The sequence below is a fragment of the Quercus lobata genome, chromosome 4 (genome assembly GCF_001633185.2).
Source record: "Quercus lobata isolate SW786 chromosome 4, ValleyOak3.0 Primary Assembly, whole genome shotgun sequence".
NCBI lineage: Eukaryota > Viridiplantae > Streptophyta > Magnoliopsida > Fagales > Fagaceae > Quercus > Quercus lobata.
This window is the reverse complement of record NC_044907.1, coordinates 26,352,992-26,497,170: the sequence shown is the minus strand read 5'-3', so window position 1 is coordinate 26,497,170 and position 144,179 is coordinate 26,352,992. Positions and strand designations below refer to the sequence as shown.

Sequence of the window (144,179 nt, the reverse complement as noted above, 5' to 3'; positions counted from 1 at the left end):
AATTAAATATACATGTGTGTATGAATGTGACAAGTTCACAAAATGAGTGAATGATAAGGATTAGTGCTTAGGTTGATAATAATTTTTGGACAAAACTAAGATACAATACTTTATGTGTTGTTTCTTAAATTCTCATTTTAAGATTTAGCTATGTGACTACTTTACTAAAAAATACAATTTTATTTTATAAAAAAAAATTCACATGACAGAATTTTAAGAGGGGAACTTAAGAAATAATACCTAAGTCTTGTCTGTAATCTTTTCACCTAGCTAGCTAAATTAAATAATTTCATCCTAAATTTGACAAGAATAACCAGTTTCTTTAAATAATTGTATGGACGCGATTTATAACGACCCGCAATAGTATTGGGTTCGCACGTAAAAAGGCCCAAACAATATGATTTGTAGAGCGTGGGTGTAAAGAACTGGGTTAACTTTTGGATGATAAAAAGATTCACTCTCACGTATATTGAAAATCTAAAGCTGGCACAACGATCATTTTTCTTTAGTAATCGATACAAGTCTTTCTTCTCTATTTTTTCTCTTTTCCTTTGCTTTTGTTTTTCTCTTTCTTTTCTTTCTTCCAATCCCCCCCTTTGGCGCGTTCTTCTTTCAGTTTATATACCACCCTTTGCCTTCCATCCTCACCGCATACGTGTAGGTTGAGTTCGGAGGATTCCTTTCTGTCCCATCTGGCACCTCCTGGAACTTCCTATGGGCAGCTGTAAGGCTACCTCCTTACTGTTCAGGTATCACCTCCACATTAATGCGGTCAGAGAGTTAGTTGAGAAGTCATTAATGCGGAGGCAGCTGTGGTTATAGATATTTGTTTATCTTTTCCCTTTTACCCCTGGTCTGTGATCCTATCTGCATTGGTGATATAATTCTGAGGCCTGGCTGCCACAAGACCGCGCCCTGCTCGTCCTTGGACACACAGTGTCGAGGAGTATAGCGTCCTCGGACGAATACAGCACCTCACCCTCGTGATATTGACTACCCCTCCCCTTCAGTAATTACCTTATGACTGGACTTGGTTTCTTCGGACGGATATGCATCCTCGGATGGGCCACAGGCCCAACAATCCTGACTTTAATGGGCCTATTGATCGAACGGCTCTCACAATAGCCCCTCAAAATCCTACTTTTCGACTCCTCGGGAGAGAAGGTGGATTTTGACGTCATAAGTCCATACCTATGCATGTTTTGGGGCATGCCCCGACGCTTCAGTATCCCGATTTTGGCAGCATTAGATTTTGACAACGCCCCTGTCTCCCACGTTTGACGGTGAGATCTAAATCGAACGGCAGAAGGCTTTCCTTGTTTTGTGAGCGGGAACTTCACCGCTCATAATCTTCACATGACTATAAAGGCGTTCCCTAATTAAACCTGTACTTTACCTTCGATGATTACATGGTTCCAGAGCTCATACATTGAACCTGCCTTTCTCCAGTCTTCGTTATTCTCCTGGCGACTACAAATAATCGTACGTTGTCCGAGGTCCTTCCTTTGAACCTGTAAGTCCTCTTGAAGTTTTTACCACTTTCGTTTCAAGCCCAATAGTCCTTTCTACTAAGTTTTTTAGAAAAATGGGGAAACAAAAGAATCCATTTCGATGTCTCGTTGAGTCCGAGGAGGGTATTAGAAACTTTCGCTCTAAGTATAAGATCCCCCTAACAGTAGGGATGAGGTATGCAGCCCAAGGGGAGTGGGTTGATGCCAGGCAAACTGGGGAAGTAGTTATCCCCATGATCGCCTTTATTGAGGGCGGGATGACTATCCCCATGGGTAGTATCACTAGGAGTTACCTCAACTTCTTTAGGCTATCCCCCACCTAGTGTGCTCCAAATATGTTTAGGGTCTTGGGAAGCATAGACTCTCTGAATAAGAGAATGGACCTAAAGCTAACCCATCATAACGTGAATTGGGTGTACAACCTTCATCGCCTAACTAACCAGGGATATTATCTCAAGTCGAGATATCCTGAAGTAAGGCTAATTCAGTGCCTCCCCACTTCAAATAAAAACCTAAAGGAGGATTTCCTTATTTTCTCTGGGGAATGACATGATGGTTTGCCTTGTCCGACAGTAGAGGGAACACTAGGTGGGCGCGTAGTTATAGATCTATACTATTTAGTTCGTAAACACATTTCGTTTACTTTTATTATTTTTGTATCCTACAATTTTAACTTTAGAATCAACGGTTTTGCAGATAGGCCCTACACGAAGCCCAATCTTAGGTTAGTCAATAAGGCGAGTTTAGATAAGTTATTGAAGGCTGAAATACACGTGAATGAGGCTGACTGTTAGTTCCGGGCAGCACATTTAATTCTCGGCTATACCCCCCTTTCTTTTGCCTTTCAGGCACCGAAGTGCGTGATTAGGGCACGCGATCCTCGGCTCCACCGTATCAGTGTTGCCTACAAGGGTTTATTGTTCCAGAGGGTATTCCACTTCCCCAGTACACACCTAGCACAGAGCCACTTTTCGTAGCCAGCGTCTCGGCGGGAACTTCTTCACCCTTACCTTCCCTCAGGAAAAAGGGAAAAAAAAGGGGAAGGAAAAAGGCGAGGAAACCGTTGTAACAGTATCTGAGTCCTCGGACGATTTCGGGATTTTTGATCAACCCACAAGCCCCGAGGAAGACCCTGACGAGATGAGGATACAAAGGAAACCCCAGAAAAACTTGCTGGAGCTGATGGAAGGTCAGCCGGGAAAGACTGCACCTGCAAAAACAATACCATTCCAGGCTTCATCTCTTCCAGCTAGGTCTCCTCCTCCCGCTCCTCGCCACCCTCCTCGGTCATCTCCACAACCGGCGCTTCCCAGCGCTGCTGAGTAGAAAAGGCGCAGAGAACAGAAGGGCAAGGAGGTGGCGGATACGAGCAAGTCTCGTCCCACTCGAGAGGAGGATGACCAACGAGCTGCAAAGCAGCAGAAAACTAAGCATCAAGCCACGCGGGGCCAAGAGAAATTTGATTCCCCACATCCTGAGCCATAAGCATGGTTGCCAGCACCTATGCACGATGGGGAGCCCCTGCGAGATGATGCCTCTATAAGGGACTTTAACGGCGGCATAGGGTGTCACGTAGCCTCGGCCATAGAGGAAGCCTTATTGCTCCCGAAAGACATGGCCGAAATAAAAAATATGAGGAAGAATGAACTCGTCCTCGACAACAAACGATATTTGGGCATGGTAAGAAGCTATCTTTTATCCTTTTTCATTCTATGACTGTTACTCACTAATATGCACTTTTCATTTGGCTATAGTGTTAACCCTTTTTTTTTTTTTTTTACAGATTATCCAAAATACTTTCAAGCTAGATGAGATGCTCAATGCCTGTTTCGATCAGCTAGATGGCGAAAGGAAAAGACGGGCAACGGCTGTACAGACCTTGTCCAAATCTGAACAGGACTTGGCTAACACAAGGAAAAAATTACAGGTCGAAGAACAAGCTCGCAAGAGCGCCGAATCGGCATCAAAAGACTACCAGAAGCAGGCCGAGGACCAAGCAAGGCTTCTGCGCGAGGCGAACGCCGAGCTAAAGAAGACTCAGGAGCAAGCTCTTGCTCTTAAGAAGCACCTGGAGGAAACTCAGAAGCTAAGGGAGCGAGCTGAAAAGCTCAAGGAGCTAGCCGAGAAAGCGAAAATCAATGCCGAACAGGCAATGAACGAAGCTAAGCAGAGAGGCTACGAAGTTGGTATAGTTGAAACTGAGAAGGCTTTGAGAGCCGAGGTTCCGGAGGTATGCCGTATCTATTGCGCAAGAACTTGGAGCGAGGCTCTTAACCGTGCTGGGGTTGGAGCCTTATCCGAGTTACGAAGGCCGGAGAGCATATTCTATCCCGAGGCGATACGCCCCTCAGTTCTTCAACCCCAGCAGGCTGATGCTCCTTCTCCAGTTATTAACCTAAACGAGGAGGTTTTGCCTCGCAATTCTCCTCCTCGCGGCCAACCGGAACCAGTTAAAGAGGGACTTGCCCCTCCAGGAGCTTCCCCAGACAAGACCACCACCGCTTTGGAGGCAGAGACGGCCTCCCAGGGTTTTCAACGGGAATTGGACTCCACAGTTCTACCAACTGGGGGCATTACCAAAGCCAAAGATGGAATCACAACTTCGGAGGCAGACCTACCCGCCAGCCAGAACCCACAGATCCAGTTGAAATTAAAAAAGTAGAACCTGTTTTGTAACTTAATTAGACACTTAATAGAGGATTTCCTTGCTTATTTTCTTATCGCTCTTGCGGCTCTATGTTATTTTTGCACTCGTTCACTTTGTCATTGTAATTTTGGATGGGTTCATTTCAACCACCTTATTGGTTGTACGCCAACTTGCGTCTAAAGATCTCCCTAGGTTATTTTTGCACTCGTTCACAACTTTATTATTGTTTAATAATAAAATACATAACATAGGAGATCAATTTTTACCAAGTTTGCGGTCCGAGGACCTGGCATAACTTAGTTTCTGTTCAACAATTCAATATAAATCATAGGACGTTAATTTCCACTAAGTTTGCGATTCGAGAACCTGGCATAGCTTAGTTTCTGTTTAACATTTCGATATACAATATAGGATGTTAATTTCCACTAAGTTTGCGATCCGAGGGCCTGGCATAACTTAGTTTCTGTTTATCATTTCAATATACAATGTAAGATGTTAATTTTCACTAAATTTGCGATCCGAGGACCTGGCATAACTTAGTTTTTGTTTAACATTTCAATATAAATCACAGGACGTTAATTTTCACTAAGTTTGCGATCCGAGGACCTGGCATAGCTTAGTTTCTGTTTAACATTTCAATATACAATATAGGATGTTAATTTTCACTAAGTTTGCGATCCGAGGACTTGGCATAACTTAGTTTCTGTTTAACATTTCAATATACAATGTAGGATGTTAATTTCCACTAAGTTTGCGATCCGAGGACCTGGCATAACTTAGTTTCTGTTTAACATTTCAATATAAATCACAGGACGTTAATTTCCACTAAGTTTGCGATCCGAAGACCTGGCATAGCTTAGTTTCTGTTTAACATTTCAATATACAATATAGGATGTTAATTTCCACTAAATTTGCGATCCGAGGACCTGGCATAACTTAGTTTCTGTTTATCATTTCAATATACAATGTAGGATGTTAATTTCCACTAAGTTTGCGATCCGAGGACTTAGCATAACTTAGTTTCTGTTTAACATTTCAATATACAATGTAGGATGTTAATTTCCACTAAGTTTGCGATCCGAGGACTTTGCATAACTTAGTTTCTGTTTAACATTTCAATATAAATCACAGGACGTTAATTTCCACTAAGTTTGCGATCCGAGGACTTGGCATAGCTTAGTTTCTGTTTAACATTTCAATATAAATCACAGGACATTAATTTCCACTAAGTTTGCGATCCGAGGACCTGGCATAGCTTAGTTTCTGTTTAATATTTCAATATACAATATAAGATATAGGAGTACAGGATGTATGGTTGACGTAAGTTAAAAGAAAATATTTGAATTGAAACACTTTTATTAATAATAATACCTCTTGAGATTATTTACATTCCAAAGATGGAGTACAGGTTTTTCATCTAGGTCCTCTAGATAGTAAGCTCCTATTCCTGCTACAGAAGTGATCCGATATGGCCCTTCCCAATTAGGTCCTAGTTTTCCCCAATTTGGATTCTTAGTGGCCCCCAGGACTTTCCTCAGCACCAGATCTCCTATGGCTAACGGCCTCATCCTCACATTGCTATCATAGCCCTGCTTGAGCTTATGTTGGTAGTAAGCTAGTTGAACCATCGCGTTCTCCCTTCGTTCTTCAATCAAGACCAAACTTTTCTCCAACATCGCATCATTGCTACCCGAAGAGAATGTACTGGTCCTTAGCGTGGGGAATCCAGTTTCCAGGGGAATGACGGCCTCGGCCCCATAGGTCATGGAAAAGGGAGTTTCCCCCGTCGACCGTCGGGGTGTTGTCCGATACGTCCAAAGCACATGTGGCAATTCTTCCACCCATTTTCCTTTCGCATCATCCAGTCTCTTCTTAAGCCCGTTGACTATTACTTTGTTAACAGCTTTAGCCTGCCCATTGCCTTATGGATAAGCCGGAGTGGAATACCTATTTCTTATACCCAGTTCTGAACAATATTCCCTGAAGGCATTGCTATCAAATTGGAGCCCATTATCCGAGACAAGAGCGCGGGGAATTCCAAATCGCGTAACAATGTTTCTCCAAACAAACTTCTTCACATCTACGTCTCTGATGTTCGCCAAGGGCTCAGCTTCAACCCATTTAGTGAAGTAGTCTGTGCCGACCAGAAGGTCCTTCTTGTTTCCTATGGCTTTAGGAAAATGGCCGACAATGTCCAGCCCCCACTGGGCAAAAGGCCAAGGTCTGGAGAGAGGGTTAAGAGCTCCTCCCGGTTGATGGATATTTGGAGCATATCTTTGACACTGATCGCACTTCCTAACGTACTCCTGCGCTTCATTTCGCATATTTGGCCACCAATACCCTTGTGTAAGGGCTCAACATGCTAGAGACCTTCCTCCTGTATGGCTTTCACAAATGCCCTCATGCAATTCCTCCAGTATCGACTCTGCTGTCTCAGGAGGCACACAGAGCAAGTACGGCCCAGAAAAGGACCGTTTGTATAGTTTTTTATCCTCGGATAACCAGTACCGAGGAGCCTTCCTTCGTATTTTCTCAGCTTCCATCTTATCGTCAGGCAATACGTCACTTTCAAGGAAGTTTAATATGGGATCCATCCAGCTTGTCGACGGATTGGTTTGATTGACTTGGCAAACTTCCTTTTCCGGTGAGGTAGGGGCACACAGGTCTTCAACGATGATCACCCGAGGAAAATTTCGTACTGAGGAGATGGCAAGGGTTGCCAAGGAATCAGTGTGGGTATTTTCACCTCGAGGAATGTGTAATACGTCGAAAGACTCGAACCTCGTTTGCATACGCCTAACCCGGTCCAGATACCCTTGCATCCTTGGGTCTCAGGCCTCCAACTCTCCGGTCACCTGGCCGACTACTAACCTCGAGTCTGAGAATAATTTCACTGCCTTTCCACCCATTTTATGAACCATACTCATTCCCGTAATCAAAGCTTCGTATTCCGATTCGTTGTTAGTAGCCGAGAACCCAAATCTTAATGATTTCTCGATGATGACCTCTTCGGGGGATATCAACACCAATCCCAATCCTGCTCCCCGTTGATTTGCGGCCCCATCCACGTATACTTTCCAAAAAGACTCTCCTTGTGCGGATATTAAGCCAACTGATTTTTCATCCATGTGATCTTGATTCATATTAACTTCCTCTGGGCATTCGGCGAACTTAGCCACCAGATCGGCAAGAACTTGACCTTTTACAGAGGTGCGAGGCATGTATTTGATATCAAAAGCACCCAAAATCGTACCCCACTTGGCAATTCTTCCGGTGTAGTCAGCACTTCTGAGTATGGACTTAAGAGGCAGTTGGGTCAAAATAACCACAGTGTGTGCTTGAAAATAGTGCGGAAGTTTGCGTGTTGCATGAACCACCGCCAGTATGGCCTTTTCTAATGACAAATATCTCACCTCGGCTTCATGGAGGGATTTACTTACATAATAAACTGGCATTTGGATGCCATTGTCTTCTCGTATCAAGACGAAACTAACCGCGTGAGGGGCTACCGCCAAATAGGCATACAACACCTCATCCACCTCAGGGCTAGACATGATAGGCGGCCTGGACAAATAATCTTTCAACTACTGGAACGCTTCAGCACACTCCGCGGTCCATTAGAATCCTTGCCATTTATGTAATAAGCGAAAAAAAGGACGACACCTCTCAACCAACTTGGAGATGAACCGATTCAACGCAGCAGTCATCCCAGTCAGTTTTTGCACCTCTTTTGGATTCCGAGGTGCTTACAAATCGTTAATGGCCCTAATCTGGTCTAGATTCACCTCAATTCCCCTATGGGTTACCATGTACCCCAAAAATTTCCCAGATCCTACACCAAAGGAGCACTTCGAAGCATTCAAGCGCAACTTGTGTTTCCTCAGTATCCCGAAGATACTTGCGAGGTCTTCCACGTGTTCAGACACCACTTTACTTTTCACAATCATATCATCAATATAAACTTCAATACTCCTGCCCAGCTGCGGTTCAAACATTTTCGTCATCATGCGTTGGTAGGTTGATCTAGCGTTTTTCAAGCCGAAGGGCATCACCTTGTAATGGTAATTCCCAATCGGGGTCACAAATGCAGTCTTTTCTTGATCGCCGGCGGCCAGCGGTATTTGATGATACCTTTGGAAGGCATCCAGGAAACTCATCCTGGGGTCACCCACGGTCGCATCAACCAACTGGTCGATCTTCGGCATAGGAAATGGATCCTTGGGGCAGGCCTTATTAAGATCCGTGAAGTCCACGCACACCCGCCATTTTTCTGTCTTCTTTTTTACCACCACCGTATTGGCCAACCATTGAGGGTAAAAAACTTCCTTGATAGTCCCAGCCTGTTTGAGCTTGGCAACTTCGCATTTAACCACCTTGGCATGCTCCTTCGATGGTCGCCGTGGAGGTTGTCTCTTGGGCGTAATGGCAGGGTTCACGTTGAGTCGGTGACAAATGAAATTCGGGTCCACCCTTGGGGCTTCATACGGGTCCCATGCAAAAACGTCCACATTGGCTCGGAGGAATTCCAGCAAACTCGCTTTCTCTTGCAAAGGCAATTTGGCCCCAATCTGGAAGAATTTTTCTGGATCATCAGCAACAACTACCTTCTCTAACTCTTCACACTCTACCCCATTGGTTGGCACGTCTAAGCCTGACACTGGGGACTTTAATTGCTATAACTCATTGTCGGCCGTAGCCGAGGTTTCTGCTTCTAGCCGATGCTGTATAGCCGCTACTAGGCACTGCCGAGTAGCCGCCTGACTCCCCATTATTTCCAGCACTTGGTCTCCTGATGGGTACTTCACCTTCTGATGTAGAGTAGACGAAACCGCTTTAAGGGTGTGAAGCCAAGGTCTGCCCACAATAGCCGTGTACGGAGAAAAAACATCCACGACAATAAAGTCCACATCCATCACATCCGTACCTGACTGCACGGGCAGCCTGATTAGCCCCATGGGGGTGACCAACCTTCCCTCAAAACTTACTAGAGGGGAATTATAGGTTGTTAATTCCTCTGGTTTCAAACCTAGCCCTTTGTACAAATCGGGATACATCACATCCACAGCACTTCCCTGATCAACCATCACTCTTCTGACATCGTACCCGGTAATCCTCAACGTTACCACTAAGGCATCCTCATGGGGCTGTATGGTCCCAACTATATCCTCATCTGAAAAGCCCAAAATCAGGGGGACACGCCTCTTGGCCCTCCTCAATGCTTGAGAGTGATCCTCGGCTGGGGATCGGGACACCGACAACACTTTGGAGGGGCAAGATCCAGTCCTTCCCGGGGCCGCAATGATAACGTTAATCGTACCTAGGGGAGCTTTGATGAAGCGTCCCCACGCACCTCGGAACCTGCTTGGCTCACCCTTCCACTGGAGTGATGCAAGAGTTGCTTTAATTTCCCTTCACGGACCAACTGTTCCAAGTGGTCCCATAAATTCCTGCAGTTGTCCGTCGTGTGCCCATGATCTTGATGATAATGGCAATACAAGCTCGGGTTGCGTTTTCTAGGCTCTCCAGCCATCTTGTTCGGCCATTTGAAGAATGGCTCGTTCTTTATCTTCTCCAAAACCTGCTGAACGGGCTCTCGAAATACTGCATTAACAACCTGGGCGTCTGCCGAGCCCGACTGTCCACCAAAATCCCTCCTTGGTCGGCTGTTATTATAACGGTCCGACTTGAAATCCCTCCTCTCCTGAGGGATCACCTTGGCCTTTCCTTTCCCCTGAAGTTGATCTTCCTCTACCCTTCTGTACTTATCAATTCTGTCTATCAGCTAGCGCACACTAGTGACAGGTTTACCCGTCAAGGATTTCCTCAAATCGTGATTAGTTGGAAGACCAGTTTTGAAAGTGGTTATAGCCACAGGGTCATTCTTTCCCTCTATTTCGTTAAACATTTCCCAGTACCTATCTGAGTAACTCTTGAGAGTCTTGCCCTCTCGCATAGACAAAGTCAACAAGGATCCCAAAGGCCAAGGAGTCCTGCTGCATGTAATAAAGCGAGCACCAAAAGCCCGAGTCAGTGTTTTGAAAGATCCAACAGAATTGGCCCTTAAGCCATTGAACCACCTCATCGCCGTCGGACCCAAACTCGATGGAAAAATCTTGCACATCAAAGCATCATTCCTGGAGTAAATAGCCATCTTCTGGCTGTAATAGCTTACATGTTCCATCAGATCTGAATGGCCATCATACAGAGAGAACGTAGGCTGATGGAACCGCCGAGGATGGGTAGCATCGTCTATGTTTCTCGTAAAGGGTGACTTAGAAATTTGACTCAGGGCTTTGTTCATGGCATCGTTTCCCAAGCCCCAGGTAGTTGGACTTCTACGCCTACGTCGATGGCGATGCTCCTCTTCATAGGAGAAAGTATCGCTTTGCGGAGTTCTCGATCTCCGCCTGTAACTAGTTCCATCCGACTCCCCAGATGATGGTTCGAAGCAAGGTGGGGAACGTTCCCGCCGTGCATGGCGCAACTCTCTCTTCAAGTCTGCAATCTCACGTTGCAGATTCCCATCATGCTTCACATGGGAGACGTGACTCTTCCCCCGTGAGTGGCTCCTGGTGGTATGAGTTGTATGTACACTCCCCTCTCGGCCTTCCCTTCGTTCGGGACTCCTTCGAGGGCCACCATGCTGAGAGCCCCTAGACTCCGCCTGATGCAGGTTGACATCCTCCTGATACGGTCCCGCTGTGGGGTGAGGTGGACCCACTTCCTCCATCGGAAACGTTGCAACGGAAGTCCTTTAAGCTAACACAAGCTCTTCCCACAGACGGCGCCAATTGTATGGACGTGATTTATAACGACCCGCAATAGTATTGGGTTCGCACATAAAAAGGCCCAAACAATATGATTTGTAGAGCGTGGGTGTAAAGAACTGGGTTAACTTTTGGATGATAAAAATATTCACTCTCACGAATATTGAAAATCTAAAGCTGGCACAACGATCGTTTTTCTTTAGTAATCGATACAAGTCTTTCTTCTCTCTTTTTTCTCTTTTCCTTTGCTTCTGTTTTTCTCTTTCTTTTCTTTCTTCCGATCCCCCCCTTTGGCGCGTTCTTCTTTCAGTTTATATACCACCCTTTGCCTTCCATCCTCACCGCACACGTGTAGGTTGGATTCGGAGGATTCCTTTCTGTCCCATCTGGCACCTCCTAGAACTTCCTATAGGCAGCTGTAAGGCTGCCTCCTTACTGTTCAGGTATCACCTCCACATTAATGCGGCCAGAGAGTTGGTTGAGAAGTCATTAATGCGGAGGCAGCTGTGGTTACAGACATTTGTTTATCTTTTCCCTTTTACCCCTGGTCTATGATCCTATCTGCATTGGTGATATAATTTTGAGGCCTGGCTGCCACAAGACCGCGCCCTGCTCGTCCTCGTACGCACAGTGTCGAGGAGTATAGCGTCCTCGGACGAATACAGCACCTCACCATCGTGATATTGACTACCCCTCCCCTTCAGTAATTACCTTATGACTGGACTTGGTTTCTTCGGACGGATATGCATCCTCGGATGGGCCACAGGCCCAACAATCCTGACCTTAATGGGCCTATTGATCGAACGGCCCCCACAATAATAATTCACAATGTCAAATTAGATGGTGCATTTATTTATTTGCTCAATTTGACAACAATGCATGAACAATTTTACTTTCAAGGTTTCAAAGTTCAAACTCTAGGTTTTAGATGCAAAAATATAAGCTGTACATTATGAGCTAGGGAAAAAAACAAGTTGAAATCCAGAACACTTTTGTATAAGACAAAAAATCTATTTAATAGACACTTATGTATCAATTTTATATGTTAATTAGCTAGATAACTGAAAATAAGTTATTGTTAACAATTATAAAATGCACCGAAAAGTTATCTTCCAATTTCCAAATTTTTCTATTCACTAATATATTACTACTTGAAATACTAATATAATATATATATATATATATATATTTATTTATTTATTTATTTAAAAAATCAAGATTCTCAAGTGTATGACATCAAGTGTGTGACATCAACCCCACTAATACGATCTTATGGTGGTATAAAGTATAAATGATGCTTGCCTCCCCACATGAGTATAAAGAAATATTATATGATTATAAATAAATAAATTATATTATATTATATGTGCCACAAAATAACAATTATTTTCAGCCACATATTGCTTATATTAGTAATTCACTTTTAGTCCATGATTTTCAGCAACAAGTGTCTTTTTAATCGGTGAGTTTTAGTTAGTTTAACTAGTAAAATTTTTTTGTTGTCAAATAAGAGATTTGGAATCCAATCCATACTTATACAAAAAAATCAAGTAATATTCTGATTTGATGATAAAAATAAATCATCAAGAACAAACATAATAAGTTAAAACTATCTCTAAAAAAATTTTACTAAATTAGCTTAATAAAATTTTCAATCACATGCCAGCTGTTATTTTTTTTTAGCATTTCTTTGCATCTTCAACATTGAGACTTATGTAATGCAAGTGGCTTGCTATAACAACCCCACATTATATATTCAAAAGTCAAAACCCATGAAATTGTACTTATTTATTTATTTATTTATTTTCCATTACGTTACGCGTATTGTTATGTGCACAAACTGATCTAGAATTTGTTTAGTGTGGGAATCTTCAAATGACCACGTCATCTTTATATATTTATTCCATGGTATATGCTAGGGTTTTGACTTCAAAGAATCAAATGCCAAGAAATATTAGAAAGAATATACATATATATATATATATATATATATATATGTGTGTGTGTTAATGTTTGGATAAAAAAAAAATAAAAAAAAGAGCTCCTCCATCTACTATATAACTTGTTCTTGATCCTCATATAACACCAACTCCAATAATGTATTTCCTGCTAATTATATATATATATATATATATATAGGATACTGTCATGGACATGAAATGTGTACTTTTTGTGACATGCTATAAGCCTATAATTAATCCTTTAAAAAAAAAATCCTTTTTGAAAAATCATATAGTACTAAGCTTGTATATAGATAAACTTGAGCCATTGTTAATTGGCCCTTGATAATTCAGGTTTTGATTAATTTATCATAAGGGGAGGATAGGGATTTTTTTTCCCTTGAATATTGAAGATAGGGTTAGAACTTAGAATAGAAATAATTTTGATTACAAATCACTAATCATACCATAGTGTTGACTAATCATTTTAGTAATGTGAAAATGTAGGTGGGGGAGTTGGAAGTTGATCTTTGGTCCAAATTAGAGGGAAATGGTGGGGTTCATATTTAATGCATTGTGATAGATAATAAATTTATTCGTACTTTATTATACAAAAAAGTGGAAGTGTTGCTTCTTTTGTATTGCACTTCTTTAATAGTGGCAAGAATCTAACAACTAACCTTTTCTTGTCCATTCTCAACATCATTAATTAAACTTTCCTATTTCTTGGGTAACTAGAGTATGGAATTCTTGTAACATGAACCATATATATGTTGTACAACATGAATCATGTTGCATTTTTCTAGCTAGTATTTAATCATTTTTCCTTCTCATGATTATATTCTATTTGTGGAGAATGATCACAGCAAAAAGGACTCTTATTTATTTATTTTATGAAATTGAAAAATAGATAAAAGGAAAAGTTAATGAAATTGGTTTAGAAATTACTTTTAAATTTTTTTAATAAAAAAAAGTAACAAATGTTTTAAAAAATGCTTTAAAAACACCCGTTAATTAGATCTATAAAAAAAAGGGTACGGTTAAGTGTATCGATATTGCCAATGAGCTTCTAACCCAATTGGTATTGTGATATTGTCTCCATAAGCTTGATTGCCAAAGTGGAAATCTCTTGTTCATACTTTTACTTCCTAAAGATGGAGTCCTAGTTCCCGACAATTATAGACCCCATGGCCCATACTCACTGAATATGCTCAAAGTCAAACTGAACAAAATGAGTGATTCTGAAGGAAACTTTAGCCATCACTTTGACTTTCTTTCTTTTAGAGATTTTTACCCAAAAAATAAGTTTCATTGGGATATTTGGCAGGTTGGTTTTAGATGTAATAAACTTCCAGACAAGTAATTCTTGATCTGTTAGATTTTAATTTTAGCTAGGTATTTTCATAATTTGTGGCTGTGCTCCTATTTTTTTTTATTCGATAATTTTTATTTTTATTTTTTCAAATATGACCACTAAAATTTTAGTGAAGGCCAGTGATGTTGAAACTTGAAACTACCGATTTTTTTTTTTCTTCTGTTAAAACTTGAAACTTGAAATGAGAAATTTACCACTTCTGTTAAACCTATATATAAAAATTCACTTAAGTCATTTATCTTCTTTTTATCGAAGGATTAAGTCATTTCTCTTATCAAAAGAAAAACGCTAGAAAAAAAAAAAAGTCTGTAATTTGTATTTGGATTAACTTATTTTGATCAACATAATTTACTTATTGTATAAAAATATAGTTGTACATTGACAATGCAAGACATACACTGTGAAATGAATAATACATCAAATATTTTTAATGCGAAAATAAGCTAGACCAAAGGAAACTTAGTTTTGGCGGTGGGGTTGGCGGTGGCCAGTGGGGGCCGAGAAATTGGCCAGTTTGGGAACCAATTTTCTCAGGATGATCCACAGATTCCCAGTAAAGTAGAATTCAACTCACCATGCACAAACAAACACCTTTCTTATTTTGTTTCTAAGCACCTAGTTGACCATTACATGACAAAACCCAAACACGGTTTTATCGATGATATAAAGTATTGCAGTTCTAAATTTTCCAAGTGAGTCCCACTCCACGCAATCTTTCTTGTGCAAAGTTGACGCGAGTCACATAATAACTCCAATTTCCATGTGGGGTGAAGCCGTGTAGGTAGAACTGCTGGAACTTGTCGAGTGGATTTTCCACTCATCTAGAACATTTGACTGCACTTGAATCCTGATGTTTGGCCAGAGTGTTTTTTTTGAGAATCTGTTTGGCCAGAGTTGAGAAGTTTGAGTAGTGATGCTTCATCGAATACATTGTGTTGTTTACTCATCTAGAACATTTGGTTCCACCAGACTCTTGATGTGTGGTAGGAGTTAAGTAGTTTGTTGTATCCACGATAATAGTCTCATTAAAGCTTGATTATACACGTAATATTACTTATTACCGTTATATGGATTATAATTGATGAATCTACACCGAAAACTCCTTTTATTCTTATTTAAAAAAAAAAAAAAACAAAACAAAACATTTGGCCCCAAAATTTCATGCGCATCCAAAAGGAGAAAGAAAAAAGTTGCAAGACAAAAGACTTAAAAAGCAATCAATATCAGCAGTCATGAAAATAAATGTCAAATTTGCACTGAACATGAAAGTCAATCTTGACGTACGCCTCTCGTTTATCATCTGTTCCCTTCCAATCAGGGTTTATGGCGGATAGCTCTGCCAGGTCAAAGTAAATTTGTGTTCCCTATTTTTAAAGCTATATCATAGGATTTGGAGGACGTTATCTTTGACTTTTATCCACCTATCTTCAAAGTCAAACGGGAAATGAACAGCTCTTTGGACTCAAAATTTTTTTTTCTTTGATTTTCTAGAAAATGGTATTTACAACTTTGTAATAATTTGACAGCAATGTATAGTATGGAAAGGACTATAAGAAGGGTATCAAATTAAAATAAGATCTTCTAGAACTTTTTAGGGTTTTTAAAAATCCTATCAAATCTATCAATTATATAAAAATAATAGTATTGAATGTAAGGATAGCTATCATCAATTTTTATTTATTTAAATTAATAATAACGCGATAAAATTTAATTTAATTTAATTTAATCATTTCAAAATAAATAGATAGATTTTTAAGAACTCTACTAAAGAGAATTATAGAGAATCTTAATTCAATAATTATGAAAACTGTTAAAGAGCATGAGAAAGACTAGTAAAGAGCTCCTTGCAATTCATGGTGCATTAAGTAAGCCGCGGATTTGGTTAGAATAACAAAGTAGAAGTTTTTTTTTTTTTTGAGGGGTACAAAGTTTGGATGCCTAAGAATGACAAGCCCAATAATAAAAGTTCAGAAAAGTATATAGGTCGAGACAAAAAATTAACTGAATTCATATGCACAAAACGTGATGGAGTGGGATACATTATTAATCAATGTGAGACTTAGGGGCACGTCACCTTAAGGTCAGGGTGGTCCTGTCATATAAACTCAAATAAAACATATTATTAATCAATGTGAGACTCAGGAGTGGCGCCATCTTAAGGCTAGGGTAGTCCCTGGACCATCCTAACTTGAATTTTTTTTTTATATAATAATTTAAAATTTTTATTTGTCTACCCTTCAAAAAAAATTTGGGAATACCCTTAGTTTTTTATTTTTTTTTATTTTTTTTTATGCCAATAAAATTAAATTTTGCTCCATAATTTATTCTACATTCAGTAGATGAATGATTGTTTGGTTGTGTACATTGAAAGAGATGTAGCTTATAGTATTGAAAATGAGACTATCATGAAACGATTTCATAATATGAAAACTCGTAGAAGTCAATTGTAAACTTTATGTATTTGCTTTTTTTTTTTTTATTGTTGTTGTTGTCAATATATGAATTTTTTTTTATTAGATTGTATAATTTTTTTTTTTTTAAGGAACATCCTGAGAAAAATTCTTGAAGTAGCCAAATTCCTGGAGCTGCCACCGGTGAGACTCAAACAAAAGTATGTAACATACATATTACAGACCACAAAGCTGTTGGATCTGAATAATGCTGGGCTAGGGAATGCAGAAGCCAGACTTTAATAGAACAGAATGAAATAATAGTAGATTATCCAAAAAAAGAAAAAAAGAAAGAAATAATATTAATAATTTTACAATTCTCATTTACATGGTGAGATTTGAGACAAACAAGCTTTCACACAATAAATTTTTATTTCTAGACTCTATTTATCTCCATCAATCTTAAGCCTGCTTCAAAATTTTTTTTTTTTTTAATAAAAAATTTCAATGTTATCGTTGTACCATACATGTAAAATGTCTTTGCTTTGAAACATCTGTGCATTCTGCTGAGATCATTTTTTTTTTTTTTTTTTTTTGGAGATTGGTTTAAAATATTACTTCTAATTATTAGATTTGCTCCCCCCAAGCTCTCATTAATTATAACAACAAGAAGTGGAAAACTGATAATGGCATAATTACTGTCATATTTAAATAAATATAAAAATAAAATTCTAAGAGAGCTGAGAGTAGAGACTTATTTATTTATTCTCTCAACCCATAATTACTTAATAAATTCATATAAAAAAATATTTAATAAATGATGTCTTGAGTTTCATTATTCCAACAAGCATCCAATGTACTTTGAACCATTTGATTTATGATTTATCCCGATAATTAATTCTTATAAACTGTTTGAATAAAAGTTCCTATTTTTATCTTTAATATTATTTTTGTAATAAATGACATATTTTTGGAAACGATAATGTTTTTTTGGGAAAATGGAAAATGATAGTGCGAGTGTTAAATGCTTCCTCTTTTGTTATAACAAATGGCTTAATTACGAGTTGGGACTTGGGAGAGGTCAATTGCCATGTCCTTTTCATTGTGTAGCTGGCAATAGTGACTGTTGAGATACTGAAAAATATATAAATGAATGTACTATCAAATTTATTACATATTAATTCTTATAAACTTACCTAACAACTTATGTATTTGATGCTTCCTCAAAAATTTAATAAAAACTTTGTTTACTGTTTTGTATTTTTTAAAAGCAACTTATGTTTTGGTAGTATTAGTATATGTAATAGTCTCTCTCTCTCTCTCTCTCTCTCTCTCTCTCTCTCTCTTATGTTTTGCTAAATAAGATCTTTTTTTTTTTTTTTTTGAATCTATTCAAAAAGAAAAAAAAAATTGTAATAGAATTGATAATATCATGACATTTCTTACAAAAGAATATGAAAAAAAATGTATATATAATGAGAAGCCCAATAATTAGTAATCATCATCTCTCTAGCCTCACCTAAGCACATGAGCTAGTGAGATGATTCCGTAATACTTGGTTGAAGATAAGTAATTATGTAGATATGAAAGAGTTTTGAAATACTTAGGTAGTTATAATTATGAAAGGATTTAGTCAAAATTATAATTATGAAAGGGGATCTAGTGATAATAGGGTGGAATTCACATTTTCTATGATGCCTGATGTCTAGAGTTTTGAGCTATACCTCCCCTATTTACCTAGAAAATATGAGCTAGTGAGATGATTCCGTAATACTTGGTTGAAGATAAGTAATTATGTAGATATGAAAGAGTTTTGAAATACTTAGGTAGTTATAATTATGAAAGGATTTAGTCAAAATTATAATTATGAAAGGGGATCTAGTGATAATAGGGTGGAATTCACATTTTCTATGATGCCTGATGTCTAGAGTTTTGAGCTATACCTCCCCTATTTACCTAGAAAATATAAAAGTTAACTATGAAAAAAAAAAAAGAAAAAAAAGAAAAAAAAAGGAAGGTTTTGCTACATACTAGAATGCAGCAAAACCTTTTACTATATATATATATATATATATATATATATATATTATCTAAGACATTTTTTTTAATTTAACTATTTTTCTTATGACCCCTTTATTTTTCAACCATTGACAAAATATTTTTTATCCTTAAACTATATTTTTGGGTAAATATACTTGAATTAAATAAATTTATATTTTTGGGAAAACATACTTGAATTAAAAAAAAAAAAATGTAATTTTGAAAATAGCAAAAATTGGACACCAATGACCAAACAACTCTTTTTTGAAAACAAAAATTATTATATAAGGAGGTATTAATATCAACATATGCATCACTTTTTCCACAATCAAGAATCTTTTAATCATATAGTAACATTTACCTATAGTAAGGGAAAAAATAATACAGAACTGTACGGATTCACAAGGTTCTTCTGTGGCAAGTGACTTGCTGCTAGAGCTGAAGCCTTAATAAACTTACGTACCTTAATTTACTAGTCCGTTGAATTCTTCAATAGAAAGGTATGAGTAGCATTAAGAAAATGTGAGAAGCTTAAATAACTCTCTACCAGTTCCAAACCAATAACCTTGTCAAACCCAACAGAACTAACACAGGATATTAAGAAATCATTGTTTATTCAGAGAAAGAGAGAGAGTCTGAAAGAGAAAGAACAGAAGCAAAGCAAGACAAGAAATCTACGGAAGTCTATCCCAACCCCATAGAAAATGAAGCAGCATGCACAGGTAAACCATTTGATCACCATCTCTCTTGGAACTTTGCTTTTTTATTTCATTCATTCATGATCATTTATCTCATATACAACAAATACAGCTTATATAGATAGACTTTCTCTCTCTTATTTTTTCATGTGTTGCTTGTTTGTTTTATTCTGGGTTTGGTATGTTTTCTTATTTGGGTCATCCTTGTATTCCTTGAATTTCAAAATTTTACGTTTGCTTCTTCTGTAGTTTTTGCTAAAGTTCATTGTTTTACGGAATTCTCATCTGGGTTTTCTCTGTTTTTGGTGTCCTTTCTCTCAGCAAACTTTTGCTCTCATTTGTTGACCACGTTTCTATCTGCAGTTCTTGGCCCTCCTTGTTTGCTTCGTTTTCTGTAGAGCATTGGTTTTGCATTTATATCTTGTTTGCTTCAATTTTTCAGTTGTCTTCACACTTTTTTTCAACCCAATTTGTATAAATTTTCATTCTTCTAGTACCCTTTTCTTTTGTCCATTTGATTCCACTTTCTTTCACTGCCTTGCTTTGGATTTCTTCCTTTTCAATAGCCATTCTCTTTGGATTTGATTTTCCCTCTTTAATTCCTTTGTCCTCTCAAAAAGACCAAAAAAAGAAAAAAAATCTTATTTTTCCTTTCATTCTATATCTTCTAAATTCTAATGTTGTTTTAAATTAACACAATGCTGATACTTTTTTAATTATTTTTGTCTATTCCGTGGCAGTAAAATAAAGATAACTTTTAAAGTTAGGAACTTGCTGTTAAATTCTATACAATGAAGTGTTTCTACTACTTTAAGGACAAATCCAGAGGCAGGGGACAAAGATCAGCACCAGACTTGAAAGAGCAAACATCTGATTATTCAGGCTCTGATCAGGTCACTCTGTCTTCGTGCTCTGCACCCTCCCCGCGTGGAATACCACAACTGTATGAGGAGAAGGCTCATAACTTGCGCGTTTTCTCATACTCGGATCTCAGACATGCGACTAATAATTTCAGTAGGCTACTTAAGATTGGGGAGGGTGGATTTGGGAGCGTGTATAATGGTTCAATCAAGCCTGCTGAGGGAAATGGTGATCCAATCATGGTTGCGATTAAAAAGCTCAACAAGGATGGCTTACAGGTATAAGCCTTAAGAATGTTACAGTAATATTTTTGTTAGAGAATATGATTAGGAATATACTCTTAATGTGTTTAAGAATAGGGGTGACTTTTATGCTCATTATAAATGATCAAATGTTATATAGAATAATGTTGAATTGTTAACTTAGTTATATGTAAATCCATAGGGGTTTTTTTAGTTGTTTTTTCTTATCATGTTGTGTTATCTATTTAAGCCATAGTGCGGATGCTAAGTAGTTTCCTGATGCATAGCATCTCCTTCCTCTCTCTTCCACTCTCTTTACTTAATTGAGAAGAATATTGCGTAACTTCTGACTTGGACATGTTCATCACTAGCATCATTATTTTGTTAAAGTTTTGAGTGTTTAAACAATTCACTGTCAACTTCACCTGTTGCAAAATCATTGTTAAAGTGATCTAGTGTCTATGCAATTTTTGGTGCAACAGCAGCTTTTCATCAACCTTGAGATTAAATATAATTTCAATTAGCATTCCTGTACCCACCTGTTTTTCATAACAATCTTATTATAAGATGGATCTAAGGGTACTAGTGGGTAAGACGATGTACTTTGTCACTGTATGTGGCCCTTACCAATAAGCCACTCCTTGCAAGTTGTCCAGATGGAAAGCCAGTGTCATTGCCACTGTAATTGTTCTTTATTGTCCCTATAAATGTGTAATTTAAAAGCTTTCTGTTGTACTTCCAGTTTAAAACCCAAGGATTTATAGAACACCTTCATGTAAACTCAGAAAGAATGGTATAAAGAAAAGAATATATATATGTATAGAATCTTATAGAACTGGTCAATCTGAGGCCCAGAGGATACTCATTTACTTAGAGGCTCAACTCATAACAATCAAGGCTTCTGTTCTATTGAGGTTAGTAGAGACCAGAGATTCCTTTTCAACATAGTAACACTCTTTCTTGATATACCAAAGCCTCAATTATCTTCCAAAGGAAGGTTTACTGAGGTCCAATGGATGTCTATTTATGGACCCCTGTACATGTACAGCTATCAATTGATCAGTGTAAAGAGTGAAGGATCCACCACTAGGATTCTATGAACATTTGAGTAGCCTTCATGTATGGTATAGCATATTATTAATATGTTTTCATTTAATTGATCTGATGAACCACAAAATTCATACATTGGCTTTGTTTTATGACCATACCGTTGTTATGTTTACTAGCTGAGTAATTGCACTATGGGAAAAACAAAAGTAGCATTAACAGTGATATATGCAAATCAGTGCAGTGCTGGAATCCAAACTATCCATTGGATGGCTAACTAATATGCACTGCAAGTATCTGTATTAAAACTTTGCCATTTGACTAATCAATTATCTCATAGAGACCATTTACCATCAGGAGCGGTAATTTCCTTTGTGATCCTCCACAAGCGATTTGGAGGCTGAAGACCCTTTGGCTATATAAATGAGCATCTCAGTGAGATTCAAACTTTTATAAAATACGGCAACCACAGAACTTTTTTCCTTTGGTACCAGAGATGAAATCAAACAAACCATTCCAACTGGATGGATGGAACTCCATCATACTACTCATTACCAGGCAAGGCACATATGGGATTCCATATGTAGAGAATGTGAACAAGAAATTGGTTAGATGGAAGAAGTTGTACTTAACAAAAGGAGGGAGACTCTCTCTAATCAAAAGTGAGTTATTGAGTCTTCCAAATTATTGCTTATCTTTGTTTCCAATGCCTATGGAAGTGGCAGAAAGGTTGGAAAAAATTCAAAGGGATATACACTAAGTAGATACGTTGTGGAGAGGTAGATAAATTGGAATGGATCCATTCAAAAACTCAGGGCTTCCAGGTGAACAGTAGGCATGGAGAGGAGGAGAGTGAATTCTTCTCCTTGGCAGAGCATTTGGATGCCTTTTTTCTTGTGGTTGACTACATAAAATCTAAGGCAGTGAGGGTTAATCGTTATGGATTGATGCTTTATGTGCAGCTCATCTTTTCCTACACTGTGCAGTGGCTCCGGATTTGTGGTCTTTGGTTTCATGTTTATTTGGAAAAAGAACAAATGGGGAGATTTGGAAAGTTGTTTCTTTGTTTATAATGTGGTGCCTTTGGAGAGAGAGAGAAAAGCAAGATATAGTTTTTATTTTTGAAGACTTTATATGAACAAACTTTGACTTCTCATACTGTTTCTACAGTGGACTTCCTAGAGTTTATGGATATATATAGTTTTCATTAACCTTTATTTACTTGTTACTTTTGTTTTGGGCTTTTCTTAAACAAAAACAAAAAAGAAGGAAGGAAAAGAAGAGAAAAAACGAACCATCTGGCCATCCATTCACACTTCAAAAGGGCCCATCTGTGTTTGAACTTGATAAAATATCTTCCTCTTTCTTATTCTTTCCATTATCATGCTCTTATGACTCCCTTTATGTTTTAACAGTGATCATATAAGGATTTTTATTTTGTGAAAGGTTACTGATCTCCTAATTCCTGTTTCAAATTACAGGGCCACAAACAATGGGTGGCAGAAGTTCAATTTCTTGGCGTTGTGGAGCATCCAAACCTTGTCAAACTCATAGGATACTGTGCTGTGGATGAGGAGAGAGGGATCCAGCGATTACTTGTATACGAATATATGCCGAACAAAAGCTTAGAGAATCATCTTTTCAATAGGGCATACCCAACTCTTCCTTGGAAAACCAGATTACAGATATTACTGGAAGCAGCTCAAGGATTAGCTTATCTGCATGAAGGATTGGAAGTTCAGGTTATTCTCTAAGACATTATCATTTAACGTTTTTGTTATTCTACACAAATACAAACAAATTTTTTTCTTGTGCAAAACAGAACTTGTTGTTTAAACTCCCTAACATTTTAACCCGGCATCAGATTTCCTCCACTTATGTGCTGCAGCTTCTTGGAATTTAGTGGAATAATATTAATATTACCTTATTTTCTTGTTAAACTTTAAGCTTTAGCTTATATACATAGAAAGTTGCATACCATGTGAATAAGAAATCCTTCCAGTCTTGTGTATACATATTGTGTACTTGAGGTAGTTTCTTTTTGCGAATAAAATTTGTTACTTATAAAAAAAATTAACAAGAATTACATAATTTCTTCTGGGGTCATCATTGGTGCCCAATCAGTTTCTACCTAATACCTACTACATGTAATGTTCTAGATTTAACTTTGCCTGTAACCATTGTTAGCCTAACTTCCATTATGCTCATGCTGAAGGTGATATTTCGAGACTTTAAATCATCCAATGTGTTGTTGGATGAGAATTTCAAACCAAAGCTTTCAGACTTTGGACTTGCTAGGGAGGGACCAATGGCTGGACGATCCCATGTTTCAACAGCAGTAAGTGTCGTGTGCATTTATTTTCATTAGCATTTTAGGTTGCATCACTGGTAACAATTTTGTGGTTCAAAAATCTATAACAGTAAACTATTTGTATATTGGGATTCTAAGAATCTAAAGCATGTGTTTATTGAAAGACAAAAAAAAAAAAATGACATATTATACACTTCAATGTGTCAAATCATATAAAAGTCATTGTATAGATTTTTTCCCCCAATATATCAAAGCACACAATAGATCGGTAAAAGAGAAAAATAGAATATGACCCTCTTTGATAATATTAGAAGTAAATTATAGAACTTTTTACAACTGGAATGATTAACAATTCTGTGATTAATTTGAAAATAACTCCACAAAATTCAAGAACAGTGCAAGACCAGCAAAGTGTGTTTGGGATAATAATAACTTTAAGACAGCTATCTTGCCTTTTGGATTTGTTAGAATTTACAAATTTCACATGTATTTTGAAGGCACTAAAAGGCTTATTGGATCTTCATGAACAACTTGCAAATATATTGTATGGTGAAGTCAGGAATGCGTGCTTAGAAGAAAGGTTCCGTATTGAAATAAGTAATTGGAGATTGTTGTGGTTCTCATTAGAAATTTTTTTTTTTGATGATCAGGTGGTTGGAACATACGGGTATGCTGCCCCAGAATACATTGAGACTGGTCATCTGACAAGTAAGAGTGATGTGTGGAGTTTTGGTGTTGTATTATATGAGATAATTACAGGTAGGAGATCATTAGAAAGAAACCGCCCAAGTGGAGAGCAGAAACTTTTGGATTGGGTGAAACAGTTCCCTGCCGACAGTAAAAAGTTCATCTTGATAATGGACCCAAGACTGGAAGGCAAGTTTTCTAGTAGTGCAGCTCGGAAAATTGCCAAGTTAGCAGACAACTGTTTATTAAAGAACGCAAAAGATCGGCCAACAATGGGTAAGGTGATAGAGAGATTGGAGGAGATAATCCAACAATCCGACGAAGATAACCCTTCTGAAAATGGTCGCAAGTCCTTCGAAGATGATGACCCAAGTAAGACAGAGCAGAAGAAGAATCAAGTTGGACCTGCAGAATCATGGAAAAGGCGGATGGCCCATCTGGCAAATCTGGGTGAGAATGTTGAGGGTGCAAGCAGAAGAAGATTTATGATAATGCAGAGGGCCGAAGTGCCTTAAATAGTTTTCCCCACCGCAAGTTTTCATCTTGGTTCATTTCTTAGGGACGTGGTGTTTTTGTCTGGTAAGGTGGAAAATGTGTCGGATTATATAGACCTTTGTATATCCCTGAACTGGCAAACAGAAGTTCCTATGGAGTGAATGAGCTAGCCTTGTAAATAAGCATATGATTGGAGAAACTGAATGGTGGCTCTTGAGAGAGATTGGCTTTTTTTGTATAGGTTATGTAATTAAACATTTTATCGCAGGCTTACGTTTCCTTTTCTTCTTCCATGGCTTCCTCCGCATATGATATACTTTTTCCAAATCATCACCATTGAAATTGTTTTGCTATCGTTTTTGCCTCTGAAATGAAAATTTGTTTTTACCAAATCTGAACTCTTTTGCCAGACAGGGTCGCAAACCAATATTAAGAAGTTACCAAAAATAATAATAAGAAAAATTATCATTTATTTTCTTGTTGAAAAAGTCGACACACAAGTGTTTATAATTCAAAGTGATTATATTTCTATCTATATTATCCACCAAAAGACATGAAAATTGGGATTGAGAAAATTTCACTTTTGACTTCTAGTGTACGCAACCTCCATCTCCATCCCCGTCACTGTATTTGCCTGGCAAAAGTTCAACTAAGGCTTAACCTAACCTGACCAACTCCACACTTGTACCACCTAAGCCAAGGCTGAGAGGCTCTTCATCTCCACCCCAATATAAGGTATAAGAGTTGAGCTGTGAGATGCAAAAACCACGAGTTAGTGAAGTTCACTTTGTGTTATTAGAAAGAGTCTTTTCTGAGCAAGATAAATCATTTCAGGATTAAGAAGCTTTATTGAGAGAGAAAATTAGTTTAAAAAGGAACAACTAGTAACTTGAAACGATTTAAATGGTAACTCAGCATCAAATGTTAAGGAGTTTGTTACCATATCTTGATGATAAGACTACAACCCCTGTCGCTGTATTTGCCTGGCAAAAGTTCAACCAAGGCTTAACCTAACCTGACCAAACTCCGCACTTGTACCACCTAAGCCAAGGCTGAGAGGCTCTTCATCTCCATCCCAATATAAGGTGTAAGAGTTGACTCTGTGAGATACACAAAGCACGAGTTAGTGAGTTCACTTTGTGTTATCAGAAAGAGTTTTTTTGAGCAAGATAAATCATTTCAAGATTAAGAAGCTTTATTGAGAGAGAAAATTAGTTTAAAAAGGAACAACTAGTAACTTAAAAAGAACAAATAGCAACTTAAACCAATTTAAATGGTAACTCAGCATGAAATGTTAAAGAGTTTATTACCAAATCTTGATGATAAGACTACAACTAGATATTCAACATATTCCAATTTTCCAACAAGGGAAAATGTCACCATCTAGAACAACTAAAGTCACTAATAATCATTGTGATTGAGGTTCCATTTTTAACAAACTATCTAGCCTACTAAACAATCACCCACAAAAATTGCTTCTTTGTCAATCTCTTTGTGGTTGATGAATTCAGACGCTTGATTTCTTACTTTCATCAACAATAGCATCTCTGCACATTTTACACTCATGCAACATGATGTATCTACAGTTGAATTGGCAATTTTAGTGTACTGCTACCAGATGCCTGCTGTATCCTTTATGGTTTTGAATATATATATGCTCTTCTGCATTTGGGGAAAAAAAATTACATATTGTTCTATATATCCTTGCTCATAGACCAATGATCCATATTCCGAATTTGATCTCTAAATAAAGGTTCATAATCCATATGCATCTCTGTCTCAATCATTGTATCTAAACAAAGAAAACAATTCTTAAAAAAAAAAAAAAAAAAAAAAAAAAAAAAAAAAATCCAGTAGTTTACTCTATTAGGCACTGCCGCAGCATCAACTGGTTCAAGGAAGAGGCACGATAGCAAAGATCAATTCATCTCAATCTACAAAAAACATTGCCTTGGACATGCAACCCAAAAGATAGAAAGACTGCTCGCTTGAAGAAAACTCTTTTAGAGCCTGGTACAAGCCAAGCCCCCTTGATTCGGCAACAAGAGTTGGTTATGGAATAGTCTTTTGGTCGGCTTTCCCGTTCTTGAGGACTTTATGACCGGTAGGTTTTATAGCGGACCTGCCTTGCTGACAGGGAGGATATGAAATAGATAGTTGCGCTTGCCTTCACTTATAAATGCAACGCCCCCTATTATACTAAGGCATGCTCTCGAAACTAGATTCGCTCATTCTTGTCTCCGGAGATTAACCTATTCCAGTGCAGTCTGGTGATTAGCCTATCACTTAACTTCCCAACCAGTAAATACTATATACCAAGAAAATTTTTCTAATTTTTGCATATTTATTTTTATAGGTCCTTTTTCGTTTTTTTGGGAAGGGGGGGGGGGGGGGGGTAATTCTAGGCATTAAATGGGGCATGAACTTCTTTGTCCTATCATTTATCTCCATAGATTACCAAAAGGGGAATAAGTTGATTTAGTATCACTGCTCTGTCCTTTAGGTGCAGTAACTATGCTACTAACCACAATTTTTAGTTTCAGATAAATGTTTGAGGCAAGTAAACTGAGTAAATCTTCATACCTACACAAATTTACAACACTAATTGAACCAAACTCCTAGATTCAACATGTTACAATATCTTTTCTCCAAATAGAATCATAAAGTCGTTTCAAGACTTCGTCCTTTTTTTTTTTTCTTGTTGAGAAACAAGCAGTTCAAGACTAAGGATATCAAGCACTGATTTTTACAAGAAATTTAAATTTCAGAAAGAAAGGAAAAAAAAATTAATGGCACAAATTGTGTCGTGTACCATAATCTGTGAAGTCAAAAGGTTAGCAATATGTCAGTTCTTTTAGTTGGAAGATGAAAGGCATAGTTGAAGCGCATCCAAAATTATTCTAAAAGTACTGTAAGCCACTTACCGTGCACACAACTCTGCCAACCTGCACCACTTCAATAAAAAAAAAAATTTAAAAACTTCACAAAATAAACCCCCTCAGCCCTCAGGCCCCAAAATAACTGCAGTAAATCATGCAAAGAAATGTAAGTAAAATATTAGTTTAATGTTTGCCGGTCCAAAAACATACCATCATGTTACCTGAAAGGAATAATTCTGCAGTAACATTCATTGCTGGAAAGTCAGCAACACTTGATAAAGAATAAACTCAAGCCCATCACCATTTATCAGCTCCAAGGACCTAGCTAAGACATTATAATTCATTTATGGTTCCACGCTGATAGAGCCCTCTTTTTTCCCATTCAAATCGGACCAAATTAGACTTATCAAATGAGATTCTGTTCTCAAGAATTGAACTGCTATCTTTTCAGTCAACTTTCAGGATCCACCAAAAGCACTTTCAATTGATTCAAGGGTATTCTGATTTGGTTCTCTTTGAGGTCTATTTCTATACATAAAATCATATGTAATGTACATGAGGAAGTCCAGAAAAAGGCTCTTTGCAGATTCTCCTCTAAAAAGTTCAGCATCTTCTTCTATATCACGGTAGGCTCTGTCCATTATTCTATATGTAATTTCATCAAAATCAAAGGAGATCTCACTCAACTTCTGACACCACATTAAGGCCCTCTCAGGCATCCCCTGCTTGCAAAACTGAGACAACACCACATTGGTTGTAACTACATTCGGAACAAAAGCCATCTTTAGCAATTTTGCAGTTAAAATCATGGCTCGTTCCAGTATATCACTACAAACACCATTAAGGATAGTGTTATATGTTACTGTATTTGGAACAATACCTGCTGAAACAAGTTCATCCAACATCATCACAGCTCGATTCATTTTTCGACTGCTGCAGAAACCATGAATGCGAATATTGTAAGTTGTAATATCTGGGTCCCAACCACTGGCATACATTTTATTCACAAACTCATCTGCAGTAACCATGTCAAATGCTTTACAACAACCACCAATCAAAGTGTTATATGTGACAATATCAGGGCTCAACCCAGTCCGCTGCATGTCCATAAAGAGATCAATTGCTGCCTTCATTCTACCCTGTTTACAAAATCCATTAAGGATCATATTGGTGGTAAACATATCTGGAAGGAGTCCCTTTTGCCTCATCTCTCTTTCCAATTTCAATGCTTCACTCAGTTTCCCATGGTTACAAAACCCACCAATCAAAGAATTATATGCAAAATTATTTGGCACAAAGCCTTTTCTTGACATTTCTAAAAACAAATCATATGCCTCCTCCACCAGACCTGCTTTTGAAAGTCCATCTATAAAGGCTGAATAGGCAACAGCATCAGGAGATACCCCTCTCAGTGCCATCTCATTCCACAGATTTTGAGCCCCTTCCAGATCCCCTATCTTGGAATATCCATCCAAAAGCACCGTGTATGCCACTTTATTGATGGGAAAACCATTCTCTATCATATTATACAATAGTTCTCTGGCTTCTTGCAGGCTCCCCTTTTGGGATAAACCCATAAGCAAAGAACTACATGTGGAAGATGAAGGAGTTAAACCAAATCTAACCAGAATTCTATACACCTCATAGGCCTTTGCTTCTAAACCAGCCCTACTATAAGCTGCAATAATTGAGTTAAAAGCAACCACACTAGGAGGAATTCCTTTCTCAAGCATATTTTCTAAAAACTCCATGGCCTCGTCAAACCGACCTGCCCAACACAGCCCTGCAACTGAAATATCATAGAGTGAAGAATCCGGGAACAATCCCGATATAGATACATCCCTTAACAACCTATCACCATCCTCTTCCCTTCCAAACCTGTAATGACCTGCGACCAAAATATTAAAGGTTATCCCATCAGGAGATACACCTTTATTCCTCATTTCTTCATAAAGCATGTTTGCTTGAGCAGTGTCCCTTGCCTTAATATACCCATCCATCAAGGTGTTAAACATTGTGACATCTGGATAGACACCCATATCATGAATTCCATCAAAGAGCTTTCTCGCTTGCACCATGTTTCCCTCCTTACACAAGGCATGTAACACCGTATTAAACGTAACAACATTCGGTTTACAACCCCTTGAAATCATCAAATGCACCCAATTAAGTGCATTAGACGTCTGTCCCCTCATACAATACGCATTGATCACAATGTTAAACGTAAAAACATCCGGCTCGCAATGAAATTTCCACATCACATGTAACAAACTCTCTCCAATTCTAACCAACCCTTTTCTACAAAACCCGAGAACCATAACATTGAATGTATAACTACAAGGACAAGGCCCTCTCCGAACCATATCCCTAAACAACTTCCACACACTACCATAATCACCAACTCTAAGCAACAACTTGAAAAGCACTGTAATGGCCGACAAACTCGGCCTCAAACCCACCTCCCTCATCCTACCAACAACCCCAATCGCCTCATTACTCATCTCCACATTCACAAAACCCCGCATTAGCGTATCGAGCACCGAGAAACCCGACTCGTACTCACGGTGATTCCTCCACATAAACTCCACAACCCCTTCACTCCTACCCGACCCAATCCTCGCAATGACGCACGAAACCACGTCCTGCGCGAGGAACCGGAGATTCTCCGCCGCTAAAATATGCGCGGCAACGCAACACTTCCGGACGGCCTCGTCGGAACCGTCCCGAAACGCGAGCTTGAAGAACGCGAAACCGGTTTCTCGGGTCCCAAACAGCTTCATCACCTTGACTAAGGAAACTGGGCAAAATCGCTTCGAAAACACTTTCAATAGAAATCCCATTTGGGATTTGATCGCTTTCGATAACCCAACTGCGATTCTTCGCCGCTCGTTTGAATTAACAACAATGGGGCTAAAGCTAAAGCTATAGCTAGAGCTACATGAATGATTTGAAGCGTTACTGTGAGGCAAAAATTGCTCGAGGAAATCGAAATTTTGAGAATTGGAAGAAGAAGAAGAAGAAGAAGTGAAATGTGAGGGTTTAGGGTTTAGGGTTTTAGGGGAATGAGTTAGATTGAGAGGGTTTAGGGTTTGAGAGTGGAAATGTACCTGGAGAGTGTTGCGCACTCGGCGCACTTTAGCAGACATCCGAAGGTGGCGGAGAGCGGTCGGAGGAGGAAATGGTAGTGGCGGAGTCACCGGCGCATTGTAGCAAAGAGTAGAAGTTTTTTGGGGGGAGGAAATGTTTTTGTGTGAAGGATGGACCGTGGGCCCTTTTTGGTATAGGAACTGGGGAAGTTCAAAGTTGGGAAGGAAAGTGGGCTGGATGGGCTTATTTGTGGCCTATTTCCATGAACATGCTGGAGATTAAGAATTAGCTTTATCCCGTTAAAGAAGTGGAACAATTATAAATTCCTTTAGGATAAATTACATATTTTATCTTTATCTTTTACACTATATTTCAATTTGATCCCTAATCTTTCAACTGTGTCAATTTGGTTCCTAACCTTTCAGTGCCGTGTCAATTTAATCTCTACCGTTATATCTTGAATGAAAATTGTTGACATAACAAATGGTCAAAATAAAATTTTAGTTTATTGTCACATTAACGGAAACTAATTTTTTATTTTGACCATTAGACATATCATCAATTTTCATCCAAAAGATAACAGAATGGACTAAATTGATAGGGTACTGAAAGGTTAGGGGCTAAATCGATACAATTGAAAGATTAAGGATTAAATTGAAATACAGTGTATAGGATAGGGACCAAAAACGTAGTTTACCCATACATTTAAATCAAAAATTGTCACTTAAGAGTGTGTTTGTTTGGAGGTGTAATAAGGTGGATGAAAAACTTTGAAGAGAAAATGAGAAGACAAACTTTTTGGAGTGTGTTTGGTTAGGTGGGGAGAAAGGAAGAAAAATAAATGATAGGGTCTAGGTATTTTCTTTCCAACCCACCAAAAAGTTCTCTCCCCAAATTGGAGAGAAAATTGAAAGAAAAAAATGAGGCTACTTTTTTTTTGCATCTTTTTTTTTTTCCCCCTTTTTCTTTGTTTAATTAGACATGATTTTTTTTTTTACATGATTTTTTTTTTTAATGAATTGGGTGATTTTTTTTTCGTTGTTTGTCATTTATTTGTTCTAATAGACTATCATTTTTTAATAAGAGTATATGAGTAAATTTATACAAACTCACTTTTTCTCTCCTAACCAAACAAAAATGAGAGAAATTAAAATCTTTTCTATCCTCCCACTTTTCCACTCCTCCAACCAAACAAATCTTAAGTGAATAACTCCAAACTTGTCCCCATTCAGACCCAAGCTCAAAAGTTATTTAAAAAAAAAAACCCAAGCTTGTGTTTTGGGTCCATTTGATTCATCCCCAAATTCATAACCAACAAAACGAGAGAGAGAGAGAGAGAGAGTTCTACACCACCCTATTCGACACCATCCTCTAGCCTTCACACTCTGAGGTTTGATTAGATCTATAAAGAGTTTTATTATTGTGATTTTAAGTTTTTGCATTTTTAAGTTAAGCTCTATTTGGTTTCCAAGAGAGATAATTTTGAAATAAAATTGAATAACTTGTTTATTAAGTGAAAGACAAATGCAAGTCTTAATCGCAAAATTTTTAGTGAAGGCTACTGTATGGTTGACACGGTCCAAAATAAGGAGGTTCTTGAAGAGAAATTTCCCCCCCTTTTCTTAGCAATTAAACACTACATAAGGATTGGAATAGAAACATTGAAGCACTTATTTTTCCTTAAAAAAAATGCATAAATTATGTTAGGAGCAGTATAAAGAATATTTATGAAAGATGTTCTCCTTTCTACATATTCAAATAATGAAATGCTTTAAAAATATATAAGTTATTATCATATATTCTTACTAAGCTCTGTAGCTAACCCTTACTATTTTTCAGTCACCAATTTTTTTTCTTTCTTTGGAGCAATAAGAGCCTTAGTTGAGTTATAGAGTTGCCGATTTTAGTTTTTTAAAGTAAAAGCTTCTTATTTTGGTAGTTTGGTTAACCATCAATTATGTAAATATTCTTATTTTGGTAGTTTGGTGTTTAGCTTTGTAGTTATTTTGTATTTAAAATGCAATTGGTGAGAATTGTAATCTTTAATAAAATCAAAGATAGTATTTTTTGAACTTATGTTATTTACATATTTGATTTTTTTTAATAAGAATATTTACATAATTGATGGTTTTTGTTATCCCTTGAAGTATTATGATAGCTAGATGCTCTTAAAATCAAGTGTAAGAATATATAGTTTTAATTTACAAATTTATTTGGTTTTTGGTGATATCAGGGGTAGACGTGGTATTAAAATGCCACTCATGATTGTGAATCCATATATCATGTTTGGGACACTAACGATGTATTTCAACTCTTTTTTTTGCACTACTAGTTTTGAATCCGTGATTTGCGTGAGAGACATTTTGATAACAAAGAAAAGTCAAGAGCTATGTAACTCTCCTATCCAAAAGAAAAAAAAAAAAAAAAAAAAAAAAAAAAACAGAGAGTTTTGTAGTTCAATATAATTGATTGATTTTCTACACGTGGAAAACTTGGATTCAAACCTCTTCCCACTTGTTATAAGTGAAAATAACTAAATAAAGAAATAGAAACCTTATACCTATACTATACTATAGGTATAGGGTACTTATATCTATAGTATATTATAGGTATAGGGTTTATAAACACATTAGTCCCTGCCACATCCTCCCCCCTGACCCATCATTATCTCCTGCCTTCTCCTTGAGTGTTTTCACATTACAAAAATCCTCATTTATCTCATCTTCAATCTCTCCTAAACTTTTCTTCAATGAACTTTCCAAACTTTTTTTTTTTCCCAAGCGATAGCCCGATCAGCTCTTTCCTTCGAACAATTTATTATTCTAGAACCTTCTATGGCAGAAACTCCACTTAATTCAAACTCCAAAAAATCAAATGCAACACAACTAGTAATTGTTTCATACATCTCAAACACTAGAGCACCAATGAAAAACTTCCTAAATACGCATCCTCTCCTGCCAAATTAGAGGAGATAATAAACCTTATACCTATACTACTTATACCTATAGTATAGTATAGGTATAGGATTTATAAACACATCAACCCCTACCATATCCTCCCCCTAGACCCAACATCATCCCCTGCCTTCCTTTGCATACACTGCTTAAGTGTATGTTCCCAAAATCTCAAAACCCATGATTGTTTCCATGAGTGAGACTGAGAAGGAGTAGAGGAAGAGTTTTGTGAGGACTGAGGAGATTTGTGAAGAAGAAAGAGAGAAGAGTGTTCATCAAAAGAGAGAAAGAGTTCCCTGAAGAAACGTGTAGGCAACTAGGTATCGGGAAAGTAAAAGAGGCATTGGGAAGGTAAAAATTTTAAATGGGTGGATGAGAAAAATTTAAGATACTAGTAAAAAAAAAAGAAAGAGATAAAGATGTAGAAATATAAATGGTGGAGGAGATAAATCAATCAATCAAACGGTGGAGAAAAAAGGAAGAAAAAATAAAAGAAACAGAAAAAGGAAAAATGGGATGTACTTAGGCAATTTAAAAAGTACTACGTTCACAATATATTCACAACAAATTATAAGTGGTTAGTTGTTATTGGTTCAAATTTAAGTTTAGCATTGAGATTACTTTTTTAACCCAATAATAACAACCAGTAACAACCTGCCACCTAAGATTTGTTGTAAAAATGTTGTGGACATATCATTTCTCTTTTAAATTTCTTATACTTTTCAAAGAGAAATAATACTTTTTATAACAAATTTTAAGTAGTAAGTTGTTACTAATTGTTATTATTAAAGCAAAAAAGTAATCTTAATATTAGGTTCAAATTTGAACCAATAACAATTAATCACCTATAATGATTAAAACACGCCTTCACTTTCTCGCCCATCGTGTACCACAAACGTCAGATCACATAAGTATTGATATATTTATTTATTCATTTCTTTTTGATGAGATTGATATAGCACTATTACCACAGTTGCTTAAGCTTCATTAACTGTCCTCTTTAATATTTTAATAATATTTTATATTAGATTTAAAATTGATAACAATGGTTTACCATTTGGTTTGGTTAGTGATTTAAGTATATCAACTACGTTTTTTATAATCAGCAAATCAACCTTGACATTGTTTTGCATTTAATTGTATATTTGTTTATTTATTATGTTTTCTTTGAATTAATTTTTTTTTTTTTATCTTATGAAAGTTATGATATAAAAAATACATTTGAAATATAGATTTTTATATTTATTTAGGAATTATTTTAGTCAAATTTTGTATTTATATTAATTTAATATATTTAAATTAATTATTAAATTAATTATGATGTCATCACGGTTCGACCTCGGTTCAACCTTGGTTCGACCTCAAAAACCTTGAACCTCTCTCTTTTACGGTTCAATGAACTGTCTGGATTTCAAAACCATGCCCAACAGCTCAAAACTCTTTCGCTATCCTTGAGTGTTTTCACATTACAAAAATCCTTATTCATCTAATCTTCAATCTCTCCTAAACTTTTCATCAATGAACTTTCCAAACCTTTTTTTTTTCCAAGCGATAGCCCGATTGATTCTTTCCTTCCAATAATTTATTATTCTAGAACCTTCTATGGTGGAAACCCCACTCAATTCAAACTCTAAAAAATTAGATATAACACCGCTAGTAATTGTTTCATACATCTCAAACCCTAGGGCATCAACGAAAAATTTCCTAAATACACATCCTCCCTTACCAAATTAGAGGAGATAATAAACCCTATAACTATACTATACTATAGGTATAAGGTACTTATACCTATAGTATTAGGGACGAACCCAGGTGAAGGGCAAAGGGGGCCTAGGCCCCCCTGGGCCCCAAAAAAAAAAAAAAATTAGTATGTAAAATTTTCAAAAAAAGGCTTAGGCCCCCTTGATTTTTAGCTCGGGCCCCCCTTGGTTTTTAGTTCAGGCCTCCCTCACCTCAACCATCCCTATCCCAACCAGCAGCCTAGGAGTTTTAAAGAGCCCATGAAAACCTTAAAGCCCCCCTTAGTTTTTAGCTCAAGCCCCTCATGAATTCCAAGCCAGCCGGCCAGCCCAGGAGGCAAGAGCCCATGACCCATGTAAATAAAATAAAAAAGAAAAAAAAGAAAGAAAACTCAGAGAGCCCATGACCCATGTAAATAAAAAAATTAAAAAAAAAAAAAAAAAAAAACTCAGCAGTAAACCTTATGGAGAGGTGAAAGAGGAACTGAGGAAGGAAAAAAGAAGAAGAAAGGAAACAAATAGATAGTGAGGCGCGAGACAGAGAGGCGAGACAGAGAGATAGTGAGCCACTAAGCCCAGATGCTGACGCGACGCGAGACTCTCGCCCAGTACGGCAGTACCCACGCTAACACCAACGCGCCATCATCACGCGAGCCCTCAGCTGTCGCCGCCGCCGGTTGCTCAAGCCTTCACACTGTTTGTGAATCAACTATTTTAACGGGTATTTAATCTATGACCCTTTCCTTCAAGAATCAAAACCTAATAAAATGTTTGTGAATAAACTGTTTTAACAATCTGTGCTTGTGGAGTGTTTGTGTTTTTACTGATGACTGATGAACTGATTACTGATGTTGGTGATTGTGAATTGAATCTGTGCTGCGGCCTGTGGTATTTTTTTTTGGCTTTTTGGCTTTGTGACTCTCTGTCACTCTGTGTTTGTGACTCTCTCTTGTATTATATAGATAAAGAGAGATAGAGAGTAGAGTTTATAGAGATTACTCAGATAAGGATTAGAGAATATTTGTTTGACTATTTGTTTGTTTATGCTTTGTTGACTAGTAGTTGGGCATAATAGGGACCAGGGATAGACAAAAAAATGTAAAGTTATGAAAAGTTTTTGTTAGTAGTGCTGTGCAGAATAAATTTAGAGTGTCAGTAGTGCCGTAGTAGGATTGGGTTAGATGATTGTATTAAGAGACAATAGTGGAGATGATTTTGAAGATTTGAAAGAGTGTCGAGTTCCCTTTTCATAGATGATTGTATTAAGAAACAATGATTTTTGGGTATTTGTCTTAGTTGATAGTTTATTAATACTATATGGATGCGTATTTAATTTTTTTTTTTCCTTATCTTCAACACCCCCCAGCCTGAAATCTTGGGTCCGTCCCTGTATAGTATAGTATAGGTATAGGCTTTATAAACACATCAACCCTTACCACATCCTCCCCTCTAACCCATCATCTTCTCCTGCCTTCCTTCGCTTACACTACTTAAGTGTAAGTTCCCAAAACCTCAAAACTCTTTTGCTATCCTTAAGTGTTTTCACATTACAAAAATTCTCATTCATCTCATCTTCAATCTCTCCTAAACTTTTCTTCAATGAACTTTCCAAACCTTTTTTTTTCCCAAGCGATAGCCCAATCAGTTCTTTCCTTCCAACAATTTATTATTCTAGAACCTTCTATAGCGAAAAATTCCACTCAATTCAAACTCCAAAAAATTAGATATAACACAGACAGTAATTGTTTCATACATCTCATACCCTAAGACATCAATGAAAAACTTCCTGAATATGCATCCTCCCCTGCCAAATCAGCCCCTGCCACATCCTCTACTACCACATCAGCCCCTGCTAAATCCTTCACTGCCACATTAGCCTCTGCCACATCCTCCCCCCTGACCCATCATCATCCCCTGCCTTCCTCTGCTTACATTGCTTAAGTGTATGTTCCCAAAACCTCAAAACTCTTTTGCTATCCTTGAGTGTTTTCACATTACAAAAATTCTCATTCATCTCATCTTCAATCTCTCCTAAACTTTTCTTCAATGAACTTTCCAAACTTTTTTTTTTCAAGCGATAGCCTAATCAATTCTTTCCTTCCAACAATTTATTATTCTAGAACCTTCTATGGCGAAAATTCCACTTAATTCAAACTCCAAAAAATTAGATGTAACACAGCCAATAATTGTTTCATACATCTCATACTCTAGGACATCAATGAAAAACTTCCTGAATACGCATCCTCCCTTACCAAATCAGCCCTTGCCACTTCCTCCACTACCACATCAGCCCCTGTCAAATTACTCCTTGCCAAATCCTTCACTACCACATCAGCCTCTGCCACATCCTCCCACCTGACCCGTCATCATCCCCTACCTTCCTCCACTTACACTGCTTAAGTGTATGTTCCCAAAACCTCAAAACTCTTTTGCTATCCTTGAGTATTTTCACATTACAAAAATCCTCATTCATCTCATCTTCAATCTCTCCTAAAAAATTTTTCAATGAACTTTCCAAACCTTTTTTTTTTCCAAGTGATAACCCAATCAACTCTTTCTTTCCTACAATTTATTATTCTAGAACCTTCTATGGCAAAAACCCCACTTAATTCAAACTCTAAAAAATTAAATGTAACACAGCCAGTAATTGTTTCATGCATCTCAAACCCCAGGGCATCAATGAAAAACTTCCTGAATACGCATCTCCCTTGCCAAATCAGACCCAACCACATCCTCCACTGCCACATCCTCCCCTGCCAAATTAGCCCCAAACACATCAGCCCCAGCCACATCAGCCACTGTCATCTGCCAAATCAACCCCTACCACATCCTCCACTACCACATTAGGCTCTGCCACATCCTCCCCTACCAAATCAACCCCAAACATATTAGCCCCTGCCACATCCTCCCCCCCTGACCCATCATCATCCCCTACCTTCCTCCGCTTACACTGCTTAAGTGCATGTTCCCAAAACCTCAAAACTCTTTTGCTATCTTTGAGTGTTTTCACATTACAAAAATCCTCATTCATCTCATCTTCAATCTCTCCTAAAATTTTCTTCAATGAACTTTCGAAACATTTTTTTTTCCAAGCGATAGCCCAATCAACTCTTTCTTTCCAACAATTTATTATTTTAGAACCTTCTATGGCAGAAACCCCACTCAATTCAAACTCCAAAAAATTAGATGTAACGCAGCTAATAATTGTTTCATACATCTCAAATCCTAGGACATCAATGAAAAACTTCCTGAATATGCAACCCTGTTTACAGGCAATGTCTTTACTTTGTCATGTTGGAAATATTTTAGTGAATAAACAAGTTTTAATACAAAAAATAATATCCCAAATAATTAGCAAGAACATAAAATAAAAAGGAGTTTAGAACAATCTCACAATGCTATAGAATCACGCTGCGAAAGCGTTGTCTTTAAAGGTTGATTCGTGCCATCCAAAGTAAAACTTGGTGCAATTGGTTATCTTAGCCAAACAACCCCCCAGGGTTAGACTATAGCGTCAACCTTTGTGATGTACGCACTTCCACTCACAAAAGGTTTAAGAACAACCCTCTATTGCCTTTCCTTAGAACAAATATTCTTGTAGAAAAATATGTGGGAGAGAAAGATAGTAGACTTGTGTATTTCTAAAATATAGAGTAGTAAAAAAGACCCCTTTAGAAAGTGTGTTATGATGAGTATTATATAGGCTACTTATGAAGATAATAGTCTATAGTTATTGGTTACTAATAACCCTTAAAAGCCCAACGGCTATATTATCAATTATTGCCCAACGGCTATTTTACTCATAAATTTCCAACGGTTAGAAAATAAATAAGAATAAAAGTGTTACTCATAAATTTCCAACGGCTAGAAAATAAATAAGAATAAAAGTGTTTGGAACACACACCCACACCAACATGTCATACCAGACAAACCATTTTTGTTAAAAAACAGAGAAGAGATAAGAACACTATGATGACAAATGAATAAACAATCATGTAAATTAATATAACATTTAGGAAAATTGATATGTTAACAAAAAAGAGAGACAGACAAATAGAATTATCAATGGAAAGAGAAGAGACCAAAGCGTGACAATGTGGGTGTGAGATATGGGTATGGCCTCAACTACAAGAATGAGGCAATTCTGATCAGAATTGAGAAATATATGATTTTTCTAAGAAAGCTCTAAGAATTGTTATAGGAGCTGCGGGAAGAATCGAGGTTTTAGTCATTTTGCTTGCTCATCACTCCCACCAACCTCAAAATTTAATGCACCTGCTTTCTCTAAATACTGAAAGAGGGTCTAGATTCATGATTCTCTTTGATCCTTTGTTAGCCCAATTAAATGCCCTTCCATTTATATTTTCTCCATTGCTACTATATAAACTCTCATCTCCTCCGTTTTAGGATAGAGAGGGAAACATCCTCTCTTCTCCCCTCTTGAGTTCTAGTGAAGTAGAGTTGGTATTGTCATATCTTGATCTTCCTGAGACACAAGGTATTGAGTAAGACTTATTCTCACTCTCCTAGTTCTTCTTCTCTACTACACTCTTAGGACCTCCACCAAGAGCCTCCTGCTCCATTGTGTGGATCTTGCATGCAGGTATAATTCCTTTTCCTAACTTGTTTTTTATGTTGCTATGATGAGAATTTGAAATTAAAGCAAGCTAATGATTATTTAAATTTCTTGAATATGTTTGAATGTTCATGATATTCTTAAATGTACATATGTGTTCTTCACATGTTCTTCTTTGTTCATCACATGTTCATGCATGACACTAGCTTTGATCTTAAATCCACATCCAAAATATGAACAACATATTAGTTTCATAATTCTCTCAAATCCTTGAATCTAGGATATCACCATTCACACACATTCACTAGAATTTATTTTTCAATTGAAATGCAACGATTAATAAATGAAATTGGGGTTTATCACATGCACTTATGTTAAATTTAACATGCAAATTGATTGATAATATATTGGATGATATCATATGAATGTTGGCCACTATAGTCTAGAAGATCAGTTTCATTGGGTAAGGTGGGTGCCTAGCACCTTCCCATCTTGTAACATAGCCTCCAAGTCCGAGTTTAGATTAAGGGTTAATAGATCAATACTTGTCCATTTAATTTTCAATTTTTAGATAGTAACTAGGAAACAAATCCATGTACTTTATTCTAGATTGAATCTAGGACCAAAGTCATGTAATTTCCTATGATCAATATAAATTTAGTTTCAAATTAATAAAATGATGAATTTTTCAATTATGGTTTTCTTATTTTTTTCAATAATTAAATAAGTGACAACTCTATTATAAAACCCTTAATCTAAAGGGGGAAATTATAATCAGTCAAACCTCCATTTTGAGAGGTAATAACATGAATCCATCTATTCACATGGGTTTGGCCTAATTTCAAAACGGGTTGGGAGCGCGGTCTCTCACAATGGCACTAGTAGTGAAGGAAGAGGCAACAAATGATGTGGTGGAAGAAGTTGTCAATGCAGTGGAAGAAGCTGCTGGTGGTGGATTGCAGATTTTGAGGCGTCATAGAACTCCCAAATTGGTGGTTCCTAGACAACCAACAAAAATGTGCGGAAGTTATGTCATTTTTTTTGCACATGTTCATGTTAGTAGATTAGATCTTTTAAAAATATGTTTTTATCCTTAATTTTATTTTCAAATAAATCTTAATTAAATATTAGGGATACTAATACTTAGTATTGGAATTAAGGAAAAGTGGAAATGAAGAGTTTAGAGTTTCCCTTTTTTAAAAAAAGAAAAAGGAAAAAGAAGAATCCTATAGAGAACAGGCTAATAGGCCGACCAAGGTAAATTCTTTGCATAATCACTTGCAGAGCATCAACAATTCTATTAGTGTCATGAAGTGTCTTCAATTTTGTTTCTCATAAGTATCTTCAATTTTGTTTCTTGTAAGTATGTGGCCCAAGGCATTGTCAAACTCAATTACAGTTACGTCGAGTCATTGCAATGAAACAAGTGTAGAGACAATTATTATATTACTAGCCATTTCGTATGTGCATTGCGTGTGTTTAGAGACTTTTATATTTTTTTTCCTAAATGATAACTTTCTATTCATCATAATTTGCGGTTTATGCACTTTTCAATCACAAATATACCTAGAGGTGTGAGGAAAAAGTTTGACCTTTAAAAAAAAAAAAATAGAAGAGCCTCTAAGCATACGCAATGCGTGTACGAAGAGGCTAGTGTTAAAAATATGGATATAGTTTTTCATCATAAAAAGATTTAGATTCGTGTCATTATTCTATGAATGTAAATTTGACTTATTGGAGGAAGATTTGGGAGTTAAAGTTCAGAGTAATACCAAGACTCTATTTTTGGCGAGCTTTCATGTATTCTATACACCTGTAAAGACTAATATTGTCAGACACATGGTTATCTTATACGACTGTTGTGAACGCTGTCACCAATATGCATAAGATGTAGCCATGCCCAATGGCATTGTCCATGAATTAATTTGAGATAATTAAAAAAAAAAAATTCAAGGAAAAATGCTTATGAATTAATTTGATTTTTAAAGTTAAGAATCTAACTTAATACGATTGATAATTGAGTGATAAAATTAAAAATAATAATTAAAAAAACAAATTGAACTTTAGCCAATAGTTAGAGTACTAAATTAATAATTTAACCACTTCTTCATTATGCCACATCTTGATTCATACATACACATAAATTTTTTAAATAATTTTTCATCATTTTCTTCGCTAAAAGGTGTTTAGTCATTTTGTCTTTAATATATATATATATATATATATATATAGAGAGAGAGAGAGAGAGAGAGAGAGAGAGAGAGAGAGAGAGAGAGAGAGAGAGGGGTTGAGCTCAAGTTACACTTGGTGTAACTCTAAGCAACGTTACACAACCCAATAACTTGTTATTGAATTCATATTTTGAAAATCGAACCATTGAATTACATGTTCTATATGTTCTTAACATACATGTCAATTTTCATGCAAATCAGATGTAATTTACAATTCGATCCATAAACTTATTTTTTATGCATTATTTTAAATTACAAAAACTTGAATTTAAACGATTGATTAATGATATGACTATTGATCTTTGATTATCTTTAAATTTTGTAAGCATAGAGAATACATGAATATAATGTAATCCAACAGTGGATTTATCAAAATTCACATCTAATTAAAATATTGGGTCATATAACATTACTTAAAGTTGCAGCAAGTGTAACTTGGTTACACTTGATGTAACTTTACAAGAATTACACAATTTTAAGATATATCTATAAGATCTAACAACCCATAAACTAACAACCACATACACCTTAGTCCGTATTTAACAATTAAAGGCAATGTACAAAACAATGCCCAGTCCAATAAGGGGAAAAAATGGGCTTTTGCCCTTATTTTTTAAAATATCTAGCACAGTGTTCCTATTTTGAAACTATTTAGAAAAATATTCCTGTTTTTGAAACTCAATTTAAACAAAATCTAATCTATATATAATAATAGGTAAAACTGAGAGAAAATTTAATTTGATTTTAAATTGGAATTCAATTAAAGTCTAATTTTGCGCCACTTGTCCCATCTAATCTAAGTTTTTAAATTTTTGTACTAAGTGAGTTAATTCAATGTAAAAATTGGATTTCAATTAGAGTTTAATTTGCGACATGTGTCCCATTTAATCTAAGTTTTTTTTATTTTTGTATCAAATGAGTTAATTTAGTGTAAAAAATGAGGAGTCCAATATAAGTAAACCATTATAAAAAAAAACATAATTTTTGAATGATTTTATATTTATGAGTCTTTTTTTTTTTTTTTTTTTTTTATAGAACTAAAAACAATTCAAGTTTATAAGTCATGTGTGTGTGTGTGTGTGTGTGTGTGTGTCATCTAATTGAAATTTTTTAATTTTTGTGTTAAATGAGTTAATTTAGTGTAGAAAATGAGGAGTTTAATATAAATAAATCATAAAAAATATAATTATATGTCTAACACTATATATAAAATTAGAGGAAGAGAGAGTTTGAATAATTTTATATTTATGAGGTTTTTTTTTTTTGTGTAACTAAAAAAAATTTAAATTTAAAAGTCATATATATATATATATTAATATTAATAGGTAAATGTGGGGATCGTTCGATTGATAGGCCCATAGGATTCAAAATTGGTTGAGGATTGTTGGGCCAGTGGCCCATCTGAGGCCGTATACCCGTCCGAGGACATCATGCTCCTCGGCGGTACGCGTCCGAGGACGATCGCGTCCGAGGACGATCAGGACGTGGTCTCGCCACGATCAGATTTCAAAATTAGGTCATCTCAAAGGGTAGAGTAGCCGACTAAAGATGAAAGAGATAAGGCAAACAAATATCTGAAACTACAGCTGCCTCCGCATTAATGACCTCTCAACCAACTCTCTGGCCGCATTAATGTAGAAGTGATACCTGAACAGTAGGGAAGCAGCCTTATAGCTGCCCATAGGAAGTTCCAGGAGGTGCCAGATGGGACAGAAAGAAATCCCCCGGACACAACCTACACGTGCTCGGCGAGGATGGAGCGCAAAGGGGAGTATATAAACTAAAAGAAGAACATGAAGAAGGGGATCGGAGAAAGAAGGAAAAAAAAAGAACAGACATAAACTGGAGAGAAAGAAGTAAGAGGAGGGAGAGAGAGTTGCACTAGTAACTTAAGAAAAACGTTCATTATACCAACTAAAAAAAAAACCTTGTACGGGCTTGAAAGAAAATCTTAGAGGTAGATACCACAGTTAACCTAGTTCTTTATACCCACGCTCTACAAATCATATTGTCTGGGCCTTTTACGTACGAACCCAATACTGTTTAGGTTCGTCACTAAATCGTGTCCTTACAGTAAAGTTTAGAGAAAATCCAATTAGATTCTACAATCGAAGTCCAATTTTGCGTTATGTATTCTAAATTATTTATTTTTAGAGAGAGTTTTATTTCTTAATTTTGGAATCAAATGTGGAACCATATCATAAATATTCATTCAAATGAGTTAGTATGTACAAAAACTAAAGAGTCTAGAATTAATGAACATAAAAATATTTAAAAAAAATGGACAATTTACATTTTTTACCTAATAACATTCTTACAAGACTTTTTAAAGAGTTAAAAAAAAAATATAAGAATGGCTATCAATAATATTTAAATTATATATGTAAGAATTATATTATGCATCTTAATGTGTATCTTTTAAGTATATCCATGCATATGCATAGAGTTATAAGCTAGTTCTATATAAAACTCGATATCCTCAAAATCGAGTTATATGTATAGTTTTAAGTGAAACTTGATATTACAATGTCGAGTTTTTACTTAAATTTCCAAAAACAATTAAGTGGCAAAATATGCATAAAACTCAATATTGCAAATGTTGAGTTTCACATATAACTCGATTTTTTTAAAATCGAGTTTCAAAACAAGAACATGATGCTTAATAGTTTTAAAATAGGGACATTTTGCAAGATATTTTAAAAAATAAGAGCAAAAACTCATTTTTTCCCCCAATAAAGAGAGTGTACTGAATAAGGCATGTGTTCAATAAAGCTGTTGAAACACTTTCTACATTGTAATTGTAATAGACACTGAAATGTCCAATAACTATTCCTGGAGCATGTTGGATTCCGAATTCCTCTTTACCTATTACACAATAGTAGGACTCGGCCGTATCCAGTACCCAATTATTTTCATGTTCACTCCCTAAATGCTGATTCCTAGAACCAAGTAATAGTTTTAAAATAGGGACATTTTGCAAGATATTTTAAAAAATAAGAGCAAAAACTCATTTTTTCCCCCAATAAAGAGAGTGTACTGAATAAGGCATGTGTTCAATAAAGCTGTTGAAACACTTTCTACATTGTAATTGTAATAGACACTGAAATGTCCAATAACTATTCCTGGAGCATGTTGGATTCCGAATTCGTCTTTACCTATTACACAATAGTAGGACTCGGCCGTATCCAGTACCCAATTATTTTCATGTTCACTCCCTAAATGCTGATTCCTAGAACCAAGTAATTGACACCACTATTCATCGTTCAAACGTTAGGTTGCTTTCTCCTTGTTATGCCAATATACTTCAATGGTGTAACCGGTGTTCATCATTGGCTCGGTTTCTTTGACAACGGCCACATAAACGAACTTGGGCAGAGTTGTGCTTGTTAGATAATTCTATCCTTTGACATGAGTCATGAGGTGTTTCAACTTTCAAAAACTAAGGATACCCAGTGGACAAAAGTATGCAAAGGAGAAAAGTTTTTTCTGTATTCAATGATTGCATGCCTTGCTTTTGTTATTTATAAGGAGGATACTAGGACAGAAATACTTTGATATATGGGTAATGCGTGAATACGGGGTTGAGGATTCTTGGACCAAACAACTTGTTGTAGGACTAGGACCCTTGTTAGGAATTGACATGGCACGCAATAGTCTTGTACAACATTGGTTCTAAAGAAATTATAGGAATCTTCAACTTCCACAGTTTCCAAAATCATTCATCCTAATACAAGCTATGGTTTATGTTGAGAGCCTAGTTAGTTTCACTCACGGGTGGAAATGTCTTTTAGAGTTATGGTTTATGATGAATCCAAAAAAGTCACCAGTGAACCACATGATACTTGCACGCTCGAAATAGCACCTGCACAACACAAAAAAGAAGACCTTGCAGAGAGCATTGGTGTGGTGCCAGCCAAGTACCCTTCGAAGGTCAAGTTAGAACTTCTTACAACTCTAGAGTGCTAGAGATGGGTGAATTATGCGTACTTTGGCTAGTAAGAGTATTGGGGCTTTTATAGCAGTAGAGGGTTAACATCTCTTCCTTGGTGTAGAAGTCGTTTCCTTATAGGAGTCTTCTTGGGTGTACTTGGTGAGATCCTTTCCTTATAGGAATCCTTTGAGTAGCGTCAAATGTGGAGGGCAAGACATTTCCTTATATATGCAATCGTGGGCAGCAAGTAAACCTGCATTAGGGTCGTCAACTTCATCCTACCTCCTTCAGCCTTACTGTCGTCAGCTTATTGATGGCGTCAACCTTTAGGTGCGCCTTGCGGACTCTTCACATTACCCCTATTAGAGCTTCGTTTGTTGACACTTACAAAAGGAAGCTGACGGTTTTACTCGTAACTGTCAGCTTGTGCCTGATGGCTTTATCTAAAACAGTCAGCTTATGCCTTATATGAGTAAGCACTATTTTTATCCTTATCAATTTATGTTTTATTTCTCAATAAGTAATGTGTGATTTAGAGATGATATATCATATGGATGATGTATTTGCTAAATTTTAACTCTATATTCCTCTTCAATCTCCGTCATTTGTTTGATGGATCAGTAAATTGTTGATTTGTTATGCATTGGAATTGTGATAGAATTTTAGGGAAGGTTTGGTTATTAATCTATGTAGAGTGAGAGCTAGTCAGGGACAGACCCACCCGAGGGGGGAGGGAGGGGGGGCTCGGCCCCCCTGGCCCAAAGAAAAATAAGGAAATTTTTTTTGGGCCCCTAGCCCAAAGAAAAAAAAAGAATTTGTTTTTAATGATTATATATATATATATATATATATATATAGATATTCTAGAGTTGTGCCTTACTCTTTCAAAAACTTAGATTCTCTCTTTTTTAATTAGCTTAGCCCAACTAGCAACTACTCAACTCAAAAACTTAACAAAAACAAAATTTTAAAATAAAAAATTTCAGCCAGCCTAATATTATAATACTAACATTAGGTGTTCTAAATGGTAAATATTTAGTATTTAGAGCACCAAATACCAAAAATACTACTATGAGACATTTCAAATGCTATATTAAAGTAGTAAAAGTAAGTTTTGGTTTGTGATTTTTTTTTTTTTTTTTTTGGCAACAGTTAATGCTCTTAAGAACAATATTTATTTTTATTTTTTTTTTTTTTTGTCTTTGTTGGTAAATGATTACATCTTAATGTATTAAGAAACAATGATTTTATGTATTAATCTTGGTTAATAATTTGTTAGTACTATATGGATACCTATTTGGATTTTTTTTATTTTTTATTCTTATACTTCGGCCCCCTAGCTTGAAATTCTAGGTCCACTCCTAGAGCTAGTTAAGGGTTTGGGTTGAGAAGATTTTTTTGCAATAACATCTCAACTATTATTTGCTTTGGTGTCTATATTTGTTTTAGGGAAATTCCGCAGAGATTAGGCATTGCTTAGTGCACTTTTTATTCAATTAGTGCACTTTAGGTGAATGAGTTGGATACGAAGGTAGGAATATCTTTTGTCACATATGTAGGTTAAAATAAGAAAAGCTCTAATTCAAGCCCTTCATTTTAATTAATATGGTAGAGGCAGACACCCTAGAAGTGCATTCCCATCTAATCTTGTATTATTTTCTTAGTTTCTTAGTATTTTTTTGGGCCCCATGTTTTCCATCACGTTGACTCTTGAAAGAACTTCCTTGATTTAAGAATGGATCTTCAAATCATGACAGAATATTCAATATTCCAAGAGTTATATTCTTTTCTCTCGCATGAATGGTAGATCACAACTTAAATGTATTTGTGCGAATAATTGTTATGTGAGAAATGAAGCATTACTCCTATAGTAGTAAATAAATGATGATTTTACAATGAAGCTCTTGCTGTTTGATTCTCAATGTCAAGATCTAACTGGCTTTTAGAGAGAAAATATAATCCCATTTCCATCGATCATTTTAAAAAAGGGGGGAAAAAACTCTCTTATTGTAGAATTATACCAACTAACATTGGCTTATTTGACAGTGAATTGCCAGGTTTTTCTCTACTGCTCTCTTTTCCTTTGTGTTTGGGTACAGTGAAAGGCATTCTACATTTCTACCCAACAAGCTCTTCGTCTAGATTATATGAACAAGTTCATTGTCTTAATTCTAGGAAATTATACCATTCATGTCTCTCTCTATTTTACCATTCCTTTATTCTTTAATATTGTGTCTTTCCTCTATTTTTGAGCAAATAATATTGTGTCTTTCCTAGGAAAATGTTCTAAGACTTTGTTGTGAGACAATCACATTATTTTTCCCCAACCTCTAAATAACCTTCAACAAGGAATCAAATTGGATAACAAGTCAATGTAGGTTTGTATCGTTAAACAATCTGATTAAACAAGGAGTTAAATTTGGTGCCAAGTTGAGCAATATCAACATTGAATTCAAACAATGGTTAACGTAATAACACTGGCCAATATTTTAACTTGTATTTCTGGAACAAATATTAATTTAACATGGAAAACTTGCTTTCCCATTTCAGATTCTGTATTTTTTTTAGTATGCTTTTATCCAAATTTCAATATTTAGGTAATGAGCATTTTATGGAATATAAAAGATGTATGCATCAACTGCTACTTTTAGGTCTTGTGTAAGGAAGGCTATCTGCACATTCACATATTGTTAACTTAAACAAATGTGAGATCGCAATCACTGCAAAATTAATAGAATCCTTTTCATTGACTTATAATTTTTTTTTTGTTTTGCCTCTCCCTTTCCTTCTTATGCTCTATGCTCTCAATTACACATATGATAATGATATTGACAAGTTTCCAACTTGGATAGGAGTACCTTATTGTGACTATGTACATTTGTCACTGTGCCCTCCATGGAAGGAAATGATTCTCTCTCTCTTCCCAAGTCAACAAAGAAAACTAAATTTAAATCCTCTTCCTCCCCCCACATTTGTTTTTAATTTTCCAGAATCCTTTCCCACATTAAAGGATGAGTTGATTGGAAATATATATATATATATTTGAATGGATATCCTCTTTGCCAAAGAGTTGACTAATGTAGGCTTCATTTATGGCAATAGTATTTGCTAGGTAGATTTCTAGTGCTTGGAGGGTTTTTTGGAAAAGGGCGTGGTGATTTAAGGTAAAAGAAGATACTCTTGATTTAGCGAAAGATTGATTCTCCTATTTGTTTGGCCTACATAACGGCCAAAATGTTACAATGTTTACCCCTAGTAAAGTCCCAATTATTGTACTACTTGCTCTCCACAAATGATGTTGCTTTTAAAGATTCCTCATGATTATAGTCACCTCATGGTTACTTTCGGCACAATTTGGCTTTTTGGACTAAAGACCCGGACAGTGCTTCTGTCCCTGTTGATTTGAGTCAAAAAAATTACTATTCCATTGAACAACCATTCACTTAGATATCATCATTTAAATTGAGTATTTTGGCTAATTAGAGTTGTAACATGAATACATGGTAGAAGAAAACTCTTATTTTTATATTTTATATCTCCAATGTTTTATGGAAGTTACGTAGAACAATTCCTTGCCTGATACTAGAAGATCTTTGACAGGTTACAGTGTTTTCTTGGGAGAAGCTTTGGTTTCTTGGAGATCAAAGAAATGAGGTAGCTAAAGCCGAGTATAGAGTTATGGCTAGTGTGACTTGTGAAATTACATGGGTACTGCAGTTGCTTAAAGACCTGAAAATTAGTCAATTTAAAACCTGTTTTGATGTTTTGTGATAATCAAGCAACCTTGCACATTGCGAGGACAAAACACATAGAGGTGGATTGTCATTTGGTGAGAGACAAAATACAAGAGGGAGTCGTTAAAACTTTTCATGTAGCTAATAATTCACAAGTGGCAGAGATCTTCACAAAAAGCTTTGGGAAATTTCAGCTTTTACACGATTTTAGTGACCAGGTTGGGACTAATTGATATTTTTTGTTCCTAAGGTGTCCAAGTTTTGCTCTTTAATTCAAGTCATAGAACCTGAAGGTGTTCAGGACTTGAGTGGGGGAGTGTTGAAACTGTTGTGAAAGAGATCAGCTGAAGAAACAGATAAAACGACAATGTTTTGAAAGAAGGCTAAGTTGAAGAACGACAGCGTTTTGATTAATAAAGAAATAGACTTTTTGATTACTTGTTGGTTAGATCTTAATTCTGTTATTAGTGGTAGAGTTAATTAGTTAGATTAATTGCTTTCAGCGTTTATTGATTTTCTGTTAAGACTCTGTCCAGATGCATAAATATATGACAGGGCAAATGTATTTTATGTAAACTCTCTTAGATATTTTCTCCATTTTGCCAATTAAACACATTTGGAACCAAATCAAGCAATCTATTTTTCTATTAAAAGAAATTAGTCAACTTATCCAATTGGCCTAACTACTTGCAATTGCATAAGTCTCCGATTTTTGAATCTTCTAACATAAGCCCATTCTACAAAACCACCATCTAAATGCAAAACAAACCACTCAAACTCTTATTTTTTATATATGTGTCAGTTTGGCATTAGACTATAAGCTTAGTTTTTAGCTTTTATGTACTGCTTTTTAAAACCTTACATTTTCTTATATTTTCTCACTTTTTCAATTTTTTTAAGATACAAGTATACTTTAGTATATTTTTAGCAAAAATAAAGGCTTTTAAAAAACAATTTATGTAGAATCAAAGGATTTTTTTTTTTTTTTTTTTTTCACATAGTTACATTTCTCTCATAATAGGAGAGAAGGTAACAAAGTTGTTATAGTCTAGTTGACATGCGATCCCAAATTTCTTTGTGTAGATAAATGATATTCCACCACATGTAGTTCCTTTTTGTAATTCAAGCTAATATAGTTGATTTCTCTTATTAAAAGTTCATGTCTTTCACCTTAAAAAATAAAATTCAAATTTATCATATATTCATATTTATAAAAGAAAGAAAATTAATATAAAAAAAGTTAAGGTACCACTAAGCACTGACAGATGCTTTAGCAGATTACAGAGTCTCAGTCATGTAGTGAAACAAATTAGCAATTGGGAAACGTAACTAACAATCATAGGACATAAAATGGTTTATTTGGATACAACTTATTTTACGGAAAATTGAAAATTGAAAATACTGTAGCAAAATAATTTTTAAATGTATGAATAGTAATGTGGAACCCATTTTTAATATTTTTTTTTTTCTGAATAAAGTGGTGGTGGGTCCCATGAACAGTGTGTAAATAGTGCACTTTATCTCCACACAGTAAATTCTTGTGCATAAATAGTACAGTTACTGTTTATATGAAAAAAAAAAAAACGTGAAACTCATAACGTAGACACGCTCAATAAGCCTAATCCAAACGGGCACGAAGCCATGATTAGGTTCTGTTGAAAAGCTCCTCAAAAATAAAAAAGGTTATGTTGAAAAAAGTAATTTGCTTACCACCAAATGATATTGACAAGAACAAAATTTATCTTTAAACTAGTTTAGAGAGAAACTTTTAAAACTTCCTATATATTTCTTTTTTGGGTATGAATTTTGAAATTCTAATCGTTGAATTTCATATTCATTATGTTTCTAACATGCATATCAAATTTCACTCAAATCGGATATTATTTACTATTTGATCAATTAACTTATTTTTTATATACAACTTTAGATTACAAAAACTTGAAATTATAACATTTATTTGGTGACATAGCAATTGATCTTTAATTTTCTTGAAATTCTGTAAGTATTTAGTATATAATAAGAACATGCAATCTAACAGTTAGATTTTTAAAATTCATACTCAATATAAATATATATGATGAGTTTGTAGGATTTCTCTCTAAACTAGTTTGGAGAGAAACTTTGTTCTATAGACAAACCTAATATCGGCCTCTATTTTGGATAGGGGTTAGCCAATGTCAAATCAAATTATTGCTTCATGTTTTGCATTCTACCTAACATTGTTGGTATAATAGCATGACACCCTCGCAAATATCAGCAAGATATGGTGAAAACGATTTCACATTTTGTTGTGTCTATTAAAGCCACCTCCAACAGGGGACAGTACTCTTGTGTCTATTAAAGCCACCTATCACAAAAATTGTAAATAATATATATTTCTAAATACACAATGTGCTCATATTTCGCAATTGGCAAGTCCATTTTCACGAGTACGAGTCACATAAAATGTTTTCCTTGCTGTCGGAGGACTACACATGTTGTTATTAATTGAATAGACGTAAACATCCTCGCTAATAAAAAGGAAATATATATATATATATATATATATATATTTTCTTTGTGTTTTAAAAAATAGAAGTAAAAAGGTGTAAACATTGTAAGAACAGAAATTAAGAATGAAACATTTGTTGGTATAATACAACGGTGACAGGTATAGAAGTAAAATGGTGTAAACATTGTAAGAACAGAAATTAAGAATGAAACATTTGTTGTTGCAAGGAAGGAACAGCACAAAAGCAGAGGAGAGACTTGGATTGCTTCCAAGAATTTGCCTTCCCACCTAAAAACCCAGAAAAGAAAAAGCTAAAGAAAAACACTATAATTTTTTATTACACAGATTTGGAATTGAAATCAATCAATGACAAATGAAATCTACAACTGAATCCAAGAGAGAGTTAAAAAGAAACCTAAATTTGTACTTGATAAACGCTGAGTGAAATGATTGGAAACTCTTCGCCAGGAATGCTCATTCAAGAAGCATAAAGAAATGGAAGAGACCAAAAATACTCTCTGCTTTTCAGCCTGATTGAAAAATTTTCAAAAACAACTTTAACTCCAAACACAAAACCAGATGAACAACACAAATACCCCAACCATAAACCAAGTCTAATTTAATAAGCTTAATCAAAATCAAGTGTAACCCAAATGCCTAAATTGAACCTATACTACCAAACACCCAAACATATATCATAGTCATTGCGTAATTTTAAAAAGAATAAAGAAAACTTTTACTGGTAAAACTTTTACTCAAAACTTTTAAAGATTTCTCATGATTATAGTCATCTCATGGTTACTTTTGGCACAATTTGGCTCTTTGGATTGAAGACCCAGACAATGCTTCTGCCCCTGTTGATTTGAGTCAAAAAAGTGAAAAATTACTATTCCATTGAACAACCATTCACTTAGATATTATCATTTAAATTGAGTATTTTGGCTAATTAGAGTTGTGACATGAATGCATAGTAGAAGAAAACTCTTGCTTTTATATTTTTTGTCTCCAATGTTTTATGGAAGTTACGTAGAACAATTCCTTGTTTGATACTAGAAGATCTTTGACAGGTTTCAGTGTTTTCTTGGGAGAAGCTTTGATTTCTTGGAGATCAAAGAAACGAGGTAGCTAAAGCCGAGTATAGAGTTATGGCTAGTGTGACTTGTGAAATTACATGGGTACTGCAGTTGCTTAAAGACCTGAAAATTAGTCAATTTAAAACCTGTTTTGATGTTTTGTGATAATCAAGCAGCCTTGCACATTGCGAGGACAAAACACATACAGGTGGATTGTCATTTGGTGAGAGACAAAATACAAGAGGGAGTTGTTAAAACTTTTCATGTAGCTAATAATTCACAAGTGGCAGATATCTTTACAAAAAGCTTTGGGAAATTTCAGCTTTTACACGATTTTAGTGACCAGTTTGGGACTAATTGATATTTTTTGTACCTAAGGTATCCAAATCTTGCTCTTTAATTCAAGTCATAGAACCTGAAGGTGTTCAGGACTTGAGTGGGGGAGTGTTGAAACTGTTGTGAAAGAGATCAGCTGAAGAAACAGATAAAACGACAATGTTTTGAAAGAAGGCTAAGTTGAAGAACGACAGCGTTTTGATTAATAAAGAAATAGACTTTTTGATTACTTGTTGGTTAGATCTTAATTCTGTTATTAGCGGTAGAGTTAATTAGTTAGATTAATTGCTTTAATTGTTTATTGATTTTCTGTTAAGATTCTGTCCAGATGCATAAATATATGACAGAGCAAATGTATTTTATGTAAACTCTCTTAGATATTTTCTCCATTTTACCAATTAAACACATTTGGAACCAAATCAAGCAATCTATTTTTCTATTAAAAGAAATTAATCAACTTATCCAATTGGCCTAACTACTTGCAATTGCGTAAGTCTCCTATCTTTGAATCTTCTAACATAAGCCCATTCTACAAAACCACCATCTAAATGCAAAACAAACCACTCAAACTCTCATTTTTTTTATATATGTGTCAGTTTGGCATTAGGCTATAAGTTTAGCTTTTAGCTTTTATGTACTGCTTTTTAAAACTGTATTTTCTCACTTTTTCAATTTTTTTAAGGTACAAGTATACTTTAGTATATTCTTAGCAAAAATAAAGGCTTTTAAAAAACAATTTATGTAGAATTAAAGGGGTTTCTTTTTTTTTTTCTTCTTCTTTTTTTTTTTTTTTTTTTTTTTTTTTTTTTTTTTTTCACATAGTTATGCTACTCTTATAATAGGAGAGAAGGTAACAAAGTTGTTATAGTCTAGTTGACATGCGATCCCAAATTTCTTTGTGTAGATAAATGATATTCCACCACATGTAGTTCCTTTTTGTAATTGATTTCTCTTATTAAAAGTTCATGTCTTTCACCTCAAAAAATAAAATTCAAATTTATCATATATTCATATTTATAAAAGAAAGAAAATTAATATAAAAAAAGTTAAGGTACTACTAAGCACTGACAAATGCTTTAGCTGATTACACAGTCTCAGTCATGTAGTGAAACAAATTAGTAATTGGGAAATGTAACTAACAACCATAGGACATAAAGGGTTTGTTTGGATATAGTTTATTTTGCTGAAAACTGAAAACTAAAAACCACTAAGCACTGACAGATGCTTTAGCTAATTACACAGTCTCAGTCATGTAGTGAAACAAATTAGCAATTGGGAAACGTAACTAACAATCATAGGACATAAAGGGTTTGTTTGAATACAGCTTATTTTACTGAAAATTGAAAACTTAAAATATTGTAACAAAATAATTTTTAAATGTATGAATAATAATGTGGAACCCATTTTTAATATATTTTTTTTGAATAAAGTGGTGGTGGATTCCATGAACAGTGTGTAAACAGTGCACTTTATCTCTGTACAGTAAATTCATGTGTATGAACAGTACAGTTACAAAAAAAAAAAAAAAAAAAAAAAAAAAAAAAAAAAAAAGAGGTTCTGTTGAAAAAAGTAATATGCTTACCATTAAATGATATTGACAAACCTAATATCGTCCTCTATTTTGGATAGGGGTTTGCCCTATATCATATCAAATTATTGCTTCATGTTTTGCATTCTACCTAACATTGTTGGTATAATAGCATGACACCCTCGCAAATATCAGCAAGATATGGTGAAAGCGATTTCACGTTTTGTTGTGTCTATTAAAGCCACCTCCAACAGGGGACAGTACTCTTGTGTCTATTAAAGCCACCTATCACAAAAATTGTAAATAATATATATTTCTAAATACACAATGTGCTCATATTTCGCAATTGGCAAATCCATTTTCACGAGTACAAGTCACATAAAATGTTTTCCTTGCTGTCGGAGGACTACACATGTTGTTAATAATTGAATAGACGTAAACATCCTCGCTAATAAAAAGGAAAACAAAATATATATATATATATATTTTTTTTTTTCTTTTTGTTTTAAAAAATAGAAGTAAAAAGGTGTAAACATTGTAAGAACAGAAAGTAAGAATGAAACATTTGTTGGTATAATACAACTGTGACAGGTATAGAAATAAAAAGGTGTAAACATTGTAAGATTAGAAATTAAGAATGAAACATTTGGTGTTGCAGGGAAGGAACAGCACAAAAGCAGAGGAGAGACTTGGATTGCTTCCAAGAATTTGCCTTCCCACCTACAAACCCAGAAAAGAAAAAGCTTAAGAAAAACCCTTTAATTTTTTATTACACAGATTTGGAATTGAAATCAATCAATGACAAATGAAATCTACAACTGAATCCAAGAGAGAGTTAAAAAGAAACCTAAATTTGTACTTGATAAATGCTGAGTGAAACGATTGGAAACTCTTCACCAAGAATGCTCATTCAAGAAGCATAAAGAAATTGAAGAGACCAAATATACTCTCTGCTTTCCAGCCTGATTGAAAAATTTTCAAAAACAACTTTAACTCCAAAACACAAAACCAGATGAACAACACAAATACCCCAACCATAAACCAAGTCTAATTTAATAAGCTTAACCAAAATCAAGTGTAACCCAAATGCCTAAATCGAACCTATACTACCAAACACCCAAACATAAATCATAGTCATTGCATAATTTTAAAAAGAATAAAGAAAACTTTTACTGGTAACAGTTCCAGCTGCATGACAGTGGGGGCTGCCCTGAGATTTATCTCTCTTTTGATCTCTTTTATTCTTCTTCTGCAGTCTCAGATTTTTCTCTCCCCAGTACCTGTTCCAATCCAACTTTTTTCCCTTTTCAATCATGTTTCTTCTCCTTTTCTTTGAATTACAGCAAAACAGAAATTTTTTGTTACTATTTTTCTTTAGATTTCAGCAAGAACAAAATCTTTCCCTTCTCTTTTAATGGCATAATCCTTCTCTATTTGAGATCAGTATCTGTTGGAGAGATATGACAAGAAACTATCACATATTGAGAGAATGACATGCAAAGGAGAGAAGCAAAAATGAAAAGATAAAATACAATGAAGACAGAATCAATCCACCAGCCTGTATATACTGAAATCACTAAAAGGCCCACCTTACCCTCTGTAGTTTTCTAGGACTGGATTGTGCAAGTAGTGCTACTCCCATGAAATGGTTAAACTGGTTGCTTCCATAAGAGAGCACAGCACAATAACAAAAAAGGCCCACACTTCCTCTTGCTTATGAGATAGGAGAATGAATCACACAACTAACATGACCTTTATCAACAAGGGTATTTTGTTTTAAAGAAATCAGCCTCCACTATTGATGTAAAACCAAAATAAAAATCATATTGAACCAGGGAATTTATATTTGATGTTAAATGCTCCAAAGTTGCATAAATGACATTACAATGAGGATGGGTTCTATCTTCTACAGTGAACACATGAACGTTGCTTTCCAACTCAATCCAACTACACCCGGGAGCCTTTTTTATGCCTAAGCTCCTTAATCTCTTCCTCACATTCATCTTCTCTCCCCATTTGCCCAATATCGAATGCATGTTAGATAGAATAACATGAGCAGATACTGCCTTAGGATCCAAATTGAAGATCTTCTCAGCCACTCTCCCAATCAACTCCATTTTTGTCCAGAACCAACAGGCACTAAGTAAAGCTCCCCAGACAACCCCATCTGCTTCAATAGGCATTGCTTTTATGAACTCCTCAGCTTCTTGTAGATAGCCTGAGCGACCAAGAAGATCCACCACACATGCATAGTGTTCCAAAGTTGGTGTTACTCCATAACATTTTTGCATTAAGTGGAAAAATTTCATCCCTTCATCGACTAGACCAGCACGACCACAAGCAGACAGAATCCCCACAAAGGTAGCTCCATTGGGAACAACTCCTTGCTTTAACATTTCCTCAAAGAGTAAAATTGCTTTGGAGCCAAGCCCATGATGTGCATATCCATTAATAAGAGCTGTCCACGCTGCCACATTGGGTGAAGAGATACCACAAAATGATTTTTGTGCATTGGAGATGCTCCCACATTTGGAGTACATATCTACAAGAGAAGTTCCAACATAAGCATTTGATTCAAATGGTGTTTTGATCACATGGGCATGAAGTAATTCTCCTAGTTGAAGAGATCCAAGGCATGTACAGGCATGAAAAAGAGCAGAAAAAGTTGATCTAGTATGGTCTATTGATAATCTGTGCATGGTCACATATAGTTTGAAAGCATCTTCATGTCGATGATTTTGAATATAACCCGACATCATTGAATTCCATGTCACTGGGTTTCTTTCCCCTTTTGTTTCTTCAAATAGCTTCAAAGCTTTATCAATTTCCCCATTCCTGGAATACACAGAAATCATGGTATTCAAAGAAATTATAGTTTTTTCCGTCATTGTATTAAACAGTTTCTCAGATTCCTCGACTTGGCCACTCATTGCATAACCTCTAATCATCAGATTATATGATACTGCACTCTTTTCAACTAGCCTACCAAAAATTATCTCAGCATCTACAATCCTACCCATAAATATGAGCCCTCCAATAAGTGAATTTGAAGCATTTAAACCTAGGTTTCCCATCCAATCATAAACTCTCTTGGCCTCATCAATAGCTTCAAAATCGCAATAGAATTCAATTAATGCACTAGCAATCGAGTGATCAAATTCAAACCCATATTTTATCAAAAGCCCATGAGCAATCCTCCCTTCTCTTAGGCTTCCTAGTCTTCCACAAGCCCTTATAACACAATCCAAAGTAAATTCATTAGGCTCCACCTCACCACTCCCCCTCATCCTCCTAAACAACTCTAAAGCCCATTCACACCCATCCTCGCTCCTCGCATACCCAGAAATCAACGTAGTCCATGCCACAACATCCCTAGATGACATCTTATTAAACACATCCAAAGCCTCGCTCATCAAGTTACATTGCACATACCCCACAAGCATCAAACTCCACAACAACTCATTTTCACCGTGCAACTCATCAAACACCCGCTTTGCCCCTTCAATATCAATACAACTTGCGTAAAGGTACAACAATGCACTACCCACAAGCTCAAATCTCTCAAACCCAGATTTCAAAATTAGACAATGTAGCTCTTCTCCCTCACAGACTGACGAGGAACGCGCACATACACTTAATGCAGTCGAAAAAGTGGTCTCATTGAGCTTTATATTACTACCGTGCATAATGGAAGTTAGTTTCAGAGCTTCATAGTATTGCCACCATTTGGAGTAACCTGATATCATGGTGTTCCATGAGACAACAGTTCGGCTAGGCATTTCATCGAACAGGTTCCGAGCAAAGTCGAGCTGGCCATTTTTGCAGTACTTAGTTATAGAAATGTTGGTAGAAACTATGTAGTTGTGAGGGGCTTGTGGAGATTGACAAAGGGTTGTGAAGAACTTGAAACTCTTCCTCCAGAGACTCCGCTTCCAGGTTCCTAGAATTGAATGCTTCGGCAACATTAAGTGTGCTTATCACCGGTATCGGAAGTGGGGTGGGCGGATCAACCACCAGCGGCGACTGGAGGCGTGCGTGATGCGTGGGTCAGTGGCGGCGGCCTGTGTCTAGCATGGATGGCCGGCGGAGTGGCTGACGGCTGTGGCGGCGCAGCAAGCCGGCGAGTCTCTCTTCTCTACTCTTTATCTCCAGTCTCTGTCTCTCGGTCTCACTCTCTCTCTTTTTTTTTTTTTTTTTTGTTCTGAATTTGGTTTGTAACGTTAATGGTTAATGGGTTTCAATTTTTTTTGGGTTGGGGCAGGAGAGGGGGACCCAACTATAAAAGCCCAAAATATATCTAATAATTTTTTTTTGTCTTGGGGCAGGAGAGCCGGGCCCCTTGGGCTCCTCTTGGGTCCGTCCACAGAGACAGAGAGAGAGAGAGAGAGAGAGGCAAAGAGAAAACACAGATCTTTATAGATTGATAGAAAGAGAGAGGATAGGTGAAAATCTTTGTTTGGATTTGAGAGAGGAGGAACACAATACTCGGAATTAAATTTTATCCATTTTCCGTATAAAGAGCTTCTTTAGTTTATAAGAGAAAGATTGGTTAGCATAGTTTGTAAAACTGTGTGTTGTGTTGGGTTGTGTTGTGCTCTGCTACTTGTTCAGTGTGCTCTTCTTTATCATATGTTTTTATTTAATTAATATTACATATAAATTTAATAAATTATTATTAATTTGACAAAATTGTATAATTAGCTATTTATGTATGTTTATTTATGCATTCAATAGTTGTTATCTTACTGATTTTTAAACTATTGTACAATATAATTGTATTGTATACTAAATTGTATTTAGAATATTATTGTATATAATATGAAAATTGTATATACAGAAAAAAAATATATATAATCATTTTATTTTTTATTCCCTTATCAACAAATTCTTAGCTCCGATAGTGTTGAACCATCTAGAAAAAAAATCTTGGAGCCACCACTAGTTACATTTTGCATTTTTATTAGTAGAAATTTGTTAATTTTCCTTGGTTCTAGGTTCCAAAGCAAATCTCCTTTTTATAATTTGAAATACGAGTTTCTCAGTATATATTTTTCATATTTCCTTGGTTGTTTGAAGCAGTGATCTTTTTTTTTAGAGCGTTTCAACCTATGGCGTCTGCTCTTGATAAAAGTGTTTTATAATCAAACCAAGACACCAATAAGTTTTTGATGTAGATGTGGATTGAACCATAAAAACAAAAATGAGAACTTTTGTTTATTTTAGGTGGGTATAAGTTTTTTGGTAGGTGAGAAAGTAATAGATTTAAAAAAAAAAAAATTATTTGTGTAATTGAGTTGTAATTATTTGGTTGGAGAGATAGTGCAAAAAATTGGTTTTAATTTTTTATGGGTCTTGGGTTATTTGGTTGCTGAGAATGTGTAGGAAGGTATATATTAAACTAGCTAAAATAAATATTGAAATTTATCTTTCAAATGTATTTTTTATATCATAACTTTTATAAAAAAAATACGAAATATTAAATTATAAGAAAAATAAATTAAATATCAAATTTCTTAATCAAGGGATTTGATAACATAATGAAATTTGTTTTAATTTAGTGAAGAGAGGGAATATATATAAATATATATATCCTTAACATTTTTTTTTTTTTTTTGATTGGAAATACTCATACTTCTTAAATTAAGCTTTGAAATAAAGATACATCTTTTGCACACGCATGTGCCACTTGACTGGGACACTCCTCCAGCCAAACTGCCAGGCTCTCAACCTTTTGAGCCTGCTGAGCTAACAAATGGGCAGGGGCATTCCCCTGCCTTTTAGTATGTAGGAAATCAAAAGTCCTGAAACCTTGAGCTTTCTGAAGCACCCCTTGAATAATGTTCAGCACCGACGACGCTGCCTCACCCGTGCCATGAACAGCGTTAATTAACACCTGCGAGTCCGCTTCAAACACCACGTCCCTAAGCCCCACCTCCTCTGCAAAAACCACCCCCGTCTCTAGGGCCTTTGCTTCCGTTTCAAGCACACCGAGAGGCAAATCCAGCTTCCTGCACATGGCCGCTACCACATTACCGTCCCCGTCGCGCACTATCACCCCCACGCCGGATTGTTTAGATTTTGCAAATAACGCCCCGTCAACATTTACTTTAAAGTAACCCGGCGGAGGAGGCATCCAGATAGTTGTGTCTTGGGTGCACGAACTCGACTGGCGCGGCAACACATTGGCAGCATGGAAATCATCCACCAAACGCAAAGCATTTCTCACGATAACCTGCCCTGGGCGCTTCGCTCCTCCATGCCGAACCTCGTTTCAGCTTTTCCAGATGCCCCAACAAATCGCAACCCAACTCTCCAGCTTCTCTTGCTGAGTATCCCAGTAATTCCGCAACCTACTGAAGGTATCCAAGAAGCCCCACGACTCTTGGATGCTGAAAGGCAGAGAAAGCTTGCAGGAATTCCAGACCTCTGTACTATGGTTACAAAAACAGAGCATGTGCAGGGTAGTTTCAACGTGACTCCCACAAGCTTCGCACATGTCGTCGGCAGTGATCTTCCTTTTAAACAAGGATTCTTTAGTGGCTAGGATACCGTTACAGGCCTTCCAAGTAAAATGCTTGAGTCTATTTGGCAAGTTCATCCTCCACACCCCTTTCCAAGCACCGTGCAATTTTGTCGGGTCCGAGCAACTAGCCTTCCCTTCCTCTGCCTCAGTTTCCCTAGCTAGCCTATAGGCACTCTTCACAGAAAATCTACCTTTCTTATCTTCTGCCCAAACCATTCTATCCGCTGCAGCCGAAACACTGAGGGGGGTGCTTAGAATAGCCTTTACGTCCTGGGGCAAGAAGAGCCTCTTAACTAGCTCTATGTCCCACTCCATGCACCCCTCCCTCAGAAGTTCACTCACCATTCTAATTTGATTCCCAGGCCGTTCCGGTGAGACCACCTTATAAGTGCTCCTAGTAGAGAGCCACTGGTCTTGCCACACCCGTATGCGACGTCCGTCACCCACCTGCCACCTTAAGCCACGTTTAACCAGATGCTGGGCTGCCAAGATACTCCTCCAAGCGTAGGAAGCATTCTTGCCAACCCCTGCCTCCACAAAATTCCCGTTTGGAAAGTATTTCGCCTTGTAGACCCGGGAGAACAGGGACGAAGAATTTGTCTGGAGTCTCCAGCCCTGTTTAGCTAAAAGAGCCAGGTTGAAAGACTTCAAATCTCTAAAACCCAGCCCCCCTTCTTCCTTCGGTCGACACATTCTATCCCAGCTCATCCACGCCACCTTCTTTTCGTTTTTCACTTGTCCCCACCAGAATTGTCTCACCATTCCGGTCATCTCTTCGCAAAGTCCGTTGGGGAGCTTAAAGTAGCTCATGGTATAGGATGGGACCGCCTGAGCGACTGCCTTTATCAAAACCTCCTTCCCCGCGTTTGACAGCAACTTCTCCTTCCAACCCGCAAGCTTGGCTGCCAATTTTTGTTTCAGCTGTGCAAAAGTGTTTCTCTTAGACTTGCCGATCAAAGACGGAAGGCCTAGATAGGATTCATGAGGTTTGATGACTTGGGCACCAAACTTGGTCTTAATAAGCTCCTGTGTACTAGTAGGGGTATTGCGACTAAAGAAGAGGGCCGACTTGCTCCTATTTAATTGCTGCCCCGAGGAAGACTCATAAACTTGCAAAATTCTCTGCACTTCAGCCCCTTCCTTCTCAGATGCTTTGCAGAAAATCAAACAATCATCCGCAAAGAGAAGGTGTGAAATTCTTGGCCCCCTAACCGATGCAGTCACACCATTTAAATCCTTCCTCAACGACGCCTTATGCAAAAGAGCTGACAAACCTTCAGCACACAAAAGGAAGAGAAAAGGGGAAAGAGGGTCCCCTTGTCTAAGGCCACGGGTGGGAGTAATTGAGCCGCAAGGTTGGCCATTTAGTCTAACCGCATATGTGACCGAGGACACACACGCCATTACAATACCTATCCACCGTTCATGAAACCCAAGCTTCACCATAATTTTTTCCAAACACCCCCACTCCACCCGGTCGTAGGCCTTACTCATGTCCAGCTTCAAAGCCATTTCCCCCACCCTACCCCTCCTCTTTCTGTGAATATGATTCATTAATTCATGAGCCACAAGGATATTATCAGTGATGAGCCTATCCGCTACAAATGCACTTTGGTTTTCACAAACAATATCTTTTAACACAACCCTCATTCTGTTAGCTACCACTTTGGAAGCAAGTTTATAAGCTACATTACATAAACTTATAGGTCGGTAATCCGTAACTCTAGAGGGGTTTTTTGTCTTAGGGATGAGTACAATGTGGGTTTCATGAAACTTAGGGGGAGCAACACCATGATTAAGAAAGTCAACAACAGTTTTAATAACAACAGAATTTACAGTAGGCCAAAAATGTTGAAAAAATAACGGAGGCATACCATCAAGACCTGGAGCCTTCTGCGGGTGCATCTGCTTAAGGGCTTTCTCAACCTCGACACTCCTAAAATCCTGCAACAAGACTTCATTCATACTGTTAGTTACTTTCGGGTGTACTGCATCAAGCAATTCTTCACTAACTATTGGGTTTGAAGAAGTGAAGAGTTCTTGGAAATAATCAACAAACATATTACCCATGATATCTTCCTCATCCTGCCACTGCCCATTCGAATCCAGAAGCCGAGTAATGGTGTTTCGTTGTTGTCTTTTTGATGCTTTCTCATGGAAGAAAGCCGTATTTCTATCTCCTGACTTCAGCCAGCAGTTTCTTGACCGCTGCTTCCACATCTTTTCCTCAGCCGAGAGCATCTTGATCAGCTCCCCTTTTGTTTCATTAATTTCCCCCATGTTTACCACACCCCCTGGCAAGCATTCCAGCCATTGAAGCTTCTTGGAGAGCGAGGCAATTTTCCGTCCAACATGGCCAAAGTTAGTTTTTTTCCAGCTTTGCAAAGATGCCCTGCATTCATTCATGCACTGCCGGAATTGATTTTGAACCCCTAGCATTCGACCTCTCTCCCAAGCCTCTTTCACTACTTCCACGCAATCATCCTTCTTTATCCACATTGCCTCGAACCTGAATAACCGCTGCCTTTTGTTTCTACTTTTAGGAGGGAGGGTTTTAAGAATCAGTATGTTATGGTCTGAAGAGCAAGTGGCTCTGTTGTATAGTCTTACTCCCGGAAACATACCAGCCCAGTTTGTGGAGACCAGAGCCCGATCAAGTCTCTCACGGACCCATCCCTGAGCCCCCAACCGCCTACTCCAAGTGAATTCTGGGCCTACGCAGCCCATGTCCCTAAGTTTGCTTCTGTTTATCGCTGATCGGAATGCTCTCATCTGCCATTCGGGTCTCTCACCCCCTCCTGTTTTTTCTCCCCTGTGACATATCTCGTTGAAATCTCCCATACAAACCCAAGGGAGCTCACACCTAGTGCTCAAACTTACCAAAAGCGACCATGATTCCTCTCTTTTGTGCGTTTTCGGGTTGCCATAAAACCCGGTGAACCGCCATTTCTTTTCCCCAGCGTCCTCTGTGATAATCACGTCTATGTGTCTCAGGGAAAAAGTTTGCACCTCCACTAGTAACGACTCCTTCCATAACAGGGCCAAACCCCCACTCCTGCGAACACTAGGGACGACCAAGCCTTGGCTTCTTTCCAATTTCCGTTTTATCTCCACCATTTCCTCCACGTTAAACTTGGTTTCCATAAGGAACACCAAGGTGGGATCTTCCTCCAAAACCAATTTTTGGAGCGTGCCAACTGTCCGAGGGTTCCCAAGCCCTCGACAGTTCCAACATATAGCACTCATGGTTCCCGGTGGGGCTGCACCACAGCCGCCAACGATCCCATTTGCTTTGCCAACAATTTGCCAAAAGCCGAAACTTCCTCCTCTAATTTTGGTTTCTTCGCCACCCCAGCATTCTCCATTATATCTTCTAGGGGAGTACGTGACTTACGTTTTGGTCCCAACTCTACCTCCTCTGTATCCATTCGAGTTATCTCCATCAAGTCATTTGCCTTCTGCAGTTTGGACGTGTTCTTCCCCACATTTTCCTTACCGGGCTTGCATGCAAGTTTTAGAGGCTTTTTCCGGATTGGGCTCTTGGTATTTCTAATTATCCCATCCTCATTTCCAACTAGTAGCTTCAGCCCACAATGGATATCTTGTTCTCCATTCCCTTGGTCCAACGGACCATTTTTTCCAGCAGGCCCAAGCATATCTTTTGTAAAGCCCATTACCTCCTGCGGCCCGCTTGAAGGAGGCCCAATTCCCATATCCTGTACTGGCCCATCTTTCATCACCTTTTCCTCTCGGTTAGCTGGCACCATCTTCTCCGACTCCAAGATCCGTATCTTGGGAGCCATTTGCACGTTACCTTCCCTGTCAGCTTTACTGAAAATCTCGGCATCAATCTCCCTCAACTGCTCCTCAAAAACTGATTTTTCCTTTTCCTTGGTCAGCTTTTCCTTGAATTTCTCATTTTGCAGTATCAGGCTTTCCACGTCATCCCTTTTCCCGTTTGTCTCCTCATCACCTTTGGACTGGCGGCACTCAACAGAGGCTACTGCTTGCTTATCGGACTGTTTCACTCCGTCTGCCTTCTCCGACCCCATCTGCCCATTTTTTGCTCTCTCCCCTGCTTGCATTCCGGTCACCATGTGTGTTTTCTGCAACCTATCCGGAATCGCACGCAGCCAGGGGCCATATTGTTTATCCTCTGCTTTTAATGGGACTGCCCTGCGTATCCATTCTATGCATTCCTTCTCATCATGGTCCAGTCTACCACATAAATAACAAAACACAGGTAGACGTTCATACTTGAACTCTACCCACCTTGATTCCGAGCACCCCATGCGCACCATTCTCCCTCGGATTAACGATTGAGAAATGTCCATCGTTACTCTAATCCGCAGAAAACAACCCAGGTTCAAACCATTATCCCCTACATCCACCTTTTCAACCTTCCCTAAGATTCCTCCAATGCTTAAACCCGCGTCCCTTGTCTGGCTTAAGGTTGGCAGCCCATGAATCTGAACCCAAAAGGTGGCTTCATGGAAGGTTAAGGAACAGACTGCCTCACCTACTTTTAACTTGTGCAGCAGGAGGATGTACTTGTCGAAGGACCACGGCCCTTGCAAAAGGACCCTGTCCAGATCTTCCTTTATTTGGAACGAGAATAAGACTTTATTCTCTCCCAAGTCGCTAAACTCAAAATCCTGTTTGGTTCTCCAAACTAAACGTAGGGCCCATCCTATAGCTTCTAGGTTCACTCTCCGTTTGGTGTAAAATTTCCCAGCAATAACCAGGCCTTGGTCTACCCCGGGAGGGGCAAGATCCACTTCGCTCCTCTCCTTCTCTGAGAGTTTGATGTTTGCGCATTTTGTAGTGATAGCGTCCATAACGTACTGAGCTACTAGTTTCCACCGTCAAGCGGGGAAAGAGATTGCCTAAAGGCAAAGGAGTTTCACCCCCAGACTACGCCGAGCCTAGAGAGAAAAAAAGTGTTTCCAACTTTTGTATAAGCCTATGTGTAAGTTTGGATCCAGAGTTATGCGTTTTGCGTTATGCGTTTTTTTTTTTTTTTTTTTTTTTTTTTTTTTACACGTTTCAGGGGACAAGCGGAACAGTAGAGTACTGTTCAGTACTATTTGGCCCCTTTTTTTTGACTTTTCTGTCAATCAGTGAGTCCGTGCACTGTTCACGGACCCACAAATTTCATTTTTTATCAATTTTTTCATTAAATATGGGTCCCACAGTACTATTCACAAATTTAAAAATTATTTTGCTACAGTGTTTTAAGTTTTCAGTTTTCAGTTTCAGCAAAATAAATTCTATCCAAACAGACCCTATATTTAAATTAATCTTGAGTTTTACAATTTTCCCCAACGGCCCAAGTCCATTTAAATGGTCAATTACTTATGAAATTTAAAATTTTGAAAACAAAATTGTAAAATCTGGAAGATTGGCAGACTTGCCCATTAAAAAAATTAATTAAATACTAATATAAAGCCAAGTAAATGGTTGACAGCCAAGCATTTGGTTCAAGTAAAAGAAGTAAATGTTGATACAGTACATTTGGACAGCCAAGCATTTATTGCCTAGTAGGAGATCTTGATAGAAAAAACTACTAGATAAATTATTGATCGGGTCCATCAACACCAATTTATTGTTGTTTATAATTATAGAGAAGAGGTTGATTTTGTCGTTTACAAAAGCAGATAATGATACGTTTGAATTTTATTATCAAGTTGGGTGTATGTTTTAATTTTATTATTATTTAAAGCAGATAATGAAAATTGTAACACATGTCAGAATTCTTTTACAAAATACTTTTAAAATTTTTTTTATTAAAATAAAAACTTTTTTTATACTTTTTTTTTTCAATAAAAAAGTATGAAAACAGTCCAAAAATAATTGATTCATTTACTAACCAATGTCCTTACTTTCCGTGGCACAAGGAATCTTGTTGGTTTATCTCAACCCACCACCGAGTACAAGCACACTGATGCTCTTACTATAAGCATCACTACGCAGCCACCTTCATCTCTATCCATAAACATTGACTCAACAAGCCAGTCACCTCTTTCTCAAAAAAAAAAAAAGCCAGTCACCTTATGGATTGCAGGGTCTTAAAACTTGTGATTCAGTCAGCGCATGGATTGAAAGACGTCAATCATGTGACAACAATGAAGCCTTACGCGATTGTTTCCATTCGCGACAACCAAAATAACCTCCATTCCTCAGAGGAAAAAACACCGGAGGACACAGGAGGTGCTTCAAACCCCACATGGAACTCCCCAGTTACGTTCAACAACCTCGACATCACCAAGGCCAAGGAGAGCAATCATGAACTTGTTGTTAAGCTCATGTCATTCCGGACGGACCACTGGTTTAGGGACAAAGAAATCGGTGAAGTCCGTGTGTCCATCACAAAATTGCTGGAAGGTTTTGGTGGTAAAGCTAAAGCTGATGCAGTAGTTGCTGAAAAACAGATGAGTGCCAGTGTTATGACCACAGATGAAAAGCCCCAAGGAACACTAGTCTTTTCTTACAAGTTTGAGAGCGTGACTACTGGACAGAAACCAGCAAGGCAGAAGAATTCTCCAACTGCGCAGCAAAATGTGCGGCAGAAACCTGAACAACCTGCTGGATTGGGGAACCAGTTGGACTCCAAAACGGTGAAAGGGATTGTGGGAACTGCTTCGAACAATATTGGATTGACAAGTGCGGTTGCCTCTGATGCTACTGCAGCCCCGCCTCCGCGTGCTATGCGAACCCGTGCTGCTGCTGCTGCTAATCAGCATGGTGCTGATGACCCGTCTGAGGGTAATAATAGAGGGATTGCGGGAACTGTGTTGAACACTACCGGATTGACAAGCGCCTCTGATGCTGCTGCAGCCCCGCCTTCGCCTGCTATTCAAAACCATGTTGCTGCTGCTGATGACCCGTCTGAGGATAATAATGAAGGGAACACTACCGGATTGACAAGTGCAGCCCCACCTTCGCCTGCTATTCAAACCCGTGTTGCTGCTGCTGTTGATCAGGGTGGTACTGCTGATGACCCGTCTGAGGATAATAATGAAGGGAACGCTACCGGATTGACAAGCGCCTCTGATGCTGCTGCAGCCCCGCCTTCGCCTACTAGTCAAACCCATGCTACTGCTGCTGTTGATCATCGTGGTACTGCTGATGAGGATAATAATGATGAAGGTGAAGATGAAGATGATGCTTATGAAGATGAAGGTTATGAAGATGAAGAATGAAGCTAGATATGGTCATGGAAGTAATATATAAGGATCTCAAGTGTGGTTATATTATATCTAGGTATGCATATAATAATTAATAATGCAAGTCCACCTCAAATTAGTTATATGTACTGGTTTTTTGCTGTTTCTGTGTGAATCTTTATGCAGCCTTTCTTAGATTGTCAAGCTGAGACTGTGAATTATCTTAATGTTCTATTTCTACTATGTGTATCAGTACTGTTTCTATTTTGGGAATGATAATTAGTAGTTGTTGTGCTCACTTGGTAGTATCATTCAGTTGATCAGTTGCACTAACAATCTCTAAACTATTCTTCTGATACAGTATATATTAGTTTTCATTTTGGCAGTGTTTGCTCTGTTTTTGAGTTCGTGTAATTTCGGAATTAAGGATTGTTTGAGATCTGTTTATTTTACTAAAATTGAAAATTTTTTGTTGGAAGTACTGTAAATAAAAGTAAAAATTAGCTGAAATAGTACAGTGAGATTCATGAATAGTACCTAAAAGTGCAATAAAAACTATAAATAGTAGTAAAAATAAATTAAATAGTAAAATAAATTAGCAAAAAATAAACTATCCAAACACAAGCTTAGTCAGATATTTAGAATTATACGCTCTGTTTGTTTCGCTGGAAAATCTTTTATAAAGAAAGTTTTCTATATTTTTCAGTATTTGGTAGCCAAAAAAAAAAAATAGTTAACAGAAAACTATCTTTAGTCAATGGAAAACTCTTATAAAAATAAGGCTTGTTCACTATAGGTTGTTTTCTAAAATTTGTTTTTTTGGAAAACAATCTCTCTCTCACACATTGCATAACTCTTATAAATATTATCTTCTTATGACTTAGGAAAAAATATTTTCTTTTACTCATTCAACCTTTCTCACAATAAACTCTCACTTCTTCTTCTCCTTTTATTTTTTCTCTCTTCTCACACTCTCACCATCACCCCCTCTGGCCTCTTCTCTTCCCACAGACTTCTCTCTCTATCTACCTTTCTTCTCTTTTTTCTCCCTATTTGTTCTCCCCTCTATAATACCGTTCTTTAATAAGGTTTTTCTTTTCTTTTTCTCCTCACAGATCGGTCAACGGTTCTATAACAATTTTTGGCATATTTACTAAACTATTTGTACTGGATTAGTTTGCCAGTAAAACTATTTGGCCTATGTGGCATTTTGAACTATTTAAAATGGAACTTAAGGTTAGAATGATTATTTTGAATTATGAGAAGTATGGTTTATATATATATATATATATATATATATATATTATGAACGTTATTGTTTATATACATGAGCAAAATGAGTATTTGAAATCATGAAAATTGGATATCTAATTTTGATTGTATCCGTTATCAAAATTTTAGTTTGAAAACCAAATTCATTCTTGGTTTTTATTATTATTATTATTTATTTATATTGATTACATTAGGTGAGTTTACACAATACACATATTATGCATATTTTAAATTATACAAGAAATGTTATACAAACTATGAATATCAAATACCAGAAAACATTCTCAAACTCATTTTCAAGGTTGTTACCAAACATCGAAAAATAAGATAATTTTCCAAAAAATACTCTCTGAAAAATGAATCATTTTCTAGAAAATGTTAATGCCTAAAAAAACAGAGCGATATTCCTTATATTTTTTATGTGCATATAGGGTGGAGCAAGAAATTTTTCCGGGATAAGACTAAATGATATGCATATGTTTGACCCAATTGAGAGAGGGATTTTTTTCGGTGTTAATGGGATCTACAGATTTGGTTTTTTTTACAAAAATACTACTATATATATTTTTATGAAAATAAAAATAATAAAAAATTATATTCAAATCTATTTTTTAATACTAAAAATAAAAACTGAATACAAATACAAAACTAAACAAATTTTTAAGCAGTGAATCTCATAAAAAGCTGAAAATGAATACAGAATATACCACTTTTTTTATCAAATCAAACAGGCCTTAGAGTGAGACGACTATGAGAAGACTTGCATTTGCATTGAGTCAAAAGGTCTTTTGGCAGGTGGCTAGAAAGTAGAATCTTGGAAAATAATGCAAACTATAAAAGCGGTAGAGTTTTGTTATGATGATGTGTTGGGGCCGGGAGGAGAGATATTTGAACGAAACAATGACACATGGGGCCAGTCAGTTTCATTTGGGAGCCTTTAGGTCCTATTTTTTTGGGCTAGCGATAATGTTTTTTTGGACTTTTCCGCCCCTCCCCCTCCCACGTGTTTTGGATGGAAATGTACTGCATAGACTATTAATTGGGTTGATAAATAAAATGATAAAAAAAAATCATCAACCATAAAATAAATTAACAAATAGAAAGTGGAGTAAAATAGAAATGAAAAAAAAAAAAAGAAGAGAAGGAAAAATAGAGAGATTGAAAAGAAAAAATGCTAGTATCTAAATAAAACTCACAACCTGTTTATATGGTAAATTGTAAATGATAAAATAAAAGTAACAAATTTATAATTTTACTATTCATAATTTATCATATAAATAAGTTATGGTAAAATTGTAAATTTTGATACGATAAGTGTCATTACTTTGTTGAATAGAGCTTAGTGGGAAACTTTGAAAAAGACTTGTTGCATGGAAAGACGAGGCATTTTGGAAGGTGGCTAGAAAGTAGAATATTAGAAAAATGTAAATTGAAAAGATGAAGTGAAGGAAGCTAATATATAGTGCTAAACTTATAAAAATTGTAGGCTTGTAATGATGACGTTTTGGGGGAGAAAAGCAGTGACGCATGTGGGGCCAGTCAATAATGTTATACAAAATATTCTTTAGGTCCTATCTTTTAACCAGCTATAATGTCTTTTTGAACATTTTTGGGGGCATAGTAAAAAGTGGCTCAGCATAAAAGTAATGCAACTTTACACAAGAATTGTTGAAAACAATGTTTTGTATGGAAAGGCACTGCATATTTGTTTTGTTATGGTACTCTTTTTATCATTTTGCTATGAATTTTCGACCCCTTGTACAATATGGCATTCATGGTTATTTTAGGTTTTGCCTAATTGAATATTTCATCATTAAGTTCTTACAATTTTTTCTCCTTTGGTACTAGAAACTACTAGTTCTAATATACCTTATTCGAGTTTGTCTATTGAATTTGAAGTAAAATATTTCAATACCATTCAAGGTTACCGCATATATATATATATATATATTAATTACTATTAGTAAAAAATAATAGATTAATATATACAATTTTTTTAAGATCTCAAATAAAGTGTGCATATTATTATTAAAAACAATTGCTTATGGTTCTTTTGTAAATAAAATTAACATTTTGGGTAATTCTACATAAGAAATCTTACCTTCACTAACAACTCTTTTTCTCAACTCTTTTTCTCATTTCCCAAACCCGCTCACGTGAAAGCAACCAATTGATTTCCTTTTGTCTGTTCATCCCCCCCCTAACACTATAGTAAAGCGACGTACACATAATAAAATTGATTTTTTTTTTTCACACATGTTAAATTGAGAAACTTTTACTACTTCTCGTTAGGATCATTATTAACATTTTATTTTTTACTTATCACCATTAACAATCTGCTATATTTTTTAGAAAAATTTTCATAATACAATCAAACACTAGAAAATATTTTCCTTTCCCAAAAATAGCATTTTCAGAAAATAAATATTTTCCGGAAAATATTTTACATGAACCAAACACAGCCTTAGTTGCCTTTGAAACTTTACATCACATGAAAACAAAATAGACAGGAAAAAATGGGTTTGTGGCAATGAAGCTAGATATGAGTAAAGCCTACGATAGGGTGGAATGGATGTTTTTGGTTAAAATTATGGAGAAAATGGGGTTTCATGAAAAATGGATTGGGTGGATTTATGAGTGTGTTAGTTTTGTTTCTTTCTCTATTTTGGTTAATGGGGAACAAAGGGGTCATATTGTACCAACTAGGGGGTTAAGGCAGGGGGATCCTCTATCTCCCAACCTATTTCTTTTGTGTTCAGAAGGGCTAAATGGGTTAATACAACATGCTGTAAATGAAGGGAATATTCAGGGTTACTCTCTTTGTAAGGGAGGGCCAAAAATTTCTCACTTGTTTTTTGCAGATAACAGCCTCTTATTTTGTCGGGCAAAGGTGGTTGAGATAAATACCATCCAATCCATTCTAAAGACCTATGAGAAAGCTTCGGGGCAGCAAATAAACTCTGATAAGACAACCCTCTTCTTTGGGAAATCAATGAGCAAGTCCACAAAAAATTCAATCAAAGACCTCCTTGGTGTTCAAGAGATAAAGCAGCATGAGAAATATTTGGGGCTGCCTGTAGTGGTGGGAAAGAATAGGAGAGCAAGCCTCAATTATATAAAAGATAAAGTTTGTCGGAAATTGCAAGGGTGGAAGGAAAATCTCCTTTCTCAAGCAGGTAACGAAGTGTTATTGAAGGCAGTGGTGCAAGCCATACCAACCATTGCGATTGGGTGCTTCAAACTCCCTTTGGGTCTTTGTAGGGATATTGAGATGTTAATCCGGAAATTTTGGTGGGGTCAACAGGGTAAGCGAAGAAAAATCCATTGGAAAAACTGGGAAACACTTTGCAAACCAAAAAAAGAAGGAGGTTTGGGCTTCAAAGAGTTAGCAAAGTTTAACGATGCAATGTTGGCAAAATAGGTGTGAAGACTTGTTCATGATAAAAGCCCCTTGTTTTATCATGTCTTTAAGGCAAAATATTTTCCAAATGGCACTATTTTTGAAGCAAAACAGTCCTTGGGTTCATTTTCTTGGAAGAGTATTTTGAAGGCGATAAAAGTTATTTTAATGGGAGCTAAATGGAGGGTAGGGGATGGACAGTCTATTCGGGTCTTCAAAGACTGCTGGGTGCCTGGACTTGCTAGGGGGAAAATCATATCTGATGCATCGGGTTTGGGCAGTGAGGTAAGGGTGGTTGTGTTGTTGAACTCTGATTTAGGTTTGTGGAATGCACAAGTGGTTGATGCATGCTTTCTCCCTTTCGAAGCAACTCAGATAAAGGCTATTCCTATATGCATGTCTCCATAATCTGATTTCCTGTATTGGTCATTGGAACAAAATGGGACATATTCGGTGAAGTCGAGTTACAAACACGTCTGTGAGGAGGCAAAGCATGAGGAGGCTTCATCCTCTGACTCTGGTGTAGCAACAAGCCTATGGTCTGGAATCTGGAATCTGAAAGTGCTAGGAAAAATAAAACATTTTCTGTGGAGGGCCTGTACTAACAGCTTGCCAACAAAAAAAAAAAATTGATGAAGAGGAAGATTGTCTCGGACTCATGTTGCCATCGGTGTGGAAGGTTTGAAAAGGATGTCATGCACGCGCTATGGGACTGTGAAGCTGTAAAACAAGTCTGGTGCAATGATTTTGGCTGGGTAAACAGGTTCGAAGCTGTTCATGGGGAGTTCTTGGACTTGGTTAGTCGTCTACTCTCAAAACCTCAGGTGACAAAGAAGTTTGCAACCACGGCCTGGCACATCTAGGCTCACCAAAACAAGACAAGGCTCCAGGAAAAAACTATACCAATGGAGATGATCAGTGACGCAGCAAACCACTTTCTGCAAAATTTCAAAACTGGCCGAGACACCTCTAGTAGCAACAAACCGAGAAAGGTGAAGTGAAATCCAAAGTGGGTGCCTCCAAAGCTGGGTGAGTACAAAATCAATTTTGACAGAGCGATGTTTAATGAGAGTGAGAAGGTAGGGATTGGTGTTGTGATACGCAACTCAAAGGGTCAAGTCTTGGATGCCTTGGCTGAAAAAATAGAAAAACCTTGCAATACTGAAATTTTGGAAATGCTCGCAGCGAGGCGTGCTGTGATCTTTGTTGGAAAAATACATGTTTGTATCGCATACAAAACATACACAGTAGAGAATTAACGGATTTACTTCATTCGCAATTGATAATATGTACTATGTAAATTTTAAAATATAAAAACAAGAGAGTGTACCTTGGTGTGGTAAAATTCAAAACCAAAGATTAGGAGTACTTGATAACACTTTTAATCTTCACTCCAATTCCACTTGTGTCCAAGAAGTATGGTCTCTCAATCAGTTTATATGTATGCGTTCAAGGGAGAATAAGAGAGTGTCCTACACTCACATACAAACCATTTCATTCTCTTACATTCTATATGTTTCTCAACTTATAATTGATTATCTAATAGGGCTAGCCTTTTGGGCCATTCCAATTGGGCTTTAGTATGTGGCTTGGAGTGGGACCAAAAGAGAACAAATAAGATACTAGTTCCAATGGGCCTTGGTTTTTTCTGTTAACTCTTGACAAATCTAAAGTTACTATTAATTATATTTAATACTACTATATAAATATAATTGTACTCTAGGCCTTATTAATAAATTATATCCCAAGATTTTATTGTACATGCAACCTCTTCATAAAATATTCGTAATAATACAAAGTCATGAATGTAAGTTGTCACTTTGAAGATTACTACATCTTAATCATTGAGTACCTGGTTTAATCTTTTAAGTTATTCATCATATATTTATGAAATCCAATTTTATAAATATATACTTTAGTAACTCCTTACTAAAGTGGTTAAGCCTAACACTCTGAATAACCAAATCCATTAAACTTATCTCAAGAGAATATTGTATATCTCCGTTAAGAGATTATGAATTCAATCTTGAGAATATATGCTCCATCAACACTAAATGTAGCTACCCAACATACTGAGGTTTTGATCGGGACTTTATATCTCATTCCTGATATATCAAAGCAACCTACACTTCATGATCAATTCTATTATTCTCTTAGGATTAAGAGTTCATGTAAATAGAAGTCGTGAGATTTATTATTCATTTGACAGTCGTTAGGAGAATAATAAATTTCACAGCGGTTCAATTCAATATATCTTAACTCTTAAAACATATCAACATATCAACTAGAAATCTCTACTTCCATAATTAAAAAAAAAAAAATCATCTTAATTGATATGTAATAGTCTTTGCGGATGAAAAGCCTAATTTCATCACTGATTACGAATTAAAATTCTGAATTTATAAAAAACTTGTGAATTATATCTTCTGTGACTAAATCACATACTATGCATCTCATGAACTATATGATAATGTCCAAATATTCATGTTACCATTATTTTAGATAATAATAAAACAACTTTATTAATTACAGCATTAAGTCATATATAGCATCATACAATAGGATTTAAGGGCATTAATCCTAACAATCTTTGCCATGGAAATTGGTATTCATCAAGGTATGTTTTAGGGTGATTCAGAATCTGTCATCAATGCTTTACAAAGGGGCAACATGTTTTCCTCATCATTTGGACATCTAGCTAGAGATACGTTAGCTTATGTTAGCTCTCTTAGGAGTTTCTCTTTCTCTCACACTGTTAGGCAAGGAAATGCTGTAGCACATGCCTTAGCCCAAAGAGCGAAACTTTCTTTTCCATTATTAGTCTGAATGAAGTATGTTTCACCAGATGTTGATGCTTTTGTTACGGACGATATCCCTATTTCTTAATAAATTTTAGGTGTGGTATTGTTTCTCAAAAAAAAAAATGTATTAATTATTGATCTACATAACCACACTCATCTATACATAAATAATACCTCAAGCATCTATTTAACCAATCAAATCCTTAAGCATCACTAACTTTACTATTTATTTTTCTTGAATGACTAACTTTAAAACAATAAGTTATTACAATACGATAACAATACACACACATGTAACATACCTTATGTATTTCCTAATTATTAAATTATATAAAGTTATATTATATTGATACTATACATATGCAAACATTCATCGACATTACATTCACATAAACAACATTATAACAAAATTAAATTTTAATGTACACAATCAATATCAAATACACACTTACACACATATGATATAAATTTATAATTAAGAGAGACACTCACTCTCTACTCTTAGAGTCAGAGATACAAGAGATATTTAGATAGAGAAGAGAGAAGAGATTGTATTCATGAGGGAGAGGGAAAGTGATTTGTGATTTGTGTTGTTGTTTGGTTTTGGGATGAGCTAATATGTGTTATTGTTTGATTTTGGGTTGACAATCAAGGTGTGCAAGATTTAAGTTAGGGTATGCAAAAATATTTTTAAAAGGAAAATTAAATTTGTGTGTGTGTGTGTGTGTGTGTATTGTTAGGTTCTAAAAATTTAGGATTAAATGTTGGCAAACTGAGAACAAAACATGTCTAGTCTATGTGTTAGACAATGCTCAAAGGTGTATGGTTGACAATGAAGGTGTGCAAGATTTAAGTTAGGGTATGCAAAAATATTTTTAAAAGGAAAATTAAATTTGTGTGTGTGTGTGTGTGTGTGTGTGTGTGTATTGTCAAGTTCTAAAGATTTAGGATTAAATGTTGGCAAACTGAGAACAAAACATGTCTAGTCTATGTGTTAGACAATGCTCAAAGGTGTCTGTTTCAAGCTTCAAGTTCGATCTAACTGCAGAAAAGAGGAGTCAGAATCTGCTAAGCTTGATCGATCAAGAATTAGGCTCGATTGATCGAGAATAGCAAAAAAAGATATTCTGCAGATTTTTAAATTAGGCCCAAGCCCACGAAAACATTTAGAGTTTCAATATAATTTGTCCACATATAAAAGGGAAACCCTAGTTACATTTTGGAGACTTTTAGAAGACTTGTGTGTTACTCTTTGTAAGATTTGAGAGGTTTTGTATCTTTTAACTACACAAGTGTCTACCAGAGCAAGATCTACAATCATGCATTGGTAGAACCTAGTTACAGCTACAAAGATCAACAATTGAGGATGATCTAAAACCTTTAAGTGGGATCTCAAAGTTACAAACATGGGTGCTTGTGTTATAGTAAATCCAAGGAGAGAAGAAGTCCGTGGATTCGGAGCTTGCACGGGTCGCGTCAGTAAATTACTACTTGAGGTAGCAATAGATTTAGGGTTAAATTTGATTGTAAAAACTTCAATTCTCTTATAATAGATTTGTTTTACCTTGAGGATAGTTATGTCAAATCATCCCTAAGTTTTTACCTTGAAACGGTTCGTTTCATCAGTTTTCCTAGGTCATCATAACATGTTGTTATTTATTTTCCGCTGTTGTGCATGATATGATTTATGATTGTTTAACCTAGATCTAAATACTTAATCTAAGTAATTTCTTGGCTAATATATTAAGTTAAACTATCTAGTTTAAGAGGTCTAAACAGAACAAACATATATATACACACACACAAAATAAAACCTTACGTAGTTGTTTTTATTTGCAACCACAACAAAAAGATAGGCCCTAAAAAACATTGATTGAGGAAAAAACTTCAACCCCACAAGGAACTTCCACGTTAGGTTCAACGAATCAACATTAACATTGCCATGGCCCAAAGGAAGTCCATGCTCTGTTTGTTAAGCTCAAGTCATGCTAGAAAAGGAAAAACTCACGATTTAAGGGGAAAAGGTATCAATAAGGTCCATGTGCTCATAATGAAATTGCTAAAATGTTTTGGTAACTCTAGCTTAGAGGATAAAAATCTTGCAAGTAAAAGCGTAATTGTTAAAACGTGAATCGTATTGTAAATTTATAGCATCTACTCCTGATGAGAGCTCTTTATTATCAGGCCAAGAGTCAATAAGTTTTTAGTGTAAGTAGAAATTGAACCACAAATCTCTTATTCTACTATTAGAGATTTTATCAATTGAGCTAACTAGAACCCACATCACATTCATCGTCTTGCCTAATTAATTCCATCTAAGTCATATTCATCATCTTGCAAAATTATTTTTCAATGACATTTTCTTCCTTTTCATCAACATTTACTATATATCTCTTTGTAAGGACACGATTCTCTGGCGGCCCGATAAGGATGTTGGGCTCGCGCATGAAAGATCCCTCACAATATGATTTGTAGAGAGTGGGCTTGAAAAGCTTGGGCTTGGTCATGGGGCGATGGTCCGGTCTGGATTTCAGAAAGGTCCCTGTGGAAAATGGACTGGGCCTAAACGTTTAAAGCCCCACCATGTTGCAACTTCTGAGATTGGGCTCCTCGGACTTGATCCGAGGACCCTTGCGGTCCTTTCCGGCTGTCCAACGGAGGACTTTCTCTGTTCTGTGCATGGATCGTTCCGGCGATCTTATTCATGAAGTCTCTCTTTTCTCCTTTTTCCCCCCCCCCTAGATTCACTTACTTCTCCTTTTATACTAGCGTGCATTCGATGTCCTTCGTCCACGTGTAGGGTCAGTCTTTACAAATACTGACATTGGTCCCATCAGTCTAATCCCGGAATTGTTGGGGATGACTTGATAAAGCTGCAGAGTACGGTTCTGTCAGGCATTGGGCCTTATCCAGAAGGGTATTTAGGGTAATCGCCCCAAGGTATTTTGGATTTCCTTACGAATTTATCCCTTTATTCTGGGCGGATTATGGGCCTGCCGAGGACTAGACTGTCCTCGGCTGCCTCCCAAAATTGGTCTGTGCTCTGCGTCATGGAGCTTGGGCCACAGTTCTCCTCGGATTGGGCCCTCGGACTCTCTAAGGGCAAATGGGCCTGGTCCACGAATTGTTGGGCCCCACAATAGCCCCTCAAAACCCTTCTATCCGAATTCCGGATTGGAAATGAGGGTTTTGGCAAACCCGGGCCCTTAATATGGCCCATTTAGCTTGATCCCGCATTTATGTGAGCGGTTTCCCAGGAAGTTAGGCGGTTTTTGAGGGATTCCTTTTAATCCGCTCGGAATCTGCTCCTGCCGCTTGGATATCCCAGACGCGCCCTTAATGAATCCCCTTAACGAGGCTCATTTATATCCGGCGGCTCATTTGATAAGGTGGAGAAGTGGAACGGACGCCTCTCTTTTTTTTTCTTCAGATTCTTTGGGAAGGTTGAATGCATTTAATGCCATCCGTTCTGCTCTTCCTATAAGAAGGCAAGCAGGAGGCCATCACTTTCGTACTAACTCCCTTCTATTCTTCTGAGATCGCAACAAATGATGAAGAAATCATGCCCCTCCTCTAGACACCATATTCTGATAAAGCTTGAAATGGCTCAATCAGGGCAAGGGTGGCGCAGACTTAAGATCCGTCCCGCCTCTCTTTTAGTTAAAATCCGAAGCAGGGGCTCACCACGCCGAACTCTTGGCGTGACTGAGTCGAGAATACCCAATATCAGCACCACCCGGCTCCTCACGAGCGTACCTAATATGGCACCAACGTGTTAGGAGTCAGGGCTGAGGCAGGGGCTAAGTGCTTCTGCTTCTCCCTCTTTTGCTCCTTGGTGCCCTCCTCCACCTTCCTCTTATAGTCTTCCCAGCACCAGTTCCGCCTTGGTGCCTTCTCTTTTCCCTCTTTTGCTCCTTTTCTTTCTTTTCATCTCTTCTCTCTTCTTCTCTTCCTTCTTTACTCATGTCCTCCATCTTCCTCATCCATCTCCTCCATCTTCTTCATTGATTTCTTCCTTACTATTTCCTTCTCCTTCAATTCTTCTTCCTTCTCCTTCGATTCCTTTCCCTTGTTCTTCATCCTTTTCCGAAGAAGGTTCTTATCATGATATGAGCAATATTGAGGCAGAGACTGAAGAGACCTTGGAGATGAGTTTAAAAGAAGCCTGACTGCTTACTTCTCTGTACTGCGAATGTTATCGTTGCTTCAGCAGTCCTCCTTTTGTATAGGCTTGTTTGAGCCCTTTTTTGTACATTGTAATAATCTCTTATATTAATAAAAGTGTTTATTATTTCATTTTGCATATTCCGTTTATGTTTTTGTATATTGGTAAATGCTGCTCGGCTCAATGAGAAAGTATCTAAACCGATGACAACTAAGACCAAAATACTTGATAATAAAAAGATGTTGCCATAACTCTAATATAAGTGTTTGGCCCAATAAGACCGACCAGTGAAAAGTAATGATTACCCATGCTGGCCGAGGAGAGAACTGGAGGCTTGATGCCGTGTTTGGGTCCGAGGACCATACAAGGCCTTGATTCTATCCAAAACTCGTAATAATAATAATTTTTATACTTGGTTTTCCCATAGGCTTGAGTCCGAGGACCATGCAAGGCCTTGGTTCAGTCCATAACTTGTAATAATAATAGTTTTATACTTGGTTTCCCCATAGACTTGAGTCCGAGGACCATGCAAGGCCTTGGTTCAGTCCATAACTTGTAATAATAATAGTTTTATACTTGGTTTCCCCATAGGCTTGAGTCCGAGGACCATGCAAGGCCTTGGTTCAGTCCATAACTTGTAATAATAATAGTTTTATACTTGGTTTCCCCATAGGCTTGGGTCCGAGGACCATGCAAGGCCTTGGTTCTGTTTTATTCCCTCTCCTTAGGTATCCCGTACGCGGCCGGGCAGGAGGTTGTCCTCGGCATTAGTTATTACCCGGCGTGGGCCGTAGTCCGTGGGCCATCATGTAGCAAGGGCATGGGCCGCGAATTTACTAGGCCCACGGATCATGAGATATTTCCATAATCTTTGGCCACGCGGTACTTTTGGGTGTCCCGATGTTCGAGGTGCACCTCGACGAGGCTCCTTTAGTCTTGTCGTTGCAGAGGTTTGTTGGAAGTCGAGCTGGAGACGTTTTGTCTGTAGCGTTCCTCGGGAAGCTGCGCTAATTAAATGCCACCACCCTATCTCCTCAAATAAATAAGAGAGCAAGTTTCTTTGCCTAGGCACCAGCTCCTTAGTCTCATCCTTCAGCTTCCTCCCGCAGCAAGTCATGTTTGAGACGAAGGTCGGGGAAGAAAAACTCTCTCCGCCGCAAAGGCGCCACGTTCTCCTCAAGCTCAAAAGAGTGATATACGGGCAACGAAGGCATAGATTCAAAGAAATATTCCCTTATGACAGAGGGGAGAGGGTGTTTCCCACGCTTTTAGTCAAAATCCGAAGCAGGTTCTGGTCATGCCAGATTTTTGGTATGTCCGAAGAAGGAATTTCCACCATCAGCACTGTCTACCTTGTAGCCGGCAAATTTCTGCGGGGGCTTCCCAACTTCCGGCTCCCTGCATCTTCTTTGTAGATGGTGTTAGCCTGAGGTCAGGTTCTTTTGCTGCCTGAGTTTCGGGCACGTGAAAGCGTTGAGGATGAAACGAGGTCTTGAGGCAGCAGCCAACCTCTCCTCTGTGCTACCTGCATCCTCCCCACTGCGGCGTGAGGCTCAAGTTGGGCTCCTTTGCTGCCGGAGCTATGGGCATGCGAAAGCATGGGGGAAGGGACAAGGCCTCGAAGCAGTAGCCAACCTCTCGTCTGTGCTACCTCCTCGGCCTTCTCTTGCTTCCTTGTAACTTTCCTTTCTATCATGTAGCAAGTTTTATCATAAGTTGATTTCAGCTTTTTGTTGTATGCTGTACTGTTTCTTTGTTTTAATAAAAAAGGAAATTTTGCCTACTTATTTTGAATACTACTCTTTTTGCAACATTATTTTGTGGAAGGGTGTGCTCCCTGTGTTTGCTTCTTCAATGATACTTAGAGCGGGAAGTTTTGAAACATAATCCAATCAATTCTAATGTACCAACACTACCAAACATTACGGCGATAATTCATAGCAAGTTTAACTCAGGAAACTAGCAAAAATAACAATTGAATATTCTGTGATAAGTATGAGAGTACCGTCCGAGGAGTTGACGGAGGGTAAAGAACTCAAATCGTTTCTCAGGTGACGTATTGCCCTACGTCGCATCGATTCCCTTGGTGCTGCAGATCTAAGAGCAGACTTGCGAATCCCCGCAATTTGGGAACTGACCCAATGGCGAGTGGAGAGTTTTCCTCAGATGAATCCAAATTCTACGTAATGTAGTTTTTCCTTACGAGTAGTTGGTTTTCCCATAGGTTTGAGTCCGTGGACCATGCAAGACCTTGGTTCTGTCCAAAGCTTGTGAGATTTGTTTTTTGTGCTTGGTTTCCCCACAGGCTTGAGTCCGTGGACCATGCAAGACCTTGGTTCTGTCCAAAGCTTTTGATTTTCATCTCTTGTACTTGGTTTCCCCATAGGTTTGAGTCCGAGGACCATGCAAGACCTTGGTTCTGTCCAAAGCTTGTGAGATTTTTTTTTTGTGCTTGGTTTCCCCACAGGCTTGAGTCCGTGGACCATGCAAGACCTTGGTTCTGTCCAAAGCTTTTGATTTTTCATCTCTTGTACTTGGTTTCCCCATAGGTTTGAGTCCGAGGACCATGCAAGACCTTGGTTCTGTCCAAAGTTTGTGAGATTTTTTTTGTGTTTGGTTTCCCCACAGGCTTGAGTCCGGGGACCATGCAAGACCTTGGTTCTGTCCAAAGCTTTTGATTTTCATCTCTTGTACTTGGTTTCCCCATAGGTTTGAGTCCGAGGACCATGCAAGACCTTGGTTCTGTCCAAAGCTTGTGAGATTTTTTTTTGTGCTTGGTTTCCCCACAGGCTTGAGTCCGTGGCCAATGCAAGACCTTGGTTCGTCCAAAGCTTTTGATTTTCATCTCTTGTACTTGGTTTCCCCATAGGTTTGAGTCCGAGGACCGTGCAAGACCTTGGTTCTGTCCTAAGCTTGTGAGATTTGTTTTTTGTGCTTGGTTTCCCCACAGGCTTGAGTCCGTGGACCATGCAAGACCTTGGTTCTGTCCAAAGCTTTTGATTTTCATCTCTTGTACTTGGTTTCCCCATAGGTTTGAGTCCGAGGACCATGCAAGATCTTGGTTCTGTCCAAAGCTTACGAGATTTATTTTTGTGTGTTTGGTTTCCCCACAGGCTTGAGTCCGTGGACCATGCAAGGCCTTGGTTCTGTCCAAAACTTTTGATTTTCATCTCTTGTACTTGGTTTTCCCCATAGGTTTGAGTCCCGAGGACCATGCAAGATCTTGGGTTCTGTCCAAAGCTTACGAGATTTATTTTTTGTGTGTTTGAGTTTTCCCCCAGGGCTTGAGTCCGTGGACCATGCAAGGCCTTGGTTCTGTCCAAAACTTTTGATTTTCATCTCTTGTACTTGGTTTCCCCATAGGTTTGAGTCCGAGGACCGTGCAGACCTTGGTTCTGTCCTAAGCTTGTGAGATTTGTTTTTTGTGCTTGGTTTCCCCACAGGCTTGAGTCCGTGGACCATGCAAGACCTTGGTTCTGTCCAAAGCTTTTGATTTTCATCTCTTGTACTTGGTTTCCCCATAGGTTTGAGTCCGAGGACCCAAGATGCAGAGTTTCCCCACAGGCTTGAGTCCGTGGACCATGCAAGGCCTTGGTTCTGTCCAAAGCTTTTGATTTTCATCTCTTGTACTTGGTTTCCCCATAGGTTTGAGTCCGAGGACCATGCAAGACCTTGGTTCTATCCAAAGCTTGTGAGATTTGTTCTTTGTGCTTGGTTCCCCCACAGGCTTGAGTCCGTGGACCATGCAAGACCTTGGTTCTGTCCAAAGCTTTTGATTTTCATCTCTTGTACTTGGTTTCCCCATAGGTTTGAGTCCGAGGACCATGCAAGACCTTGGTTCTGTCCAAAGCTTGTGAGATTTGTTTTTTGTGCTTGGTTTCCCCACAGGCTTGAGTCCGTGGACCATGCAAGACCTTGGTTCTGTCCAAAGCTTTTGATTTTCATCTCTTGTACTTGGTTTCCCCATAGGTTTGAGTCCGAGGACCGTGCAAGACCTTGATTCTGTCCTAAGCTTGTGAGATTTTTTTTTTGTATTTGTTTGTTTTTCGGATGTAAGCCCCTAGATCAGGGCGGGGAGAGCCGGCTTGAGGCCAAGAGCCCCTAGGGCTGCCTACGCCATGGGCGCTGCAAGGCGTAGCCCCTAGCAGAAGTTTATGTCGAAACAACAGCTGCACGTCAAAGGAGACGGAGGAAGCTCCTTGAATTTTTGCTTAGTAGAGAGTTGACTCCACCGCCACCTGCGCCAAGCGCGCATGCTTTCCCCACAGACGGCGCCAATTGTAAGGACACGATTCTCTGGCGGCCCGATAAGGATGTTGGGCTCGCGCATGAAAGATCCCTCACAATATGATTTGTAGAGAGTGGGCTTGAAAAGCTTGGGCTTGGTCATGGGGCGATGGTCCGGTCTGGATTTCAGAAAGGTCCCTGTGGAAAATGGACTGGGCCTAAACGTTTAAAGCCCCACCATGTTGCAACTTCTGAGATTGGGCTCCTCGGACTTGATCCGAGGACCCTTGCGGTCCTTTCCGGCTGTCCAACGGAGGACTTTCTCTGTTCTGTGCATGGATCGTTCCGGCGATCTTATTCATGAAGTCTCTCTTTTCTCCTTTTTCCCCCCCCCCTAGATTCACTTACTTCTCCTTTTATACTAGCGTGCATTCGATGTCCTTCGTCCACGTGTAGGGTCAGTCTTTACAAATACTGACATTGGTCCCATCAGTCTAATCCCGGAATTGTTGGGGATGACTTGATAAAGCTGCAGAGTACGGTTCTGTCAGGCATTGGGCCTTATCCAGAAGGGTATTTAGGGTAATCGCCCCAAGGTATTTTGGATTTCCTTACGAATTTATCCCTTTATTCTGGGCGGATTATGGGCCTGCCGAGGACTAGACTGTCCTCGGCTGCCTCCCAAAATTGGTCTGTGCTCTGCGTCATGGAGCTTGGGCCACAGTTCTCCTCGGATTGGGCCCTCGGACTCTCTAAGGGCAAATGGGCCTGGTCCACGAATTGTTGGGCCCCACACTCTTCTTGTTATTTTATTTTATTTATTAATTTATTTATGATTTTTTTTCTTGAAATTCTAGCTAGTTTCTTAGACTTATAACAATAATAACAAAAATAAAAAGTAATTATATTGTTATTCAATGCCTTAGTCATAGTATAGAAAAGAAATTTGCAAATATGAAAGTGAATTATCAAGTGTATAGTCAAAACTTTGTAGAAATTTAAAAAAAAAAATGGACATCTTATTTTATTGAGCTCAAGATTTGTAATAAAAACAAGTCAAATAACTTATTGGACTTAAATCAAGGAAAGACAGATAAGTAGAAATACAGAGTGTACGGCACGGGACTCCCAGGCCCATTTGGGCCTTGGGCCTTAAACCCCAACTTTACCATACAACCCATGGGTCCAATTCTCTTATCCAAAACTGAGCTCTAGGCCCGCTGAGGCCACAAGCCCGGGCCTCATGACATTACATTTGGCCCAAAACCTATAAAACGAGCCATTATTACATACGTTCATCATAGTACAAAAACTAGGGATTGCTCGGTAAAGCACACCTCGGATAGGGGTATGATTGCTCGGGAACACTGTATACCAATTGCCCGGTACAGCCTTGGGAAGTATCGCTGCCGAACATCCCTCTGGAGTGGGGAGCTAGTTCCAATGCCACTCTCACCACATCCCACTCCCAACTAAACATCCACTTAGCAATAATAACATTGGACCTCCTCAACCACTAACCACAAGGGTAATCATAACTCTCCACCTATTGTTAGGTTATAAATATGAGAAGAGAAGAGGGGAAGTGGTTGTTGAAAGGTTCACGAAGAAACGGAGAGTAGACAAAGTGAGTGCATCTGGCTAGGATAGTAATAGGGAAAAAAGGGGGGAGGGGAAATATAATTTGGAAGGGAAGTCAGTTTCTTTGGGTCTCAATATAAGGGACTACCCAGAGTAGGAAATTCAAAGCCCATATCCTAAATAGATTGTGAGCCCAGGTGAGGGTTGGACCATCAGCCTCATTCTTGGCGCGCACACAGAAATATAAGATCTGAAATGAGGAAAATCGTTTAAAAATAGGGATAACTCCTATTGATGAAAAGATGGGAGTAGTTAATGCAAGAAAAGAAAGAATGAGTTGATCCTAGTTTAGGGAATTAAAAAGGTAGATGAAAGCCTAAAATAAAATTAATGGAAGTAATAGAAAATTTAAATGCAAATAAAATAAGATGGAGAAAAAGAATATATGTAGCCAACCCTAATTAATATGTTAATGATCCATAATCGAATAGCTTATCTTTTACTAGGGATAAGATATTGGGTTCCACCCACCTACTTCCTATATTTCATTTGAGATTAAGATCAAGTACAATACCTAATGCAAAAGCTCTCAATAGCTAAAATTGAGAGTTAAAAAAAGAAAATTTGAATCTCAGCCATTGAATAAAAAAAGTAAGTAAAAAGCTGAAAGTTAAAAATTGAAAGTGATAAAAAATATTTGTGACTGAGGAGAGGATAATCGCACCGAGTGCAATACCCAACTATCCTGATCCTTTGGTTCAAAAGGGGACACACAGACTAATCGAATGGTATATCATTTTCTCTATAGACTACAGGAGTCATTTCAATATATCATATCCATCAATCAGTAGGCATTTTAGGAAAATAAGTACCAAGCATGAGCTACTTAATTTAAGTCTTTTGGCTAAATATTGGTTAAATAGGAGTTTATTTGTGTATGTGTACTATTCGGAGTTACTTAGCTGAGTGAGGAGAGAGGCAAAATTCAGCAATGGTGTTTCCAAATTTATGAGAAAAAATTAGGAGAGAGAAGATAGAATAATGTGACTGAAGGGGGAGGAGAGAGAAGAATTTGTATTATGGTAAATGAATTTATTATTTTTAACAATTACTCTTCATATTATTTCACTCTCTTTTGTGTTGTAAGTTTTGGTTTAGTATTATTGTTCTTCTTTGCTCTATATAACTTACAATTTTAGAAACTAAAAAAATTAACTATACGTAAGTATTAAAAATATCAATTGTTTATAGTAATGGTATTATATAACAAATAATAAATACATTTGCGACAATACAATTTTATTTCTCTCTCCACTCACCTATTTCTACAATATCATTACCACAATCCAAAATTTTCCCCCTCCTCTATTTTAAGTCAATGGCAATCGATCACGAGCATGAAATGGATAGCAGCAATTGTGGTAATGGCATTAATGAGCAATCTTTCTCTCTCCTCTCCCTTTTGTCACATCATTCTCTCTTCGTCCCTCATGCCTTCATCGCTAGAAGTGCTAGGGCATTCACCATTCTATGCTCAATAGCTTTGGTTGGCATTCTTCTTATGCTCATGTTTCCTTCCTAGATCTGGTTGTTTTTTTAGAGATGACATTCAATTCCCTTAATTCCTATGGTGGTTTTCTAGAGGATCTTTGTATTCACTCAAACTTTGTCATTGAGTGTCACGACTTCTTTAGTGGGGTTGCTAAACCACTACCTACTTCACCCTGCCGTAGAAGGGACTTGCTTGTCGTTGCATTGAAACTAACACGAGAGACACAAGAAGATTATTATTTAATATTATTTATGTTTGCAAGCCAATTGTATTTATATGTTTTAGGTCCTAGTAGTTTATTGGGCTATTATTATATTAATTTGGAAGCAAGGTAATTTTTGTAATAAGGCAATTAGGGTTTCCTAGCCAATTAGAACTAGGGTTTAGCAATCCTTTATAAGCAACCTATTATTCTCCTTGAGGAGATAGTTGATATTTTGATGAATGAAAAAAAAAAATGATCATTTGGTCTCTCTTTGGTCTGATGCTGACTTCAGGTCCACTCTAGGTGCTGACTCCTAGTAGTTTCTCTGCTTGGTACTGACTTCAAATAAGGCCTAGGTGCTGACTCCTAGGTCATATCCTTTTATTTTTCTATTGTCTCAATTTTGTTCTAGTTGTCATGCATCAATTCTAAAAAGAAATTTAACTATAGCATTAAAAAAACCCAAACAAAGGTTCTTTTTTTTACCTTGACAAGTCCACCGTTTCAACTTGAGGTTGATGTTCTGCGTTAGCCCTTTATTCCTGAAATCATTCACAACATTAAAAGGCAAATAGATAATATAAATTGAAAAAGCAAAGCTTTGATACAAAAACCCAAAAACATTTATTGAAAAAGAAGTAAATGTTGACACAGTACATTTGGACAACCAAGCATTTATTGTCCAGTAGGAGTAGTAGATCGTGATAGAAAAAACTACTAGATAAATTATTGATCGGGTCTATCAACACCAATTTATTGTTGTTTATAATTATAAAAGCAGAGGTTGATTTTATCGTTTACAAAAGCAGATGCCAGATAATGATACGTTTGAATATTATTATCAAGTTGGGTGTATGTTTGAACTTTATTATTATTTAAAGCAGATAATGATACTATATGTGGTTATTTTTAATGGTAACACATGTCTAAGAGAATTCTTTTACAAAATACTTTTAAAAAAAAATTTATAAAAAAAAAAACCAATTTTTTTTTACTTTTTTTGTAAAAATAGTATGAAAACAGTCCAAAAATAATTGATTCATTTACTAACCAATGTCCTTACTTTCCGTGGCACAAGGAATCTTATTGGTTTATCTCAACCCCACCACCGAGTACGAGCACACTGGTGCTCTTACTATAAGCATCAGTACGCAGCCACCTTCATCTCCATCCATAAACATTGACTCAACAAGCCAGTCACCTCTTTCTCAAAAAAAAAAAAAAAAAAAAAACCAAGCCAGTCACCTTATGGATTGCAGGGTCTTAAAACTTGTGATTCAGTCAGCGAATGGATTGAAAGACGTCAATCATGTGACAACAATGAAGCCTTACGCGGTTGTTTCCATTCGCGATAACCAAAATAACCTCCATTCCTCAGAGGAAAAAACACCGGAGGACACAGCTGGAGGTGCTTCAAACCCCACATGGAACGCCGAAGTTACGTTCAACAACCTCGACATCACCAAGGCCAAGGAGAGCAACCTTGAACTTGTTGTTAAGCTCATGTCACTCCGGACGGGTCACTTTTTTAGCGACAAAGAAATCGGTGAAGTCCGTGTGTCCATCACAAAATTGCTGGAAGGTTTTGGTGGTAAAGCTAAAGCTGATGCAGTAGTTGCTGAAAAACAGATGAAAGAGAGTGTTAAGACCACAGATGAAAAGTCCCAAGGAACACTAGTCTTTTCTTACAAGTTTGAGAGCGTGACTACTGGACAGAAACCAGCAGGGCAGAAGAATTCTCCAACTGCGCAGCAGAAACCTGAACAGCCTGCTGGATTGGGGAACCCGTTGGTCTCCAAAGCGGTGAAAGGGATCGTGGGAACTGCGTCGAACAATATCGGATTGACAAGTGCGGTTGCTGCAGCCCCGCCTCCGCGTGCTATGCAAACCCGTGCTGCTGCTGCTAATCAGCGTGGTGCTGATGACCCGTCTGAGGGTAATAATAAAGGGATTGCGGGAACTGCGTTGAACACTACCGGATTGACAAGCGCCTCTGATGCTGCTGCATCCCAGCCTTCGCCTGCTATTCAAAACCATGTTGCTGCTGCTGATGATCAGCGTGTTACTGCTGATGACCCGCCTGAGGATAATAATGAAGGGAACACTACTGGATTGACAAGCGCCTCTGATGCTGCAGCCCCACCTTCGCTTGCTAGTCAAAACCATGCTACTGCTGCTGTTGATCATCGTGTTGCTGATGAGGATAATAATAATGAAGGTGAAGATGAAGATGGTGGTTATGAAGAAGAAGGTTTTGAAGAGGAAGAATGAAGCTAGATATGGTCATGGAAGTAGTATAAAAGGATCTCAAGGGTGGTTATATTATATCTAGGTATGCATAATGCGTATAATAATTAATAATGCAAGTCCGGCTACCTCAAATTAGCTATATGTACTGGTTTTTGCTGTTTCTGTGTGAATCTTTGTGCAGTCTTTCTTAGATTGTCAAGCTGAGACTGTGAATTATCTTAATGTTCTATTTCTACGTACTATTTGTATCAGTACTGTTTCTATTTTGGGAATGATAATTAGTAGTTGTTGTGCTCACTTGGTAGTATCATTCAGTTGATCAGTTGCACTAACAATCTCTAAACTATTCTTCTGATACAGTATACATTAGTTTTCATTTTGGCAGTGTTTGCTCTGTTTTTGAGTTCATGTAATTTCGGACTTAAGGATTGTTTGAGATTTGCTTATTTTACTAAAATTGAAAACTTTATGTTGGAAGTACTGTAAATAAAGGTAAAAATTAGCTGAAATAGTACAGTGAAATTCATGAATAGTAACTAAAAGTGCAATAAGACCTATAAATAGTAGCAAAAATAAGCTGAATAGTAAAATAAGTTAGCAAAAAATAAGCTATCCAAACACAAGCTTAGTCAGATATTTAGAATTATACGCTCTGTTTGTTTCGCTGGAAAACCTTTTATAAAAAAAATTTTCTATATTTTTCAGTGTTTGGTAGCAAAAAAAAAAGAAAAAAAAAAGTTAAAAGAAAACTATCTTTAGTCAACGGCAAACTCTTATAAAAATAAGGCTTATTTTCTATAAGTTGTTTTCTGAATTTTTTTTTTGAAAACAATCTCTCTCTCACACAGTGCATAATTCTTATAAATATTATCTTCTTATGACTTAGGAAAAAATATTTTCTTTTACTCATTCAGCCTTTCTCACAATAAACTCTCACTTCTTCTCCTCCTTTTATTTTTTCTCTCTTCTCACACTCTCACCATCACCCCCTCTGGCCTCTTCTCTTCCCACAGACTTCTCTCTCTATCTACCTTTCTTCTCTTTTTTCTCCCTATTTGTTCTCCCCTCTATAATACCATTCTTTAATAAGGTTTGTATTTTTTTTCTCCTCACAGATTGGTCAACGGCTCTATAACAATTTTTGGCATATTTATCAAACTATTTGTACTGGATTAGTTTGCTAGTAAAACTGTTTGGCCTATGTGACATTTTGAACTATTTAAAATGGAACTTAAGGTTATAATGATTATTTTGAATTATGAGAAGTATGGTTTATATATACATATATATATATATATATATATATATATTATGAACGTTATTGTTTATATACATGAGCAAAATGAGTATTTGAGATCATGAAAATTGAATATCTAATTTTGATTGTATCTGTTATCAAAATTTTAGTTTGAAAACCAAATTTATTCTTGGTTTTTATTATTATTATTATTTATTTATATTGATTACATTAGGTGAGTTTACACAATACACATATTATACATATTTTAAATTATACAAGAAATGTTATACAAACTATGAATACCAAATACCAGAAAACATTCTCAAACTCATTTTCAAGGTTGTTACCAAACATCGAAAAAAAAGATAATTTTCCAAAATATACTCTTTGAAAAATGAATCATTTTTTCAAAAAATGTTAATGCCTAAACAAACAGAGCGATATTCCTTATATTTTTTATGTGCATATAGGGTGGAGCAAGAAATTTTTCCGGTATAAGACTAAATGATATGCATATCTTTGACCCACTCATTATTGTACTAATAAATTTTCAAACATCAATGTTCAGACATAAATACAAATTTGTTAGTTTTGACATGTGTGTGAGATTTTTCATATAAAATTAGTGGTACCATATATTGCACTATGAAAATTTATTTTGTAATCAAATATAGACTGTCAATTGGTTTAATGTTCCTCAAAATAAAAATATTGGTTTAATAAGTAAAAGGCAAAAAAAAAAAAAAAATCAACAACCTTAAAATAAATAAATAGAAAATGAAGTAAAGTACTAAAATAGAAATAAAAATGGAAAACAAAAAAGAAGAGTAGAGAGATGGAAGAGAGTTAGGTCCTGTTTGGTTATCATTGGTGTGAATTCATTTTCTCTTTTCATTTTCGGAACTCATTTTTTGTTTCTTAAATCTTGTATTCATTTTCTCTATTCAACTCATTTTATGTTTGGCATTATTTTTTAGTCTAGATTTTTCTTTTTTTCTTTTTATATTTTTCAATTAAAAATTCAACACAATTGAGAGAGAGGGATTTTTTTTCAGTGTTAATGAGATTTATAGATTTGGTTTTTTTCTTTTACAAACGTGCCACTATATATATTTTTAAGAAAATAAAAATACTAAAAAATTGTATTTAATTTTTGTATTCAAATCTATTTTTTAAGTAGTGAATCTCATAAAAAGCTGAAAATGAATACAGAATATACCACTTTTTTTTTTATCAAAACAAACAGGCCTTAGTGTGAGACGACTATGAGAAGACTTGCATTTGCATTGAGTCAAAAGGTCTTTTGGCAGGTGGCTAAAAAGTAGGATATTGGAAAATAATGCAAACTATAAAAGTGGTAGAGTTTTGTTATGCTGATGTGTTGGGGCCGGGAGGAGAGATGTTTGAACGAAACAATGACACATGGGGCCAGTCAGTTTCATTTGGGAGCCTTTAGGGCCTATTTTTTTGGGACTTTTCCGCCCCTCCCCCTCCCACGTGTTTTGGATGGAAATGTACTGCATAGACTATTAATTGGGTTAATAAATAAAATGATAAAAAAAATCATCAATCTTAAAATAAATTAACAAATAGAAAGTGGAGTAAAATAGAAATGAAAAAAAAGAGAAAGAAGAGAAGGAAAAATAGAGAGATTGAAGAGCAAAAATGCTAGTATCTAAATAAAACTCACGACTTATTTATATGGTAAATTGTAAATAATAAAATAAAAATAATAAATTTATAATTTTACTATTCATAATTTATCACATAAATAAGTTATGGCAAAATTGTAAATTTTGATATGATAAGTGTCATTACTTTGTTGAATAGAGCTTAGTGGGAAACTTTGAGAAAGACTTGTTGCATGGAAAGACGAGGCATTTTGGAAGGTGGCTAGAAAGTAGAATATTAGAAAAATGTAAATTGAAAAGATGAAGTGAAGGAAGCTAATATATAGTGCTAAACTTATAAAAATTGTAGGCTTGTGATGATGACGTTTTGGGGGAGAAAAGCAGTGACGCATGTGGGGCCAGTCAATAATGTTATACAAAATATTCTTTAGGTCCTATCTTTTAACTAGCTATAGTGTCTTTTTGAACATTTTTGGGGGCATAGTAAAAAGTGGCTCAGCATAAAAGTAATGCAACTTTACTCAAGAATTGTTGAAAACAATGTTTTGTATGGAAAGGCACTGCATATTTGTTTTGTTATGGTACTCTTTTTATCATTTTGCTATGAATTTTCGACCCCTCTTACAATATGACATTCATGGTTGTTTTAGGTTTTGCTTAATTGAATATTTCATCATTAATTTAATATACCTTATTCGAGTTTGTCTATTGAATTTGAAATAAAATATTTCAATACCATTCAAGGTTACCGCATATATATATATATATATATATATATATATTAATTACTATTATATAAAAAATAATAGATTAATATATACAATTTTTTAATATCTCAAATAAAGTGTGCATATTATTATTAAAAACAATTGCTTATGGTTCTTTTGTAAATAAAATTAACATTTTGGGTAATTCTACATAAGAAATCTTACCTTCACTAATAACTCTTTTTCTCATTTCCCAAACCCACTCACGTGAAAGCAACCAATTGATTTCCTTTTGTCTGTTCATCCCCCCCTAACACAATAGTAAAGCGACGTACACATAATAAAATTGATTTTTTTTTTTTTTTTTCACACATGTTAAATTGAGAAACTTTTACTACTTCTCGTTAGGATCATTATTAACATTTTATTTTTTACTCATCACCATTAACAATTTGCTATATTAATAGGTGTCAAATTGTACCTGATTGCTTCATCTATTTTTTTTTTCTTTTTTAATATTTCCTCTACGTTTTGGCAAATTTTTTTAATTTTGGATGGTATTGATTGAAATTGTCCAAAACCCTTGGAATGATCCAAAATGGGTCAAAATTTCATCTGAGGTGGAACAAGGGGGTTACCATTATGATTTGCATACCGATCCAAGATTTTCTGTTTGTTCTGGTAGGAGTGGATTGAATGATATTCAAAACTATTAAGAGTTGTGTACAATAAGAGCATCCATAATAGTAATGCTAAAAAGCTATTTTTAGCACCACTATTATATAGTGGTGCTAAAGGTAAAATTTTTACCTTCATTGCTACAGTGCACAACTATATATAGTTGTGCACTGTAGCTGAGAGCTATTTTTATTTTTATTTTTTATTATTCAATTGTCTGTTTAAAATACTATTTATTTATTCTATTCTATTCTATTCTTTTATTATCCCACCCATCTGAAACACTCCACACTCAACAAACTCACGAACTCTCAACTCTCTCAAACTCTCACCTCTGAACTTTCACCTCTCTGTCTCATCTAGGGCTGTCCATCTCACCCGCCGACCCGCCCGACCCGCCCAACCCGCCCGTACCCGACCCACTACAACCCGATTCGATAGCTCCGATGGTCGGACGCGGGTCCCGAGCTTCAAAACCTGACGCCGGCGGTTCGGTTTTGGTTCCCTTCCTTCAAAACCCGTTCAACCCGACCCGCCCGAAAAGAGAACGATGAGCTGTGATTTCTAGCTTTCCGGCGAGTTTTCCTGCACGATTTGGCAGATTTCGGCGACTAAAACACCAAATCCGGCGATTCTCAGCACGATTTGGGGGAAAAAGCATCGGATTTGGCGAGATCTCTGCCAAATCCGGCTAGATCGCACCAGATCTTGGACAAATCGGGAGAGATCTCGCTGATTTTCTACGTTTTTCATCCTCTCTGGCGGGTTTCAGCCTCACCCGAAACCGTCGCTCACCTGACGGGAAACTGACCCGTAAAACCCGACCCTAATACGGGTCGGTTGCGGGTCCGGCACTTCCCTACCCGATCTCCGGCGAATCGGTTGCGGGTTGGGCATAAACCCGACCCGCCCGACCCATGGACAACCCTAGTCTCATCGCCGCCGGCCCGACTCGAACCTCAATGTCACCAACCCACCAAAGCTCAATCATTCAAAACAAGGCGAGGCTTCATGAACAATCAAAGTGCGTCGCTGCACTTCAACGAGGACTTGCTGTTCGTCGCCGAAGGACCTCTCGAAGACTCGCTTATCATTCTTGTCAAGGACAGTACAAACAAAGATCCCCAACTCCTCAACCACATTGTGATTCCGGTGAGTGCAATTGAGAAACGGTTAGATGAGCGCCACGTGGCTTCATCGCTGATCTTCATCTTCATCACCGATCTTCATCTTCGTGGGTCAGTGGTGGTGTGGCTGTGTTGTGGTGATTTGTGTGGTGGTTTTTGGCTAATTTGGATTTTTGGCAATGGTTGTGGGTGGTTGTTCTTGGCTTGCTAGTTGTTGTTGGGTAGTTGTGGGTGGTTATTCTTGGTTGGCAATGGTTGTGGAATGTGCTATTGATCAATTTATGGTGTTTTTTTTTTTTTTTTGGAGTGGAATGTATTATTTTATTGTGATGTTTATATTATTTTATCGTGTTGAAAACTAAAATAGATCTACTAATATTGGATGTTTTGTGAAATGAGTAAGTAAAATAGATAAAGTAGCTTTTTGTGGTACTAAATAGCTAAAAAAAATAGCTCCACTGCTGTAAAAGCTTTAAGTTGTAATTTAGCCAAATTTGAATTATCTCATGGAAAATGTCTAGTTTACACATAGTACACACTCTCTAAAAACAAAGGAACTGTCACAGTTTTGAAGTGTGTGTAATCCACCATACCCTTCAGTCTAGGGCCACCCATAATTTTGAAATCTTCCTTAATTTATATAATTATTTTAATGTTTTTAAAATTTAGCCTACAAAAATAAGAGCTAACCCTCTAAATATTTGAATTAGTTTAATGATGCTCTTAAACAAAATAATTGGTCTAATAGTTATAGAAACATAACTTTATTTTTTGCAATTTTATTTTATTTCACAAAATGTGCTCTTATATCTGTCAAAATATTTGATAAAGTTTGACACCAAACATATTTGAATTTATATTTTTCAACTCATTATGTAGCATGTGTGTGTGTGTGGGAGGGGAGGGGAGGTGGTGGTCTTAATAAATATATTAATGTCGCAACTTGGCCCTTAAACAAAAATTCTAAGCTCCACACCTGCTTCCCTCATATGGTAGCAACATGTTCCCAGAGAAGAGAGAGACATGACTCTCGTTGTGCATAAGTGCATTGGCAAATGGCCATACCCACACCTGTTGCGTGGTTCTTGGCGAGAATTATAGGCTATAAGATTATCTCGGCTTTAATTGTGAAAGGAAAAATTAAAGAAGCTAGGTGTTATTTTTTTATTCGTGGTACATAGAAGTGGAGCATGGCAGAAAGAACTTGATTGATAGTTGCAATTCATAAAGAATGTATGATGCACCCATGGCCATGAGGTTTTCACCTGTTGGCCTAACCATTTTTTGATAACACACAAACATACAACAACATGCCAACTTCAAAAATGCTAGCGGCGATTAGAGTCACTTGTTGGCCTAACTTTGATTATAAGATGTTTTAGATGTATTTTTTTTCTTTTGGTATTGAACAGATTTAGAGCTTACGTATATAGAAATTCCTTTATTACTTGGTATATAACTAGTTAGAGAGCTTTCGTAATGGCCGGATAGACATTAGTTAACCAAGCGTGAAAGTAAAAAAAATCACCTATAAAAATTGATGTAATTGGGTCGTTGACTCATTGTTTTAGGTGGTATTCGTGGATCTTAGAAGGGAAGGTTTGGGAGAAGTGCGAATTTACCTTTTCTGACCTAGTTATATTTTGTTTAATTAAAATAATTTAGTATATCTTTGTCTTTTCTTTCAAATATTTTTATTTGATTATTTAGCTAAAATGATTTAAATAATTTAACTTGATTTAAAAAATTGTATATTCTTCTCAGATCTAAATAAAACATGTGTAAATTTTTTAAGAGAACATGATTTGAATAGAATATTATCTAAAATATGATTTTGGATATAGACTGACATAAGACTACATAACCTTATAGTAGAATTAATGTATAGACTGACTATACTTTGGACCCAAACTATGGGGGTTATACATTAGCATAAAAACTAGTTACTTTTGTGGTGTATCATGGCCTACACGTGATTCTGAGTCTAATTACAAGGATCTAGCTTGATCACATTCATAAAATAATGAAATTTGTTAAGAATATGAAATCTAATATAGTTATTGTTTCAACTCCAACGAAATTCTTTGAAGTTTTTGAACTCATTGCAAATTACAATTTTGATTGCTCTAGAACACTTTGCAAATTTATAATTTCATTTTAAATATTTGCATTTCATTTGTCCAAAGTTCCATTTGAACTGAACAACATTTCTAAACTTATTAAGTTCTATTCTAATATAACAATGTAAGCTCATTTATTTTACTTGTAAATATGCTTTATCTAGTTAGTTAATTAGGAGTTGGTTATTTATTCAGTTGCAAAACTCAACCACCCCCCCCCCCCCCTTCTCTCCCTTTCAAATTCAAATCCTAAGGAATAACAAGTGTTGTGGCAGGGGTGTGCGCATGAGGAGTTCAGGTATATTTTGAAATAAGATTGGGCGTATTTAATCTTTTATCCGCTTAAATTTTGGACTTTATTTTTATTAATGCTATGGAAACTTTGACAATTAAATTATCGGTTATTGGATTTAATTTTACTTACTGATTGTTTGAGGATTCTTTTACTCTTTTTATGTAGACCTTGCAAGCTTGTTAGGTGAAAAGTTTACAATTGTCATGTATCTAGCCTATTGGTTTAGTTGGGGGCATGACAATAAAATGGTATTAGAGTAAACCTAATAATGCTATGTGACTCAGGGGCACTACAAAACATTGTGGGTCCTAATGTGGAAGTCAAGAATTTAAGTAGGAGATATTGTGGTACTTCAAATTGTATAGATTTGATTGGATTGTTTAAGTGTGTGTTGTATGGGCATATGTTGAATCCCATATTGAGTGTTTATTAGGTGAATCTTGAGTTTGTAAGTGATTACGATAAGCCTCAATTGTAGCCTGACTAAGCCTTTTGGGTTATAAGTGCAAATGTGGCTAGGACTACGTACTTAGGTCATTACAAAACAATTTTAAATCCCTCTCCTTTAAGTGTTACTCTTTGTGAGATCTGTTTAGAGTTTTAATTTGAGAGTTTTTTCGTAATCTAAACCATTGACTCCTTGAAACCACAAAGAGTTGGTGTTATTTTTTCCCGAAGTTTCGGATTGTGGACGGGATTCTTTGGTAAAGCAGATTTGTGTAGAAGGATTCCAGAGGTTCTTGAACTCTACAGTAGGAGGCAAGTCAGACGTTTGCAAGGATTACAACTACTTATAATAGAGATTTTAATTTCAAAGGTTTTGTAAGTAAATTTTTGTAACTCTTATTTCTAATGATTTTTTTTTTACAGGGTTGGATCTATCATAATGGTCCTTTGTATAGTTTCTTCATTGGTTTTCTACTTTACTACCTTTTATTCCTTTTATTATTATTGTTTTTGAGTTGGTGACTGATAATTGAGGTTTAAATATTATCCATACTATCCGTTTAGAATAATTCATAACTTTGATAAATTTATCGGCTGCATGACTAAACAGAATTTTTGAATTTGTATCATGACTTTTTTAGTGTATGTAATATGTAAGAAACTAAATAAGATTTTTGACATTATATGATCCTCAATGGTCCAATGACATAGAGTTTGTTTCAATTTTTATTTTTATTTTTTGATAATGAGTTTGTTTCAATTTTAAGTTACCGCAAAGGTATGTCCATTGCCCACGTATAATCTTTTTTTTTTTTTTTGGGTTACGTGAGGGATAACGTTGGCCCTAATGCCATATAAAGGTCATGAAGTCCAGCTTAGTCCCACTATTAATGTGAACAGTCAACAATAACCATGAAACGTGTGTAGGAAATGGACTCAATCGCTTACCTCCCACTTGATGCCTATCCCTTTCATTTTCTCCGATGATCAGAATGAGAAAGTGATGGAAGATATATATATATATATATATATATATATTCATCCATTTTTCTGTTTTTTAATTAGAGTAATACTCGACAATTACAAAATATATTGTGAAAATATGTTAGTAATTTACATATGGTTTTAAACATTTATTATGGCTTCCTTAAAAATGAAAAAATAATAATATATTAAATTTTATCCATTTTCCGTATAAAGAGCTTCTTAGTTTATAAGAGAAAGATTGGTTAGCATAGTTTGTAAAACTATGTGTTGTGTTGTGCTCTGTTACTTGTTCAATGTGCTCTTCTTTATCATATGTTTTTATTTAATTAATATTACATATAAATTTAATAATTTATTATTAATTTGACAAAAATTGTATAATTAGCTATTTATTTATGTTTATTTATGCATTCAATAGTTGTTATCTTACTGATCTTTAAACTATTGTACAATATAATTGTATTGTATACTAAATTGTATTTAGAATATTATTATATATAATATGAAAATTGTATATACAGAAAAAAAAATATATATATATATATATATAATCATTTTATTTTTTATTCCCTTATCAACAAATTCTTTGCTCCGACAATGTTGACTCATCTAGAAAAAAAATCTTGGAGCCACCACCAATTACATTTTGCATTTTTTATAGTAGAAATTTGTTAATTTTCCTTGGTTCTAGGTTCCAATGCAAATCTCCTTTTTATAATTTGAAATACGTGTTTCTCAGTATATATTTTTCATATTTCCTTGGTTGTTTGAAGCAATGATCTTTTTTTTTTATAGAGCGTTTTAACCTATGGCGTCTGCTCTTGATAATAGTTCTTTATCATCAAATCAAGACACCAATCAGTTTTTGTTGTAGATGTGGATTGAACCATAAAAACAAAAATGAGAACTTTTGTTTATTTTAGGTGGGTATAAGTTTTTTGGTAGGTGAGAAAGTAATAGATTTAAAAAAAATATATATTATTTGTGTACATGAGTTGTACTTATTTGGTTGGTGAGATAGTGCAAAAAATTGGTTTTATTTTTTATGGGTCTTAAGTTATTTGGTTGCTGAGAATGTGTAGGAAGGTATATATTAAAATAGCTAAAATAAATATTGAAATTTATCTTTCAAATGTATTTTTTATATCATAACTTTTATAAGACAAATACGAAATATTAAATTATAAGAAAAATAAATTAAATATCAAATTTCTTAATCAAGGGATTTGATAACATAATGGAATTTGTTTTAATTTAGTGAAGAGAGGGAATATACACAAATATATATATATATATATATATTTATATATGTAAGGACTCAATTTGTTACGATCCCAAATTGGTGTATTGGGTTCAAACGTTAAAGGCCCAAACAAAAAATTTGTAGAGAGTGGGCTAAAAGGCTAGGCCTTGGTCATCGGATAGTTGTTAGTTATGGTGTTCATGATGGTCGCACAAAGGTGAACTGAGTTTGTCCAAAAAGACTTTCTCTCTGGCACGGCCTGAGCGGCTCCAGTCATTAGACCTCGTCCGAGGAGGTTAATGCTCTTATTATTCCTTTTACCTTCAGTTACAATGGTTCAAGAGTCGATACATAATGCTCTCCCTTCCTTTTTGGCGTCTGAATTCTTACATTATATAGCCCCTCTCAGTTGATCCTGACATTCCATCTGTTGATCAGGCAGTTAATTACTCGAGTGCTTGTCCCATCAGCCGCCTTCCCCCACTTTCTATTAGTTGCAATAACCGAAACCACACTGTTCAGGGGTCTTTTCCCATCAATGTGGCCAGGACGTTTGTTGGCGCATTCAATGCGGAGGTGACGTCTTTTCCTTGAACCGCTCCCACACTATACCCCCGTGCGAGTCCTATTCTACTCACCTTTTCTTCTAGGAGTGTTTTGGGGGCTACCTTTGATGGCGTGTCGTTTTTCCCTTCTAAGCCTTGGGATGCCGAGGACAGGGTCATCCTCGGCTGCATCTTTAGGCCATTTGGACTTTCGCTGCATGTCCTCGACAACGACTCTCCTCGGCTTGAGCCTTGGGTCCTAATGGAAAGTGGGCCGGGATCACAAATTCTCTAGCCCCACATAGCTCCTCAAAATCCTGCTGTCCGGCTCCTCGGACGGAGATGAGGTTTTTATGACATCAAGCCTCTGTCATAGCTTGTCAATCCTTGTCATCTATCAGTACCAAAGACTCTTCGTTTGCCCGAGACACGTTCTTGGAGTCTTGGTAGGTGAAACGTGTCTTCATTAAATGCAGGCAGCTCTGTGCTTCCCACGTTCAATGGTGCGTTGGTAATCTAACGGTGGAGATTTCCTTACCTTTATGGGTGGAAAAATTCGCACAGTTACTTTTGATGGGAGGTATAAATAATTTTTAGAACTGATTTGTCTCTTCACTTTCGCACTTAAGAGTTCTAGCGCACATATCCTGGGTTCAGTCAAACTTTCATCCAAATTCAAGTCTCTCTCCAGCATAAAAAGCCTGTTCGAGGAACTTTTCCTCCTTTCTGTAAGTTTTCTGCTCTCACTAACTCGTGCTTTTTCTCTTATGGGTTTATTTTTCTCCTGTTCCTCTCCTTCTCCTGTCATCCCCTGAGTCTGTTTAGTAGTTCCTAGAGATGGTTAAATTAAAAAAGTTGGTTGAGACCGAAGAGGCAATGGAAAAGTTCATCGCCGACTATAGGATACCCCCCAATGTAAGTTTAAGAGAAGGACGGGTAAGGTGGTGATTCCCCTTCTCGCCTTTATAGAAGGGGGTATGAGAATCTCCATGGGGCCGGTAATGAGGAGTTACCTTAGGCATTTCCGATTAGCTCCCACCCAGTGCGCTGCTAATGTGTTTAGGATTCTGGGTTGTGTGGACGCCATAAATGAAAAAATGGGGTTAAGACTAACCCATCATGATGTAAACTGGTGCTACAACCTCCAACATTTGAGGGGCAAATCCTACTACATGAAGACGAGAGACGATAGGGTTCGGCTAATCCAGTGCCTCCCCGAGTCCAACAAAGGATTGAACAAGGACTTTCTTATTGTATCTGGGGAGTGACACGATGGCCTTTCTTGCCCAATTATGGAGGGAGAACCAGGTGGGGTGTAGAGAGTAGGAGGGGGCCAATCTTTTGCGCCGTCTTAATTTTATGTGGTTCGGTTACTAACTATGAACATGCCTTTTTTTGCAGATCCACACGCCTTTCACCGACACTTTCATCTGATCAACAAGGTGGATTTGGAGACCGTTCTCAAGGCGGCGGTTTTTGTAAACGACGAGGATGATCAAGTCAGAGCCACTCACAAAATCTTAGGGTACGATCCCATCCAGAAGTCATTGCCGCCCCGAAGCACGTGATTAGAGCTAACGATCCTTGGCTTCAGAAAATCACTGTAGTTGAGCACAGGTTTTTGATCTCTGAAGGATCTCCTGTCCCGGAGGGCATCCCGTTAGCGGGCTCTTCCCCGTCTCACCAAGAAGTGAAGGACGAGAGTGATTTGGGTCTATCCGAAGAGGGGTTCGGGGTATTTGACTAAGCTGACCCATTTGAGAATCCTTCCAGTGACCTGGGTGACCCTGACTTGTCCAAAGCGGAACTGTTGTCAGTGGGAACATCCTCTCGGGCAAATATGGGTCTTAAGAGAAAGCCTCCGACCAGCTTGTTCGACTTCATTAAGGGTCAACAGAGGAAGGATGCACAGGGAAGGTCGCAATCCAGTGTTCCAACTCCCCCACCACAGCCCTAGCCTATCCAGAATAGGTCTTCTTCTTCCCGGTCAGAGCCACAATCTCCCCGATCCAAACTTCCTGCTCCTCCCCAATCAACTCTGCCTCCTTGTCCTGAGCCCACCGACCTAAAGAGAAAGAGGAGTCCTAAGGATAAGGAACCAATGGATGAGGGAAAATCCCAATCCTCTCGAGAGGAGGACGAAGCCCCGCGAGCTCAAAAATAGTTAAAGATTGGGCATCAAGGCTAGGGGAAAGGGATCGATGCCCAATCCTCGCCGAATGCTTGGCTTCCTGCCCCAATGCTTGGCTTCCTGCCCCAATGCTCCATGGGGAGCCATTGATGGAAGATGCATCCATGAGGAACCTTGGAGACGGCGAAGGCGCTTATGTGGCCGACGCGTTAGAGAGGACCCTGCTGCTTCCCACTGATATGAAAGAGTTGAAGAGTAGTCGGATGCAGGAGGTTTTTCTCAGCGTGAAGAGGTACCTGGGTATGGTAAGGCTCCTAAAACTTATGACTCCTTCGACTCTTGCTCCTAGATTCTCGTTCATAATGTGTTCATCTCAATTGGCAAGCTGGCCAGACCACCTATAGACTGGAGGAAGAAGTTAAGGGGCAGAGTAAGTCCGCAGAACTTGAGCGTAATAAACGTATAGAGGCTGCGCGAACTCTCAAAAATTTCGAGGCTGACCTCGCGAAGGTCAGGGAGGACTTAAAGGAGATGAGCAGGTCCAAGGATAGTACTGAGGCAGGTTTGACCGGTGCCCAAAAACAGGCCGAGGACCAGACGAGGTGCCTGCTTGCTGCCGAGGAGCAATTGGAGATCGCCAAGGAGCAGTGAGGGATAAGGACTTTGCGGAATGGGCCAGGAACGAAGCCGTGAGGGCCAAGACAGAGGCTGAGTTTGCCAAGACTGAGGTCGAAACCTCCAAGGACAAGGTCGAGGATGAGGCTTACAATGAGGGGGTGGCTGATACCCAGGCCACCCTTAAAGCTCAAATCCTTGGTGTATGCAGGCTACACTGCTCCCAGGTTTGGAATGAAGCCCTCAAATGAGCTGGGGTGGAGGCTTCGTCCTACCTATAGAAGGCGAAGAAGGTGTACTATCCTCCAGCCATCCGTGAGACCACCTCCGCCAGTTCCGGCACTACAACAAATCTGACTTTTTTCAAGGGTCAAAACCCTTAAAAAAAGTATTAAAAAACCTTGAAAAAAATTATTTTAAGAGTCCAATTGACCCTTGATAACCTTCGAAACATATACCGTCGAAAAAGAAATTTTAACGGCTTTCGTGGCCCTTAAAACAAGTGCTCTGATCTTATTTTGAGGATCAAGAGACCCTTAAATAACCTTTTATCAAGGTTTAAAAAATTTATATTTACAACCCTTGATAAATAAGATTATTTAAGGGATCTCTTGACCCTCAAAATAAGATTTTATTTTATTAAAAAAAAAAAAAAAAAAAAACACAATCATGCACTATATATATATACACAAAAAAATTCACAATTATTGAGATGATATGCTATGATATTGATATATAGCAAAAGTGGTATATTGCTACAATTACACTTTCTTTGATCTCTAATCTCAAACCTACAAATTAACAGATTAGGGGCCGCATACAAACTGCCAATATGTCAATTATTGTTTAAGAGAAAAGATATCAACAACCACACTTTGTACAAAGACCAAATTTGTCCAAGAGTTAAAAGTTTTGATACATTTTATTCTTCATCATCATCTCCAAAGCAAGAAGTTATCAGCTAGTACAATTGAACATTTCATCCATTATAGGTGTCCTCAGTTTCTGGAAAAGAGAGAATGATACCAAAAGTTTGTTAATTTCCCAGCAAATATATCTACACACTTTTCCACAATATCAAATTCAAGATACCCACAATTTCAAAAAGAACGAAAAAGGCACAACAGAGTTCATAATACAAGGTTCTTTGCACAATCTGACATGGTATCCATTTCAACAGGGGCAAGAGTTTTAAATTGTAAAAACAAGGTTCTTTGCACAATCTGACATGGTAGTAGGTGAACAGAACAAAACCACATAAAAATATACTATCTATATTAGTATAATTAGAAGATTTCATACCAATGCATCTTCTGTTGGTTCATTTACTGCTTGCCCATTAGCTTGCACATGGGTGATGTCAAATAATTCAATTCTACTAGGGCTATGACTTGTCTTCTCTTTCTACCATTTGACAAAACAACTAGAAAGCATAGAGTAATTAAGTATTGAAGATGAATAATGCAATAACTCAGCAAAACGAAGTCAAATAACAACAAATAGAAAGCATTCACAAAACTAAGAAACAAATACAAAGTCAAGAAACATGGTTCTAAAATATTTTGGTACTGTCCAAGGGCTATACAACTGTAATGCAGATCTAGTGACAGGGCTATATAACTGTAAATAGGTCCATGCAATAACTCAGATGGGCTGAAAAGAACTAGCACAATGAAAGGATCCAAGAGTAAGCCCAAGGTTGATGTATGTGTAACTCAATTCCAGCCCAAGTACTATTTATTTATACATACATACATGTTGAGTCATGGCATAACTTTTTGACACTTTTTTTAAGTCCTTAACATAGCAAATAGAAAAACAAAATCAAGAAACATGTTGAGTTATTTGACTTTGTATTTGTTATTTGAATTACCATTCCAATAGTGATAGTAATAGATAAAAAAACAAAATCAAGAAACATGTTTATTTAGTCACAAGCAATTCTTAACAAATTATGGTTGAATATTTTTTTATTGTTAAGTTATGTTTCTATACATCTCAAATATGTTACAAAAGGGCTCCGTAGAAATATCTACATGAGCTATCACTACATTTAAACTCCTCATCTGCATATTGCAATGCAAAGTAGCAAAAGTTGAAGCATCATACTAGTTTCATTGGTAAACATCCAACTGACATTCGAACCTATGCTTGTTACGCAGGGTATATGTTTCTGTCAGATTTATAAAGATGACAGGGTCAAATTGACTCTTTGGACCTGATATCATACTCAAACCAAAACATGGATCCTATCCAAAACAACCCATCCTGCATTCAAGAATATCATCATACTACATTTACCTTGAAATTAACTGTTTATGATAGTATAAGGTAACTCCAAACAAGATTCAACATATACATTTATGCTTGGGAGCATGTGAACAAGCACTACTATGAAATAATAACAAGAAGTAATAACTATATATAAATAAAAACAAAACTCAACCATCACTAAACTATATAAATGGTTCTTTAAAAGACTAAGCACTTCAAGAATGAGTATTTAAAGTTGTGGAGGAGAAAAACCAAGATAACACATCATATAACCCAGCAGAGTCAGCAGACTAATCTAAAAGAATGGCAAACTTGGAAAAGGTTAAGTTCAAATAAAAAGAAGATTGTGTTTCTCACATTGCCAACAAACACCGATCATGCATCTGCCTCCTCCTTGTTTGCTTGAGAAGCAGCTGCAGTGGCAGGGTCTGCAGAAAATGACACACACATAAATACAATCCAAGCATTAAAAGAAAAAACAAAAATTATACAAAAAAGGTGACATGTCAAAAAACATAGAGGCACAACAGTGCTCCACAAGGTGATGGAATATGAGACAGCCCCAGGGGAATGTCCATGTATATTATTGCATTTCAGTTTCAGGGTTCTGTATCAACAGGACTCCTATTCATATTCAACATAAGCACTTCTTTATGTGTGCATGTAATATGAGTAGAAAATCTGTACCAAGGACTGCAAAACATTAAACTAAAATGAAAAATGCAGCAATTTCATTGGAATGATCAAGAAAAAGTTCAAGTCGCTTGCCAACATTTTGCAATGAGAATCTAGAACGAAGTACAACTGAAGAATTATTTTAACCAGTTCTTTAATCGAAGTAGTCAGCAACAGCAACCCGGATTTTGACAAGCCATTCTCCCATGTTAATAAAAGACAAAACAATATAGCACAATAACATAGTGGCAAATCAGTGTTATGTGCCTCCTAACATCCCCCAATCACTGGTAAAGACCAAAATGGAATTAACTGACTTAGGCTTTTTAAAAACCAATACAACCAGTTTGCTTTTCCACTCTATGATCACGTGCTACAATTATATGCCTATAAGCACCAGTCCATTGCACCTCAAATATATTCATACTCCAGTTCTGCTTCATAAATACTCTCATAGATTTAAAGTTTAGAGCATATCAAGGTGATCAATTCGCTGAACTAATAAGGAATAACAGACAAGCAAAAAGAAGATCAGATAACCGTAACTTCCATTATGGGTGTGTCTGGTAATGCTAAAAGTACTTTAATAGCGTTTAAAGCTCATTTAACAGAAATTGCCATACGTTTGGAAAATTTTGCTAAAGAGCTTTTAAAAGGGGTCCTCAAGCTAAAAACAGTTTTAAGGCTAAAACTGAAATTTGGAGCTTTTAGGAAACAGCTCTACAATTCTACTAGGAAACCCCATGAAGATTAAAAAAAATCCATTTTGTTCGAGAAATTATTATAAGTGAGTTGCATTTCAGGCAGCAGTTAGCAGTATTTATACAATCTTTTCACATCACTTTAGAAGACAGCATCACTCTAATTGCAACATCAGCTCAGAGAACAGGGTTCTCACTAGGTATGCATTTAATTTAAAAAGAACTAAACCCACCATCAAATTTCCATTAAAGTCAAATCACACTCAAAATTTTATAAAACCAAACCAATAATTCACTTTGAAAGACAAATAAACCCAATTCACGCTGTGGATGAACCCAACCAAAACAAATAAACCCCCCTAGTTTCATCCCCTTACCACTAACCTCTACTATCAGTAATCTCCCTCTCAATTTCCACAACCCAAAGCTGGGAACCATGAACCTAACATTCCCATAATCCCATGGCAACACCCAATCACAAACCCAGCAAACCTATAACCAAAAGCTCCAAAACCCAGTCTACGTCATTTAAGCCAAGACCTCCAGATTTCCTTTTCATGCCATATGAACTTAGACTTCATTTTTTTCCCCTCTTTTTCTTCCCACTCACCAAAAATATCCCCCACAGCACATAACCAGCTTTGCCATACCCAACCAACCTCACCCTCAGTCAACCGACTGCAACAATCACACACACCACACATTAAACACAAAAACTGCACACACATACAGTGCAAATGATGAAACTTGTGGTCATAGACATGACAACTGAAAAATACAAGAAGCTTACTAAATTTCTCTGACATACAGGCCTCTGATGTAACTAATATTGAATATAGCAATTCATAGCAGATTCCTCGTCTGTTTCAAATTTCAATTAGCATAACACAACCATTAAATTTCTCGATCTTAAATCTCTAAGATCTAGCAAAAAATTAAATAAGAAATAATTTCCATTTGGTTGAACCAAGTTTTACATGGAGTACTCAAAACAGAGTATGAAGTAACGAAAAATAATTCTATGGATTTTCTAAAAGAAAATTGAATCTGATCACATAAACAAGGAAAATATGCTCAGATGTAAATTTCTGCTAAAGAAATTCAAATGCGATTGTCTGCAATTGAAGTTGAAAGACAGAAAAATTGGAATTCTGATGATGATTACCAGAAGAAGCGAGTCCTGCTCAGTGATTTCAGCTTCCTTCACTTTCTGTGCTACAACCTAAGGAAAACGATTACGTTACAGTGAGATTCTAAAGCGAATGATCAATTAGAAATCGAAATAGGGAAATCGATGATGAGCTCAGTTTTCTGAGAAATGCGAAATGAAAATCATGGGGAATCGACGAAAATATGTGGGTAAACCAAAAAAACAAAAAAATCAAAGACGAAATTAGGGTTTGTGATTCGTACCTAATCGGAGCTGAGAAACACAACGCCAAGAGAGATGAAGAGTCACAAAACCGAGATCGTACCTAATCGATGATCGTCGAGCTCTATGAGATCTCCATGATCGTCGAGCTCTATGAGATTTCCATGCGCTCTGTGACATTTCTATGCTTTCTCAGTTTCAGGCTTTCAGTGAAAGAGTGATAAGAGCTTTATTTGTTTGTTGGTTACGTTCTGGGCTATGTTTTTAAATTTTGTTGGGCTTTTTTCAAGGGATAAAAATATTGTTGTAGGCTTTTTTCAAGGGCTGAAAATTTTGTAATATTTTATCAAGGTTTGTGGGCTGAAAAAACTGGCGCCTTTTTTTTTTCACATTTATTTCAAGGGTGTTTCAACTTATTTTGAGTGACCAAATAATCTTTGAAATAAAGTTGAGTAATATAACCTGCCGCATTTCTATTTATAGATTGTATCAACAGATTTTAGTAAACCCTCAATAAAAGAGGGTTGAAATAACTAAAGTTTGTTGTAGTGCGGGGCTGTGAGCGCTCCCCAAGAGACTGAGGTTGCTCAGCCAGAAGCTGCTTAGCTCGTTCTCACTCCTGACGAGTTAACTAAGGGAGAAGAGCTTCATGGGGTGACAGAAGTACCTGGAGGTCTGAATCCTGAGATGCCTCAGGGGGCTGCCAAGTTCACAGTCAGTGCTCAGATCTTTAATGTCGAGGAGCCGGCCCTCTGGGTTCAGCCCCTTCAGGCCATTCCCCTTGCTGATGCCTCCGAGGGCCTTGAGGATAATCCTGCTCGGCCTCCCCAGTAAGGGGATGCTTCTCAGGGTCCCGAGGCTAATCCTGCTCAGCCTCCCCAGGAAGCAGCCAAAACAAAATTGAAGAAGTAGGAGCCCTGGCTAACTTTTGTGTTTGTTTTTAGTTTAGCTGTTAGATAGTTTTTCTTTTATTTTGAGGACCTTGGGATTTGCTTGTAACTAAACTCTTTAACCATATGTATGAAATTCATTTCTTCATTTTTCCTTTAAATTATACGTTCGTTGCTCTTGCCGATATTTATCATTGCTGCGAATCGCATGGTTTTTGAATTAGCTATCTTAACATGTATGAATGGTTGTGCATATGATGTGTTTGGAATTACGTCCCAGAATTCTAACTTACCCACGCCCATAGGCGTTGAGTATGCGTCTACACATACTTCTAGGGAGCTAAATGCATCATCCGAGGTGCCGTGCGTGTTCTTAGGCCATGTCTGGTACCTAGATTTTCTTGAAGTAGTTAGTTTCCGCATAAGTTTGAGTCCGAGGACCATGCAAGATCTTGATTCTGTCCAAAACTTGTATTTTCTTAAAGTAGTTGGTTTCCCCATCGGTTTGAGTCCGAGGACCATGCAAGACCTTGGTTCTATCCAAAACTTATATTTTCTTAAAGTAGTTGGTTTCCCCATAGGTTCGAGTCCGAGGACCATAAAATACCTTGGTTCTGTCCAAAACTTATATTTTCTTAAAGTAGTTGGTTTCCCCATAGGTTTGATTCCGAGGACCATGCAAGACCTTGGTTCTGTCCAAAATTTGTATTTTCTTAAAGTAGTTGGCTTCCCCATAGGTTTGAGTCCGAAGACCATGCAAAACCTTGGTTCTATCCAAAACTTGTATTTTCTTAAAGTAGTTGGTTTCCCCATAAACTTGAGTCCGAGGACCATGCAAGACCTTGATTTTGTCCAAAACTTGTATTTTCTTAAAGTAGTTGGTTTCCCCATAGGTTTGAGTCCGAGAACCATGCAAGACCTTAATTCTATCCAAAACTTATATTTTCTTAAAGTAGTTGGTTTCCCCATAGGTTTGAGTCCGAGAATCATACAAGACCTTGGTTCTGTCCAAAACTTATATTTTCTTAAAGTAGTTGGTTTCCCCATAGGTTTGACCATGCAAGATCTTGGTTCTGTCCAAAACTTGTATTTTCTTAAAGTAGTTGGTTTCCCCATAGGTTTGAGTCCGAGGACCATGCAAGACCTTGGTTCTGTCCAAAACTTGTATTTTCTTAAAGTAGTTGATTTCCCCATAAGTTTGAGTCCGAGGACCATGCAAGACCTTGATTCTGTCCAAAATTTATATTTTCTTAAAGTAGTTGGTTTCCCCATAGGTTTGAGTCCGAGGATCATACAAGACCCTGATTCTGTCCAAAACTTATATTTTCTTAAAGTAGTTGGTTTCCCCATAGGTTTGAGTCCGAGAACCATGCAAGACCTTAGTTCTGTCCAAAACTTGTATTTTCTTAAAGTAGTTGGTTTCCCCATAGGTTTGAATCCGAGGACCATACAAGACCTTGGTTTTATTCAAAACTTATATTTTCTTAAAGTAGTTGGTTTGGTTTCCCCATAGGTTTGAGTTTGAGGACCATGCAAGACCTTGATTCTGTCCAAAACTTATATTTTCTTCAAGTAGTTGGTTTCCCCATAGGTTTGAGTCTGAGGATCATGCAAGACCTTGGTTCTGTCCAAAACTTATATTTTCTTTAAGTATTTGGTTTCCCCATAGGTTTGAGTCCGTGAACCATGCAAGACCTTGGTTCTGTCCAAAACTTATATTTTCTTAAAGTAGTTGGTTTCCCCATAAGTTTGAGTCCGAGGACCATGCAAGACCTTGGTTCTGTCCAAAACTTATATTTACTTCAAGCAGTTGGTTTCCCCATAGGTTTGAGTCCGAGGACCATACAAGACCTTGATTCTGTTCAAAACTTGTATTTTCTTTAAGTATTTGGTTTCTCCATAGATTTGAGTCCGAGGACTATGCAAGACCTTGGTTCTGTCCAAAACTTGTATTTTCTTTAAGTAGTTGGTTTCCCCATAGGTTTGAATCCGAGAACTATGCATGACCTTGGTTCTGTCCAAAACTTATATTTTCTTTATCCAGCCAGGATTAGCCCCTTGGCATATGTGTGGGGCATAAACTTTATGTTAAAAGCCCCTAGAACTGTCCGTGCCACTGGCGCTTCAAAGAGTAGCCCTCAGTGGGAGCTGAGTTAGGGTAACAACCACGTGCTGCTGGAAATAATGGAGAGGCTTTCGCATAGCTTGCACCACCGCCAAAGCTATTTCTTTTGAAGGACCTTTGGTTGACAGGGGCTTGATCCCACCATGATTAACCACCGCCTGTGCCAACGCACAAGCCTTCCCACAGATGGCGCCAATTGTAAGGACTCAATTTGTAACGATCCCAAATTGGTGTATTGGGTTCGAACATTAAAGGCCCAAACAATAAATTTGTAGAGGGTGGGATAAAAGGCTAGGCCTTGGTCACCGAATAGTTGTTAGTCATGGTGTTCATGATGGTCGCACAGAGGTGAACTGAGTTTGTCCAAGAAGACTTTCTCTCTGGTACGGCCTGAGTGGCTCCGGTCATTAGACCTCGTCCAAGGAGGTTAATGCTCTTATTATTCCTTTTACCTTCGGTTACAATGGTTCAAGAGTCGATACATAATGCTCTCCCTTCCTTTTTGGCGTATGAATTCTTACATTATATAGCTCCTCTCAGTTGATCCTGACCTTCCATCTGTTGATCAGGGAGGTAACTACTCGAGTGCTTGTCTCATCAGCCGCTTTCTCTCACTTTCTATTAGTTGCAATAACCGAAACCACACTGTTCAGGGGTCTTTTCCCATCAATGTGTCCAGGACGTTTGTTGGCGCATTCAATGCGGAGGTGACGTCTTTTCCTTGAACCGCTCCCATACTGTACCCCCGTGCAAGTCCTATTTTACTCGCCTTTTCTTCTGGGAGCGTTTTGGGGGCTACCTTTGATGGCGTGTCGTTCTTCCCTTCTAGGCCTTGGGATGTCGAGGACAGGGTCGTCCTAGGCTGCATCTCTAGGCCATTTGGACTTTCGTTGCATGTCCTCGACAATGACTCTCCTCAGCTCGGGCTTTGGACTCTAATGGAAAGTGGGCCGGGATCACAAATTCTCTAACCCCACAATATATATATATATATATATATATATATATATATATATATCCTTAACATTTTTGTGCAAGCCTATATTTAAATTAATCTTAAGTTTTCCCCCAACGGCCCAAGTCCATTTAAATGGTCAACTACTTATGAAATTTAAAATTTTGAAAACAAAATTGTAAAATTTGGAAGGTTGGCAGACTTGCCCATTAAAAAATTAGTTAAATACTAATACGAAGTCCAAGTAAATGGTTGATAGCCAAGCATTTGATACAAGTAAAAGAAGTAAATGTTGACACAGTCCATTTGGACAGCCAAGCATTTATTGTCTAGTAGGAGATCGTGATAGAAAAAACTAGGCGAAACTACGCTATTGGTCCCTTAAGTTTACCCTGTGTGCATAATTGGTCCCTTAAGTTTGAAGCGAGCACAATTAGTCCCTCAAGTTTTAAAATTGAGTTGTATTAGTCCTTTTACTAACTGCCGTTAGTGGTGTTACTTATGTGACTAACGGAACAATGACTTGACATTTTTTTTTAATGATGTGGCAATGTTTTAAGTAAAATATTAATTAAATGAATTTACACATTAAAAAAAAATTGACCCATTCTAATTTAAGTCTTAATCCTAACCCGGTACCAAATTAGAACTCATTTACAGTCTGATTCACAAACCCACGAAAGAGCGAGATTGAGCAGTTCCAAGCCAGCCATTATCCTTCAGAGCAAAGCTCGATATCGATCATGGAGGAGATGAAGAAGAAGAAGATGAGGACGACTACAGTATTCGCAACAACCGGACGATACAATTGTATTCGGTGGCCGGAGACAGAGGAGTTTTCGTCGTGGCGGGGTGGTTGGATCTCACTTCAACTTTCGGCAAAGCTGTGGAGCAGAAAATTGTGCCTTAGCAGCAACAGAAACCTCTGGTCAAGAAGAGCAAACGTGGACCAAGGTCTCAGAGCTCACAGTATCAAGGCGTTACGTTTTATGGAAGAACTAGTCGATGGGAATCCTATGTAGTTTGATTGGTGCAAGGTAGACCATAACCAAGGCATCATGAGTTGCAGACTTGGTTGTAGCTGTGGAGGTACAGATAAAGAGAGTAGCAATAGCAAAGGCCACGATAGATGAGACAACAGTAAAGGCACAAAGCTGGTGCCTAAGGAGATTGCAAGAATTAGCGGACTTGAATTAGAGTGGGTCAATTTTTTTTTTTAAACGATTGCAAGAATTAATGATGAGTTTTAATTTGGTACCGGGTTAGGAGTAAGACTTGAATTAGAATGGGTCAATTTTTTTTTTTTTTAAATGTGTAAATTCATTTAATTAATTTTTTACTTAAAAAATTGCTAGGTCATTAAAAAAAAATGTCAAGTCATTGTTCCGTTAGCCACATAAATAAAACCACTAACGGCAATCAGTAAAAGGACTAATACAACTCAATTTTAAAACTTAAGGGATTAATTATGCTTGTTTCAAACTTAAGGAACCAATTGCGCACACAGATAAACTTGAAGAATTAATATTGTAGTTTCGTCAAAAAACTACTAGATAAATTATTGATCAATTTATTGTTGTTTATAATTATAAAGCAGAGGTTGATTTTGTCGTTTACAAAAGCAGATAATGATACGTTTGAATTTTATTATCAAGTTGGGTGTATGTTTAAATTTTATTATTATTTAAAGCAGATAATGATACTATATGTGGTTATTTTTAATGGTAACACATGTCTAAGAGAATTCTTTTACAAAATACTTTTTAAAAAAAATTTATAAAAAAAAAACTTATTTTTTATACTTTTTTTTATAAAAATAGTATGAAAACAGTCTAAAAATAATTGATTCATTTACTAACCAATGTCCTTACTCTCCGTGGCACAAGGAATCTTATTGGTTTATCTCAACCCCACCACCGAGTACAAGCACACTGATGCTCTTACTATAAGCATCAGTACGCAGCCACCTTCATCTCCATCCATAAACATTGACTCAACAAGCCAGTCACCTCTTTCTCAAAAAAAAAAAAAACCAAGCCAGTCACCTTATGGATTGCAGGGTCTTAAAACTTGTGATTCAGTCAGCGAATGGATTGAAAGACGTCAATCATGTGACAACAATGAAGCCTTACGCGCTTGTTTCCATTCGCGACAACCAAAATAACCTCCATTCCTCAGAGGAAAAAACACCGGAGGACACAGGAGGTGCTTCAAACCCCACATGGAACGCCGAAGTTACGTTCAACAACCTCGACATCACCAAGGCCAAGGAGAGCAACCTTGAACTTGTTGTTAAGCTCATGTCACTCCGGACGGGTCACTTTTTTAGCGACAAAGAAATCGGTGAAGTCCGTGTGTCCATCACAAAATTGCTGGAAGGTTTTGGTGGTAAAGCTAAAGCTGATGCAGTAGTTGCTGAAAAAGCCAGTGTTATGACCACAGATGAAAAGCCCCAAGGAACACTAGTCTTTTCTTACAAGTTTGAGAGCGTGACTACTGGACAGAAACCAGCAGGGCAGAAGAATTCTCCAACTGCGCAGCAAAATGTGCAGCAGAAACCTGAACAGCCTGCTGGATTGGGGAACCCGTTGGTCTCCAAAGCGGTGAAAGGGATTGTGGGAACTGCGTCGAACAATATCGGATTGACAAGTGCGGTTGCTGCAGCCCCGCCTCCGCGTGCTATGCAAACCCGTGCTGCTGCTGCTAATCAGCGTGGTGCTGATGACCCGTCTGAGGCTAATAATAAAGGGATTGCGGGAACTGCGTTGAACACTACCGGATTGACAAGCGCCTCTGATGCTGCTGCAGCCCAGCCTTCGCCTACTATTCAAAACCATGTTGCTGCTGCTGATGATCAGCGTGTTACTGCTGATGACCCGCCTGAGGATAATAATGAAGGGAACACTACCGGATTGACAAGCGCCTCTGATGCTGCAGCCCCACCTTCGCTTGCTAGTCAAAACCATGCTACTGCTGCTGTTGATCATCGTGGTGCTGATGACCCGTCTGAGTATAATAATGATGAAGGTGAAGGTGAAGATGATGGTTATGGAGATGAAGATGAAGAGGTAGATGTTTGAAGATTAAGAATGAAGCTAGATATGGTCATGGAAATATTATATAAGGATCTCAAGGGTGGTTATATTATATCTAGGTATGCATAATGCGTATAATAATCAATAATGCAAGTCCACCTCAAATTAGCTATATGTACTGGTTTTTGCTGTTTATGTGTGAATCTTTATGCAGTCTTTCTTAGATTGTCAAGCTGAGACTCTGAATTATCTTAATGTTCTATTTCTACTATGTGTATCAGTACTGTTTCTATTTTGGGAATGATAATTAGTAGTTGTTGTGCTCACTTGGTAGTATCATTCAGTTGATCAGTTGCACTAACAATCTCTAAACTATTCTTCTGATACAGTATACATTAGTTTTCATTTTGGCAGTGTTTGCCCTGTTTTTGAGTTCATCTAATTTCAGACTTAAGGATTATTTGAGATCTGCTTATTTTATTAAAATGGAAAACTTTTTGCTGGAAGTACTGTAAATAAAGGTAAATTAAAATTAACTGAAATAGTACAGTGAGAGTCATGAATAATACCTAAAAGTGCAATAAGACCTATAAATAGTAGCAAAAATAAGCTGAATAGTAAAATAAGTTAGCAAAAAATAAACTATCCAAACACAAGCTTAGTCAGATATTTGGAATTATACGCTCTGTTTGTTTCGCTGGAAAACCTTTTATAAAAATAGTTTTCTATATTTTTCAGTGTTTGGTAGCACAAAAAAAAAATAAAAAAAAATAGTCAACAGAAAATTATCTTTATTCAACGGAAAACTCTTATAAAAACAAGGCTTATTTTCTATAGGTTGTTTTCCAAATTTTTTTTTTGGAAAACAATCTCTCTCTTATACAGTGCATAACTCTTATAAATATTATCTTCTTATGACTTAGGAAAAAATATTTTCTTTTGCTCATTCAGCCTTTCTCACAATAAACTCTCACTTCTTCCCTCCTTTTATTTTTTCTCTCTTCTCACACTCTCACCATCACCCCCTCTGGCCTCTTCTCTTCCCACAAACTTCTCTCTCTATCTGCCTTTCTTCTCTTTTTTCTCCCTATTTGTTCTCCCCTCTATAATACCGTTCTTTAATAAGGTTTGTATTTTTTTTTCTCCTCATAGATCGGTCAACGGTTCTATAACAATTTTTGGTATATTTATCAAACTATTTGTACTGGATTAGTTTGCCAGTAAAAATGTGGCATTTTGAACTATTTAAAATGGAACTTAAGTTTATAATGATTATTTTGAATTATGAGAAGTATGGTTTATATATATATATATATATATATATATTATGAACGTTATTGTTTATATACATGAGCAAGATGAGTATTTGAGATCATGAAAATTGGATATCTAATTTTGATTGTATCTGTTATCAAAATTTTAGTTCGAAAACCAAATTCATTCTTGGTTTTTATTATTATTATTATTTATTTATATTGATTACATTAGGTGGGTTTACACAATACACATATTATACATATTTTAAATTATACAAGAAATGTTATACAAACTATGAATACCAAATACCAGAAAACATTCTCAAGCTCATTTTCAAGGTTATTACCAAACACCGAAAAATAAGATAATTTTTCAGAAAATACTCTCTGAAAAATGAATCATTTTCCAGAAAATGTTAATGCCTAAACAAATAGAGCGATATTCCTTATATTTTTTTATGTGCATATAGGGTGGAGCAAGAAAATTTTCCGGGATAAGACCAAATGATATGCATATGTTTGATCCACTCATTATTGTACTAATAAATTTTCAAACATCAATTTTCAGACATAAATACAAATTTGTTAGTTTTGACATGTGTGTGAGATTTTCCATATAAAATTAGTGGTACCATATATTGCACTATGAAAATTTATTTTGTAACCAAATATAGACTGTCAATTGGTTTAATGTTTCTCAAAATAAAAATATTGGTTTAATAAGTAAAAGGCAAAAAAAAAAAAAAAAAAAAAATCATCAACCTTAAAATAAATAAATAGAAAATGAAGTAAAGTACTAAAATAGAAATAAAAATGGAAAACAAAAAAAGAAGAGTAGAGAGATGGAAGAGACTTAGGCCCTGTTTGGTTATCATTGGTGTGAATTCATTTTCTCTTTTCATTTTCGGAACTCATTTTTTGTTTCTTAAATCTTGTATTCATTTTCTCTATTCAACTCATTTTATGTTTGGCATTATTTTTTAGTCTAGATTTTTCTTTTTTTCTTTTTATATTTTTCAATTAAAATTTCAACACAATTGAGAGAGAGGGATTTTTTTTTCAGTGTTAATGAGATTTATAGATTTGGTTTTTTTCTTTTACAAACGTGCCACTATATATATTTTTAAGAAAATGAAAATACTAAAAAATTGTATTTAATTTTTGTATTCAAATCTATTTTTTAAGTAGTGAATCTCATAAAAAGCTGAAAATGAATACAGAATATACCACTTTTTTTTTATCAAAACGAACAGGCCTTAGTGTGAGACGACTATGAGAAGACTTGCATTTGCATTGAGTCAAAAGGTCTTTTGGCAGGTGGCTAAAAAGTAGAATATTGGAAAATAATGCAAACTATAAAAGTGGTAGAGTTTTGTTATGCTGATGTGTTGGGGCCGGGAGGAGAGATGTTTGAACGAAACAATGACACATGGGGCCAGTCAGTTTCATTTGGGAGCCTTTAGGGCCTATTTTTTTGGGACTTTTCCGCCCCTCCCCCTCCCACGTGTTTTGGATGGAAATGTACTGCATAGACTATTAATTGGGTTAATAAATAAAATGATAAAAAAATCATCAATCATAAAATAAATTAACAAATAGAAAGTGGAGTAAAATAGAAATGAAAAAAAAGAGAAAGAAGAGAAGGAAAAATAGAGAGATTGAAGAGCAAAAATGCTAGTATCTAAATAAAACTCACGACTTGTTTATATGGTAAATTGTAAATGATAAAATAAAAGTAATAAATTTATAATTTTACTATTCATAATTTATCACATAAATAAGTTATGGTAAAATTGTAAATTTTGATATGATAAGTGTCATTACTTTGTTGAATAGAGCTTAGTGGGAAACTTTGTGAAAGACTTGTTGCATGGAAAGACGAGGCATTTTGGAAGGTGGCTAGAAAGTAGAATATTAGAAAAATGTAAATTGAAAAGATGAAGTGAAGGAAGCTAATATATAGTGCTAAACTTATAAAAATTGTAGGCTTGTAATGATGACGTTTTGGGGGAGAAAAGCAGTGACGCATGTGGGACCAGTCAATAATGTTATATAAAATATTCTTTAGGTCCTATCTTTTATCCAGCTATAATGTCTTTTTGAACATTTTTGGGGGCATAGTAAAAAGTGGCTCAGCATAAAAGTAATGCAACTTTACTCAAGAATTGTTGAAAACAATGTTTTGTATGGAAAGGCACTGCATATTTGTTTTGTTATGGTACTCTTTTTATCATTTTACTATGAATTTTCGACCCCTCGTACAATATGACATTCATGGTTGTTTTAGGTTTTGCTTAATTGAATATTTCATCATTACGTTCTTACAATTTTTTCTCCTTTGGTACTAGAAACTACTAGTTCTAATATACCTTATTCGAGTTTGTCTATTGAATTTGAAATAAAATATTTCAATACCATTCAAGGTTACCGCATATATATATATATATATATATATATATATTAATTACTATTATATAAAAAATAATAGATTAATATATACAATTTTTTTAAGATCTCAAATAAAGTGTGCATATTATTATTAAAAACAATTGCTTATGGTTCTTTTGTAAATAAAATTAACATTTTGGGTAATTCTACATAAGTAATCTTCCATGAAGGTTCACTAACAACTCTTTTTCTCATTTCCGAAACCCACTCACGTGAAAGCAACCAATTGATTTCCTTTTGTCTGTTCATCCCCCCTATCACAATAGTAAAGCGACGTACACATAATAAAATTGAATTTTTTTTTTTTTTCACACATGTTAAATTGAGAAACTTTTTATGCTTCTCGTTAGAATCATTATTAACATTTTATTTTTTACTCACAACCATTAACAATCTGCTATATTAATAGGTGTCAAATTATACCCGATTGCTTCATCTTTTTTTTTTTTTTTTTAATATTTCATCTGAGGTGGAACATGGGGGTTACCATTATGATTTGCATACCAATCCAAGATTTTCTGTTTGTTTCGGTAGGAGTGGATTGAATGATATTCAAAACTATTAAGAGTTGTGTACTATAAGAGCATCTATAATAGTAGTGCTAAAAAGCTATTTTTAGCACCACTATATATAAAAAGAGTGTTGCAATAGTGGTGCTAAAGGTAAAATTTTTACCTTCATTGCACTGTAGCTGAGAGCTATTTTTATTTTTATTTTTTATTATTCAATTGTCTGTTTAAAATACTATTTATTTATTTATTCTATTCTATTCTTTTATTATCCCACCCGTCTGAAACTCTCCACACTCAACAAACTCACGAACTCTCAACTCTCTCAAACTCTCACCTCTGAACTCTCACCTCTTTGTCTCATCGCCGCCGGCCCGACTCGAACCTCAATGTCACCAACCCACCAAAGCTCAATCATTCAAAACAAGACGAGGCTCCATGAACAATCAAAGTGCGTCGCTGCACTTCATCGAGGACTTGTTGTTCGTCGCTGAAGAACCTTTTGAAGACTCGCTAATCATTCTTGTCAAGGACAGTACAAACAAAAATCCCCAACTCCTCAACCACATTGTGATTCCGGTGAGTGCGATTGAGAAACGGTTAGATGAGCGCCACGTGGCTTCATCGTTGATCTTCATCTTCATCACCGATCTTCATCTTCGTGGGTCAGTGGTGGTGTGGCTGTGTTGGTGGTGATTTGTGTGGTGGTTTTTGGCTAATTTGGATTTTTGGCAATGGTTGTGGGTGGTTGTTCTTGGCTTGCTAGTTGTTGTTGGGTAGTTGTGGGTGGTTGTTCTTGGCTTGCTAGTTGTTGTTGGGTAGTTGTGGGTGGTTATTCTTGGTTGGCAGTGGTTGTGGATTGTGCTATTGATCAGTTTGTGGTGTTTTTTTTTTTGGTAGTGGGATGTATTATTTTATTGTGATGTTTATATTATTTTATTGTGTTGAAAACTAAAATAGATCCACTAATATTGGATGTTTTGTGAAATGAGTAAGTAAAATAGATAAAGCAGCTTTTTGTGGTGCTAAATAGCTAAAAAAAATAGCTTCACTGCTGTAAATGCTCTAAGTTGTAATTTAGCCAAATTTGAATTATCTCATGGAAAATGTCTAGTGTACACATAGTACACACTCTCTAAAAACAAAGGAACTGTCACAGTTTTGAAGTGTGTGTAATCCACCATACCCTTCCCTCTAGGGCCACCCATAATTTTGAAATTTTCCTTAATATATATAATTATTTTAATGCTTTTAAAATTTAGCCTACAAAAATAAGAGCTGACCCTCTAAATATTTGAATTAGTTTAATGATGCTCTTAAACTAAATAATCGGTCTAATAGTTATAGAAACATAACTTTATTTTTTGCAATTTTATTTTATTTTACAAAATGTGCTCTTATATCTGTCAAAATATTTGATAAAGTTTGACACCAAACATATTTGAATTTATATTTTTCAACTCATTATGTGGCATGTGTGTGTGTGGGAGGGGAGGGGAGGTGGTGGTCTTAATAAATATATTAATGTCACAACTTGGCCCTTAAACAAAAATTCTAAGCTCCACACCTGCTTCCCTCATATGGTAGCAACATGTTCCAAGAGAAGAGAGAGACATGATTCTCGTTGTGCATAAGTGCATTGGCAAATGGCCATACCCACACCTGTTGCGTGGTTCTTGGCTAGAATTATAGCCTATAAGATTATCTCGGCTTTAATTGTGAAAGGAAAAATTAAAGAAGCTAGGTGTTATTTTTTTATTCGTGGTACATAGAAGTGGAGCATGGCATAAAGAACTTGATTGATATTGCAATTCATAAAGAATATATGATGCACCCATGGCCATGAGGTTTTCACCTGTTGGCCTAACTATTTTTTGATAACACACAAACATACAACAACATGCCAACTTCAAAAATGCTAACAATTAGAGTCACCTGTTGGCCTAACTTTGATTATAAGATGTTTTAGATGTATTCTTTTTCTTTTGGTATTGAACAAATCTAGAACTTATGTATATAGAAATTCCTTTATTACTTGGTATATAACTAGTTAGAGAGCTTTCGTAATGGCCGATTAGACATTAGTTAACCAAGTGTGAAAGTAAATAAAATCACCTATAAAAAATTGATGTAATTGGGTCATTGACTCATTGTTTTAGGTGGTGTTCGTGGATCTTAGAAGGAAAGGTTTGGGAGAAGTCCGAATTTACCTTTGCTGACCTAGTTATATTTTGTTTAATTAAAATAATTTAGTATATATCTTTGTCTTTTCCTTCAAATATTTTTATTTGATTATTTAGCTACAATGATTTAAATAATTTAACTTGATTTAAAAAATTGTATATTCTTCTCAAATCTAAATAATACATGTGTAAAGTTTTTAAGAGAACATGATTTGTTGGGGTCTCAATGAAATCTCATCAAATCTAATCGGAGAAAACCTAATACTGGCAGAGAAACACACATATTGGGGGAGAACAACGCATGACTTGTGATGGTGGAGATTGGTCAAATCTGTTGGAATCAAGTTTTCATGCAACGAGTAGCCAACCAACCCATCGAAATCAATTTCTAAGGGCGAGGACCTACCACCAACGGTGTCATCAAATCTGATTGGCTGGGACGGGTGGGTTGGTTCCACAGGGTGCTAGGACAACCCTAGTTATAGATTCAAATCCATGCATATTTATTAAAAAAAATTAAAATTTTTTCTAAAATAATAGAAAGATAAGGTATCACTAAGCACTAACAAATGCCTTAGTTGATTACATAGTCGTGTTGAAACTCATTAGAAATTGTAGATGCGTAAGTACGTAACAATCATAGGTAGTTATAAAGCCATGATTATGTATTGGAAAAAATAATCTGCTTACCACTAAACGACATTGACAAACTGGTCCATAATGTCATTCTCTTTCTTTTTTTTTTTTTGATGGGACATAATGTCAGTCTCTTTGGATAGGGTTTGGCTTCATGTCAAATTAAATTATTGCTGCATGTTTTGCATTCTACCTAAAGAAATTGGGAACCGGATCCTCTCCATTTCAAAGTGAAATGGAGAGGCTCCAGTTCACGGTGGAGATTGATTTCAAAATGATCAAGGGCTAGAAAAGTGCCACATCATTTAAAATGAAAACAGTACACTTAACCCCAGTTAAGCAATTAAACCGGAGGATTTATTTAACTCAACCGGACAAAAAAACACTTTTTGGAGGGAAAAGTGAAACAGAGTTAGAGGAACTTCTCTGCACTGAAAAACAAAAAAAACCTTATAGGAGGGAAAAGCTTCACAGAAGGTTAGAGATATATCCCACGTTCAATGCTTCATAGATTTTAACCAAAAAAAAAAAAAAGCATCACAGAAGGTTCAAAGAATGTAAGACATCTCTGTTTCTATCTTGCCATCCCACGTTCAAAACTTCATAGATTTTAACCAAAATTAAAAGAGCTTTGCAGAAGGCTTAGAGAACAAGTTCAGCTTCAAAGCATCTCTGTTTCCATCTTGCCAAAACAAAGGTATATCCGTAAACTTGTTTATGCTTATCTTATTTGATGTTTGATCATTTTTCTGCATTTATATTGTTGTCAAGGAGCAATAGCCTAATACAGAGGAGTGATAATCAGCAGACAAAGATCTTTCAATAATAAACTTAGGGACAACACATGGGCAATTATTGTTCAACCTCACCACCATTGCCCCCAGATATTGACAGGAACGAATCAATCAAAGTTTTGGAAACCCAAATAAGCAAAAAAAATTAAAGGAAAATTTTTTACCTGCTGCTTAATTCCAGGGACTTTAAGCACTTTCTTATTCTCCTCTTTTATAATGTAAGAAAAGCAGTAAAAAATTAACGTCTTAGGCAATTGTTGTCATATAATAATAGAGAAACAAGATATAATGAATGAATAAACAATACTAAACTCCGAAAACTAACTATGTAATTCAAAAGAAACTATCCAAAGAATAATCTTTTCTCACCAATATTGCCAACGATGAATCAAGAAAACAGAACACTCAAATAGCAATGAGATTACCATGATAAGAAATTACATAATAAGAATCACAGTTAAGACTTACAGGTCCCTAATGGTTTGATCAAAGACCTTCTTCATTGTAGCTGATGTTCAAATAAATTTTTTCAAGTCAGGGGGTTCATTTGAACCCCCTAATATGAACCCCTAAAATGTATGTGCAGCTGCCCCTGATTACTGAACATAAGAAAACGAGTTTTACTCACAAAAAAAGAAAATGAGTTAATTTTTGAACGCTTTCCCTAAAAACAAAAGGATGGTATAGCAAGTGTACTCTAGTCATGGCCCTTATGACCAATAAATATGCCTTTTTTAGTAGCTTTTTTGAAAAAAAAAAAAAAAACACCTGCCATTAACACGTGCAACTTTGATATTTAAATGACTAATTGTAGAGATTTGCTGATAAGGGAACTTTATCAAAGTAAATTTGTCACTCAAAAAGGTAAGTATCTTGTCAAATACTTTGTGATAAATCTCACCATACTTTATAATTAAATAAGATTGAACATTGAAATTTCTGTTTAGACCCCAATGTGAATTAATGAGCAAAATTATCAAATTATATTGATGAAGTGATCCACTCAAACAATTAATTTTTAACTATAGTTAAGCAATTAACAAATCAATAAGTAATATAAAAAGCACATTAAGCATGACATAACATTTGGTGATGAAGTGGAAAATCAAAGAAGAATATCTTTACTGGAGAAACCACTTCGGAAAGTAGATTAGGAAAGTATATTCTTACGACCTCACTCAAGCGAGAGACATGCAAAATCTCGGACCTTTAGTGTTCCACTTAAGCAAGTTTACCATCTTGCTTGAGCACACCTCACATCGCACTTCATCTATCTTGACCTTTGCTCAAGCAAACCTTTTTAGTAAGCATTTCTTTGAGTAGCTCTAAATATAAACTAAAAAACTAACTAGATTTTCAAACGGATAAAATTACATCAATAAATTTGAATTTATTACCATAAAATGTTATGGAATGGATCAACACTAAAATCCTTACACACATGATCCTAATTCATAGTGTAATCAATAAGTTTAGTGGCACAATTTAAAAAAAAATATATATATTTCCACAGCTGTTAATATAGTCTATTATAATCGGTTCATAAGAAAATAGTATCAATGATGAGTTTATGTGAAATTAAAAAATGATTACTTGTATGCTTAATGTGGATTATGGACATATATAGAGAGGTGATCAAAAAGATACTGTTGTGGTGTTGATCACAAGGTTTAGATATTTCAATTAATAAATTTCTCCTTTGAAAAAAAAAATCTCATAATAAATAAGTTCTTTAATCATAATAAGAAGATTCCTTTATAATGATTCTTGATGGCATATTATGAATGCAAGATTTTAAAGAACATTTTTATTACTATCATGTTTAAATTGACTGCCCTTTGAGTGAGTTGAGTTGAAATCATGCTTGGTCATCTTGAATTTTTATGTTTAGTAACAAAAATATATAACATTTCTCTCATATGAGGTACATCCTCATTAGTATGTTGATCATTCATTACATCCTTATTTTTTTTTTTTACATCATCTCTATTTTGAAAATAAATGATAGGTGAAAGTTATAATAAATTTATGTTCAATTTTTTCTAGGGATAATGATGGGAATACATGTTCCTTCTCATGTGCCCATGGAATCTACCCCATTTAAAGGGATGGAGTTTGAAGCGGATGAGATTGCATATGGTTTTTATAATGAATATGGCAGAAATGCTGGTTTTAGTATTAGAAAAGAGTATGTAAATAAATGTAAAAAGACTGGTGTGGTTACTTCAAGAAGATTTGTGTGTGCAAAGGAGGGGGTTCGAGGCAAAGACAAGAGAGATCAGAATGTAAAGAATCCACGAGCAGAAACAAGATGTGGTTGTGAAGCACGTTTGGTTATTGTACTTAACCGAGATAGTAAAAAATATGTGGTGAGTGAATTTATTGCTGAGCATAACCACTATCTCCACCTTCCATCAACTGTGCACATGATGCCATCACAACGGAAAGTGGATGCAACTCATGCTATTGAAATTGATTTGGCACATGAATCGGGATTAAGACTAAAGCAATCTCAAGAGTTGTTTTTATTGCATAATTACTGTTAAAAGTTACTGCATAATTACTGTTACTTTTACTGCATAATTATTGTTAAAATTTCTGCATAATTACTTTTAAAATTACTGCATAATTATGTTACTGTTACTGCATAATTGATGTTACTGTTACTGCATAATTCATGTTACTGCATAGGTCTGGTATTGCATGGCATAAATATGTTTTTCTGCATAATTGTTATGCTAGGCAAGAGTTGTTTTTACTGCATAATTACTATTAAAAGTTACTGCATAATTATTGTTAAAGTTTCTGCATAATTACTGTTAAAATTACTGCATAATTGATGTTACTGTTACTGCATAATTGATGTTACTGTTGCTGCATAATTCACGTTACTGCATAGGTCTGGTATTGCATGGCATAAATATATTTTTCTGCATAATTGTTATGCTAGGCAAGAATTGTTTTTACTGCATAATTACTGTTAAAAGTTACTGCATAATTACTGTTACTTACTGCATAATTACTGTTAAAGTTACTGCATAATTAATATTACTGTTACTGCATAATGTTGAAGTTACTGCATAACTGATATTACTGTTACTGCATAATTGATGTTACTGTTGCTGCATAATTCACGTTACTGCATAGGTCTGGTATTGCATGGCATAAATATATTTTTCTGCATAATTGTTATGCTAGGCAAGAATTGTTTTTACTGCATAATTACTGTTAAAAGTTACTGCATAATTACTGTTACTTACTGCATAATTACTGTTAAAGTTACTGCATAATTAATATTACTGTTACTACATAATGTTGAAGTTACTGCATAACTGATATTACTGTTACTGCATAATTGATGTTACTGTTGCTGCATAATTCATGTTACTGCATAGGTCTGGTATTGCATGGCATAAATATATTTTTCTGCATAATTGTTATGCTAGGCAAGAATTGTTTTTACTGCATAATTACTGTTAAAAGTTACTGCATAATTACTGTTACTTACTGCATAATTACTGTTAAAGTTACTGCATAATTAATATTACTGTTACTACATAATGTTGAAGTTACTGCATAACTGATATTACTGTTACTGCATAATTGATGTTACTGTTGCTGCATAATTCATGTTACTGCATAGGTCTGGTATTGCATGGCATAAATATATTTTTCTGCATAATTGTTATGCTAGACAAGAGTTGTCTTTACTTTGTAATTACTGTTAAAAGTTACTGCATCATTACTGTTACTTTTACTGCATAATTACTGTTAAAGTTACTGCATAATTAATATTACTGTTACTGCATAATGTTGAAGTTACTGCATAATTGATATTACTATTACTGCATAATTGATGTTACTGCATAGGTCTAGTGCACACCCACATGCTACTAACTTCTTGTCCCCTACACACCCTGGCTTTACCCGCACCACCTATGCAGCACACCCTTACACCTACTTAAAATTATCTACAAATACCAATAGCCCACAACTATCAAAATCTTTACTTACAAATATCTGTAAATATCCACATTCCACATGTCACAATCCTTACAATTAAAATTCAATCCTTACAATAACAACTGTCACAATCCTTACAATCACAATCCTTACAATCAAAATTCAATTCTTACAATAACAATTGTCACAATCCTTACAATCAAAATTCAATCCTTACAATCCTTACAATAACAAATGTCACAATACTACTTTTGAAGACTCTAGGCCATTATGTGCGGGGCATGGTGCAGCTGATGCACTGTGAAGCTGTGCATACCATTCTTCATTGTTTGCCATCTTTTACAATCTTACAATGAATAGACATTTTGAACTTTCCTTCTTCATCGAGTTTCCCTACCCCTCTTGTCTTTAAGTGTCCATTTTCTGGCTTGCAATCAATTGTTACTCGAAGCCCTGCACCATGATGCACAAAATTATTGTTACTTGTTTTTCAATATTATTTGTATATGGCATCATTAATCATATGCAAGAAAAAAGAACAATGCACCCATCACGAGTAGAATAAAAAGGAAACAATGCATCAACCCTGAACACTTCAGTATTTATGACAGTTCCAAAAAAAGAAAACCATACCTGTAAAGGCATGTTTAGTCTTAATGTTACTCTGCTCACAGTCTGCACAAGCAGCTAGACCATAAACACTTAAACTCATCATACTGTCATACACATGAAAAAAAAAAAAAAAAAAAAAAAAAAAAAAAAACAGATCAAGAAATACTCCAATTTGGACCAAAAAAAAAAAAAATTCCTAACTTTTGAGGGATTGATTTCAAATGTCTGCTAGAGCAAATACTCGCTCACCATTAAGCAATTAAAAAAATCATTATTTGAAGTAATTTTCGGTTTATAGCTAATCAAGAAAAACATGGAACATGAATTAGAAATATTCATGAATTAGTTTGACAATGGTAAAACGCATTCATCAACTTAAAGATTATGATGAATATATAACAACTTTAAATCAGCAAAGCAAACCTTCACAAAAGTTTGGGATTTAGTCCTCTCATGGTGAAAAATGACAAAAGATATATGCTTGTTTATTTAAAAGGAAAACAAGTAGGTAAACCACCATATATACATACAGATTCTGTTAACAAGAAAACAAGAGACATATAGCTATTAATCCATCTAAGCTTTGGCCACAATAAATAGGGAAAATTCATAAAACAAACTCTTGTTCATAAGCTCATTTGTGCCTAAATTTAAATGCAATTTCTGCTTTATTGTATAGATTAGTACCATATTTGTATAACTTAGAAATGCCCAATTAGAATTAGAGTTCATAAATCAGTAACATATCCGTATAACATTGAAATGCCCAAGAATTAAAGTTCATCTAGAAATATTTGAAGATTTATTAAAAGAAATAACATTCACCAAATTTTCAAACATTCTTTTGAACCAAAAACCCAGAATGTTTGAGGGAGGCCTTAACATATAAAAATCTAAATTGACTACTTAAAATTTGGGCTAAACTTGTTAAGTATGATTGGTAACAATTCAAGCAAGCAAAAATTTTCCCCTCAAGTTAGCCTATCAAGAGCCACAGTTTATACCTTTAAAATGAACTACAACACGCAAAATACCCATCTGCAATTTAGGAAAATAACAGGTACCTAAGAAAAATTAGGACAAAAAGAGAAATTTCATAATGATTTTTTTAGCTTATACCAAGCAACACAATTACTTTACTGATGTCAAAGACGACAACACACAACAACTACAAGCAGGCCACTTTCCCTTCAATCACAGCACATTTGGCTGTACCCAAAAACCTCCATTGTTTTATGCAAAAGGAAACCTAGTCACTAATAAAAACTGAAACAAAATGGGGGTTTCGGTCATATCTAAAAAGCAAATAAAAAGAAGAGAAAATAAAGAGAAAAAGAAGGGTACCAGCGGCCACCAATGGTGTAAACACCGTCTATATGCACCGCCGCTGGCAGTAGGTTGGTTGCAAGATGAAGCTCGGCCAAGAACAATCTGTAGCCAATAACACAAATTCCACATTATTTTTTTCCCAAGTACAACAGGGAATTCAATTTCTTTATCAAAAGAAAACGAAATCCTAATAAAATACTAAAAATTAAAAAATCTTTTTTTTTTTAAGTTTATTATGTGTGTCCCTGTCCACATGCCTAGCCCATTGAAGCTTGATATTCTTGTTTGAGAAGTCCTGAGTCCTATTAGTCTAAATTACTTAAGGTGTCTTCAAGAATCCTATTCTTCTGTCCTGCATCATTTTTATCACTAAATCCACTCCATTACCATCGTTAATGAGACATAAATTATACTGAGTATCATCTCTGATCCACCCTTAACAGAAATCAAGCAAACCACCAAAGGTTCAGTTTTGATAATTACTAGCCATCAGCTAACCATTGATTCTCCATTCTCTATAGATTCTCCACTGTTCTAATCAAGTATCAACCTATTATTAGCTTCTTAAGTGAAATTATGCTATTATCAAACAATGCATAAGATGGTCCACAATTAGAGTCTAAGAGTCATATCTACGGCCACTAAAACAAAGATCACCTTTTCTTTTATTTCTTGGCCCCACAGCAAAGGGCCTGTTTGAGTGTCCAAAGAAAATTAAAATGTTTTATTGTGTTTTGCATACAATTTTATGAAAGGATTAAGGTTTTCAACCATCAAAGATTAACTTTTCTACCATTTCTTAACACTAAATTGGCCAGGCAGCAAAAGGCCTGTTTGAATGTCCATTGAAATTAAAATGTTTTATTGTGTTTTGCATACAATTAATGAAAGGTTTAAGAGTTTCAACTTTCAACCATCACTAAGTGCAACAGTTGGAAAAAAAAAAAAAAAAAATCTGTAAAAGGGGCATTTTATGTGTTTGCAAAATATGATTGGAACCATTGAAATTGAATAACACTGGACAACTAAACATATCCTAAATTCCTTTCTGAACTTTCTCTTCAATGCTCTGTAAAAGTCGCTCATCTTTTTGGATTTATTTTCTAATACTACTATGTATTTCTTGAAAATGATGCAGCCATGTTGGTTCACAAATGAACATAATATTTTCATGAAAGAATCCCTACTTTTCCAGGAAATTCTTTGGATAGTGCCTTGATAGTATAATTTTGTACCTAGGTATCATCAATTGAAGAATTTTTGGGATGAACCACTCCATCAATCACATCAGCTGCTTCATCAATGCCACCACAGTTCACCATGAGACGACCATTTGGCATCAATCTATCATTCAATTCTAACCAGGTTTGAACCTGCCAAAAATCAGAAAGCGAGGAAAAATCAACAAAGAAATAGTCAAGCAGTGTTTGTGGATGACAGCAGAGAGTGTGTAGAACCTTGGCTCAAAGGACAAGATGATCACAGTGAAGTGCATTAACAATTGAAGAGTTGATTGAAACTTTTAACTGTGATAAATTTAAAACGGCACTTGTACTGTGTTGGAGAACTTTTGAACAGGAAATATCAAAGACCATGGCACCATGTCACTATGTCAAAAGCCAAGTCCCAACCCTTCATGTAAAAAAGTGAGATACAAACCTCTTGCAACCGCGGCAATACTTTTCCACCAGAAAACAAGTCAACGACAATGCCTGATATCATTTCAAGCACAACTTAGTGAGACAAAGAGGAGCGAAGTACAACTAAAAGCCATCCTTGTGAAAAGGAGGAAATGAGTTAGTTAAAGGAGGCATGTCCTAGAGATTGAAGTGCAATGAAATTAGATGACAAAAACTATAAGAATTGAAACAGTAATCATGCTTCGTCTTTTTTGTTTTATTTTTTTTTTAAAAGATAAGTAGAGAAGTCCACCAAGAGACTAACAAGACCCACAACCCATCCAGAAGTACCCCAGAACATAAATCTAGTTCCGAAATTTAAACAATCCAAAAAGTCCTAAAAAGAAACAGAAGAAGATGAAATAGGTAAGACAAAAGCAATGCAGAAAGGAATCTCACCAGCAAACCCTCCAGAAGCATTAACTGACTGTGAAAGGGCATTCCCAATATGAACATTAAGAATGCCACCAGCTACAGTGTGCTTCTCAAGATCCGAAAGCCCAAGATATTCTCTCGATTTCTCAATCAACTAGAATAGAAAAATTATGAGCTATGGATGCAGTCAACCCGGGAACCAAAAGCTTTCAAGCATTTAACTAATGCAGATATGCTATCAGTGTAAGAAAACAATTGGACAAAAACCACTGTAATAACATCCAATGTAAGTATTATTGCTAATATGTTTTTTAAACCATGTTACTTAGTAGGAAAGCAGCATATAGTGCTCCTATTTGATCCTATAACTAGGAGAAAAAAGTTTCTTCAAAGCTGATAGAAAACTAGAAAATCCAAACCATTATAAGCCTCTGAAATGATTATAACTTTCCTTCCACCACTACTGTGCTTCATAATTGCAATATAATAGCCGATATTATACTTGCACCTTTACTAAGTGCTTAGCAATAAATAGAGGGCCCTATAAAATCTCAATGTTGCTGCACAATGTGTTTTCATATCCTACGATAAATAAATTCCCATGGAATATAAATTTCAAATTAAGATTGCTAATTGAAATAGGCTCATTAATCTCTTTTCTTACTTTTTAGATATTACTGCAATAGACTATGAAATAGTGAAGTTGCAATAGTACATGTTAAATTATTGACTGTCTCAAAAGTTTAAGTTATGAGATATGGTAAATTTAATTATTTAATCACATATTTCTAACAGTCTCCCTCACGTGTGGGCTCAAAATATCTTTTAATACCTTCCTGAGCTTTTCATATGACAATAGATCAAGAGACCAATAAGTTTTAGAGGTTCATAGATATATGGTGTATGTCAGTGGATGCACTTTATTAAGATATTGACATTTTAAGAGAATCCAGGCCAATGCTTCTCAACTCAGAATTTCTGGGTGGTATAACTAGCACATTGTGAGAGGTTTTTTGTGGGATTCCTTTAAAAGATTAGTTGATCAATGTAATTTGTGGGATCTTCGAGCTTGAAGTTGGTCCCAGATCTTTATAATATATATAGCCTTAAGAAATTTAAATTATTAAGTTGACTGGTCTTTGGGATCTCAAAATTTTGAAGTGCATTACCGATAGTAATTGCAAAACCAACAGTGTCCCATATTTCTTTGTTAATTAAAAAATCCCAACATCTCTACATCCTACAGAAAATAACTACAAAAACAATAACTACCACAGCACAATCAAAGACATAAAAATAATTTACTAGGAAGACAGCAGATTATGATGGAAACCATTATTTAAATATATATATATATATATATATATATATATATAAATTTGTATAAATCTATTGGACATGATACTTAGTGTACCCTACAATTTCATCAATCTCCCAGCCTTCAAGTTGCAATGATGGCCACAAGTCAAGCATTAGACGGGCAGTAGTTCCGCCAACCTGACACAATTAGAATAATATTTCATTCATGAAATAACAAGTTTGGTTCAGAAAGATATATATATATATATATATATATATATATATATATATTACAATAATCTCAAAGAAGATATCCACATTATTCCAAAGAGTTACCAAACCAAAGATAGCAATGGGACCTTTTGTTGAGAAAATTAAAATAAGGAAAAATCAAAGAGGGAGATAGAGGAACTTCACCGGAACCACGGCCGGAATTGGTGGAGCGGAACACAGTGGCTGCTAGCGATAGCCATGGAGATCGAGCATCAACTTCTCTCTTTCCCGATTTTCCCAAAACCCAAACCCTAACCTTCTCTGATTTGGGCCTGAACCAAATCGGCAAGGCTGGCTCACCGCAACCACCACCTCCGATGGTGGCTTCTTCTCTCCTTCGACCAAAATCTCTTTCTCTGTCTCTCAATCTCATTTCCCTCCATAGATCAAACCTGAAAGATCATCAACCTCTCTCTTTCCCGATTTTCTCCAAACCCAAACCCTAACCTTCTCTGATTTGGGTCTGAAAAGCATCAATGTCTCTCTCTACACCCGATTCTCTCCAAACCCCAACCCTTTCTCTCTCTGATCTGGGTTTAAAGAGGACAAACCCAAACCCTAACCTTCTCTGATTTGGATCTGAAAAGCGTCTCTCTCTACACCCGATTCTCTCCAAACCCCAACCCTTACTCTCTCTCTGATCTGGGTTTAAAGAGGATGCGTGTATGGGTGTCGGGATCTCTGGTGAGCTAAGGTTTTTCCTTTGATTTTGCTGATGGGTTTGAGTTGAGTATCCTAGAAGTGAGAGGTTGAGAGAGTTTGAAATTTGAGAGAGAGAGAGTTTGAACGGTTGGTGAGAGTTAAGAGTTTAACTTGAGTTTCTTTTGTCCGGTTGAGTTAAACCCCAGTTAAGTCAACTGAACTCCAGTTAAGTGTGGTGACACATTTTAAATGATGTGTCCAATTTTTGAGCGTGGATCATTTTAGACTCAATCTCCACCGTGAACTGGAGCCTCTCCATTTCAAAGGGAAATGGAGAGGATCCATTTCCAAGAAGTTGTTGGTATCTTAACATGACGTCCTCGCCAATGTCATCATGATATGGGGAAAAGGATTTTACATTTTGTTGTATCTATTAAAGCCACCGAAACAGCCAAACAGGGGACACTCTTGTCATTAAAAAAAAAAAAAAAAGAATCAGAATATATATTTCTTTTTTTGGTTAAACAGAATATATATATATATCCAAATCTACACAATGAGCTCATTTGAAATGTTATTGAATTTGCTTCCACGTCCTTTCGGACAGTTTAGGCTAAAATCAATGACTTCAATCATGCGTAAAATAAAAAATATATAAAAAATCAATCAAAATTATTGAAGCAAGAGAGATACCAAAACCCTATGATCAACGACAGCCACAAGATGATGATAATGATAATATAATAATATCAACTTTTGACTTGTCCACTATATAGAATTACAAATTTCCTTTGGCTGTGTTTGCATGGTAGTATTCCAGTGAAGTTAGTCCCTGTGAAAAGAGGCATAAATTGTGACAAGGTATGTCTTTTGTGTAGAGATCAGGATGAAACTATAGTCCACCTTCTCCGTGAATGTGTTGTTGCTTGTGATTTATGGAGGAAATTGGAGGTTCCTCCATCTCTTGTTAGTTCCTTCACTGATAATTTTGAAGTTTGGTTGAAGATTAATTGTTTAAGTGAAGTAAGGCATAAAGGGTCCACTCCTTGGTGCTTTCTTTTCCTTTTTGTTGTTTGGAATTTGTGGAAAAACAGGAATAAAGTTATGTTTGACAACTCTATTCCTAACACCATGCTTGCTAGGGTGTGTCTTGGTTAAGCTAAGGAATATTTTTACTGTGTTAGTAAAGCCAAGCAAGTCACATCTAGGACTATTATCCCTATTAAATGGTGCAAGCCTAATCCGGGTTGGTACAAACTCAACACAGATGGTGCTTCGCTTGGAAACCCAGGCAGAGCTGGTGGTGGAGGTCTAATCAGAAATAGTGATGGAGTGTGGATTAGGGGATACTCGAGATCAATTGGGTACACTACAAGTGTTATGGCTGAATTGTGGGCATTGAGGGATGGGTTATCTCTTGCTATTCAGCTATGAATTAGTAATTTGGAAGTGGAACTTGATGCCAAGGTAATAGAAGAGATGTTAAATAATGCTGACAGCTCTAATAAAAAATTGTCTCCATTGCTTCTTGACGGTAGATCTCTCATGGCAAGCCTCACACAAGTTCGGGTAGCTCATGTGTTTAGAGAGGTGAACAAGTGTGCTAATTACTTGGCCAAGAATGAGTGCTACATGAGGGAGGATTTTGTTATTTTTGATGTTTCCCCCTCTAATGAATTAGATGGTTTACTTGTATTTGATAGAAATGGTTTGTACAGTTATAGGCATGTAGCCTCTACTTTGGCCTCTGTGGCCGGTTTGTTACTTCTTTTGTTGTTTAATATTATGCCTATTAACCCAAAAAAAAAAAAAAAAAAAAAAAAAAAAAAAAAGAAAAAAAAAGGGCCTAGCTCAAATCAAATTGGTTGACGTTTACCGCAACCCTTTTAGGATACAACTTGTAGTCCTAATATGTTAAAATTTAAATAATAAAAGTAAAACAATAATTTCTCGAGTGTGCTCATGGTTATCCTGATTCCTTACTTGGAAGGTGACTTTCTCCTTATATCCTGATTCTATACTAATAATAATAATAATCAAATCATGGTTTTAGGATATTTGTTAATAACCTTAGCGAGTATGGTATAGCGATAGGAAGCTCTTAAAATTGAAAAGACCCACCATTTCAAACCAAGTGTTAAGAGGTCGTGTGTTCAAGTACTAGTATTGAATGATACTTCATAATATGCAAAAATCGTAGTAATGAGGATGAATAGTGGCACACCTTGCTATGCACTAAGGGTGCCAATTAGGCTTACCAAAAAGTCCAAATAACAATGTACCATGGGACGTAGGGCAATGATTACATATGTGAACCTCCTTTTTATTTTTGTAAATAAAAAAATTGTATTAATTTGTTAATAAATTATTTTATGAAAGTTTTGATACAATTTTTTATAGGAAATATAAGAATTTGTAAAAAAAATTAGTTGTTTTTTCTTTTCCCATAATTTTTTTAAAAGTATCTTATAGACAAATTCTCTTAGAGCATTTATTAAAAAAATTCATAATTCAAATTTATTATAATAACAAGGTATTAGTGCTTGATTAAAACCCTCATTAGATAACCACCGACAAATATTGACCGCAAAATTGGGAACCGTAAAAGACTAGGTGAACCACCTTGAGAATTAGTCATTTGTGTCATTATTAACACATTCATATGACTAAGATCATTGGATGGTCTATGCCTCTATGGTCATGGCAATTCAACATTCATTAATTACATCCTCAAAAGTGTCATAGATTACATCTCCGAAAGTGTCATAGACTATTATAAAAGTCCAAATAACAATGTACCATGGGACTTAGGGCAATGATGACACACACGAACCTCCTTTTTCTTTTTGTAAATAAAAAAATTGTATTAATTTGTTAATAAATTATTTTATGAAAGTTTTGATACAATTTTTTATAGGAAATATAAGAAATTGTAAAAAAATTTAGTTGTTTTTTCTTTTCCCATAATTTTTTTTAAAAGTATATTATAAACAAATTCTCTTACAGCATCTATTAAAAAAATTCATAATTCAAATTTATTATAATAACAACGTATTACTGCTTAATTAAAACCCTCATTAGATAACCGCCGACAAATATTGACCGCAAAATTGGGAACCATAAAAGATTAGGTGAACCACCTTGAAGATTAGTCATTCGTGTCATTATTAACACATTCATATAACTAAGATCACTGGATGGTCTATGCCTCTATGGTCATGGTAATTCAACATTCATTAATTACATCCCCGAAAGTGTCATATATTACATCTCCGAAAGTGTCACAGACTATTATAAATAGAGTAATGTTACAGATACAAACTATTTTAAAATATTTTTACAAATTTTTGATCTTGTTTTTTAGCATTTTTAAAATACTTATTAGTAAGAAAAAAAAATATGATGTTAGTTATGGACCCATATTAGAATTAGTAAGAATATATCATATCAATAGTTTATAAAAATATTATAAAATAGTTTGTAATTGTAGCATTACTATTATAAATAGTTGTTTGTCTCAAAATTGGGTCATAAGTGATTTTTTTACTTTTTACTGACTCTAGGCCAATCTTAAGATAGACATTTATAAATTGGATAGCGATATTGAATATTGATGCTAACGTTGATGATTATGTTGTAGATAATTTGGTGTAAGGACTGTAAAGAAGTGCGTATATAATAAGCAATAAGGAAGGATGCAAATAAAATTTTGCAAGATAACATACTTGGAACTTGTAGCAATTAGTATAAGAGTTCATTTTTAAAGTCAATGATAATGGGATCCACTTAGAAAAGAAAATAGAGAAAAATATGCGTATATCTTTATTATTTGTAAATATCAACATATAATGTAATTGATTAATGATAATACGATCTAGTGATATTTTCACTTTTTATTTTTTTTGTTGAAGTGTAGTGACATTTTCACTATATTGGTTTTTTTTTCTTTTCTTTACATAGATGTTATATGATTTGAAATTTATGATAATTGATCCATACCATTAGATTAAGACATTAATAGATTCCTTTTTTATGATCATAAAATTCTTATCGAGATCATTTATTCGATATAAAAAGTTTTTACTAATTGAATTAACCAAAAACATTTCTTGATGTTTGGTGTTGACCCATCTAGTGTTGACCCATCTGGTGTTGACTCCTTTGCTGCTTACTCGTGTGATGATGCTAATGATGAAGAAGCATACTGAAGCATCAATAAGTTTGGGATCTGAAGGGAATATATATTGGAAAGTGGATTGTCCTTTGTTATGTGGTGGTTGATTTGCCATTTAATTTCGTGTTGTGATAGCTAGTCATTCTTATAGAAGGGAATGACTAATGCACACAGCTAAGTATACATATAGCAATCACAGTTGTATTTTACAAGGGAACTCCCAACATTAATTAGTCACATTTTTCAAAGTCGTAATTTAAAGTCACAAGTTCCTTTGTAAATTGTATTTTGCATGTACTATATATGTGTATACTAAAATGTGTGTAATAGACTCTACCCTTTCTTAAAACATTTTGTAGTAAGCAAGTCATTGCAGGGTGTTCCTAATGTAATGAACTAGTGTGACTCTAGCTGCGTGTGACTCTATTTATATAAACTATCAATTATCTTTTTTTTTCTTTTTTTTTGATGTGAACTATCAATTATCGTAATGTTACACTACGTGTATTAGTCTTTCTATTGTTTGTTTATTTTTTTTTGGGATAATTTTAGTTGTTTTGCTCACCATTTATTAATTCTAAGAAATGTACCCTTTGTAGTTTCATTCGGTTCAGTTGCATTAATAATCTCTAAACTAATCTTCAGAGACGTTAGTTCATTTTTTAAAGTGTTTCCTAGGAAATAGTAAGTATTCAGGAATCTTTTAAAATAAGATTGAATGTATTTAGTATTTTCTTATTATTTAGTTTTTTATGCACATGGAATTTTGAATTTATTTTGATTGATGTTTTGGAGACTTTGACAATTAAATTATTGATGATAATTGGATTTGATTTTACTTACTGATTATTTAAGGATAGTTTTGCTTTTTATGTAGTCATTGCGCAATTGTTAGGTAAAAACTTTGCAAGTGTGCAACTGTTGTCACATGTCTCACCTATCGGTTCAGTTGGGGACATGACAATAAATGGTATTAGAGTAAAATTAATTATGTCATACGGCTTAGGGGCACTACAACACAACATAGACCCTGACAAATACGTTGGCAATTTAGATGGGGGAGATTTTAATACCCCAAATTGTATAAATTTGATTAGATTTGATTGTTTAAGTCTATGTTGTATAAACATATAATGAGACACATAGTGAATGTTTACCAGATGAAACCCTAATTATATTTTGACTGGTCCTTTTGGGATATAAGCATAGACGTAGCTACAGCTATACTTGGATCATTACAAAACTCCAAATCACATAGTTAGCTCCTCAACAATGAGTTGATGTTGTTTTTTTCCTGAGGAGATTTGCATAGAAGGAGCCTAGAGGTTGTTGAACCATTGAACATATAGCCAAGAAAAGTGCATAGGCAAAAGAATAGAAGTCTCTTACCTCCCACATGATGCGTTTCTCTTTCATTTTCTCGGAAGATCACATAATGAAAAAGTAATGGAACAATATTCATCCATTTACTCTATTTTATAAGTAGAATAATACTTGAAAATTTACAATATATTGTGAAAAATGCTAGTAATTCAAAACTTTTTGTTTTAAATATAATTATGCCTTCCATCAAAAAGAAAAAAAAAAAACTCTGCCTCTTTGCCAAAGCACACCTTCACAAATCTCAACCGTGCCATCTACAAAGATATTATCAAAGTCTTCTTGAATAACTAAGAACTTTTTTCTTTTGGTTTGACCCTATTTTAGCTTTGGCTTCCTTCAAAATGAAAAATAATATGCATTTGTTCTTCAATGTTTTTGCACACAATTTGTGTAATCTTTTTGGGACTTGAATGGGGGTTTTAATTATGGAAGTTCCTAAACCTAACACCAGGTTTCAGTTCAAAAATAATGTGGGGTGATGATTTTCATCGTTTAGAGGTTTTCTTTGGTGGAACCATCGAGCTCCAGCTCGATGGTCAATTTTTTGAGGGGTTGGGGAAAGGGTTAGGCTCAGGGCTAATGGATGCGGTCACTGAGGTGGGCAAGGCGATTCTCGATGATGATGATGACCAGCCTGATGATGATGATGATGAAGATGAATATTCTTAAGCCCATATATGCATCTCAAAAGTTATGTATTGGAAAGTGGGTTAATTAGTCTTTCGGCTTTCGTGGTTTGTGTTGTTCATTATAGTGTTGTATTTTTCATTCTATATAAGAAAGTCTTCTAGCGATTAGTAATTTAGTAATCGAGTTGCAGTGTGGTGTAATGTAGTGTTTTTAGTAATGGTGTTGGAAGTTTTTGTAGCTGCGTTAGTCTTTATTTAATCTGTCATGTTGTATTAGTCCTTTTAAAATTCAGTTTATTAAGTTACTTGGAAGTTTCATTCAATTCAAAATCTCAGATGTATTGTTGAGTTTGGCCTAACTTATAACTCTTCCATATGGGATTAGGTGAAACTCATAATAAAATAAATAAGATTATTTGATAGAATTTGAATCAAGTTTGGAGATTTGACTCTTTTTTTTTATTTGATGCTTAATTCCTTGGTATAAAAGATAGTCTATTAGTTATTGCTTGGCAAGAAATAGATATTGAAATCTTATAATACCAGAACTCTTTTTCCTTATGTCTTCAAAGAACTCTCGTGGATTCGAAGTTATTTTTAGAAGTAAACGTGTTTTGTTTCTTGTTTTCTAGAAGCAGACGTGTTCTGCTTCTTTATACTTCCGCACCCCGCATCATATAAATAGAAAGGTTTTGTGGTTTTAGTCAAAGAGTCCTCCCTTAGGGAGAGACTTTGAAGAGATAATTAGAGAGATTTGTTATTAGTGAGTATATAAACACTTTGTAATCTATTTGTGATATAATGAATTTATCAACGGCTACTTATGCTTATAGGTTATTATTAGACCTTGTAAGCCTTGTTTTCTTCTCTTCTCAGTGTGATTGTGACTATTGTTCTTTTTAGTTTTTTTTTTTTTTTTAATTATTATTCCTCCTGCTTGTTTGTTAGAACTTTCTCACATCCATAATAGTTTTTATAATCAATCTTGTTTGGGGTGCCTTTGGAGAGTTGTTCACTCAACAAACTTATTTCGAAACCAAAGTTTGCTACTTAGGCATTTGGATTTGTTTTCTTTGGAGATTCATTGCTAAGTGGTTCATGAATATAATCATTATAAAGAAAGATAAGTAAGTCCTCTAAAAATTTTGGTAATTAGGACTTGTATGGTCATTAATGTAAAAACTTGAGATTAAAAAAATTGATGGAACGAACAACTTCGACATGTGCTAATGTGAAGTTATAAATTTCTTAATCCAATAAAAGTTGGACTAAATGAAAAACCTAAAAAGAAGTCAGATAAATATTGGAAGAAGATGAAGGAGATAATATTTTGTTGATCAAGGAGATATTCTTCAAAAAAATTATGATTGCCCACTTGCTTATAAAGGTAATAACCTGAGATCAAGTTCCATCACTACTTGGAGTTGATCAATATGGATTGTACTTCTGATAAATACTATGCTTATTGGCACATTTGAAGATAACTAGCTTGGATACCATGCACTTTGTTTTGGTTGGACTCTATTTTAGTTTTGGCTATTGGCACAGTTGAAGGTACCTTGGGGGATATGCATTTGTTCTTCAATGTTTTTGCGCACAGTCTGTGTAACCCCTTTCCTTTTGGCACATGAGGGAGGTTTTAAATATGGAAGTTCCTAATAACCTCAACACTAGGCTTCACTTCAAAATTATGTGGGGTGATGGATTTCATTGTTTTAATGTATTTTTTTAAGGTGGAACCATCGAGCTCCAGCTACATTCTATGGGCATGAATATTGTTCATACCATCACCTTGATTGAGAGGTTTATGTCGTTATTAAAAAAAAAAAAAAAAAGAGGTTTGTGTCGTATATGTTCCGTGTGGAAAAATAACCTTGTTTTAATCGGAGCGTCTATTTTTCTAGTTTTGGGTTGTTGATGTTTTTCTGGGTTCATGGGTATGATAATTTGCTAAGAAAATCAATAAAAGGAAAGAAAATATCGATTATTTTAATTTTCTGGGCAAGTTTTCATCTTCTTTTCTTAAGAACATGAAGAACAGTTCTGGGTTTGCTCTTGATTTTAGGTTTTATTTCTTGTTTGTTTTTGGATTTGATGGAGATTAGATTTGTTGGGTTTTGTAGAGCCTAATTTTGTTTGATCTGGTTTGATAACTTGATCTAACCAGAATAATATTGTGTGGTTTTTAATAGGAGATTTTTTGAGGCTTAGAGCAATTACATCAGCTTGTGCATAAATTTTTCCATTTTACATATCTAAAACCTACTTTTTCTATTTTACACACTCATTTTTACAAAACACTCACATCAGTTGGTCTATTATACACATTTATTCAAATAAATATTCATTTCTTTACACACATAGCCATCAACCCACACCCACAATCCACACCGGTATCACACCGGAATCAACACAACCCACCGGCAAAAATTTCTTTACCCACACAGCCACCAACCCACACCCACAATCCACACCAGTATCACACCAGAATCCACACAACCCACCGGCAGAAAACCAGAAAAACAAACCCAGCAAAATGGATCAAAACCCAATTATCAAGATCGACGTCTCGCCTTGAGCAACAAGATCGATGCCTCCAGTGGCGATGGTGAGAACGAGAAACAAGATCGACACCTCCAGTGGCGAAGGCGAGAACGAGAAACAAGATCGATGCCTCCAAAGGCAAGCAGTGGCGATGGCGATGGCGATGGCGAGAGACATTCAACCCCATTCAAACCGAAACCCACTGATCAAGCCCATTCAACCCGAAAACAACGAGAAACAAAGGAAGAAAGAGCGATCGACGGCGGTGGCGATCAACGGAAGAGGAAGAAAGATTGATGAGAGGAAGAAAAAGAGCGGTGTGCGCCTGAGAGGGAGAGAGAGGGAGCTGAGAGTCAGGTACAGAGAAAGAAAAAATTGTTAAAAAAATATATGCACATGCTACAGTACCCGTGCATATTTGCACTGGTACTGTAGCAACTTGCATTTATGCACAAGTTTACCCAAACTGATGTGGGTGTTTTTTTTCTTCATATTGTGTAAAATGAGCACCTTTTTCCATTTTGCACAATTTTACATCAACTAATGTAATTGCTCTTAGTCCATGGAGCGAAGGCTTGGGTTGATAAGTCTAAGCTAGAATGCTCATGGACAAGCCTTCTGGGGGTCCGAGGGCAACGCCCTCGAGAAAATTTTTTGGCCCGTTTTGTAGCCCGTTATGAATCCTGTGCGCAGGATGTAGAAAACGCAATTTTGTGATTAGGGTTTGTTGTTGTCGTGTTTTCTTGTGTGAGAGAAAAACTGTAACCGCACTTTGTATTTTTTTTCCTTGATAATAGTGAAATCCCTGTAACTCCGTGAACGTAGGCAAATTGCCGAACTACATAAATATTGTCTTGTGCGTGTAATTGTTTTCTTTGGCGTGTGTTTTCTCTATTTTTGTTTCTCACATGTTGGAAATTCGAGTTAATTCCCTACAAGATTTGGT

General features: G+C 36.2%; 6 protein-coding genes and 1 long non-coding RNA gene across 28 annotated transcripts; 3 read left to right on the top strand and 4 right to left on the bottom strand.

Annotated features, from left to right (window-relative positions):
* The first annotated feature begins 19,036 nt into the window (after positions 1 to 19,036).
* On the top strand, positions 19,037 to 25,302 carry LOC115983485 (probable serine/threonine-protein kinase PBL19). Of its 2 annotated transcripts, none has more exons than XM_031106191.1 (5): positions 19,037 to 19,392; positions 20,109 to 20,507; positions 23,000 to 23,260; positions 23,734 to 23,856; positions 24,480 to 25,302. In XM_031106191.1, exons 2-5 carry the CDS (start codon positions 20,160 to 20,162, stop codon positions 25,029 to 25,031), a joined length of 1,284 nt encoding a protein of 427 aa, XP_030962051.1. In that variant the 5' UTR covers positions 19,037 to 19,392; positions 20,109 to 20,159; the 3' UTR covers positions 25,032 to 25,302. The 2 variants fall into 2 exon arrangements, with proteins under 2 accessions (XP_030962051.1, XP_030962052.1); XM_031106192.1 differs by having other exon boundaries at positions 20,103 to 20,507.
* A 159-nt stretch (positions 25,303 to 25,461) lies between these two features.
* On the bottom strand, positions 25,462 to 31,204 carry LOC115983483 (pentatricopeptide repeat-containing protein At1g09900-like). 14 transcript variants are annotated; one of them, XM_031106188.1, is made up of 5 exons: positions 28,771 to 31,204; positions 28,101 to 28,650; positions 27,936 to 27,956; positions 25,952 to 26,111; positions 25,462 to 25,760 (listed from the first exon to the last, which is right to left on the bottom strand). In XM_031106188.1, exons 1-2 carry the CDS (start codon positions 31,034 to 31,036, stop codon positions 28,349 to 28,351), a joined length of 2,568 nt encoding a protein of 855 aa, XP_030962048.1. In that variant the 5' UTR covers positions 31,037 to 31,204; the 3' UTR covers positions 25,462 to 25,760; positions 25,952 to 26,111; positions 27,936 to 27,956; positions 28,101 to 28,348. The 14 variants fall into 14 exon arrangements, with proteins under 14 accessions (XP_030962048.1, XP_030962041.1, XP_030962039.1 ...); XM_031106181.1 differs by adding an exon at positions 26,874 to 27,263 and having other exon boundaries at positions 27,936 to 27,964; positions 28,101 to 31,203; XM_031106179.1 differs by adding an exon at positions 26,874 to 27,263 and having other exon boundaries at positions 28,101 to 31,203.
* Positions 31,205 to 56,153: 24,949 nt separating this feature from the next.
* On the bottom strand, positions 56,154 to 59,738 carry LOC115983567 (pentatricopeptide repeat-containing protein At2g13600-like). 5 transcript variants are annotated; one of them, XM_031106279.1, is made up of 3 exons: positions 56,744 to 59,738; positions 56,418 to 56,532; positions 56,154 to 56,290 (listed from the first exon to the last, which is right to left on the bottom strand). In XM_031106279.1, the coding sequence occupies exon 1, from the start codon at positions 59,533 to 59,535 to the stop codon at positions 57,328 to 57,330; it is 2,208 nt and encodes a 735-aa protein (XP_030962139.1). In that variant the 5' UTR covers positions 59,536 to 59,738; the 3' UTR covers positions 56,154 to 56,290; positions 56,418 to 56,532; positions 56,744 to 57,327. The 5 variants fall into 5 exon arrangements, with proteins under 5 accessions (XP_030962139.1, XP_030962141.1, XP_030962140.1 ...); XM_031106281.1 differs by having other exon boundaries at positions 56,418 to 57,017; positions 57,160 to 59,738; XM_031106280.1 differs by having other exon boundaries at positions 56,418 to 57,017; positions 57,165 to 59,738.
* A 29,913-nt stretch (positions 59,739 to 89,651) lies between these two features.
* LOC115986925 lies at positions 89,652 to 116,914 on the top strand. Its single transcript, XM_031110352.1, has 2 exons — positions 89,652 to 90,131; positions 115,928 to 116,914. The coding sequence occupies exons 1-2, from the start codon at positions 89,711 to 89,713 to the stop codon at positions 116,548 to 116,550; spliced, it is 1,044 nt and encodes a 347-aa protein (XP_030966212.1). The 5' UTR covers positions 89,652 to 89,710; the 3' UTR covers positions 116,551 to 116,914.
* Positions 105,207 to 109,697, bottom strand: LOC115986926. 4 transcript variants are annotated; one of them, XR_004090940.1, is made up of 5 exons: positions 109,542 to 109,697; positions 109,294 to 109,350; positions 107,110 to 107,180; positions 105,781 to 105,882; positions 105,207 to 105,483 (listed from the first exon to the last, which is right to left on the bottom strand). It is a non-coding gene; the product is annotated as an uncharacterized LOC115986926 (long non-coding RNA). The 4 variants fall into 4 exon arrangements; XR_004090939.1 differs by having other exon boundaries at positions 105,781 to 105,901; positions 109,542 to 109,696; XR_004090941.1 differs by lacking the exon at positions 105,781 to 105,882 and having other exon boundaries at positions 109,542 to 109,695.
* A 9,471-nt stretch (positions 116,915 to 126,385) lies between the features above and the next one.
* Positions 126,386 to 126,877, top strand: LOC115984914 (protein FAR1-RELATED SEQUENCE 5-like). The gene has a single exon (XM_031107899.1). It carries the CDS (start codon positions 126,386 to 126,388, stop codon positions 126,875 to 126,877), a length of 492 nt encoding a protein of 163 aa, XP_030963759.1.
* Positions 126,878 to 128,336: 1,459 nt separating this feature from the next.
* LOC115984913 lies at positions 128,337 to 134,234 on the bottom strand. The gene is made up of 9 exons (XM_031107898.1): positions 134,118 to 134,234; positions 134,006 to 134,044; positions 133,709 to 133,786; positions 132,314 to 132,443; positions 131,895 to 131,947; positions 131,471 to 131,608; positions 130,251 to 130,337; positions 128,928 to 129,010; positions 128,337 to 128,747 (listed from the first exon to the last, which is right to left on the bottom strand). The coding sequence occupies exons 1-6, from the start codon at positions 134,232 to 134,234 to the stop codon at positions 131,471 to 131,473; spliced, it is 555 nt and encodes a 184-aa protein (XP_030963758.1). The 3' UTR covers positions 128,337 to 128,747; positions 128,928 to 129,010; positions 130,251 to 130,337.
* Between the last annotated feature and the right edge of the window lie 9,945 nt (positions 134,235 to 144,179).

Coding starts and splice junctions, on each gene's coding strand:
- LOC115983485 (XM_031106191.1), top strand. CDS start 20,160: ATGAAGTGTTTCTACTACTTTAAGGACAAATCCAGAGGCAGGGGACAA. Junction 20,508..22,999: donor TCAACAAGGATGGCTTACAG/GTATAAGCCTTA, acceptor TTCAAATTACAG/GGCCACAAACAATGGGTGGC. Junction 23,261..23,733: donor ATGAAGGATTGGAAGTTCAG/GTTATTCTCTAA, acceptor CTCATGCTGAAG/GTGATATTTCGAGACTTTAA.
- LOC115983483 (XM_031106181.1), bottom strand. CDS start 31,036: ATGTCTGCTAAAGTGCGCCGAGTGCGCAACACTCTCCAGGTACATTTC.
- LOC115983567 (XM_031106278.1), bottom strand. CDS start 59,535: ATGTTGCCGAAGCATTCAATTCTAGGAACCTGGAAGCGGAGTCTCTGG.
- LOC115986925 (XM_031110352.1), top strand. CDS start 89,711: ATGGATTGCAGGGTCTTAAAACTTGTGATTCAGTCAGCGAATGGATTG. Junction 90,132..115,927: donor CACAGATGAAAAGTCCCAAG/GAACACTAGTCT, acceptor AAAAGCCCCAAG/GAACACTAGTCTTTTCTTAC.
- LOC115984914 (XM_031107899.1), top strand. CDS start 126,386: ATGGGAATACATGTTCCTTCTCATGTGCCCATGGAATCTACCCCATTT.
- LOC115984913 (XM_031107898.1), bottom strand. CDS start 134,234: ATGAGATTGAGAGACAGAGAAAGAGATTTTGGTCGAAGGAGAGAAGAA. Junction 132,444..133,708: donor GCTGGGAGATTGATGAAATT/GTAGGGTACACT, acceptor TTTCTATTCTAG/TTGATTGAGAAATCGAGAGA. Junction 131,948..132,313: donor TGCTTCTGGAGGGTTTGCTG/GTGAGATTCCTT, acceptor AAATGATATCAG/GCATTGTCGTTGACTTGTTT.